This window comes from Spea bombifrons, chromosome 1 (assembly GCF_027358695.1).
Source record: "Spea bombifrons isolate aSpeBom1 chromosome 1, aSpeBom1.2.pri, whole genome shotgun sequence".
NCBI classification, from domain to species: domain Eukaryota; kingdom Metazoa; phylum Chordata; class Amphibia; order Anura; family Pelobatidae; genus Spea; species Spea bombifrons.
In genome coordinates this window covers 137,770,664-137,894,382 of record NC_071087.1, presented here as the reverse complement: position 1 = coordinate 137,894,382, position 123,719 = coordinate 137,770,664, and the positions used below count along the sequence as shown (strand labels likewise).

Here is a 123,719-nt window from a genome sequence, read left to right as displayed (position 1 = left end):
GGGGAAAGCATTTTATTTCTTGGGTCGGTAGGGTTAATTAATAACAAAAGATATACGATAGCAAGAGCCACCACATATTGCCCCTGACTCCAGGGAGGCATATGTCTTCCTAATCTCTTATTGTTTTACTATGTTGCTCAATTTACTCTAATACAGGTGTGGCTTCTCTCACCAAAAGGTGGAATCAGACCTTATAGGCTTCAATTACACTCAGTTCCATAGCTGGATTTCCAAGCATGACAGGTTATCACCTTGTACCCACTGCCCTGTTCAATTGAAATCACTGAGAATATCTATCAAACTGGCTTTTAGACATGGCGACTCAGCTGCTTTGTAACAGAGCTTCCACCCAAATTCTGGATTCACAGGACTTTGACGAAATTGTGCCTCAGATGTGATCTCTGTCAAACTGATGTGGAGGTTATCATTGAGTCTACGAGCATTAGAGATTTCTTCAATATACACAATTGCGTAGCTATGCTCAAAAGCTAGAGGTTCAAAAGGCAGCAGTATCCCCACATGACATAACTGATTTAATTATTAATCACTGTGCTGCGATTAAGCCAGTCCAGTAAAGTTTATTTCTCTCCTTACCAATTGCTTTTAGCTACACCTTTTCCTCCTATATGGGTGTAATGGAAGCCCCATAAACAGGAGCAGGAACCACCACTTGCCTGCCGGCTCTCATCCTGATGTTAAGCAGGACCATGGGCTCAATCGCCGCTTTCCTCACAGTGTCCAGAGACACTACAACTTAACCCCAAACCTGTTCAACCTGCTACCCCCAAACTTTATTGGCTGCCACCACCAATTTCTATTTAAGGTTTAAAAATCCCAAAGGAGGCTTTGGTAACCTCCCAAGCTCAAACCCTATAAAAACCCAATTTGGTTAAAAAAAAAATAAAAAAATAAACTTCCAAATTATAAAAACAGTAATGTTTTACCCGAAAGCTATGAGTTAAAAATTAGAGTACAATGACAGAACTGATTAATTTAAACTTAACCTGAGCATAAATGATCACAGAACTAATACAAAGATAACATACAAAACAAGGATAAAACACAGAAAACGTACGTAAAAGTACAAATGTGTGACAATCTCCCGATATAGGAGTCCCTTGTCCAAAATATAAAGGAATTCTAAGTTTTACTCTCTGATTCCCATTCCTATAGGAAGCTATCTCTTTGTCTCCATGAGACGCCCATTTGGTGTCCCGTGGCGGGATAGTGTGGAGCCCAGCCACTTTGTGACATTCCTAATGAGCTGAGTTGTAAACCTTGGCAGCAAACTCCTGTATGATATTTTAATATGTCATATTCTGATGTTATGGTACCTTGTACGTTAATAACTCTGGGGTCATACTGACCTTGACCGGCCTTCTGGCTCACAGGCAGGTGGGCCGCTGCCTGACATCACTCCATACACTGCCAATCAGCCACTCCAGCAGCAGCTCAGGTGCTATGTTACGCGGCGACCGGCTGGATATTCCCAGGCTTGTCGTAGCCAGCTGTTATTAGGCTGTTGCTGGCTTCAAAGTGCCAGGGCTGCTTTGTTATCCAAGTCTGGCCCTGACTTCCAGTCATTAAGGAATCAGTGTTTTACTTGCAAAGCTCTCATGTCAAATCCCATGTGTGTGTGAGTTGCTCTGAGGATAGGTTCCAAGCACGATATTAGTGTGTGTGTTAGTGTATTGTGTTAAAGTATGTGGGTTTTTAGAGCAAATCTGTGTATGTTTGGTGGGGGGAGGGGGTTGGATGGAGCCGCCTGGTTTTACTTGCCCCGCTACCCCGGTCAGAAGGTGCCAGCCCTAATTCATCTCATCTTATTGATATAGATGTGCCGGAAGGGGTAAGAGGTATGTTATTAGGATACACTCTATATTATGTCCTTACCCACTTATAATGGGGGGGGCAAAGACATCAGTAAACCTAGGCTCTCCCCTGTTTAAAATAATTTTACCTAATTTAGCACAACAATTTGGGACGAAGAACAATACTTTGGAAGTTTTTAAAAATGCTTAGTGAAAATGCAGAATAAACGCCAATGAGAGTTGGAGGCAACACATCCAGAACCTGAAACAAGCAGTTAATGCACACTTTTTACGCAGCTCTGTATATAGGAGGCAACATATCCATATAAGCAAAAATACACTTAATTTAAGTGGTTTACTTTATTTTTATTTTGACCATTTTACAGAATTTGGGGTTTTCTTCTCGTAGTTTACTATGTGCTTCCCCATTACCAAGTAATATGAAAATTTAACACCAAACTTAATGCATCTTTTCAAAAAAAGTTTTTTAAAAATTACTGAAATTTCACAGTTGCACATAAAAAGTTAGTAAGAATTTTTAACTACATCCAAACATTAAATGTTTTTAAAGATATTTTAACATGTTTAACCTTGCTGCGGGAACAAACCAAAACTTTTTAAAAGGTATATTCGCAGGGGCGTAACTAGAAACCTCAGGGCCCCGGTGCGAGAATCTGTTAAGGGCCCCCCCAACCCCCAACCCATCTATCTCTTTCTCATGATCTACCCTCTCCCTACCCCCCTTCTCACGATCTACCCTCTCCCTCCCTACCCCCCCTTCTCACGATCTACCCTGTCCCTCCCTACCCCCCCTTCTCACGATCTACCCTGTCCCTCCCTACCCCCCCTTCTCACGATCTACCCTCTCCCTCCCTACCCCCCCTTCTCACGATCTACCCTGTCCCTCCCTACCCCCCCTTCTCACGATCTACCCTCTCCCTCCCCTTCTCACGATCTACCCACTTTGTAGGTCACTTACCGTCGCCGCTGCTGCTGCCCAGAGTGCTGTGTTGGGAGCGTGAGGTGTTTGTCTCGGGTGCCGGCGCTTCACGCTGAGCGCCGGCACCCGAGACAAACACCTCACGCTCCCAACACTGCACTCTGGGCAGCGCTGAGGCAGGCGGCGGCGGCGGCGACGACGACGGCGGCGGGGAGCGGAGGCATCCTGGATTTCTGTCGGTCAGGGGGGCCCAAGAGTTGCCGAGCGGTCGTTTTCAACAACCGCTCGGCACCCCTTGGGCCCCCCTGACTGGAAGAACTCCAGGGCCCGGTCGCGACCCTTGCGACCCCGGTAGTTCCGCCACTGTATATTCGTTTTTAATAAACATGTCATAGTTGAACGGTTTTTCAACACACAAATGAATCCCAAACATCGGCAACCGCGTGGCAAGATAAACTTTAGAAATTTTAAACTTTAAATCATGGGCCTATCAATATCTACCAGGGAACTCTAGTAGACTAATTTAACTATGATGATGTAATAGAATTTCTTAAATAAATAGCTCACTTTTTGATAGGTCTTGGTTGTAACTGTTTGTGAGATAAAAGGCCTCTATTAAAGAGACAGGTCATTACTCCAGCATCAATGATGGCATCACAGGAATCACATTAAAAAAAATTCTATTGATGATGATGACATTTTCAAACAAATCTAGTTATGGTCCTCCAACCATATTTTTAAAAGTTCAAGGTTTTTATCCATCCATCTTATATTTTCTTCAATGTTCTCCTTCGCTTGCTGAACACATCTGAGCTTGGAACCTTTTTCGTTCAAAGAATCGAAAAATCCCATCACCTAAAATAAATTATTGACTTGCATCAATAAGGTAGATAGAACTGTACAACAGCTTTATAAGAAAATAAACCCACATTCAAAGAAACAAACAGAAATGACTCACATTGTGATTTTAATGTCACCGCCTTGGATTTGATCAACAAGTTACACAGCGTTTATTACTCATATTATTAGTAATAAATGCTATTATTACTACTACGACTATTATTATTAATAGCAATACTAATAATACGATCATGGCAATATAAGAAATAAAAGTGTTACAGAGAACTGACAATCAGATACCTCATTCAGCCACGCTCTTGTTGAATACATCTTTGTAACTCCAACAACCATGTCACCAACTGTACGTGAGCCCAGTTCAAACCTGAAACATAACAGCGAGTTTGGTGACAAGCCCTACATAACCGAGGTGTGGTGACCATTAAGAAAAACTACATACTTTTGGACAAATGCATCCCAGTTGTTCTTCAGGAATTCCCATGCCAGTGAGAAACCGTGTGGGTTTCTGCTCACATATATAACCATATGCGGGAGGTCTTGAGTTTTTATATGTTGCCCTTTCAAGCCTTCGACCATCAACCTGGAAAAATAAAAACAGGCGATCAGTACACGAGTAGCAAAGTAGCCTCGAAAAGCCACCTACACTATCATTCAAAAGTTTGGGGTCACTTAGAAATGTCCTTGTTTTTCATGAAGGGACCCCAAACTTTTGAACTGTAGTGTATATCAGAAGGTTTACAATTAAGATACTTCTGGAGGCCAGGTCCTGTTACAATAATGCACACAAATAAGAAAAGCAAAAGATCTTTACCATTGCAACTTCTCTTTATTTGAAGTCAAACTCAAAGCTAATTCAAACAGATGCATTTGGCTGCTGGACAAAGAGGTTTTATATTTTTCAAACAAAAAGTTCCATCCGTCCGGTGTCTGAGCTCCCACAGCATAAACGGCCAGGGCGACATCACGAGGTATGCTAAGGGGAACATGAAATTCATAGTAACTCTGACATGACAAAACAAGCACACATAATTATTTATCGTTTTATATAGCGCCATAATATTCCGCCGCAATGTACAATGAGTAAACATGACATAACCATTGTCATTGTATCGGTGAAGCAGCTCCAAATCACATCTTAGCTCTACAAGTGCAATAGTCTAAAATAATCAGTGATAAAGTGTGCTTAGTGCAATGAGAGGATGCATGCATTCAGTTACTCACTTGCCATACCCAAAGCGGGATAATGCTGGTGAGCAGTGGATTTATTGAAGTGCCATAGCAGTGAAGCAGAGGATAGCCATATGCCTATATCATGGATGAGAACACTTCTGCTGGAAGGCTGTTCCACTTACTTACCTCTCAGTAAAACACTAGTCATCTAGTATATAAATGACCTCATATAATATATAATGGGCACTTCCATAGAATTTCTGTGAGCCGGAGACACCAGTGCATAGCGGGTACATTTTACTTTATTCTTCTGACCGGTCCACACGGTATTGTGTTGTCTCGGCTGACAGGGAACTTGTAAGTGCGCAGTATAAGATTCAGGGAATCAAAGTCTATCACTTACACATCTCTTCCATTTGTGACAGCTTCATGCAACCTGAACGCAGTTCAAACTCTACATGGTTAGATACGTTTCAAATCTATCCAACTACGTGTGTTTCATTCTTGTAGACCGCTTTAACTGGTAAAATGTAACGTAGTGATAACATACAAGTAGAAAAGTATTGTATAAAAGGTTAGGATGGGAAAAAAACAATGGGGGGAAGAGAATCTTGTAAACGGGGGGCTAGAAACAAAGTAGGAAAAGAAATGACATAATGCAGAAATGGTCAGGGTGTTGTGTGGATGCTGCGGTAATAGCACAGCTCATAAGGGATGATAAGAAAAGTTGGGAAAGGAGTACAAGGACAGAATGAAATGATGGAAGGTGCAGAAAAGGGTTGGTGTTTTTACATGTAACAGCAAGCTTCAGATACATACAGCCAAAAGGACTGTGGGGTCAAGCAAGTGGTCCTTTCGAATGATTTTTGGTCAATTAAATACTATGATCACCATATTAATCCTGCAGTAATATATAAAACAGTAAATGTTACTTGTATATTGATATACAAACATTGTAACACACCTGTACGTTCCATTGGACTCCTGCCATTTCCTAAAGTACTCCATGGCTTTCTGGACACAAGGCTGATACTCGCGCACGCACGCAAAGGCAAGCAGGGAACTGCGCAGCATCCTCTCAGAGACGGTGCCATCATCCGTCCACGTTTGTGCATCAATTAGTTTATGTAAGAGGTTTAGAATGTATGCCTGACAAGGATAAACACATCATACAATGGACAACCGCAATGCTATCAATAGAACAATAGCCCAAGGTCAGTGCCGCTTACCTTCATTTTGTTTTCAATATCCTTCATATCCCTCTTTTCCATCAGTTTGTATATTGGAATGAGCTCATCCATCCCTTGGAACACTGGCATAATCTTGTCCTCGTTACTCAGGTACAGGGTTAGACTGAGCGCTTTATCAATTGGCAGTCGGCCGATACTGCCGGTCACAAATAAAAATGCGAATTATTAAAGCAATTTCCAAATTTGGTGTAAAATCAAAATGTCATCACTGTGACAAAGTTTTTGACAGTAACATTTCATGAAAAAGGTATTGTGACCTGATCAATGACACCACCAGTATCTGAATCTGCAAAAGTGTGGTAAAAAGAACAAAACATTGGAGGAGACTCTTCTAAAACATTTCTTACCTTACAAGCTGGAAGGCAGTGCTGATGAGACTGGCTCGATCATTGCTGCTTATAACGGCGTGGTCGTCTCTTAAGACTTTAATAAGCGCATCCCAACCATCTCCTTCGTAGTGAACAATGTAGTAGCCATTCATGCCAACATTGAACTTTATCCACTCCACCTCTTCATCAAGGACTATGCGATCTACAGTACACATTATGTTAGGAACACATTAGCCACTGCTAATAAATCAGAAGGCTTCATTTAAAAGCATGACGAAATGGTATCCATATACCGTATTATCGGTACATTATCTTTAAATGCTGTACATGCTGCATGATTTCTTCTATAATATAGATGAAGGAAACGTGTAGTCATCCACACTTCACTGACAATATATATATATACACCGTATATAATTTCATTTATTAAGATTAGAAGGCATCATTATTCTATACAAATAAATCCGTACAAAGTATTGGGCTGTATTGAAGCATATGATCAGGTGAGAGAAAATACAATTATTCTTGTTATATGAATTGTTTTAGTAGTGCAACGAATGAAACAATGTTCAAGAAGGGATTTATTTTAATTGTGGCCACTCTCAAGTGAAAGAGTTGTCTTCTCACATATGATGAAGTGCCATTACGTGCCTTGATGTGGCAGGAGAGCTTTGACCGAAGCACAGCACCAAAGCCTAATTATTATTATTTAAGGTTTGATATAGCGGCATCGTATTCAGTAAAGCTGTACAATAATAATGTTTTTATTGTACATATACTGAATGCAGGCTTTGGATTTCAGAGATGATCATGTGCTCAATACACAACATACACTAGACTGCGGTCAAAATGTGTCCGTGTTTTTATCTTTGTAAGCTTCCTTACCTGGCAGCCTCAACTTCTCAATACCCACAAAAGATGTTTCTTTGAGACGTTTCACTGACGCTTATGGTTCATATTCCTTATTAAGGCTTATTTGTGTGAAGCATATAAAGTTTATGCGCCTCTGTATCATATATGACTTAATGTGGTTCAGTCATATTACACAGTTTAAAATGTTATGTTCCCCTTTGATAAACAATAATTGCACCCTCTGGTATGTTCTTGAAATAAAATCAGGATGAGGCAAAATGTTACATGATTAAAGAGTTTATGGGCATTCAATAGGAATAATTTTTGGTTATAACCGATTCTTGCCCATTGTACGGCGCTATGGAATATGATGGCGATATAGCAAACAATAAATCATAATAATCTTAGCATTTCGCCCCCACCTAAAGTTTGGAATTCCATAGCAGCGCAAAAAAGATTGCTTGACACTTTTTTCAAAAAGGATTCATAGGCATACATTTGACTTTTGCCACTATAACAGATTCAACGCTGCAGTTTTTATTAATTTTTTTTTCTTCATAAAAATGTAAACATTATTTTTATGATTCCTTAAAAAGACTGATATTAGATATTTGAAAATCATACCTTTTTTACTTTTTAGGAGAAATCTTTGAATGGTGTTAGATTTGCTGGTGATGTAGGTGAGAGGAATATGCCATAATAATCTGAAATGAGATTATCCAAGCAATGTTAAAGAAAATGTATATCAGGTATACGGTAACTTTCACTCACACAGAAACACGGAACATAAATGTAAAATACATTTTCCAGCCTTTTTTCCTTTGCTGGTTCATTTACTCCTTCTCTAGGAATCGGAATATTGAGTCTATTCTTTTACATTAAATACTGTATTTGCTCGATTATAAAACAAGGTTTTTTCAGCGCAAATGCTCTGAAAAGTACCCCTTGTCTTATAATCGGGGTCGTCTTATAATCAGACCTCAAATAGGTCTGACTATGAGACTAAGATCCAGGTCCCCCGCAGCGCTGCAGGGGACCTGGATCCTCCTGCCTCTCCCCCCTACTTACCGGTGCTTAGCTGTCCCCGGTGTGTACCTGGGGCAGCGTGTAGACGTCGAAGCGATTCGCATAGACAACTTCCGCTGCAGCCGGAAGGAGGTGCGGCTAACAGCGGAAGTTGTCTACACGCTGCCCCGGCTACATGACTGGGGAGTCAGAAGCACCGGTAAGTTTGGGGGCGGGGGAGTGTTAAATGGGGGCATAAGGCATTTCTGTAGGCAGAGTGCTCTATGAAATGCCTTTTAACCCCCTTAATGCCACTCTGCCTACAGAAATGCCCTTTTAACCCTCTATTCGTCACTCTGCCTCCTGAAATGCCTTATACCTCCCTATATGCCACTCTGCCCCATAATATGGCTTTTAACCCCCTAAATGCCAGAGTGGCATATAGGGGTATAAGGCATTTCTGGAGGCAGAGTGGCACATAGGGGGCCAAATGGCATATCATGGGGCACAGTGGCATATAGAGGGTTAAAAGGCATATCATGGGGCGCAGTGGCATTTAGAGGGTTAAAAGGCATATCATGGGGCACAGTGGCATTTAGATGGTTAAAAGGCATATCATGGGGCACAGTGGCATATAGGGGGTATAAGGCATTTCTGGGGCAGATGTGCATAACTGGGGGGCAGGTTGGAAAATAGAAGGAAATAAAACCAAAATATTTTTCTCAATCATAGCTTTTATTAAAAAAAATAGTTTACATGAATTAACATTTACTGGTAAAACCTTTTTCCTATAGGGTCGTCTTATATTCAGGCTTTTTCTTTTTTTCCTAAATTAATATTCAGATTTGAATATTATCATCAGGGTCGTCTTATAATTGAGCAAATACGGTACAAAGCAAAGGCTTGTCATGTGAAAATAACTTAATTCCCCCTAAAACTATATAGACACATGTAGCAAGACTTAGTTTTCAGAGATATTTTGCATTCCTCAAAAGTCTTAAAATTTTACTTGTACAAATCATTTAAGTAATTTAGGTCTTTAAAAATTATTCAGGGATTGGTTTACTTGCAAAGATGTATTGTATTTAATATACATTAATCGCTAAACAAGCTAGTAAAAATCTGAATGACATGAATAACGTAAAAGAAAACTCTTCTTAGTATGGAAGGAAAATTGGCTGTTGTACATTTATATTTTAGTAAGGAAAATTGGTGGAAGATTCGATGTGAAACATTTTCTCTTATTAGCACAGGCGTGGTTATAAATTAAGGAAACCAAAGTTTCAATTTGGCTCTGAATCTCACCCAGCAGATTCAGCGTCTCTTGTACCCTTCAGATAATGTTCTTGGTGCAGTTCGATGTGTCTCCCTTTCCGTGTTACAGTAACCAGTGGGAAGCCCTTCTGCAGGGTCCATGTATTCATCATCGATTTCACATCAAGAATGTTTCCTTTAGACCAGTGCTGAAAAATAAAAAGGCTTTCCTGAAACATAGCAAGCCCTCTGCAGACCACCATCTGAAACCGAGCACTACGAGGGGCCTAGCAAGAAGCAAAAAGGTATTTTTAACCATATTTAGACTTATCTACAAGCAACTATCTTAATTCATATTTTGCATTTTTATGTAAAGATATAAAATAAATAGAACCAGTTAAAGTACACAGATGACCATAGATGTTACTTTCATGTAATACACAAACTGTTATCACTAGATAGATAGGATAGACATACGGACGGACGGAACCTACAGTTTTTTGCCGGTTCTTTGTGCAGAATCCGCTTATCTCCTTCTGGCCATCAGCAGTCTCCTCTGAAGGACAAATCTGAATGCAAAACAAGAAACCAAAACACATAAAATTTCTAAAATTAGGGTCTTAAAAAATAAGAACAGTGATGTCTTACTTACATCTGTCATACTGTCCCACAAGTCTTCATTTTTGGCATTACGATAGCTGTATCGCCGTAGATAATGTACAATACCAGCTTCGAAACTTTCTGCACCCATGTAATCTCTTAGCATATTCAGAATACATGCACCCTAAAAGTAAATATAAAAAATAGCAAATCCTTTCAGATCCATACATATTCAATTTTAGCCCTAGGGCCCTCTGGGTAAATCCCCAGACCCACTATCACGTACACATCCACTAAAAGGCTCACTTTCACGTCATGAAAGGCTTCCTTGCCTCGGCTCTCCTAAACACGATCTTCCTTCCAACTGCAGTGGTAACTTCACAAGTTATACTATGTCGTAACCCTTTTTTGAATGCCTATAATGTCATATTTAAGAAACATCCTGGAAATACTAATTCAGAGAAGTAAGTACGGCAGCACCGTGCTGTTCACACATTGCTCAGTCTATACCTTTATAAAATGCATGATTGTGCCATGATTTAGAAAGGCATAGTACAGCATGGGGAGGTAACACATCTTTATCCAACTACTGATTTCATCAAAATGTCTATTCCCACCTAAGATGAACAAGCACATGCAAAGTAAACGTGATAACTAAACAGATCTAGTATTCAAAATAGTGTAAGAAATGATGTTGTGTTAAAACATGTATTGTTATTCTGAGAACAAAAAGGCACCTTGTTATATGAGACTTCATCAAACATCTCTTGAATCTCTTCTGCTTTTTCCACTTGTGTTGAAACAGCATGAGATGAATTTAATGAATCCACATCCATGGCATGAAAACATTTGTCCAAGAACGTGTCCTCCTAATAGAATAAGAAAAATGTGGAAGGCAAGGATTCCGTTATTTTCATCGTATGGCTCATCTGTCTCTCTATGAAGTAAGGAGAAAATTAACTTACGACTTGCAGCTCTGGATACGTGATATTCACAGCAATATACTCCATGAATTTGGCAAATCCTTCATTTAGCCAAAGATCATTCCACCATTCCATTGTTACCAAGTTGCCAAACCACTGAAAAAAGTTACAAACACGTAAACAAAAACTTTTTTTTGTGGAAAGCTGCTGTTGGTCACTGGCACTCCCAATGATTTATTACCAGAGATCACCAAAAGAAGGCCATAATGCGACAAATGAATGTCCTTAGCGTACAACTCACTGGTATTGCTTAATAAAATATGAATGTGGATTAGAAATCATGCTTTAAATTCTTAGTTCCCTCCCCATCTTCTCTACTTTTCCTTTTACCTTTCCTCCCCTTCTGATTCCCAACAAAAAAGGTATCAGGTATAGCTTGACATTCTATAGAGTAAAATTCTATAAATATGACTGATTTAAAAGAATTTCTTATAGACAGGGAGAATATTGTAAACAAATATATCATTTAAGGAAAAAGAAAAAAAGTCGGTGCGCTAAGCTAGTCTCAGGCTCAAATACCGTATTGGCTCGGATATAGGCCGCCCCCGTATATAGGCCGCACCCTAAAAGTTTGGTGCTTTTTTAAAGAAAAAATGTTTTTAATAGACATGCTGCCACTCTGTCTCCCCCCCCGAGACATGCTGCCACTCCCCCCCCCAAGATATGCTGCCACTCTGTCCCCCCCAAAATATGCTGCCACTGTCCCCCCCCGAGATATGCTGCCACTGTCCTCCCCCCCCGAGATATGCTGCCACTGTCCTCCTCCTCCTCCCCCCCCGTGGGAATTCCCGGCAAGGGAGATTGTTAAAGCACATCGTGCAGACGTGCCGGCAGCGCAGGCTGTTTACGCGCATCACTGCTGCCGGTGAACGTCTGCACGATGCGCTTAGACAACCTCCCGTGCCGACAGCCGCCCCCCCCCCGTGGGAAGTGCTGGCAGGGGAGGCTGTCTGAGCGTATCAGAGAGTAGGATACAGGTCCCCTGCACCGCTGCGGGGGATCTGTATCCTAACCCCGCTGCCTCGGGCGTCGGGCGCTAGACCCCGAATATAGGCTGCACCCCCACTTTAAAGACTTAAAGTGTGGGAAAAAAGTGCGGCCTATATTCGAGCCAATACGGTAATACAAATGTATAATATGAGGCCTACCAAACAGTGTGAGCATGCTGCAAATACAGTGTGTTGGCTGTACAATGTATACAAAACCAAAAACTGTCTGCGCTTCTCACCCTAATAAAGTTGGCAACAAATATATAAACATAATATAAATGAGAGGTTTTGGTTATATGAATTGGCCAAAGCATAATTAAGCTCACCCGCCACGTCAAGGCACACTCTCAATAGGGTGAGAACCTACTCTCACCTCCTACATAGTGGGCACACAAAGCAAATACTGCTACCAAAACCTTATTAATGTGTTGGGGGAGGTGCAATTAAACCTCCTCCCATTTAACCCCTGGACAGCAAGCTGCAACCAGACTGATGAGGGGCCAACAACCTCAAATATGTGCAAACAAATATATCATTTAGTTCCGGTCACCTGTAGGTTTAACTTATTAAAGTATTGCCAATTGGTAGCTGGACAATCTTGGCACCGGCTAAATAATAATATAGGAAATTAATTTAATCAGCAAATGTATTTAGTAATTTAATGGAAATCAGAACAATGTAAACCCCAATGTTCTCTTTGTTACTAACCTGGTGAGCCAGCTCATGAGCGATCACCATGGTAATCCAGAGCTTTTGGGATGCTGTTGATGTCTTTGGATCAAAGAGCAAAGAGGATTCTCTATATGTGGTCAAACCCCAGTTTTCCATTGCACCAGACTGAAAGTCAGGGATCGCTGCTAAATCTTTAAAAAGACAGTCAGTAGCATCTTTGATACTTCCAAGCTTACCCACACAAGCAGTCAGATACAAATCTGAATTCCCATTACCACTTCTGCTGGGAGGTATTTTCTACGGCTCCACCATTTAATTTCCACATAATGTCTAATATCGGACCTTTTACTTTTAGACTGCTTGAAATTTCCAGTGTCTCCCGGTCTCTCTGTTTTTTCTTGGATATACATGTTGAGGTTTTTTGGTATTTCATCTGATATTTTTTCACCTATAGAATATCTATAACTTTCTAAGATGGATTACTGTATTGACACAATCTCCTTTTTCCTTTTACTAATGCCTCTGCTTGTATTTCACACACATTTGGTACCCGCCTTTAAGCATTAGAAAAAGAAATTCTCCTAATTCCTTTACAACTGTTGGCGTTATTAGTAATCAATCGTAAATTTTTCAATATCATGACCTACATTAGTGATAGTTTATTATAGCCTATATGATCATATCTTCTTTTTCCAGTATTATAAACTTTCCATGCTCAAAATATAACTGCTTTTGGAAGCATCTCGTAGCATCTGCACAAAATCATGTTTCCCGTTTAAGTCAGTAAAAAACATTAGTTTACCTTGTTTTGGCAATGGATATGGGATGCTGAAATAGTCCTCGTAGAAGTCTAAGAGCTTTACTGCAGCCTGCAAGGCATAGGTACCTTGCTCAATCTTCTCGGGAACCGCATACACGGATATCTAGAATAAAGTACATGATAACCATATAGATATTTCAAGCTTAACAAGCATAAAAAATAATGTATAGTTTTCTTTTTTAAGTAAAATTATGGAAAACTAAATTTTGGGAGTATTGTCGTTTGGGGCTTGTCACAGTTACTACGATATTGAAAATGGACTGATATCTGTTTGTTTTTTTTCATTGACTGATTTAATATTGATCACCACTTGTTCAACACAATGCCACAGAAGTGAAAACCAATGCCATCATATGCCAACTTATAAACGAAGTGAATGCTTACCTTAACCCCGTGATCCGTCACTTGACTGATTGATTGGAAGTCTGAAACAATGAAAGCCACAAGGTAGGTGCTCATCTTTACTGTAACATCAAAATGATCTTCTAGAAGTCCTCCCCCGATATTCACAGTTTTTACCTTAAATTGAAAATGCCATTCAATTTAAATTCAATATATTTAGATTTTAGAGCTGACAGCATATTAACCCTTTCTGTACAGTACTGTGCTATGGAATCTGCTGTAGTTTATAAATACTGTAAAATGTGCATTTATATACACACACATTTGTGTTTTGGGGCTTTTTTTTTTTTTTTTTTTTTTTTTTAGTTATAACGCAAAACATTGACTTTAAGAAGGCCTTGGGTATGTGAGTGGAGCCGTTTAGTAGACATAGGAAAGGGAGAGAGAGAACCAGACATACGTTCCACTTTTAAATAAACATTAACAAAGATGAATAAGCCACATGGTTTACATATAAAAAAAGACCAATCAATTTTTGTTCATTTGCATGACACGTACCAGGGGCATATTAGACAATGCGTTGTGTTTAGGTTCTCTTCGGATCTTAATTAAAAATCTTGCTTTGAATGCAGGTTCATCAAAGCAGGGGAAGGCCATTCGAGCTGCAGTTGGTTCAAACTGGGTTGATGCCAGTACTCTGCAAGAAAGCAGTCAGAAACCAAACGTAACATATAACATTGATATGTAAACATATATTGTAGGAGCTGTATTACCGGTATTTAATTAGAGAGGAATTTCCCAGCCCCCCACAATATTCTCAAATATCATTCTGTTTTATAACGGCAATACAATAAATGATGCGGATTACCTAATCCCTTGTATTGGTATATTTTCATCATACTAGCTGATTTAATGGTGTATCAGAAAACATTATACATTTTAACCCCTTAAGGACAATGGGCTGTCCCTAAACCCATTGAACACAATGCATTTTGAGCCTGTACATGTACAGGCTTTGTCATTAAGGGGTTAATTACCATTGCAATCCCAGTACGTATGAATGTAACATTACAGCACACTGTACTTCAGGGACAGGGCCGTCCCTGGTGGTGTGTAGGTCGCGGGGCATCTTGACTTTTGGACCTATGACCTTACAGGGTAACGGAATGCACAGTCATGTGACACCATATGATGTACGAGGGGTAGCCACAAGCGGTGAGTCAGTGGTGGACACTGGCTGGCCATTACATGTAAAAGCAGCTGGGGCATCAGTTAGTAGACCCAGAGGTCAGATGTTAGTCCTAGGTGCTCAGGACTGCCAAGGGAAACACTTGAGGCTTAAGCGGCTTTAGGCTCCCATGCAGGACAGTTGGGAGCGTGGGGCCAGTGAGACCTCCCCATTCTGCTCTGCGCTGTGGATGGCACTAATAGAAATACATTATAAACAATAAAGCAATTAGTTATACTTATTTTTGACTTGCCAGGGAGGCATTTTGTTGTGTTCTTATACACAGATGTTGAGTAAATTATATGTATGGGTCTCTGGGGTGGAACATTTGGAGAGTAGGGTGAGCCAGTGCTCCAGCTCCAGTATTGTAGCAGAGTGGATGCCCAAGCTGGGTTTGCAGGATCTAGTCCAGGACCTTAATGAAGCTTCCATCAGGCACAGGTGCTGCACATTAAACCCCCTGGAGCCTGACAATCAGAGAGAGACTGTTCTCCTCTGCTTCCCGGGCAAAGGGACACCCCGAAGAAAATATTCCCAGAGCCAAGTGTGGCAAACCTGCCTGGACCCGTGTCTACTGTCTGGGGAGGTTTCCAAAGCCTGGCTTTCCTAGGTCTGGCAGGGAAGGGAAGTAAGTAGTTAGGCCGGGCAGTCTTTGGCCAGTAAAGTATAGCCAGGGACAGCTCCAATGAGAGCTAGACTTTATTTTTACGATTTTGTTTTGGGGACCAGCAAATAATTCACAGTTTGCTGCAAATCGGTTTTCTTGAGCATTATAAACAGGAATGTCTAAACAGGAATGACATTTTAATAATTATTTTAATTATTACTTTCCGCATATTACGGAGTGTCAGAGTAACATGCCATATGTTGAAATATTGACCTCATTACAGTTGCAACCTGAAACACCAATTTAGTAAGACTTGAAGTATAAACAATTCACACTGAGCTGGTAGACGAAATATGGATGTAATAACAAAGATCGAGGTATCAAACGTAATTGGATCAATAAGATTATATTTCCCAAGGCTTCTTAACAATATTAGTTAGTTATTGTATCTTCCACTGAATCTTAGCCAAACCAATGTTCCTAATAATTCTTAAAATAAAAAAAATCTATAAAAATAAAACCCATAAAAATCTAGTCTTTAAAGAATTAAATATAGAGTCTCACATAACGTCAGGTTAAAGTGTTATCTCAGGCTATAAAACTTGGTGTACTGTTTTTATTTTTTATAGCTAAATATTGTCACCTAAACATTTACGCTAGTACTTTACCACTGGAGACTCCAAAAAAGTCCACCTAAGAGTTTGCAGGACTTGTATATATTTCAGCTAAGTTTTGGCGACAGATGTTTGGTAGGTGTATGAAAGGCATTGGGATGCGCATTGCAATACATTAATAATTACCTGATCTCTCCATCTTTGGTTTTGTAGGTACTTTTATAAAACCCATGAAAGCTGTGTGAGAAGTTAGCCTTGTATTCAATGTGTACTGTATAGTTTGTGCCTGGTTTTAAAGGATCAGCAGTAAGAAGTGCTATTTGTCCATGTGACGGATTTTCAAGGAGCTTTAGGTCTTCGCGTACTTGGCTTCTTTCCCCTGTACGATCTATACTGGTTCTCGTAATATCCAAGTGTTTGCTATGTAAAATGATGAAATTAGTCGGATGCTTTACAGAAATGATAATCTTGGTAAGACCAGTAAAAGTGAGGGTAGTTAAATTTGGATGGATAAGAAGGTCATAGTATTGTGGTATTATGAAATCTGGCAACCTCATCTTTTTCCATGGAAATATATCTCCAGCATTGTCCGTGTCCTCGCTGCCAACGGAGGCCGAGAATGCAGCATTAGAGGTCCATAGGAAGCACAGTAATCCCACACAAGATAGACTGACCATTGTCATTTAAAAGTGGTGCCAATCGTAAATCTGGAAATAGAACAATGAAACAAAAATAATTTTGCCGATCAGGTTCTCTAATTATTGTAAACAAATAAAAATCTAAATAAAATTGTTTTATAGTAACATAGTCCTGAAGGGTGTTTCTCATCTTAATGTGATCATATTCCAAAGGTCTTCTATTGTTACATAAAGTAATATGAAAGTAATTTAACAATGTAACAAAAAATTCCCTTAAATCTTTAAAATACACAAAGTGCACAAAACATTATGGGGGGGGGGGCTGCAGAAACTAATGCAATGCAGTTCTATGATTATAAGACCACTTTTTTTTTTATATACTTTGCACCAGAATTACTTTAAATACACAACCCCCTTTGATCTTAAAGTAGACTAACACAGTAACAGAATGTTAAGACAACACCCAGAAGAAAGTACATATATAGTTATATAATAAAATATATATAGATATTAAATTACGCAATCACAGGCTGGTAATTAACAGGGTACACGCAGGGATGGACTGGCCTACTAAAATTTCCCCTGGGGCAGGTCTGGAAGCTGGCAGTCCCCAGAGATCTACAGGCGGCTGCTGGGGTCGTGTAACATGACCAGCGACTTCATGAGTCTTGCGCAGCATTAAGGTAGGGTATATGTGACTTTATTTAACCTGTTTCATGCTGGAGTGCAAATCAGCGTGTGTTAGAATGTGAGAATATAACCTCGTCAATGGTGGGCAGAAAACATCCATCACCCATTCGTTCATCTTCGGTAGTGTCAAGATCACAAATCTTGTGTTAGCCATGAAAAAAGACACACCGATGATTCAAGAACCAAATTTGTATGTTTTATACATGATTTAAGAAAAATATATCAGATAATTATTATATTCTGTATGTACTAAATTTAGATGGGTATATTTGGATCCAGCTTGGACAGAGAAACAGTAAACATGATTGTCGTTTGTCGTTATAAAATGAGGTGGTGGCCCAGCAAAAAGACCACCTAGTTTTAGATCATGACCTCTTGTTTTAACATTTCTCCTCCGCTGAAATAAACGTCCCTCCTGTACCTTGTTAAATCCCTTTTAACTATTTAAACGTTTCTACCTCCAGCAAGGGGATTTCCAGAAAAAAAAATACATATATTTCCTGTACCGTACAAAGACAAATCTAAAAACAGCAGGCCCAAACCTTTTTACAGCTAAAATATACCCTGCTAAAGTAAAGTGAAAGTAAAATGACATTTTCTGTACTATATGAGACAATTTATTTTTACTACAAGCAAACGATTACCAAAGCAAGTATGAAATCCTAACTGAAAAGCACAATAATGCTGATCATAAATATAGAACATCACAAAGTAATAAGTGGAGGCGATCTCGACTACCATATGCAGCCACACTAAAAAATATATAGAATTTTATGCTAAATTAATGATTACAGTAAATGTGGTTACAAAGCATTCAATGATATTGTGATACATTTAAGAAATTCACACGTGTCAATTAATGTTAAAAACGTTTTGTGATCTCAGAACCGACGAGACGTATGTAATAACAGGGATTTGATTACGTTACGCTTAGATGTGTAGTAACTCACCTAACCGTGTACAGAACGAAAGGGTCTCGCCATACAATAAGGCAATGAACGATTTGTTAATATTACAGGGTGGAAATTGGCTTATGGAGGTCCCATACGGCTGAACGATCGCAGCACAGTGCTTCTTTCCAACTGCTTCTCTTTTCCTGTAAAAGCTTCACTTTCACTTTCTATTTTGAAGTTATGAAAAAAGAGTATAGAATATAAACCATGCGTTTGCAGGCATAAGAAAAGCCTCTTAACTGTTGATCACATCTTTCATGCACATGTGAAAGCCTCTGCCCTAAAACAAGAACATAAAAAATTAAATCAAAGCTGCTGTTCCACTTAACAAAAAGCTAAATTGCATTATCTGGCATGTTACGCAAAAACCATCTTTAGCAGATATCTCCTTTTATTCACAACACTGAAACCTTGAAGAAACTAAGACGCTTTCCCACTTTTCCAGTTTCTGTGCAACAGCCTGAAAATGCCTGCTTTTGTATCACAGGACAATTACGTGTTTGATTCAACGGACTGACATCCCAAATCGACAGTAGTCATTCACTGTGGCTGCAACCTAGTGTATCAGGACCTACCTAATAATACCAAGACCTACCCTAGGTGGGTGCCAGTAGTAGTAGTACCCAGCCCTATGAAGGAACTGGCTTCTTGGCACTAATGGCCCAACTATTTCGCAAAGTGTGTCTGTTGGCGCTGGAATAGCAGGGAACCATTACAGCCAGGTTAATAATACTTTAAGTAATAACCGAGACTACAGTCCCAGGGTAACAGAGACCCTGCGGGTCTCAACATTTTTTTGTTGAAATGATAATAAAAAGCGTTAAAAGAAAAACCCCCAACTAGCCCTTTATACCCATTTTAAGAAGCTGTTACAGCTCCCTAAAAGTCTGTCCGTGCTGAACATGCTTCGACTGACCATCTAGTACACCTGAAAAACACAAGGTGGGCCAGTGCCCAACAACCCTTCCCAATGCCATTTCTATACGTTTGAGGTTGCTAAAGATTTAGGTTCATGGGCTGTTGGACCAATCAAGGTCATGATGCTGAGGAAAGCAACACCTCAAGAAAAGTTAAAAAGCTAGAAAGTTAAAACTTGTTTGCAACTGGGTCTTCCAGCAAAACAATGATACTAAACATGCCTCCATAGTTGTAACAAAATAACTCTATAGACAGCACAGTGAAAGTATTGGAGTGGCCACCACAAAGCCCTGAGCTGAATCCCATAGAAAGTTTGTGGACTAAGCTGAAAAAGCATGTCTGAGTTCCACCAGTTCTTATAGGAGGAATGGGCAAAAATTCCAGTATTCCAGTAATGTGAGAAGCTTGTAGAAGGTTAAGAATGTGCAACATGACTCAAACTGTAAGCAAAATAGTGAGTGAAAGAAATATATGATGTTAAAAGCAGGCTTTTATAATAGGTTTATTGAGACAGTAAAGCATGACAAGATATTTTATGAAAAGATGTTTAACACACATGCACCTATAACAGATGTTCATTTCTAGGGTGTGTGTATAGAAACATGGAAAGTGACGGCAGATAAGAACCATTCAGCCCATCCAGTCTGCCCAACCTTTGAATACTTTCCTTAGTCCCTGGCCATTTCATATCATATTTTATTATTATTATTTTTTAAAAATATGTTACTAATCACATTGTGATTAGAAAGCTGGGCTCCATTGACTTGCATGGTTGAATGCAGTACCTGTATTCAACCTGCAAGGGGAGCCAGAGTTCTCAAGAGGGTCTGGAGAGACATTATTGGAAACTTTCACCACTTGGTTATTGCGAGTATGGGATAAAGAAGCAGAGACTCAGAACTCTAATGGTGAGGTGAGTTTATTTCACACAGGCAACGTTTCGACACACGTCTTTCTCAAGCTCTGTTTATAGACTGATCATGTCTTTCTCAGCGGGCAAACTTTCAAAGTCATCAAAATAATTTTTTCCTTCACTACACCTACACCAAACTCCCACCCCAGGATGCGCTGTCAACCCTCCTGGAGAGCGGTCACAACCGACACTGCAAATTATTTTGCCACTCGCAAGATGGCGGCATCCTTTTAAAAAAAACAAACAAACAACGGAGTTGAAAACCTGCAAGTGAAGAATCTGGCTTCACTTGCAGGTTGAATACGGGTACTGCATTAATCCATGTAAGTCAATGGAGCCCAGCTTTCTAATTACTGTGTGATTAGTAGACTAAATGAAAAATAAAAATACCGTATTTGCTCTATTATAAGACGACCCCCCAAAATCTGAATATTAATTTAGGAAAAAAAGAAAAAGCCTGAATATAAGACGACCCTATAGGAAAAAAGTTTTACCAGTAAATGTTAATTCATGTAAACTATGTGAACAATTTTTTGTTAATAAAAGCTATGATTGAGAAAAATATTTTTTGTTTTTATTTCCTTTTTTTACAACCTGCCCCCCCCAACTATGCACATCTGCCCCCAGGCTTGCCACTCTGCCCCAGAAATGCCTTATAACCCCTATATGCCACTGTGCCCCATGATATGCCTTTTAACCCTCTAAATGCCACGGTGCCCCATGATACACCTTTTAACCCTCTATATGCCACTGTGCCCCATGATATGCCTTTTGACCCCATATGTGCCACTCTGCCTCCAGAACTGCCTTATACCCCTATATGCCACTCTGGCATTAAAAGGCATATTATGGGGCAGAGTGGCATATAGGGAGGTATAAGGCATTTCAGGAGGCAGAGTGGCGTATAGAGGGGTTAAAAGGCATTTCACAGAGCACTCTGCCTCCAGAAATGCCTTATGCCCCCCATTTAACACTCCCTCCTCCAAACTTACCGGTGCTTCTGAGCCCGGTGTTTAGTCCAGGCAGCGTGTAGAGCTCTATAACACAGGAGGATCCAGGTCCCCTGCATCGCTGCAGGGGATCTGGATCTTAGTCGTCTCACATAGTCAGACCTATTTGATTATAAGACGAGGGGTATTTTTCATAGCATTTGCTCTGGAAAAAACCTAATCTTATAATCCAGCAAATACGGTATATAAAAATAGTAAAAAAAAAAAAAAAAAAAAAAAAAAAAAAGATAAAAAATAATTTTCTACTGATTTCACCACCAGGGGAACCTTCCAGTTCCAAAAATGTAACAAATGTGCCAGTGAGTCTCTCTCTCTCTGTGTGCCAGTGTGTGTCTCTCTCTCTGTGCCAGTGTGTGTCTCTCTCTCTGTGCCAGTCAGTGTCTCTCTCTCTCTCTGTGCCAGTCAGTGTGTGTGTGTCTCTCTCTCTGTGCCAGTCAGTGTCTCTCTCTCTCTGTGCCAGTGAGTGTCTCTCTCTCTCTCTTTCGCTCTGTGCCAGCGAGTGTGTGTCTCTCTCTCTCTCTGTGCCAGTGAGTGCGTCTCTCTCTCTGTGCCAGTGAGTGCGTCTCTCTCTCTGTGCCAGTGAGTGTGTCTCTCTCTCTGTGCCAGTGAGTGTGCGTGTCTCTCTCTCTGTGTGCCAGTGAGTGTGTCTCTCTCTCTCTCTCTGTGCCAGTGAGTGTGTGTCTCTCTCTCACATGGTGCAAAGAACTACAGGAAGAAGAAGCAGCAGCAGCGCGGGACGTGCAAATGACTACAAATGGGATCTCTCTCTGTGCCAGTGAGTGTCTCTCTCTCTCTCTGTGCCAGTGAGTGTGTCTCTCTCTCTCTGTGCCAGTGAATGTCTCTCTCTCTCTCTGTGCCAGTGAATGTCTCTCTCTCTCTCTCTCTGTGCCAGTGAGTGTGTGTGTGTGTGTGTGTGTGTGTGTGTGAGAGAGAGAGAGAGAGACTCACTCTAGTAAAGTCAGGGATCTCAACTCTCCTGCACATCATTAGTACGTGAATAGACTCATTTGTTATAGACTAAATGCCATGTCTGTAATTGAGACCTTCACAATGTATATGAGAATGTGATAAATTAAAGCAACAGCTGTATATGTTTCAAAATAATAGTAATAATAATGATATATGTTCACGAATAATTAAATGAACATAACGCATGTAATATATCTGGAATTGCAATTAAAAATCCTTTTTTTTTCTTTAACTAGATGTTTATACTGTTTTCTTCTTCTACAGTCTATCTCAACCACTCACAACATTAACTTTTTAGTGAAATGGGTAGATTAATAGATTACATCCTCATGGTGGCGGTTTTTTGGAATAGGAGCCAGGCATAAGCTGTTTCCCACGGAGTATTGTGGAGCGGACAAGTGCAAAGGTAGTGGGAACAGCTCAGGTGTGTGCGTCGGACCGCCATACACAAGGGAGAATATCTAAGAAAGGCTCAATTGGCTGTGTCTTTCTCCTGCTCAGATGATTAGGGACCACACAGGGTTAAGGTGTGAATCCAGGACAGATGGAAGACAATTGGAGTAATGAAAAGGACATGGCGGTACCCATTAACACAACAATTATTATTAGGAATATCTATGGGTATGTTATGAAACCGCGTTAGAGTAAATAAAATCTAGTAGACAATGTTTCTGGAATTTTTCTTGCCTTTATGACCATGGCAAGACCATGGAAACAAGATTTCTCACTATGCATTGTCTAGTTCCTATTCCTGTAAGGGACCTGTGTGAGCTGGAGGTATGAAAGTCCTTTAGCTGGATAGAAACTAGATTTCTCACTGTAAACCGTCTAGTTTCTATCCCTGTAAGGGACCTGTGTGAGCAAGAGATATGAGTTCCAGCACTTACACATCCAACCAGTAAATGCTGGAACCTAGGCATGATGGGACTGTGATTGCTGTTAGCAATCACACTCCTATCATGCCAAGTCAGCCAGTACATGCTGGTACAGGGTGGCTGTAAGTGATGTGCAGACCCCATACTGCTGGCAGCATCAATAGACAAGGGGGGCAGCTAGCTAGGTTTCAGCATGTACTGGCTGACTTGGCATGATAGGAGTGTGATTGCTAACAGCAATCACAGTCCCATCATGCCTAGGTTCCAGCACTTACACATCCATGCTATCACACACACACACTCATTCATTCATATACTCATTCATTCACAGATTAATTCCCTCAATCACGCATACTGATTCAAACATCCTCCCCACCCCCTTACCTGCACTGCAGCTCCTCGATGCCGCTCACAGACTTCAGCAGGGGGCGCGGCCTCCCTCTGCGTTCCCTGGTACTGCACAGAGGAAGCAGGATGTGATGTCACGTGAACTCTGCTGGGTTCCGCTTCCTCTGTGCAGTACAGAAGACCCTCCCACAGGTAAGCAGCAGGGCTCGAGGTGCGAACCGCGTTAGATCGGTTGCCCTGGCTGCCGATCTTACACGGGCCGCACCTCGGGGTCTCGTGGGCCGCATTTGCAGTGTTTCTATTGCGGGGGTTCCTACGGCCCTGGGGGGGATTTCTTCATTATCAGCCCCCCCCCCGCATGAGTTACTGGGGGGGATCTGTCCCCCCCGGTTCCTACGCCCATGGCAACAACTACAACTAACAGACACGAGTGAACTACAGATAATACTACGAGGTATTGAAGGCACCGCCTAAAGTGCCTGACACGCCAAGCTTGTGGTCACGAGAGGTTATGTGATCAGAGACAGCAGACGGGCTGATCCAGAGCCCTAATCCAATCGCTAACACACATGCAGACACACTTACATACTCACTCACACAGTCACATGCCCGGACACATGTACTAACATACCCAGTAAAACAAACACACACACACAACATACCCTGTCACACACACACAACAACATACCTTGTCACACACACACACAAACATCCCCTGTCACACACACACTAACATCCCCTGTCACACACACACACACACACACACACCTACATCCCCTGTCACACACACTGACATCCCCTGTCACACACACACACGCTAACATACCCTGTCACACACATGCTAACACACACTGACATACCGGTACGCTGCATCAATCACCAGCACACGGTGTTAGGGAGCGCTGAAAAAAGAAGCCTGAAGGAACAGACCTCGCACGCTCTTAATTTCGGGCCAGTTAGCGGGACGCCCGCAACCGCCAATTTCCCGGGACACTGGAAGTACCGGGACAGGCTCCCAAATCCCGGAACCGTCCATCCATAATTGAAGGGTAGCGGCTAATTCCTACCCAGTAGAAGGACTCTGGTGATGTCAGCAGACCATGTGACTGTTTGGTCACATGGTACAAAGAACTACAAGAAGAAGAAGAAGCAGCAGCAGCGCGGGACGTGCAGATGACTACAAATGGGCTGTGCTGGGCTGCTGTTTCTTTTTCAATAACGTGGGATGTGAGGATGAAGCTTTAACAGAAGTACTGAAAATACAGAATATTATGGAGGCAGAAGGAAACTTGAAATAATTCACAGTGAGTCTGTCTCTCTCTGTGCCAGTGATTGTCTCTCTCTCTCTGTGTGCCAGTGAGTGTCTTTCTCTCTGTGTGCCAGTGAGTGTCTTTCTCTCTGTGTGCCAGTGAGTGTCTCTCTCTGTGTGCCAGTGAGTCTCTCTCTCTCTCTCTCTCTCTCTCTCTCTCTGTGCCAGTGTGTGTCTCTCTGTGCCAGTCAGTGTCTCTCTCTCTGTGACAGTCAGTGTGTGTCTCCCTCTCTCTGTGCCAGTGAGTCTCTCTCTCTCTCTTTCTCTCTGTGCCAGTGAGTGTGTGTCTCTCTCTCTCTCTCTCTGTGCCAGTGAGTGCGTCTCTCTGTGCCAGCGAGTGCGTCTCTCTCTCTGTGCCAGCGAGTGCGTCTCTCTCTCTGTGCCAGCGAGTGCGTCTCTCTCTCTGTGCCAGTGAGTGCGTTTCTGTGCCAGCGAGTGCGTCTCTCTCTCTCTGTGCCAGTGAGTGCGTTTCTGTGCCAGTGAGTGCGTCTCTCTCTCTCTGTGCCAGTGAGTGCGTTTCTGTGCCAGTGAGTGCGTCTCTCTCTCTGTGCCAGTGAGTGAGTGTGTGTGTGTCTCTCTCTGTGTGCCAGTGAGTGTCTCTCTCTCTCTCTCTCTCTCTCTGTGCCAGTGAGTGTGTGTCTCTCTCTCACATGGTGCAAAGAACTACAGGAAGAAGAAGCAGCAGCAGCAGCAGCAGCAGCAGCGCGGGACGTGCAAATGACTACAAATGGGATCTCTCTCTGTGCCAGTGAGTGTCTCTCTCTCTCTCTCTCTCTCTCTGTGCCAGTGAGTGTGTGTCTCTCTCTCTGTGCCAGTGAATGTCTCTCTCTCTCTCTCTGTGCCAGTGAATGTCTCTCTCTCTCTCTCTCTCTGTGCCAGTGAATGTCTCTCTCTCTCTGTGCCAGTGAATGTCTCTCTCTCTCTCTCTCTGTGCCAGTGAATGTCTCTCTCTCTCTCTGTGCCAGTGAGTGTGTGTGTGTGTGTGTGTGTGTGTGTGAGAGAGAGAGAGAGAGAGACTCACTCTAGTAAAGCCAGGGATCTCAACTCTCCTGCACATCATTAGTACGTGAATAGACTCATTTGTTATAGACTAAATGCCATGTCTGTAATTGAGACCTTCACAATGTATATGAGAATGTGATAAATTAAAGCAACAGCTGTATATGTTTCAAAATAATAGTAATAATAATAATATATGTTCACGAATAATTAAATGAACATAACGCATGTAATATAACTGGAATTGCAATTAAAAATCCTTTTTTTTTTCATTAACTAGATGTTTATACTGTTTTCTTCTTCTACAGTCTATCTCAACCACTCACAACATTCACTTTTTAGTGAAATGGGTAGATTAATAGATTACATCCTCATGGTGGCGGTTTTTTGGAATAGGAGCCAGGCATAAGCTGTTTCCCACGGAGTATTGTGGAGCGGACAAGTGCAAAGATAGTGGGAACAGCTCAGGTGTGTGCGTCGGACCGCCATACACAAGGGAGAATATCTAAGAAAGGCTCCATTGGCTGTGTCTTTCTCCTGCTCAGATGATTAGGGACCACACAGGGTTAAGGTGTGAATCCAGGACAGATGGAAGACAATTGGAGTCATGAAAAGGACACGGCGGTACCCATTAACACAACAATTATTATTAGGAATATCTATGGGTATGTTATGAAACCGCGTTAGAGTAAATAAAATCTAGTAGACAATGTTTCTGGAATTTTTCTTGCCTTTATGACCATGGCAAGACCATGGAAACAAGATTTCTCACTATGAATTGTCTAGTTCGTATTCCTGTAAGGGACCTGTGTGAGCTGGAGGTATGAAAGTCCTTTAGCTGGATAGAAACTAGATTTCTCACTGTAAACCGTCTAGTTTCTATCCCTGTAGGGGACCTGTGTGAGCAAGAGATATGAGTCCCTTTGCAGTATAGGAACTAGGGATTGTTATCCTTGTAAAGGACCATTGTTAGCTGAAGGTATAAAAGTCCTTCAGCTGGATGGAAACTAGATTTCTCACTATAAACCGTCTAGTTCCTATCCCTGTAAGGGACCTGTGTGAGCTGGAGAGATAAGGGTCCTTAAGCTGGATGGTAACTAGATTTCTCACCATGAACCATCTAGTTCCTATCCTTTAACAGGACCTGGCCACGATGGAGCAAAAGGTCCTTTACAGGGATAGAAACTAGCTCTCTTTACATGAGTTGGATAGTTCCTATCCCTGTACAGGACCTGACCACTAGGGGCAAAAGGTAATTTTGCTGGATAGAAAATAGCTCACACACACTGAGCTTGTATTTCCTATCCCTGTAAAGGACATGGTCCTTCTACCGGATAGGAACTAGTCGCAACCCTTTTTTTTTTTTTTGGCGGTCTTTTCGCGAATCCCCGCCCTCCGTCTCCTAACACACACAGATCCGTTATCCTCAGGGAGACGGGCAGGAAAGGGCTGTGCGAGTTCAGCTTGGCCGCTCCTGCACTCCCTCCCTAAATAGAGTTATTTCTGCTGTCACTTTACTGGCTAAACTGACTAAAGTTTAAGGGGGAAATCTGTAGGCTGAAGTGCTATTCTCCAAATACCCATGAGGAGTATGAATATTCCATTGTACTGCGCTGCGGAATATGATAGCGCTATATAAATCAAAAATATTCCCTTTATATGGCGTATGGAACCTGCGGTATTTATATGCTTGGGCTCTATATGGAGCGGCGGGGTATGGTGGGTTAATCTGGATTTTGTCAGCTGCTTCAGGTCTGTTGCTTTATGTATAATTAATTTAGGCGCTTTAAGCTCGTTATGGTGTTCCTTCGATGTTGACACCGGGGTTCTACTGTTTTGCTGTAGTATAGAAGGGGGGGGCCCCTTGGCCGGTCCGAAATTCTTCAAACAGAGCCGGTCCCGTTTGGAATGACCCACTCAGGGTGTGTGTGGGGGGGGGTCACGCACTATTACAAAAAGGCTCTTAACAAGGTAAGGGAGTGAGTTTTGGGTGGTATTATACTGGCAAACAGGATCCCTTTTTTATCCTTTGGGGGTAATATTATTGTTGCCAAAGTGAAATGGTGGCAGGTTCTTCACTTGAACTAAAGCATTACCGGTATTTAAGTCTGTTGGTAGCTTCATCAGGTAGTCTTTCAAAAGTTTGTAGACTGGTCCTGGGGCTTTGCCCAATCAGAATTTCCCTAAGGCTGGCCCATAGGTTTGCGGCTGTTATTATTATTATTATTTATTGTTTTATCTAATTCCGTAGCGCTGTACAATGGGTAGACAGGACATAACAAGTAGCATGTAATATAACAATTTGACTTACAGAGACAACAGGTGAGGAGGGCCCCGCTCAAATGAGCTTACAGTCTAGAACAGGGGTGTCCAAGTTTTTTCTGCAGTGGGCCACTTCATCAGAAATGTATGTGTGCGTGGGCCGCACTTATTTTTCACTGAGAGAAAATATGGCCTTTTAGCTTTATAATGCATATTAATACAGGGTTAAACAAAAAAAAAAAAAACACCGAAAATAATCATCCGCAGGGGCCCTGCCGCTTCCCTCTGTGTTGCTTAGCAGTGTCTCTTGCTCCGTCGAGGGGACGTAGGAACCTAGCGGAGTCACGTGAATGCGCTTCGCCGCACGTGACTGCGCTCCGTTCCTGTTCCTCTGGAATGCACACACTTCTATGATGCCCAGGATCCAGCATGTACTGGCTGCCTGTGCTTGATAGGAGTGCCATTGCTATATTACATATATATGATTACTACCTAATATAGCAATGACACTCCTATCATGCAGAAGCAGCCACAATAGCAAAAGCTAGCAGAAATTACACTTCACGTCCATTGGTAATACTTACATTTTTATTTTTTCCTGCCCTCCTCCAATGTGATGACCCTCTCCCTGCCACGAGGAACACCTTCTGTGGGCCCGCCCCTTGAACGTCACGCACAACGGCTGCTTTGAACTTCACAGCCGGGCAGGCGCTTTGAACTTCACAGCCGGGCAGGCACTTTGAATGTGGTCTGCCGGCCCACGGACCGACAGACCACCGCGTGAGTGAGCAGGACCGGCCAGTCCGGTCCCGCTCACTCACGCAGCCCACACCTCGAAGTCCGGCGGGCCGCATTTGTCCCACGGGCCGCACGTTGGACGCCCCTGGTCTAGAAGGATTTAGGGTGTATTACACAATAGGTTAAAGTGCCGTTGTTAGGGATAGACCAGCCACACTAGTAAAAGTATTGCAGGAGAGGGACTAGGAAAGGTGAGCTAAAGGAATATGGGAGGGCGTTAGTGTGCTATGTTGTAAGCATCCTTAAATATAAATTGAAGGAATAAAGGCAGGTGGAGAGACGGATAGACCGGGGGAGGGCATTCCAGAGGATAGGGGCAGCCCTTGAGAAATCTTGTAGGCGTGCATGAGAGCTAGAAATCAGAGGAGAGGATAGAAGGAGATCATTGGATGAGTGGAGAGACCGGTTAGGAGTGTATTTAGAGATGAGTGAGGAGATGTAGGAAGGGGAACCACTGTGAAGGGCTTTGAAAGAAAGAGTAAGGATTTTGAAATGAATCCTGAAGCGCACAGGATGCACCTGTAGCATGCTTGAAGGAGGATGGGACAAATCCAGTAGTGAGGGAGAGGTTGGACAAGAGTAGATGAACGAGACTGGGTGTTACTACTTCATGGTAAACCGTGCTGGCCGGTTTGTTGTTCTCCTGATTTGGCTTGTTTAAAGTGTCCTGGTTCTGACCTGACTACGTTTGACCTTTTTTGACGCTTGCCTCCCCGTTTGCTTTGGCTCCAGGTCCTTGTCCCTTGTGTCCTGGCCTATTTTGCTTCACGGGATCCTCTCCTGCAGTAGTGTTAGAGTAATATTAAATACCTCCCCGGCTTAGATAAAGTGATTTTGCCATCACGGTCTGCCAAAAAAGTATTGGTGGTTCTTGGTGTTGACCATTATGTTGCACATATTCTAGCCATGCTCCTTGTAAACTTGTTTTGAAATCAGGAGATAGCTTAAGAAATTAAGGCATATGCCAGTTAATTGAGCTTTGTGTGGGGGATTTGAAATGTAATGTACAATTAGAGCATGATCTTATAGTCAGACGGGCCAAAGGTCATACACTACGCGTAGTCAGACGAATAGGTGTCGTATTCCAGAGGGGGTAGTCAGGTGGACCTGGTCATATACACATACCTGGGAACTTCTGGGCTCCGGCTACCCGGAGACTTCCCTTGCGGGACGCCAGGACTGCCCACTGACGTCACTGGGAGTTCCTGCTGATGCCGGGGGCGTTCCTGCCGACGGCAGCCGGAAACACCCCAATTTAAAGGAAAAATGAGCGGGCAGTGTTAAGCCCCTGCTCCCGCGACCCGGAGGATTCGAGTCTTGACCCAGAGATCCGGAGAAGCGGAATTTCTGGATTTTTAAATGTAAAAAATATTGCCTGAAATGAATGGGGCAAAAATTACATAAAAATGTCATTCTAACCGATTCTGCTTGTTGTGCACAAGTCTAGTTGTCATATTCATTTGTTCGCTATTCACATGAGGCAGTTTTTCTATAATCCATCGTGTCCTTATTTTTTTTTACACTGCTGCTGTGCCCTTTAACCCCTTAAGGACCAGGCTGTTTTTTGATTTGCGGTGCTCGTGTTTAGCTGTAATTTTCTCTCCCATTTACTGAACCCTCACAATATATTGGACAAGAAGGGCTTTCTTCAGATACCATATTTTTGGATCATATCATCTAATTTCCTATATAAAAGAATTCTCACATTTATTTGAAAAATCTTTTTCTCATCTAAAAAAGCTAATGAAAAACCTCCTAAATAGATTCTACTATTTGTCGTGAGTTTAAAAAATACCCAGTGTTTTTTACTTTTTTGCATGTTAAAGGGCAATAATTACAAGTAGCGTTTTGCTATTTTTTTCCAAATTTGGTCGTTCTGTCCCCATGTTTTATTTCAAACAAATAATATTTATAATATTTATAATATATATATAATGAACTTGTGTTTTCTCTTGACGATAGGCTAACATGTTATTGGTTTTGTATTTTGTAATAAAGCTGTGGCCTGTTTTCATCCATATATAACTTGTGTCTGTGGTTGTTTGAGTAAGTTGTTTTGGGGTTGTAAGGGTGGTTTTATTTAGCCCGGAGCACAATCCCCACTTCTTCATACATGACAGAAGTCCTCCTGTTAGTCACCGTTTGCACCTTTTGTAACTAGGTGGGAGACTGAGTGAGCGTGTGAGTATGCGTTTCTATGAGTATGCGGATTCTGGAGCGTTGGCCACTAGAACACAGATGTCTTTGAGAAGCACTTGTTTAGGCAAAACATGGTAGGAATTATTGCCAAATTAATGTGTATTAATATAACTGCATTGACTGCAAAACAGTAGAAGAGAGAATAAAAGGCTGAAACAGCATTACAAGCAGAAGCAGTGATTTAATCAGTCAGCACAACAACATGAAAAAGCAGTATTACAAAGAACGTCTTGTCGGTCACAAAAGTTTAAAAAACATTTGGCGTTCAGGCTGGTTAGTTATTTGTAGCGTCAGTCATGCTGCACATTTCACAGGCAGTCCTGTCACAGTAATTCCTAATCGTTTAGAATTAAATGTAAAAATAATACAACACTCCAGGTAATACCAAACAGCAAACTCCACCACGTATTGGGTGGCTGAGGATGATCAGAGTTATACAACCAGAGAGATTTTGCTTTGAGTGTCTAATTGCCTGTGAAACAATGAATATAAAAGTTAAAGGACAGCACTGTTTTTTGGTCCCTAAGCTAGATCGCTTACTTTCTCCTTAGTTGGAGCGCAAATATTTCAGAATATTCGTATTGTCACGGTAACCACCTGAGGCTGAGGACACATGGGGTGGGGGGGGTGAGTTTGGGAGGGTCCACTCATGGATACACAGAAACATAGAAAGTGACGGCAGATAAGAACCACTTGGCCCATCCAGTCTGCCCAAACTATGAATACTGTCCTTAGTCCCTGACCTTATCCTATCTCTAGCTTAGCCTTATGCCTATCCCATGCTTGCTTAAACGCCTTCATTGTATTAACATCTACCACTTCTGCTGGAAGGCTATTCCGTGCATCCACTGCCCTTTCAGTAAAGTAATATTTCTCGATGTTACTTTTAAACCTTTGCCATTCTAGCTTACGATGATGTCCCCTTGCTGAATATGCTGCATATGCTTCAGGGACATGAGAAACAAAAATCGAGCGTAAAAGGTTGTTAGTGTACACGTCCACATAACTTATTTTACTAGACTATTGCAATAGCTGAAGGAATAAAGCTTCCTTTCATTATCTCAGTAATGGTTCCCATCTGAAAAAGAGACTTCTGAGGCCCCAAAATGCATGCAGGCCCGTAAGAAACAACACAACTTAAACTAAAGGGCCAGAAATGGTTAGATATGATCGGTATGAACTCACATAAAACGTATGCAAAAGGAATACAAAATGTATGTTTTTGGGAGCAGTAAATTCCAAGAAAAAAAAACAGCCATATACATTTTCTTTAACAATGATTTATACATACATTTAAAGGGTACACAACAAAACCGATTGTCGGGGAAAACAGTTACTACCTTGTGGGATGAAGCAATAAGTCAGCATGCAAACGTTACCAGCGGCTCTGACAAACATTCCCTCGCAGCCTATACAGTGAAATATACAATGAAAAACCATAAACTTTACTCTCATAACACAATATATCTACCGTATTTGCTACCGTACCGCAAATGCTCTGAAAAATACCCCTCGTCTTCTAATCGGGGTCGTCTTCTAATCAAACCTCAAATAGAGGTCTGATTATGAGACTAAGATCCAGATCCCCCGCACCGCTGCAGGGGACCTGGATCCTCCTGTCCCCCCCCCCATTTAACACCCCCCCCCCACACACACACACTTACCGGTGCTTCCTGCTGTATTGCCGGGGCAGCGGGTTGACGTCTACGCGATCCGCGTAGACAACGTCCGCTGCAGCCGGAAGGAGGTGTGGCTAGCAGCGGGGTTGTCTGCGTCCGTCGCGTAGACCTTCCCCGACTGTCAGAGATCAGAGTTCGGTGCGGCACCGGTGCGGGGAACTCTGATCTCTGACAGCCGGGGAAGGTATGCGCGATGGACGCAGACAAACCCCCGCTGCCAACTCCACCTCCTTCCGGCTGCAGCGGAAGGAGACGTCAACCCGCTGCCCCAGCAATACAGCAGGAAATTGGAAGCACCGGTAAGTGTGTGTGTGTGTGTTAAATGGGGGCATAGGGCATTTCTGGAATGCCTTATACCCCTATATGCCACTCTGGCACTTAGGGGGTTAAAAGGCATATTATGGGGCAGAGTGGCATATAGGGAGGTATAAGGCATTTCAGGAGGCAGAGTGGCGTTAAGGGGGCATTTAATAGAGCACTCTGCCTCCTGAAATGCCTTATACCTCCCTATATGCCCCTCTGCCCCATAATATGCCTTTTAACCCCCTAAATGCCAGAGTGGCATATAGGGGTATAAGGCATTTCTGGAGGAAGAGTGCTCTATACAATGCCTTTTAACTCCCTTAATGCCACTCTGCCTCCTGGAATGCCGTATACCTCCCTATATGCCACTCTGCCCCATAATATGCATTTTAACCCCCTAAATGCCAGAATGGGATATAGGGGTATAAGGCATTTCTGGAGGCAGAGTGGCACATAGTGGGTCAAAAGGCATTCCATGGGGCACAGTGGCATATAAAGGGTTAAAAGGCATATCACGGGCCACAGTGCCATATTGGTGTGGCAAGCCTGGGGGCAGATGTGCGTAACTGGGGGACAGGTTGGAAAATACAAGGAAATAAAAACAAAAAAAATATTTTTCTCAATCATAGCTTTTATTAAAAAAAATAGTTTACATGAATTAACATTTACTGGTAAACATTTTTCCTTTAGAATCGTCTTATATTCAGTCTTTTTCTTTTTTTCCTAAGTTAATATTCAGATTTTGGGGGGTCGTCTTATAATCAGGGTCGTCTTATAATCGAGCAAATACGGTAATTTACAAAAACAAGATTCAGCATTCAGAATAAAAATATAAATGAAACGTATGGGTAGTGGCAGAACTACCTCCCAATAGAAAGTATTATCTGTCTGCAAAATGATGGCAAAAAGACAATAGGGTTACATTTAATAATTTCTGGGGCAAAGTAACTAATTAGTATTAACATGCTATGGTGGCTGCTATGGTGATTGCACCACTATTAGTACTTTTCACCACAATTGGTACATAACACCAATTTGGTATTATCCTTAAGACGAATGTATCTGTGGTACAAAGTAGTCTAAGTTGTTCCAGGAAGAGGGAGTTTACATGAGAACTGAACTTTAAAACACCCAGATAATACTTTAAAAGCCAACCTCAGCAATATAACCCACTCTATTTAAATGACATCACTAACATGACGTTTGAAATTTAAAAAACGGGTATGAAGTAACAGATCATTATTAAATCTATTATTAAATAATAATAGTAATGTGACGTGCTTAACCTAAGCCCAAGGTAATATTTTACAGAAGGTGTGTGAGACTGACATAGAGGGTAAAAGGACAGTTATGCGTTAATACAATAACTGTTCCTTTAAAACCCAACAGGATCTAATGAGGCTCACACAGATAAGGTACTAACATAAGGTTATGTACTAACCTTTGGAGAAGCCGGGTCTGCCTGTCAGTTACAGCTCATCCCTCCTGCTGTATTACAGTTCTAACCGTGTTTGAATGTGCGAGTGAAACTTCAGTTACACGCAGAAACTGACTCAGGTAATGGAGGGAAACCGCTGCTAATCAGTGACTGATAACAACTTCTGTATAATTATACAAAATCTGGTCCCTGGCTGCACACAGAAATCAACAAGAGTTACGAGGAGACTCATCATAGCTGGAGCGCATGCAAACACACATTTCTGTCAGATTTGTGGTAAAAATACCGTATGTCTGTTTCTATTATAAAGCACATGAAGCTCAGTGAATGCTCAATACATTATTTGTATAGATAAAAGTTGTGTTTATATAGGTCTATTTAAATTGGTAATTCTTTCTTACTCAAACTAATATTAACAGAGACATAGTAAAAGCATGAAACTTGCTCTAGTCCTTAAGAGGTTAAACGGTTTTACTTGGCTGTTTGAAAGAAAAACAGTTGATATATTAATCTTTTAAAGCTATAGAAATAAACAATTTATGAAGTAACAGCAGAAAATATGGGACTATCCCTTTAAAATCATCTAGGACAGTTAGCATCAGTAGTGATATGATAAAGAGACAATGCTGTTATGTCACAATGACAAGCATCGGTAACTGCTGCAACATTTCATCTACTACAGACACATCTTCACAACCTTCACCAGCATGAACGCAGTACCTGCAGACTTGGAGCTTTAATGCAGCCTCACAATCCAAACGTTAAACGTGAGTAATGCTTTCAAACTCTGTTTGCCTCTTACTGTATTTGCATAACTTCAATCAGCTGTTTCTCTGTAGCAATAGAATACAATACAGGGGATATATTAGTTTCAATTCACAATATGAACAGCTGTTCACTTTGACTTTTGCATATAAGTGAGGTTTAGAACATGATGTTATCTGTTCTGACATACAGTGTGAAAGCATTTGTTAATTTGGCTGTGAAAATCCATTGTTTTGGTCTTGGTTGAGCTTGTGTGTAAATGAAGTTCAAGCATTTTACATTTGTGTTAACTATATGCATTTTGTGTCAAAGCAACAAGAAATGTGTTAATTGTATAGCATACACAGGTGAATGTTGTGCTAACCGTGTTAAGAGTTTATGAAAATTGTTAAAAGTATTGAAAAATTGTCAAAGCAATGGTAAAAAAAAACTGTAAAGACCAAATGAAGGGCAGTCCTTCAAACAATGGTCCCCTAGAGATTTCCCCTTCAGGGGGACTCTTTGTCGTTCCAGAGGTAAACTTTATTTTGGGTATATTTATAGGATTATTACCCTATCCAAAACACCAAGATGTTGCTGTATAATAATTATCTAGTTGTGTAAAGAGGGAAATGGTGAAAGAAGAGGGAAATAGGGGGAGGGAATGCAAAAAAGGGAAATGTAGAGAGAGAAAGCAAGAAGTATATGTGGAGAGGTGCATGCAAGAAGAGAGAAATGGGTAGTGATGTCCGGATCATGAACGAATCGTTCATTTGATCCGGTTCTTTTTAGTGATCCGGATGAGTCGGTTCACTAGACTGAACGATTCGTTTGTAGCGGTTCAGTCTGTGAATCATCATGCAGCTGTAACCTGATCCTAGAGCTGTGAGTCATCTGCAGAGCACTCTGGGGTCAGATTACAGCTCATTAATTCTCACAGGAACGATGACTCATAGAGTCAGAGAGTCGTTCAAAGAGTCGAATGAACCGAAGAGTCGAATGAACCGAAGAGTCGAATGAACCGAAGAGTCGAATGAACCGAAGAGTCGAATGATTCGAATCTTACAGGGATCCGGATCTTACAAGGATCCGAATCTTACAGAGATTCGAATCATTCAGAGAATATTACTGATACCATACTTTTATAAATAAATACATTAATAAATAAATACATTAATAATGTTCACACTGCCCCCAGGATTTAGATTCCCCTGAGTTTGCCCCCATTTACCTATAACTGCACCTACAGTTAACTTTATTAAATTAATTAAATTAACCCTCAATCATCAGCATAAAATTAACCCTTATACCCCATCAACCATAACTGCCCCTGAAATTAACCGTAAAGATCCCATTAACCATAACGGCCCCTGAAATTAACCCTAAAGACCCCATTAACCACAACGGCCCCTGAAATTAACCCTAAATACTCCATTAACCATAACTGCCCCTAAATTAATTGCATGTACTCCAGATAAATTACCTAATAAATTGGTATGGTTGATGGGGTCTTTAGTGTTAATTTGGGGGCAGTTATGCTTAATGGGGTGTTTAAGGATAATTTAGGGGCAGTTATGCTTAATGGGGTCTTTAGTGTTAATTTAGGGGCAGTTATGCTTAATGAGGTGTTTAGGGTTAATTTGGGGGCAGTTATGCTTAATGGGTCTTTAGTGTTAATTTAGGGGCAGTTATGCTTAATGAGGTGTTTAGGGTTAATTTGGGGGCAGTTATGCTTAATGGGGTTTTTAGTGTTAATTTAGGGGCATTTATGCTTAATGAGGTGTTTAGGGTTAATTGGGGGGCAGTTATGCTTAATGGGGTGTTTAGGGTTAATTTGGGGGCAGTTATGCTTAATGGGGTCTTAAGTGTTAATTTGGGGGCAGTTATGCTTAAAGGGGTCTTTAGTGTTAATTTGGGGGCAGTTATGCTTAATGGGGTCTTTAGTGTTTATTTGGGGGCAGTTATGCTTAATGGGGTGTTTAGGGTTAATTTGGGGGCAGTTATGCTTAATGGGGTGTTTAGGGTTAATTTGGGGGCAGTTATGCTTAACGGGGTGTTTAGGGTTAATTTAGGGGCAGTTATGCTTAATGGGGTGTTTAGGGTTAATTTGGAGGCAGTTATGGTTAATAGGGTGTTAAGGGTTAATTTTAGGGGCAGTCATGGTTGATGGGGTGTTAAGGGTTAATTTTAGGGCAGTCATGGTTGATGGGGTGTTTAGGGTTAATTTAATGGTGAGGGTTAATTTAATTAATTTAATAAAGTTAGCTTAAGGTGCAGTTGCAGGTAAAGGGGAATGTAAATCCTGGGGGCAGTGATTATTAATGTATTATTTATAACAGTATGGTGATATTCTCTGAATGATTAGAATGCCAATGAAGGCAGAGAGTCGTTCAAAGATCCGGATCTTACAATGATCCGGATCTTACAATGATCCGGATCTTACAGTGATCCGGATCTTACAGTGATCCGGATCACTGTAAGATTCGGATCCCTGTAAGATCCGAATCTTTGAACGACTCTCTGCCTTCATTGACATCACTGGAGGCAGGGGGGAGGATTCATAATGAAAGGGGCGGGGCTAATCGTTAGTGTGCCTGCACGGAGTTACTGGAAAACAGTAACTCCGTGCAGACACACTGAGTGATCCGAAGATCCGGATCATGAATCGGATCATTTCAGTGAACGAATCGAAATGATCCGATTCACTTTAATGATCCGAACTTCCCATCACTAGAAATGGGGGAAATGCAAGAAGGGGGAAATGCAAGAAAGGGGAAATGGGAGTGAAGGGGTGGGAGTGAAGGGATGGAAGAAGAAGCAATTTTGTTCCCATCTGAAGAAGAGACTTCTGAGGCCCCAAAATGGATGCAGGCCCCATAAGAAACAACACAACTTAAACTTAAGGGCCAATAATGGTTAGATATAATCTGTATGAATTCACATAAAACTTATGCAAAAGGAATACAAAATGTAACCTTGTATGTTTTTGCGAGCAGTAACTTCCAAGAAAAAAACAGCCATATACATTTTCTTTAACAATGATTTATACAAACATTTAAAGGGTACACAACAAAACCGATGACAGCATTTAGTGTAGAAACAGTGAAAACAGTCTTCTAGTTACTACCTTGTGGGACGAAGCAATAAGTCAGAGTGCAAACGTTACCAGCGGCTTTGACAAACATTCCCTCGCAGCCTATACAGTGAAATATAAAATGAAAAACCAAGAGCTTTACTCTCATAACACAATATATCTAGTTTAAAAAAAACAAGATTCAGCATTCAGAATAAAAATATAAATGAAAGGTATTGGTAATAGAAAGTATTATCTGTCTGCAAAATGATGGTGAAAAGACAACAGGGTTACATTTAATAATTTCTGGGGCAAAGTAACTAATTAGTATTAACATGCTATGGTGGCTGCTATGGTGATTGCACCACTATTAGTACTTTTCACCACAATTGGTACATAACACCAATTTGGTATTATCCTTAAGACGAATGTATCTGTGGTACAAAGTAGTCTAAGTTGTTCCAGGAAGAGGGAGTTTACATGAGAACTGAACTTTAAAACACCCAGATAATACTTTAAAAGCCAACCTCAGGGATATAACCCACTCTATTTAAATGACATCACTAACATGTTGTTTGAAATTTAAAAAAACAGGTATGAAGTAACAGATCATTTTGGTAAATAATAATAGTAATGTGACGTGCTTAACCTAAGCCCAAGGTAATATTTTACAGAAGGTGTGTGAGGGGAAAATGACACTGACATAGAGGGTAAAAGGACAGTTATGCGTTAATACAATAACTGTTCCTTTAAAACCCAGCAAGATCTAATGAGGCTCACACAGATAAGGTACTAACATAAGGTTATGTACTAACCTTTGGAGAAGCCGGGTCTGCCTGTCAGTTACAGCTCATCCCTCCTGCTGTATTACAGTTCTAACCGTGTTTGAATGTGCGAGTGAAACTTCAGTTACACGCAGAAACCAACTCAGGTAATGGAGGGAAACCGCTGCTAATCAGTGACTGATAACAACTTCTGTATAATTATACAAAATCTGGTCCCTGGCTGCACACAGAAATCAACAAGAGTTACGAGGAGACTCATCGTAGCTGGAGCGCATGCAAACACACATTTCTGTCAGATTTGTGGTAAAAATACCGTATGTCTGTTTCTATTATAAAGCACATGAAGCTCAGTGAATGCTCAATACATTATTTGTATAGATAAAAGTTGTGTTTATATAGGTCTATTTAAATTGGTCATTCTTTCTTACACAAACTAATATTAACAGAGACATAGTAAAAGCATGAAACTTGCTCTAGTCCTTAAGAGGTTAAACGTTTTACTTGGCTGTTTGAAAGAAAAACAGTTGATATATTGATCTTTTAAAGCTATAGAAATAAACAATTTATGAAGTAACAGCAGACAATATGGGACTATCCCTTTAAAATCATCTAGTAGTGATATGATAAAGAGACAATGCTGTTATGTCACAATGACAAGCATCGGTAACTGCTGCAACATTTCATCTACTACAGACACATCTTCACAGCCTTCACCAGCATGAACGCAGTGCCTGCAGACTTGGAGCTTTAATGCAGCCTCACAATCCAAACGTTAAACGTGAGTAATGCTTTCAAACTCTGTTTGCCTCTTACTGTATTTGCATAACTTCAATCAGCTGTTTCTCTGTAGCAATAGAATACAATACAGGGGATATATTAGTTTCAATTCACAACATTAACAGCTGTTCACTTTGACTTTTGCATATAAGCGAGGTTTAGAACATGATGGCATGGCAAATGGGAGGAAGTACAATAGGGGAAATGGGGCAGGGAATGCAAAAGGGGGGGGAATGCAAGAAGAGAGAAATGAAAAAAAAGATAAAATGGAAGAGAAATGCAAGAAGAGGGAAAAGGGGAAGGGAATGCAAGAAGAGCACATTGAAGAGCGAATAGAAGATAACTGAAACAGAAGGGAAATGGGGAAGGGGAATGCAAAAGAGGGGGGAATGCAAGAAGAGAGAAATTAAAAAAGATAAAATGGAAGAGAAATGCAAGAAGAGGGAAATGGAGGGGTGAAATGCAAGAAGAGGGAAATGGGGAAGGGAATGGAAGAAGAGGAAAATGGGGGAGGGAATGCAAGAAGAGGGAAATAGGGGGAATGCAAGAAGAGGGAAATGGGGAGGGAATGCAAGAAGAGGGAAATGAAGGGAGGAAATGCAAGAAGAGGGAAATGGGGGAGGGAATGCAAGAAGAGGGAAAACGGGGAGGTTATGCAAGAAGAGGGAAATGGGGGAGGGAATACAAGAAGAGGGAAATAGGGGAGGGAATGCAAGAAGAGGGAAATGGGGGAGGAAATGCAAGAAGAGGGAAATGGGGGAGGAAATGCAAGAAGAGGGAAATGGGGCAGGGCATGCAAGAAGAGGGAAATGGAGGGAGGAAATGCAATAAGAGGGAAATGGGGAAGGAATGCAAGAAGAGGGAAATAGAGGGAGGAAATGCAAGAAGAGGGAAATGGGGAGGGAATGCAAGAAGAGGGAAATAGAGGGAGGGAATGCAAGAAGAGGGAAATGGGGGAGGGAATGCAAGAAGAGGAAAATGGGGGAGGGGATGCAAGAAGAGGGAAATGGGGAAGGGGATGCAAGAAGAGGGAAATGAAAAAAGATAAAATGGGAGGCAATGCAAGACGGAGAATATGGCAGAGGGAATTGCAAGAAGAAGAAAACAGGGAGAATGCAAGAAGACGGAAATTGGGAGAGAATGTAAAAAGACGGAAATGGGGGAGGGAATGCAAGAAGAGGGAAATTGAATTAAGAAATGCAAGAAGAGGGAAGGGTGGAGGGAATGCAATAAGAGGAAATTGAATGAGGGAATGCAAGAATTAGGAAATGGAGGAAAGGGGAATAGAGGCTGAAATGGAAGAAGAAGAAATAGGAGATAACTGAAACGGAAGGAAAATGGGGAAGGGGAATGCAAGAAGGGGGAAAGGAGAGGAGGGAATGCAGGAAGAGAGAAAGGAAAAAAAGATAAAATGGAAGAGAAATGGAAGAAGAGGGAAATGGGCAGAAGGATCTTAAGACGATGACAATTAAGGGAGGGGATCCAATTGGATGAACATTGGGGAATGCAACAAGAATGAAATGGAGGAGGGAATGCAAGAAGAATGAAATGGGGTAGGAATGCAAAAAGAGGGAAAAGGAGGAGGTTATGCAAGAAGAGGGAAATGGAGGGAGGAAATGCAAGAAGAGGGAAATGTGGAGGGGATGCACCAAGAGGGAAATGGGGAAGGGAATGCAAGAGCAGCACATTGAAGAGCGAATAGAAGATAACTGAAACGGAAGGGAAATGGGGTAGGGAAATGCAAAAAGGGGGGGAATGCAAAAAGGGGGGAATGCAAAAAGGGGGGGAATGCAAGAAGAGAGAAATGCAAGAAGAGGGAAATGGAGGGATGAAATGCAAGAAGAGGGAAATGGGGGAGGGAATGCAAGAAGAGGGAAATAGGGGAATGCAAGAAGAGGGAAAACAGGGAGGGAATGCAAGAAGAGGGAAATGGGGGAGGGGATGCAAAGAAGAGGGAAATGGGGGGAGGGGATGCAAGAAGAGGGAAATGGGGAAGGGGATGCAAGAAGAGAGAAATGGTGGGAGGAAATGCAAGAAGAGGGAAATGGAGGGAGGGAATGCAAGAAGAGGGAAATGGGGGAGGGAATGCAAGAAGAGGGAAATGGGGGAGGGAATGCAAGAAGAGGGAAATGGGGGAGGGAATGCAAGAAGAGGGAAATGGAGGGAGGAAATGCAAGAAGAGGGAAATGGGGGAGGGAATGCAAGAAGAGGGAAAACAGGGAGGGAATGCAAGAAGAGGGAAATGGGGGAGGGGATGCAAAGAAGAGGGAAATGGGGGGAGGGGATGCAAGAAGAGGGAAATGGGGAAGGGGATGCAAGAAGAGAGAAATGGTGGGAGGAAATGCAAGAAGAGGGAAATGGAGGGAGGGAATGCAAGAAGAGGGAAATGGGGAGGGAATGCAAGAAGAGGGAAATGGGGGAGGAAATGCAAGAAGAGGGAAATTGGGGAAGGAATGCAAGAAGAGGGAAATGGGGTAGGCAATGCAAGAAGAGGGAAATGGAGGGAGGAAATGCAAGAAGAGGGAAATGGGGGAGGGAATGCAAGAAGAGGGAAAACGAGGAGGTTATGCAAGAAGAGGGAAATAGGGGAGGGAATACAAGAAGAGGGAAATAGGGGAGTTTATGCAAGAAGAGGGAAATGGGGGAGGTAATGCAAGAAGAGGGAAATGGGGCAGGGAATGCAAGAAGAGGGAAATGGAGGGAGGAAATGAAATAAGAGGGAAATGGGGAGGGAATGCAAGAAGAGGGGAATAGAGGGAGGAAATGCAAGAAGAGGGAAATGGGGAAGGAATGCAAGAAGAGGGAAATGGGGAGGGAATGTAAGAAGAGGGTAATGGGGGAGGGAATGCAAGAAGAGGGAAATGGGGAAGGGGATGCAAGAAGAGGGAAATGAAAAAAGATAAAATGGGAGGCAATGCAAGACGGAGAATATGGCAGAGGGAATTGCAAGAAGAAGAAAACAGGGAGAAAAGGGGGGGAATGCAAAAAGGGGGGGAATGCAAGAAGAGAGAAATGCAAGAAGAGGGAAATGGAGGGATGAAATGCAAGAAGAGGGAAATGGGGGAGGGAATGCAAGAAGAGGGAAATAGGGGAATGCAAGAAGAGGGAAAACAGGGAGGGAATGCAAGAAGAGGGAAATGGGGGAGGGGATGCAAAGAAGAGGGAAATGGGGGGAGGGGATGCAAGAAGAGGGAAATGGGAAAGGGGATGCAAGAAGAGAGAAATGGTGGGAGGAAATGCAAGAAGAGGGAAATGGAGGGAGGGAATGCAAGAAGAGGGAAATGGGGGAGGGAATGCAAGAAGAGGGAAATGGGGGAGGGAATGCAAGAAGAGGGAAATGGGGGAGGGAATGCAAGAAGAGGGAAATGGAGGGAGGAAATGCAAGAAGAGGGAAATGGGGGAGGGAATGCAAGAAGAGGGAAAACAGGGAGGGAATGCAAGAAGAGGGAAATGGGGGAGGGGATGCAAAGAAGAGGGAAATGGGGGGAGGGGATGCAAGAAGAGGGAAATGGGGAAGGGGATGCAAGAAGAGAGAAATGGTGGGAGGAAATGCAAGAAGAGGGAAATGGAGGGAGGGAATGCAAGAAGAGGGAAATGGGGAGGGAATGCAAGAAGAGGGAAATGGGGGAGGAAATGCAAGAAGAGGGAAATTGGGGAAGGAATGCAAGAAGAGGGAAATGGGGTAGGGAATGCAAGAAGAGGGAAATGGAGGGAGGAAATGCAAGAAGAGGGAAATGGGGGAGGGAATGCAAGAAGAGGGAAAACGAGGAGGTTATGCAAGAAAAGGGAAATAGGGGAGGGAATACAAGAAGAGGGAAATAGGGGAGTTTATGCAAGAAGAGGGAAATGGGGGAGGTAATGCAAGAAGAGGGAAATGGGGCAGGGAATGCAAGAAGAGGGAAATGGAGGGAGGAAATGAAATAAGAGGGAAATGGGGAGGGAATGCAAGAAGAGGGGAATAGAGGGAGGAAATGCAAGAAGAGGGAAATGGGGAAGGAATGCAAGAAGAGGGAAATGGGGAGGGAATGTAAGAAGAGGGTAATGGGGGAGGGAATGCAAGAAGAGGGAAATGGGGAAGGGGATGCAAGAAGAGGGAAATGAAAAAAGATAAAATGGGAGGCAATGCAAGACGGAGAATATGGCAGAGGGAATTGCAAGAAGAAGAAAACAGGGAGAATGCAAGAAGACGGAAATTGGGAGGGAATGTAAAAAGACGGAAATGGGGGAGGGAATGCAAGAAGAGGGAAATTGAATTAAGAAATGCAAGAAGAGGGAAGGGTGGAGGGAATGCAAGAATTAGGAAATGGAGGAAAGGGGAATAGAGGCTGAAATGGAAGAAGAAGAAATAGGAGATAACTGAAACGGAAGGAAAATGGGGTAGTGGAATGCAAGAAGGGGGAAAGAAGAGGAGGGAATGCAGGAAGAGAGAAAGGAAAAAAAGATAAAATGGAAGAGAAATGGAAGAAGAGGGAAATGGGCAGAAGGATCTGAAGAAGATGACAATTAAGGGAGGAGATCCAATTGGATGAACATTGGGGAATGCAACAAGAATGAAATGGGGGAGGGAATGCAAGAAGAATGAAATGGGGAAGGAATGCAAAAAGAGGGAAAAGGAGGAGGTTATGCAAGAAGAGGGAAATGGAGGGAGGAAATGCAAGAAAAGGGAAATGGAGGGATGAAATGCAACAAGAGGGAAATGGGGAAGGGAATGCAAGAAGAGCACATTGAATAGCGAATAGAAGATAACTGAAACGGAAGGGAAATGGGGTAGGGAAATGCAAAAAAGGGGGAATGCAAAAAGGGGAGGAATGCAAGAAGAGAGAAAAGCAAGAAGAGGGAAATGGAGGGATGAAATGCAAGAAGAGGGAAATGGAGGGATGAAATGCAAGAAGAGGGAAATGGGGAAGGGAATGCAAGAAGAGGGAAATGGGGGAGGGAATGCAAGAAGAGGGAAATAGGGGGAATGCAAGAAGAGGGAAATAGGGGGAATGTAAGAAGGGGGAAATGGGGAGGGAATGCAAGAAGAGGGAAACAGAGGGAGGTAATGCAAGAAGAGGGAAATTGGGGAGGGAATGCAAGAAGAGGGAAATGGGGGAGGGGATGCAAAGAAGAGGGAAATGGGGGGAGGGGATGCAAGAAGAGGGAAATGGGGAAGGGGATGCAAGAAGAGGGAAATGGGGGAGGGGATGCAAGAAGAGGGAAATGGGGGAGGGGATGCAAGAAGAGGGAACTGGGGAAGGGGATGCAAGAAGAGGGAACTGGGGAAGGGGATGCAAGAAGAGAGAAATGGTGGGAGGAAATGCAAGAAGAGGGAAATGGGGAGGGGATGCAAGAAGAGAGAAATGGGGGAGGGAATGCAATTGGATGAACATTGGGGAATGCAAGAAGAATGAAATGGGGGAGGGAATGCAAGAAGAATGAAATGGGGGAGGGAATGCCAGAAGAATGAAATGGAGAAGGAATGCAAAAAGAGGGAAAAGGAGGAGTTTATGCAAGAAGAGGGAAATGGAGGGATGAAATGCAACAAGAGGGAAATGGGGAAGGGAATGCAAGAAGAGCACATTGAAGGGCGAATAGAAGATAACTGAAACGGAAGGGAAATGGGGTAGGGGAATGCAAAAAGGGGGGAATGCAAGAAGAAAGAAAAGAAAAAAGATAAAATGGAAGAGAAATGCAAGAAGAGGGAAATGGAGGGATGAAATGCAAGAAGAGGGAAATTGTCACGGGGTCAGGTAGAGAAGGAGGATCCAACTATGCAGATATGCACTGTTAGAGAAGTCCAGTAAACAGTCCGCGATCAAAAGGGCAAAGGTCAAAGGTCAGGCAGTGAGGTCAAACGTATCCGAGGTCAAGGCAGGCAGAACAGAAGCAATAACGAGTAAACAGGTCCGAGGCCGTAGGCAGGCAGCAAAGAATCGTGGTCAAAAAACAGGCAAAGGTCGGTACACAAGGCAATAAAGAAAATACAGGAAACAGCACACCCAAAAAGCATAACACTTTGAACGGGTGAAGACTGGAGAGAACAATGGGGCTTTAATAGGAGATCTACTGCAAGAAGAGAGGAAATTCAAAAAAGTTGAAATGGAAGAGAAATGCAAGAAAAGGGAAATGGAGGGATGAAATGCAACAAGAGGGAAATGGGGAAGGGAATGCAAGAAGAGGGAAATGGGGAAGGGAATGCAAGAAGAGGGAAATGGGGGAGGGAATGCAAGAAGAGAGAAATAGGGGGAATGCAAGAAGAGGGAAATAGGGAGAATGCAAGAAGAGGGAAATGGGGAGGGAATGCAAGAAGAGGGAAATGGGGAGGGAATGCAAGAAGAGGGAAAACGAGGAGGTTATGCAAGAAGAGGGAAATGGGGGAGGCAATACAAGAAGAGGGAAATGGGGGAGGGAATGCAAGAAGAGAGAAATGGGGGAGGGAATGCAAGAAGAGGGAAATGGGGGAGGGAATACAAGAAGAGGGAAATGGGGGAGGGAATGCAAGAAGAGGGAAATGGGGGAGGCAATACAAGAAGAGGGAAATGGGGGAGGCAATACAAGAAGAGGGAAATAGGGGAGGGAATACAAGAAGAGGAAAATTGAATGAGGGAATGGAAGAAGAGGGAAAAGGAGGGAGGGAATGCAAGAAGAGGGAAATGGGGGAGGGAATGCAAGAAGAGGGAAATGGGGGGTGCAAGAAGAGGGAAATGAGGAGGGAATGCAAGAAGAGGGAAAACGAGGAGGTTATGTAAGAAGAGGGAAATGGGGGAGGGAATACAAGAAGAGGGAAATGGGGGAGGGAATGCAAGAAGAGGGAAATGGGGGAGGGAATGCAAGAAGAGGGAAATGGGCGGGTGCAAGAAGAGGGAAATGGGGGAGAGAATGCAAGAAGAGGGAAATGGGGGGGGGATGCAAGAATAAGGAAATGGAAGAAAGGGGAATTGAGGCCGAAATGGAAGAAGAGGAAATAGGAGATAACTGAAACGGAAGAGAAATGGGGTAGCGGAATGCAGGGAAGAGTGAATGCAAGAAGAGAGAAATTAAAAAAGATAAAATGGAAGAGAAATGGAAGAAGAGGGAAATGGGCGGAAGGATCTGAAGAAGATGAAAATTATGGGAGGGAATGCAAGAGGAGGAACATAGGGGAATGCAAGAAGAGGGAAAAGGATGAGGTTATGCAATAAGAGGAAAATAATGAGCATACAAGAAGAGGGAAATGGAGGGGGGATGCAAGAAGAGGGAAACAGGGAAAATGCAAGTAGACAGAAATTGGAGAGGAAATGTAAAAAGACAGAAATGGGGTAGGGAATGCAAGGAGAGAGAAATGGGAGGAGGAAATGCACAAAGAGGAAAACAGGAAGAATGTAAGAAGATACAAATGAGGGAGTGAATGCAAAAAGTGAAATGGGGAAGGAATGCAAGAAGAGGGAAATGAAAGAATGTAGAATGGAAAAGAAATGGAAGAAGTGAAAAATGAGTGGAAGGCCCAAAGAAGATGAAAATTAGGGGAGGGAATGCAAGAAGAAAAAAACGGGGGGAATGCAAGAAGAGGGAAATTGAAGAAGATGGGATGTAAATGAAAGGAAAGAAGAGGGAAATGGTGGTGTACCTGAAGAAGCTGGAAAGGGGGAAAGGGCGTGCAAGAAGAGGAAAATGGGGTGAGTCGATTCAAAGAAGAGGGAAATTGGATAGGATGAAAGTAGAGGAAAATAAAAGATGAAAGGGAAGGAAAATGAAAGAAGAGGGGAAAGCAGGGGAATGAACAGAAGATGATAAAAATGGGGGATGCAAGAATAGGGAAATGGGGATGTACCTGAAGACGATGGGGAGAGGGAGTGCAAGAAGAGGAAAATGGGGTGAGGCAATACAAGAAGAGGGAAATTGGGGGATGGAATGCAAGTAGAAGGGAAAAAAAAGAAGAAGATGAAATGTAAGGAAAATGGAAGAAGGGGGAAAAGGGGGGGATAAACTGAACAAGATGACAACGGGGGATATAAGAAGAGGGAAATGGAGGGAGGAAATGCAATAAGAGGAAAGGGGGGGGTGCAAGAAGAGGGAAATAGAGGGAGGAAATGCAAGAAGAGGGAAATGGGGAAGGAATGCAAGAAGAGGGAAACGGGGGAGGGAATGCAAGAAGAGGGAAATGGAGGGAGGAAATGCATGAAGAGGGAAATGGGGAGGGAATACAAGAAGAGGGAAATAGAGGGAGGGAATGCAAGAAGAGGAAAATGGAAGAGGGAATGCAAGAAGAGGGAAAACAGGGAGGTAATGCAAGAAGAGGGAAATGGGGAGGGGATGCAAAGAAGAGGGAAATGGGGGAGGGGATGCAAGAAGAGGGCAATGGGGGAGGGAATGCAAGAAGAGGGAAATGGAGGGAGGAAATGCAAGAAGAGGGAAATGGAGGGAGGAAATGCGAGAAGAGAGAAATGGGGAGGGGATGCAAGAAGAGAGAAATGGGGGAGGGAATGCAATTGGATGAACATTGGGGAATGCAAGAAGAATGAAATGGGGGAAGGAATGCAAGAAGAATGAAATGGAGAAGGAATGCAAGAAGAGGGAAATGGGGGAGGGAATGCAAGAAGAGGGAAATGGGCGGGTGCAAGAAGAGGGAAATGGGGGGTGCAAGAAGAGGGAAATGGGGGAGAGAATGCAAGAAGAGGGAAATGGGGGGGGGATGCAAGAATAAGGAAATGGAAGGGGAATTGAGGCCGAAATGGAAGAAGAGGAAATAGGAGATAACTGAAACGGAAGAGAAATGGGGTAGCGGAATGCAGGGAAGAGTGAATGCAAGAAGAGAGAAATTAAAAAAGATAAAATGGAAGAGAAATGGAAGAAGAGGGAAATGGGCGGAAGGATCTGAAGAAGATGAAAATTATGGGAGGGAATGCAAGAGGAGGAACATAGGGGAATGCAAGAAGAGGGAAAAGGATGAGGTTATGCAATAAGAGGAAAATAATGAGCATACAAGAAGAGGGAAATGGAGGGGGGATGCAAGAAGAGGGAAACAGGGAAAATGCAAGTGGACAGAAATTGGAGAGGAAATGTAAAAAGACAGAAATGGGGTAGGGAATGCAAGGAGAGAGAAATGGGAGGAGGAAATGCACAAAGAGGAAAACAGGAAGAATGTAAGAAGATACAAATGAGGGAGTGAATGCAAAAAGTGAAATGGGGAAGGAATGCAAGAAGAGGGAAATGAAAGAATGTAGAATGGAAAAGAAATGGAAGAAGTGAAAAATGAGTGGAAGGCCCAAAGAAGATGAAAATTAGGGGAGAGAATGCAAGAAGAAAAAAACGGGGGGAATGCAAGAAGAGGGAAATTGAAGAAGATGGGATGTAAATGAAAGGAAAGAAGAGGGAAATGGTGGTGTACCTGAAGAAGCTGGAAAGGGGGAAAGGGCGTGCAAGAAGAGGAAAATGGGGTGAGTCGATTCAAAGAAGAGGGAAATTGGATAGGATGAAAGTAGAGGAAAATAAAAGATGAAAGGGAAGGAAAATGAAAGAAGAGGGGAAAGCAGGGGAATGAACAGAAGATGATAAAAATGGGGGATGCAAGAATAGGGAAATGGGGATGTACCTGAAGACGATGGGGAGAGGGAGTGCAAGAAGAGGAAAATGGGGTGAGGCAATACAAGAAGAGGGAAATTGGGGGATGGAATGCAAGTAGAAGGGAAAAAAAAGAAGAAGATGAAATGTAAGGAAAATGGAAGAAGGGGGAAAAGGGGGGGATAAACTGAACAAGATGACAACGGGGGATATAAGAAGAGGGAAATGGAGGGAGGAAATGCAATAAGAGGAAAGGGGGGGTGCAAGAAGAGGGAAATAGAGGGAGGAAATGCAAGAAGAAGGAAATGGGGAAGGAATGCAAGAAGAGGGAAACGGGGGAGGGAATGCAAGAAGAGGGAAATGGAGGGAGGAAATGCATGAAGAGGGAAATGGGGAGGGAATACAAGAAGAGGGAAATAGAGGGAGGGAATGCAAGAAGAGGAAAATGGAAGAGGGAATGCAAGAAGAGGGAAAACAGGGAGGGGATGCAAAGAAGAGGGAAATGGGGGAGGGGATGCAAGAAGAGGGCAATGGGGGAGGGAATGCAAGAAGAGGGAAATGGAGGGAGGAAATGCAAGAAGAGGGAAATGGAGGGAGGAAATGCGAGAAGAGAGAAATGGGGAGGGGATGCAAGAAGAGAGAAATGGGGGAGGGAATGCAATTGGATGAACATTGGGGAATGCAAGAAGAATGAAATGGGGGAAGGAATGCAAGAAGAATGAAATGGAGAAGGAATGCAAAAAGAAGGAAAAGGAGGAGTTTATGCAAGAAGAGGGAAATGGAGGGATGAAATGCAACAAGAGGGAAATGGGGTAGGGAATGCAAGAAGAGCACATTGAAGGGCGAATAGAAGATAACTGAAACGGAAGGGAAATGGGGTAGGGGAATGCAAAAAGGGGGGAACGCAAGAAGAGAGAAATGAAAAAAGATGAAATGGAAGAGAAATGCAAGAAAGGGAAATGGAGGGATGAAATGCAGGAAGAGGGAAATTGTCACGGGGTCAGGTAGCGAAGGAGGATCCAACTATGCAGATATGCACTGTTAGAGAAGTCCAGTAAACAGTCCGCGATCAAAAGGGCAAAGGCAGGCAGCGAGGTCAAACGTATCCGAGGTCAAGGCAGGCAGAACAGAAGCAATAACGAGTAAACAGGTCTTAGGTCGTAGGCAGGCAGCAAAGAATCTTGGTCAAAAAACAGGCAAAGGTCTGTACACAAGGCAATAGAGAAAATACAGGAAACAGCACACCCAAAAGGCATAACACTTTGAACGGGTGAAGACTGGAGAGAACAATGGGGCTTAAATAGGAGATCTACTGCAAGAAGAGAGAAAATTAAAAAAAGATAAAATGGGAAAGAGAAAGAGAAATGCAAGAAGAGGGAAATGGAGGGATGAAATGCAAGAAGAGGGAAATGGGGGAGGGAATGCAAGAAGAGAGAAATAGGGGGAATGCAAGAAGAGGGAAATAGGGAGAATGCAAGAAGAGGGAAATGGAGGGAGGGAATGCAAGAAGTGGGAAATGGGGAGGGAATGCAAAAAGAGGGAAAATGAGGAGGTTATGCAAGAAGAGGGAAATGGGGGAGGCAATACAAGAAGAGGGAAATGGGGGAGGGAATGCAAGAAGAGAGAAATGGGGGAGGGAATGCAAGAAGAGGGAAATGGGGGAGGGAATACAAGAAGAGGAAAATTGAATGAGGGAATGGAAGAAGAGGGAAAAGGAGGGAGGAACTTCAAGAAGAGGGAAATGGGGGGGTGCAAGAAGAGGGAAATAGGGAGAATGCAAGAAGAGGGAAATGGAGGGAGGGAATGCAAGAAGAGGGAAATGGAGGGAGGGAATGCAAGAAGTGGGAAAACGAGGAGGTTATGCAAGAAGAGGGAAATGGGGGAGGGAATACAAGAAGAGGGAAATGGGGGAGGGAATGCAAGAAGAGGGAAATGGGGGAGGGAATGCAAGAAGAGGGAAATGGGCGGGTGCAAGAAGAGGGAAATGGGGGGTGCAAGAAGAGGGAAATGGGGAGAGAATGCAAGAAGAGGAATTTGGGGGCGGGAATGCAAGAATAAGGAAATGGAAGAAAGGGGAACTGAGGCCGAAATGGAAGAAGAGGAAATAGGAGATAACTGAAACGGAAGAGAAATGGGGTAGCGGAATGCAGGGAAGAGTGAATGCAAGAAGAGAGAAATTAAAAAAGATAAAATGGAAGAGAAATGGAAGAAGAGGGAAATGGGCGGAAGGATCTGAAGAAGATGAAAATTATGGGAGGGAATGCAAGAGGAGGAACATGGGGGAATGCAAGAAGAGGGGAAAGGAGGAGGTTATGCAATAAGAGAAAAATAGGGAGGATACAAGAAGAGGGAAATGGAGGGGGGATGCAAGAAGAGGGAAACAGGGAAAATGCAAGTAGACAGAAATTGGAGAGGAAATGTAAAAAGACAGAAATGGGGTAGGGAATGCAAGGAGAGAGAAATGGGAGGAGGAAATGCACAAAGAGGAAAACAGGAAGAATGTAAGAAGATACAAATGAGGGAGTTAATGCAAAAAGTGAAATGGGGAAGGAATGCAAGAAGAGGGAAATGAAAGAATGTAGAATGGAAAAGAAATGGAAGAAGTGAGAAATGAGTGGAAGTCCCAAAGAAGATGGAAATGGAGGGAGGAAATGCAAGAAGAGGGAAATGGGGAGGGAATGCAAGAAGAGGGAAATAGAGGGAGGGAATGCAAGAAGAGGGAAATGGGGGAGGGAATGCAAGAAGAGGAAAATGGAAGAGGGAATGCAAGAAGAGGGAAAACAGGGAGGGAATGCAAGAAGAGGGAAATGGGGGAGGGGATGCAAGAAGAGGGAAATGCGGAAGGGGATGCAAGAAGAGGGAAATGGGGGAGGGAATGCAAGAAGAGGGAAATGGAGGGAGGAAATGCAAGAAGAGGGAAATGGGGAGGGGATGCAAGAAGAGAAAAATGGGGGAGGGAATGCAATTGGATGAACATTGGGGAATGCAAGAAGAATGAAATGGGGGAGGGAATGCAAGAAGAATGAAATGGAGAAGGAATGCAAAAAGAGGGAAAAGGAGGAGTTTATGCAAGAAGAGGGAAATGGAGGGATGAAATGCAACAAGAGGGAAATGGGGAAGGGAATGCAAGAAGAGCACATTGAAGGGTGAATAGAAGATAACTGAAACGGAAGGGAAATGGGGTAGGGGAATGCAAAAAGGGGGGATGCAAGAAGAGAGAAATGAAAAAAGATAAAATGGAAGAGAAATGCAAGAGAGGGAAATGGAGGGATGAAATGCAGGAAGAGGGAAATTGTCACGGGGTCAGGTAGCGAAGGAGGATCCAACTACGCAGATATGCACTGTTAGAGAAGTCCAGTAATCAGTCCGCGATCAAAAGGGCAAAGGCAGGCAGCGAGGTCAAACGTATCCGAGGTCAAGGCAGGCAGAACAGAAGCAATAACGAGTAAACAGGTCCGAGGTCGTAGGCAGGCAGCAAAGAATCTTGGTCAAAAAACAGGCAAAGGTCTGTACACAAGGCAATAGAGAAAATACAGGAAACAGCACACCCAAAAAGCATAACACTTTGAACGGGTGAAGACTGGAGAGAACAATGGGGCTTAAATAGGAGATCTACTGCAAGAAGAGAGAAAATTAAAAAAGATAAAATGGAAGAGAAATGCAAGAAGAGGGAAATGGAGGGATGAAATGGAGGGATGAAATGCAAGAAGAGGGAAATGGGGAATGGAATGCAAGAAGAGGGAAATTGGGGCGGGAATGCAAGAAGAGAGAAATAGGGGGAATGCAAGAAGAGGGAAATAGGGAGAATGCAAGAAGAGGGAAATGGAGGGAGGGAATGCAAGAAGAGGGGAATGAAGGGAGGGAATGCAAGAAGAGGGAAATGGGGAGGGAATGCAAGAAGAGGGAAAAAGAGGAGGTTATGCAAGAAGAGGGAAATGGGGGAGGCAATACAAGAAGAGGGAAATGGGGGAGGGAATGCAAGAAGAGGGAAATGGGGGAGGGAATGCAAGAAGAGGGAAATGGGGGAGGGAATGCAAGAAGAGGGAAATGGGGGAGGGAATGCAAAAAGAGGGAAATGGGGGAGGGAATACAAGAAGAGGAAAATTGAATGAGGGAATGGAAGAAGAGGGAAAAGGAGGGAGAGAATGCAAGAAGAGGGAAATGGGGGAGGGAATGCAAGAAGAGGGAAATGGAGGGAGGAAATGCAAGAAGAGGGAAATGGGGAGGGGATGCAAGAAGAGAAAAATGGGGGAGGGAATGCAATTCGATGAACATTGGGGAATGCAAGAAGAATGAAATGGGGGAGGGAATGCAAGAAGAATGAAATGGAGAAGGAATGCAAAAAGAGGGAAAAGGAGGAGTTTATGCAAGAAGAGGGAAATGGAGGGATGAAATGCAACAAGAGGGAAATGGGGAAGGGAATGCAAGAAGAGGGAAATGTGCGGGTGCAAGAAGAGGGAAATGGGGGGTGCAAGAAGAGGGAAATGGGGGAGAGAATGCAAGAAGAGGGAAATGGGGAGAGAATGCAAGAAGAGGGAAATGGGGGAGAGAATGCAAGAAGAGGGAAATGGGGAGAGAATGCAAGAAGAGGGAAATGGGGAGAGAATGCAAGAAGAGGGAAATGGGGAGAGAATGCAAGAAGAGGGAAATGGGGAGAGAATGCAATAATAAGGAAATGGCAGAAAGGGGAATTGAGGCCGAAATGGAAGAAGAGGAAATAGGAGATAACTGAAACGGAAGAGAAATGGGGTAGCGGAATGCAGGGAAGAGTGAATGCAAGAAGAGAGAAATTAAAAAAGATAAAATGGAAGAGAAATGGAAGAAGAGGGAAATGGAGGGATGAAATGGAGGGATGAAATGCAAGAAGAGGGAAATGGGGAAGGGAATGCAAGAAGAGGGAAATTGGGGAAGGGAATGCAAGAAGAGGGAAATTGGGGCGGGAATGCAAGAAGAGAGAAATAGGGGGAATGCAAGAAGAGGGAAATAGGGAGAATGCAAGAAGAGGGAAATGGAGGGAGGGAATGCAAGAAGAGGGAAATGAAGGGAGGGAATGCAAGAAGAGGGAAATGGGGAGGGAATGCAAGAAGAGGGAAAAAGAGGAGGTTATGCAAGAAGAGGGAAATGGGGGAGGCAATACAAGAAGAGGGAAATGGGGGAGGGAATGCAAGAAGAGGGAAATGGGGGAGGGAATGCAAGAAGAGGGAAATGGGGGAGGGAATGCAAAAAGAGGGAAATGGGGGAGGGAATACAAGAAGAGGAAAATTGAATGAGGGAATGGAAGAAGAGGGAAAAGGAGGGAGGGAATGCAAGAAGAGGGAAATGGGGGAGGGAATGCAAGAAGAGGGAAATGGAGGGAGGAAATGCAAGAAGAGGGAAATGGGGAGGGGATGCAAGAAGAATGAAATGGGGGAGGGAATGCAAGAAGAATGAAATGGAGAAGGAATGCAAAAAGAGGGAAAAGGAGGAGTTTATGCAAGAAGAGGGAAATGGAGGGATGAAATGCAACAAGAGGGAAATGGGGAAGGGAATGCAAGAAGAGGGAAATGGGCGGGTGCAAGAAGAGGGAAATGGGGGGTGCAAGAAGAGGGAAATGGGGGAGAGAATGCAAGAAGAGGGAAATGGGGAGGGAATGCATGAAGAGAAAAATGGGGAGAGAATGCAAGAAGAGGAATTTGGGGGCGGGAATGCAAGAATAAGGAAATGGCAGAAAGGGGAATTGAGGCCGAAATGGAAGAAGAGGAAATAGGAGATAACTGAAACGGAAGAGAAATGGGGTAGCGGAATGCAGGGAAGAGTGAATGCAAGAAGAGAGAAATTAAAAAAGATAAAATGGAAGAGAAATGGAAGAAGAGGGAAATGGGCGGAAGGATCTGAAGAAGATGAAAATTATGGGAGGGAATGCAAGAGGAGGAACATGGGGGGAATGCAAGAAGAGGGAAAAGGAGGAGGTTATGCAATAAGAGGAAAATAGGGAGCATACAAGAAGAGGGAAATGGAGGGGGGATGCAAGAAGAGGGAAACAGGGAAAATGCAAGTAGACGGAAATTGGAGAGGAAATGTAAAAAGACAGAAATGGGGTAGGGAATGCAAGGAGAGAGAAATGGGAGGAGGAAATGCACAAAGAGGAAAACAGGAAGAATGTAAGAAGATACAAATGAGGGAGTGAATGCAAAAAGTGAAATGGGGAAGGAATGCAAGAAGAGGGAAATGAAAGAATGTAGAATGGAAAAGAAATGGAAGAAGTGAGAAATGAGTGGAAGGCCCAAAGAAGATGAAAATTAGGGGAGGGAATGCAAGAATAAGAAAATGGGGGGAATGCAAGAAGAGGGAAATTGAAGAAGATGGGATGTAAATGAAAGGAAAGAAGAGGGAAATGGTGGTGTACCTGAAGAAGATGGAAAGGGGAAAGGGCGTGCAAGAAGAGGAAAATGGGGTGAGTCGATTTAAGAAGAGGGAAATAGGATGGGATGAAAGTAGAGGAAAATAAAAGATGAAAGGGAAGGAAAATGAAAGAAGAGGGGAAAGCAGGGGAATGAACAGAAGATGATAAAAATGGGGGATGCAAGAATAGGGAAATGGGGATGTACCTGAAGACGATGGGGAGAGGGAGTGCAAGAAGAGGAAAATGGGGTGAGGCAATACAAGAAGAGGGAAATTGGGGGATGGAATGCAAGTAGAAGGAAAAAAAAGAAGAAGATGAAATGTAAGGAAAATGGAAGAAGGGGGAAAAGGGGGGGTGAACTGAAGAAGATGACAATGGGGGATATAAGAAGAGGGAAATGGAGGGAGGAAATGCAATAAGAGGAAAAGGGGGGGATGCAAGAAGAGGGAAATAGAGGGAGGAAATGCAAGAAGAGGGAAATGGGGAAGGAATGCAAGAAGAGGGAAACGGGGGAGGGAATGTAAGAGGGAAATGGGGGAGGGAATGCAAGAAGAGGGAAATGGAGGGAGGAAATGCAAGAAGAGGGAAATGGGGAGGAAATGCAAGAAGAGGGAAATAGAGGGAGGGAATGCAAGCAGAGGGAAATGGGGGAGGGAATGCAAGCAGAGGGAAATGGGGGAGGGAATGCAAGAAGAGGAAAAAGGAAGAGGGAATGCAAGAAGAGGGAAAACAGGGAGGGAATGCAAGAAGAGGGAAATGGGGGAGGGGATGCAAAGAAGAGGGAAATGGGGGAGGGGATGCAAGAAGAGGGAAATGGGGAAGGGGATGCAAGAAGAGGGAAATGGGGGAGGGAATGCAAGAAGAGGGAAATGGAGGGAGGAAATGCAAGAAGAGGGAAATGGAAGGAGGAAATGCAAGAAGAGGGAAATGGGGAGGGGATGCAAGAAGAGAAAAATGGGGGAGGGAATGCAATTGGATGAACATTGGGGAATGCAAGAAGAATGAAATGGGGGAGGGAATGCAAGAAGAATGAAATGGAGAAGGAATGCAAAAAGAGGGAAAAGGAGGAGTTTATGCAAGAAGAGGGAAATGGGGAAGGGAATGCAAGAAGAGCACATTGAAGGGCGAATAGAAGATAACTGAAACGGAAGGGAAATGGGGTAGGGGAATGCAAAAAGGGGGGGAATGCAAGAAGAGAGAAATGAAAAAAGATAAAATGGAAGAGAAATGCAAGAAGAGGGAAATGGAGGTATGAAATGCAAGAAGAGGGAAATTGTCACGGGGTCAGGTAGCGAAGGAGGATCCAACTATGCAGATATGCACTGTTAGAGAAGTCCAGTAAACAGTCCGCGATCAAAAGGGCAAAGGCAGGCAGCGAGGTCAAACGTATCCGAGGTCAAAGCAGGCAGAACAGAAGCAATAACGAGTAAACAGGTCCGAGGTGGTAGGCAGGCAGTAAAGAATCGTGGTCAAAAAATAGTCAAAGGTCGGTACACAAGGCAATAGAGAAAATACAGGAAACAGCACACCCAAAAAGCATAACACTTTGAACGAGTGAAGACTGGAGAGAACAATGGGTCTTAAATAGTAGATCTACTGCAAGAAGAGAGAAAATTAAAAAAGATAAAATGGAAGAGAAATGCAAAAAGAGGGAAATGGAGGGATGAAATGCAAGAAGAGGGAAATGGGGAAGGGAATGCAAGAAGAGGGAAATAGGGGGAATGCAAGAAGAGGGAAATGGGGAGGGAATGCAAGACGAGGGAAAATGAGGAGGTTATGCAAGAAGAGGGAAATGGGGGAGGGAATACAAGAAGAGGGAAACGGGGGAGGGAATGCAAGAAGAGGGAAATGGGGGAGGGAATGCAAGAAGAGGGAAATGGGGGAGGGAATACAAGAAGAGGAAAATTGAATGAGGGAATGCAAGAAGAGGGAAAAGAAGGGAGGGAATGCAAGAAGAGGGAAATGGGGGAGGGAATGCAATAAGAGGGAAATGGGGGTGCAAGAAGAGGGAAATAGGGAGAATGCAAGAAGAGGGAAATGGAGGGAGGGAATGCAAGAAGAGGGAAATGAGGAGGGAATGCAAGAAGAGGGAAATGGGGGTGCAAGAAGAGGGAAATAGGGAGAATGCAAGAAGAGGGAAATGGAGGGAGGGAATGCAAGAAGAGGGAAATGAGGAGGGAATGCAAGAAGAGGGAAAACGAGGAGGTTATGCAAGAAGAGGGAAATGGGGGAGGGAATACAAGAAGAGGGAAATGGGGGAGGGAATACAAGAAGAGGGAAATGGGGGAGGGAATGCAAGAAGAGGGAAATGGGCGGGTGCAAGAAGAGGGAAATGGGGGTGCAAGAAGAGGGAAATGGGGGAGAGAATGCAAGAAGAGGGAAATGGGGGAGGGAATGCAAGAAGAGAAAAATGGGGAGAGAATGCAAGAAGAGGAATTTGGGGGCGGGAATGCAAGAATAAGGAAATGGAAGAAAGGGGAATTGAGGCTGAAATGGAAGAAGAGGAAATAGGAGATAACTGAAACGGAAGAGAAATTGGGTAGCGGAATGCAGGGAAGAGTGAATGCAAGAAGAGAGAAATTAAAAAAGATAAAATGGAAGATAAATGGAAGAAGAGGGAAATGAGTGGAAGGATCTGAAGAAGATGAAAATTATGGGAGGGAATGCAAGAGGAGGAACATGGGGGAATGCAAGAAGAGGGAAAAGGAGGAGGTTATGCAATAAGAGGAAAATAGGGAGCATACAAGAAGAGGGAAATGGAGGGAGGATGCAAGAAGAGGGAAACAGGGAAAATGCAAGTAGACGGAAATTGGAGAGGAAATGTAAACAGACGGAAATGGGGTAGGGAATACAAGGAGAGAGAAATAGGAGGAGGAAATGCACAAAGAGGAAAACAGGAAGAATGTAAGAAGATAAAAATGAGGGAGTGAATGCAAAAAGTGAAATGGGGAAGGAATGCAAGAAGAGGGAAATGAAAGAATGGAAAATGGAAAAGAAATGGAAGAAGTGAGAAATGAGTGGAAGGCCCGAAGAAGATGAAAATTAGGGGAGGGAATGCAAGAAGAAGAAAATGGGGGGAATGCAAGAAGAGGGAAATTGAAGAAGATGGGATGTAAATGAAAGGAAAGAAGAGGGAAATGGTGGTGTACCTGAAGAAGATGGAAAGGGGGAAAGGGCGTGCAAGAAGAGGAAAATGGGGTGAGTCGATTCAAGAAGAGGGACATGGGATGGGATGAAAGTAGAGCAAAAGAAAGGATGAAATGGAAGGAAAATGAAAGAAGAGGGAAAAGCAGGGGAATGAACAGAAGATGATAAAAATGGGGGATGCAAGAAGAGGGAAATGGGGATGTACCTGAACAAGATGGGGAGAGGGAGTGCAAGAAGAGGAAAATGGGGTGAGGCAATACAAGAAGAGGGAAATTGGGGGATGGAATGCAAGTAGAGGAAAAAGAAAAGAAGATGAAATGTAAGGAAAATGGAAGAAGGGGGAAAAGGGGGGGAATGAACTGAAGAAGATGACAATGGGGATATAAGAAGAGGGAAATGGAGGGAGGAAATGAAAGAAGAGGGAAAACAGGGAGGGAATGCAAGAAGAGGGAGATGGGGGAGGGGATGCAAGAAGAGGGAAATGGGGGAGGGGCTGCAAGAAGAGGGAAATAGGGAAGGGGTTGCAAGAAGAGGGAAATGGGGGAGGGAATGCAAGAAGAGGGAAAAGGAGGGATGGAATGCAAGAAGAGGGAAATGGGGGAGGGAATGCAAGAAGAGGGAAATGAAAAAAGATAAAATGGGAGGCAATGCAAGACGGAGAATATGGCAGAGGGAATTGCAAGAAGAAGAAAACAGGGAGAATGCAAGAAGACGGAAATTGGGAGGGAATGTAAAAAGACGAAAATGGGGGAGGGAATGCAAGAAGAGGGAAATTGAATTAAGAAATGCAAGAAGTGGGAAGGGTGGAGGGAATGCAATAAGAGGAAATTGAATGAGGGAATGCAAGAATTAAGAAATTGAGGAAAGGGGAATAGAGGCTGAAATGGAAGAAGAAGAAATAGGAGATAACTGAAACGGAAGGAAAATGGGGTAGGGGGATGCAAGAAGGGGAAAGGGGAGGAGGGAATGCAGGAAGAGAGAAATGAAAAAAGATAAAATGGAAGAGAAATGGAAGAAGAGGGAAATGTGCAGAAGGATCTGAAGAAGATGACAATTAGGGGAGGGAATGCAATTGGATGAACATTGGGGAATGCAAGAAGAATGAAATGGGGGAGGGAATGCAAGAAGAATAAAATGGGGAAGGAATGCAAAAAGAGGGAAAAGGAGGAGGTTATGCAAGAAGAGGGAAATGGAGGGAGGAAATGCAAGAAGAGAGAAATGGAGGGGTGAAATGCAACAAGAGGGAAATGGGGAAGGGAATGCAAGAAGAGCACATTAGAGAGAAATGAAAAAAAGATAAAATGGAAGAGAAATGGAAGAAGAGGGAAATGGCAAAGTCCAGAGGCAACCTTTAATTTGGTTGTATTTCTAGAATCATTGACCCTAGAGTTGGTGTATAAATATTTTCCTGCCAAATTAACTGAAATAATAATAAAGTATTCATATATTCATACACATTGTCTTATGGCTTTATTACCTGAAACAACATTAAAAAACTACCACCCATTCTTGTCGGATGTAATGCACAAGTAAATGGGTGAGCAGAGTGATACACTCTCATTGATTTGACTATACATTATACAGGGCCAACCAGGCTCCTCCTGCAGCAGTAGCTCCTGGGTTTAGCATTACATAATGTATAGTAATGTGCTGAGACCATACATCTCCTGCACATTCTCTATTTAGTGAATAAACCCCCTTGAGTTGCTGCCTTGGAGTGTGTGGGGGTTGTATTGAATCAATTCAAGTTAAATCTTCACAATTAGTGACAACTGGAACATTGCTGAATAAACTGGCGTCTCATATTGACCCACCTTGTGAATCTGAAAAGCGGTGTTGTGAGGGGTCTTGGTCAATACCACCTCCAATACTGAAGCCCAGGATTCAGTTACCTCCCTGGTAAAGTTTGGATTCTAGAGAGAAAACACTTTTTTGTATATTTACTTTCACAAATCGACCTTTAGAAACTGTAACACATCACAGGCATACCTGGCAACTCTCAGGGTTTGACTCAGAGTATCAGTGTTCTTGCCCGAGTCTCAGCATCTGTGGGGGAGGGGTAGATTATCAGGGTCACACAGTCTGGAACTCATTCCTATTCAACACTGCTATCATATGGAAGACTCCCAACTAGCGCTTGTAAACTGTACGTCTGCTGGAAAAAAAATAGAAATCAGAAAAAAATAACTGATTAATTAAATAAAATTAAAATAAATTATTTACATAAATGAAATATGTTTAAATAAATAAAATGTATCAAACAGATATGGTACAGCATAACTCGTTTAAACCGAGTCAGACATTGGTACAGCGTAAACCCCATAACAATACACAGAGCCATACATTAATGGTAGTGTAACATCACTATATACTAAGTCAGAAATTGACATTGCCGCTGAAACAGGTTTCAGTATTTTAACCCATTCCATGCACTAATTCTACTACCACCCTTTGTCAAACTTTGTGGTAGTAATTTATTTTTTATCACACAACTTCAGATGTGAAAATACAGCTCCTGGTATACATCGCACAGCATCCCAATATCTGTTCAGCAACATCTCCTGAGTACAGTGATACCCCCTATGCATGGGTTTGTTGGGTTGTTTGGGAGATAAAATGGCAAATTTTTTCAACTTGGAACTTTGACATATGGTCCTACTGCCCCATGTGCTTTTTGGGACATTTTACCCCATCAAATCATCTATTTTTGAAAAGTAGACACCCCAGGGTATTTCAAATGCCGGTATTTTAGCCCTTTCCATGCACTAATTTTACCTCTGGCCTTTGTCAAAATATGTGGTGTTATTTTTTGTGTGTTTTTTTCACACACATTGTACATAACCCCTTCAGTCCCAGGGGTTTCAGTATCTAGTTTCATTAACTAGATATTTATACTGTTTTCTTCTTCTACAGTCTATCTCAACCACTCACAACATTAACTTTTTAGTGAAATGGGTAGATTAATAGATTACGTCCTCATAGTGGCGTTTTTTTTGGAATAGGAGCCAGGCATAAGCTGTTGCCCACGGAGTATTGTGGAGCGGACAAGTGCAAAGGTAGTGGGAACAGCTCAGCTGTGTGCGTCGGACCGCCATACACAAGGGAGAATATCCAAGAAAGTGTCTTTCTCCTGCTCAGATGATTAGGGACCACACAGGGTTAAGGTGTGAATCCAGGACAGATGGAAAACAATTGGAGTCATGAAAAGGGCACGTCGGTACTCATTAACACAACAATTATTATTAGGAATATCTATGGGTATGTTATGAAACCGCGTTAGAGTAAATAAAATCTAATAGACAATGTTTCTGGAATTTTTCTTGCCTTTATGACCATGGCAACAAGATTTCTCACTATGAACTGTATAGTTCCTATTCCTGTAAGGGACCTGTGTGAGCTGGAGGTATGAAAGTCCTTTAGCTGGATGGAAACTAGATTTTATGACAAGACACGGAGGCTCCTATTGCTTAACTCTTTCTTTACTGGAACAAATAGCAGCAAAGAATTTGAACAGAGAAAAAATGAAATGTAACATGTGGCTCCAACAGCCAATCACCACACAGCATACACTATAATACAAGTCTCCTCCCGGAAATCATCCTCTTTCTTTGCTGCTCACTGGATCAGATAAGTATCATCCAGTGTGTTAATTCTTCTCAATGCGTTTTTCATAATTATTGTATATTTTATTGTATATTTTATTGTATACTTTATTGCATATATTTTACTGCGGTCGTTCTGAAGGTGTCTGTGTCTCCCTTTCCTATTTATTCCGGCTGTTATGGCCTGTTTTCTTTTGGTATCTCCCCCCCTTTTTAGGGTTATTTTCTATGGTTGTTCTCCCCGTTTGGGGTCCCGTTTCGGTACTTTTACTTACCTTTCTTCTGCCGAGATTGTGTCTTCTCCTCTCATCTCTCCGCGCGTAGATCTCTATTGATCTTACGCGCGTAGATCTCTGTTTGTTCGTCCGCGCATGCGCGCGGCGTACGCGTCCTCTCAGTTTCTTCGCGGTTCTTTCTCCACGCGGCTCAACTGCTTGGTGGTGCTCTCCGTCGTTCCCCGTTCTCCGGAAAACGTTCTTTTTACGCCCAGGCAGGGGTAAGCTCCCAACCTGGTGCTTCTGCTTCCATCTCATTCAATTACGTTTTTCTATATTGCGGTATTGCATATTGACAAGGCTGTTGTGCCAATTATTTAATTATTATTTAACTATTATTGTGCCTGATTTCCATCATGCCTAAGCCTGTCAAAGAGATGCCTTCTCAGGCAGATAATGTTCTCTCCCTGGGAGATTTAGATCCTGAACCGGTTTTGCCTGTGGCTAGTGGGAGTTGTAATCTACCCTCCACTTCTGGGCCTAATTTGGATTTTCAAAAATCTGTTTCTGATGCTATCATGGCTGCTATGGGTTCCATGACTTCTACTTTGTCACAGTCTATTGCCCAGGCTATCAGTACCTGTTCTCTACAAGGTGCTTCAGCACCTCTTAAAGTGACGGCACATAAAAAAGCGGTGGCCAAACAAAGGCACCTTGACCCCCCGACCTCCAGAAATATTGAACACGGCGATGCCAATACCGCCCTAGATAGCGTGGCTTCAGCACGCAAAAGAGCCTATCCGCGCCAGGCAGAACGGGCACGGCGGTGGAAGTGTGCTAAAACACTCCCCGAGGACTCAGATTCGGAGTTTGACTCCATTGAGGAGGTCGTGTTACAGGAGGATTCCTCTGATGGTGATGAGGATTTGGATGAGGAACCTTTTGATTCCTTGGAACCGGGTTCCCCCAAACAAGAGGACCCTGGGGTCTCTCGCTCTACATCCTCACCAGGGATTCTTGATCCTCAGGGAGAATGCCTTTTTGACCCTGAAAGTCTCCACCACCCGCGTTCCTCTGAATGGGTTCCATCTGCTCACATTGCGCAGTATCTTGAAAAGTGGGTTAGACGTCCTCTCTCTAAATCCGCTAGAAATAAATTGCGAGCGGAATGCCCACGCCCGATTATCCCTAATAAGGTTTGCGAAACCCCTGCGGTGGACCCTAAAATGGTCCAGTATCTCGCTAAATCTGGCTGGAACCCTAGGAAGGGTTTAGAATCTGCCCTTAAGTCCTGCCAGGATAAACATCTGGATGTGTTTGGCCCTTTAACTAAACTGTTTGAATTGGCGTCCCATGCCAAGGAAAAAGGGGAATCTGTTGACCCAGACACCCTGTTGGGGTGGATACAAAGGGCGATCTGTATTGCGGGGAATGTTAACACTTCCTTCTGCATAGAGAGACGTAAGGCCATCCTTCTAAAGGTAGAACCAAAGTTGGCCAATCTTGCCTTATCTGAGGCGGGCAAGGATGCTCAGGGTCTCCTGTTTGGAGATTCTTTCATTAAGGAACTAGGACAATTCGTTGGGGCTTTCACCGCATTGGACAAAGCTCAGTCGTCCATGAAACGTGTGTTTGAACCTCGGGTTTCCACCAGGGCCGGCAGATTCAGGGGCCGTCTGGCCGGCCGTAATGCCTTCAGTTCTTCGCGAACTTCCAGAGGCTCCTTCACGCAACTCCCTCCACGACGGGAGTTCAAGCAACCTTCACCGTTTTTCCCTTCACGAGCCAGACCATGGCGGTCCAGGGGTTCCGGAAGAGGTCATCGACGTCCCTATGGTGAGTACACCACTAACCATTCCTTTTTCCCCGCTTCAGGTAGGCGGACGTCTCCGTCATTTTTTCCATTATTGGGAAAATCTTACTGCGGACGCGTGGGTCCTAGATTGTGTCCGGGGCTACACGATCGAATTAATCTCTTACCCGTGTCAGCAGATTCTCCCCACTCCCATTATGTTTTCCCAACAGGACCAACTGCTCATAGACACAGAATTGACCACTCTGTGGACAACAGGCGCTATAGAAGCGGTCTCAAACGACACCCCGGGTTATATCAGCAACATGTTTCTGGTCCGAAAGAAAGGCGGCGGCTTCCGCCCGGTAATCAATTTAAGATCTCTGAACCTTTTGGTTCGTTACAGGCATTTCAAGATGGAAGGGATTCATTTGCTCCGCGACCTCCTGTTAAGGAACGATTGGATGGTGAAGTTGGATCTGCAGGATGCCTACCTCACGGTTCCCATGGCGGAACAGTCACGGGATCTCCTGCAATTCTATTGGAAAACGCAGAAATGGCGATTTACGTGTCTTCCGTTTGGGCTCTCATCGGCTCCATGGTGCTTCACCAAGTTGCTTCGTCCTGTGGTATCATGGCTTCGCACTCAAGGGGTGAGACTTATAATTTACTTGGACGATATCCTGCTCATGGCTCAAGATCGTCACACTCTGCTGTCTCACCTACACCTGTCGATCTCGTTCCTTTCGGATTTGGGTTTCCTCATCAACGAGGAGAAATCGTGTATGACTCCCTCCCACAGTATGGAGTTTCTCGGTTTCATGGTAGATGCGGACCAAGGGATGCTCAGTCTTCCGACTTCCAAGATTCGCTCGATTCGCAAGGAACTGATTCGTGCCCTGCAACGCCCATCCATCTCCATTCGGTTCCTGGCCAGGATTGTGGGTTTGCTCACGTCTTCGATCCAAGCGGTTTTTCCGGCTCCGCTCCACTATCGGGCGCTCCAGCGTCTGAAAATCGCTCATCTTCGCGAGGGGGCGTCCTATGCGGATCTCATTTCTCTGGACACGGATTCGAGGACTGAGTTACTATGGTGGATCCGGAATCTGGAAGCGTGGAATGGCAAGGCCATCGTGGGTCCTCGTCCGGATTTCAACATCGATTCGGATGCCAGCCTGCATGGCTGGGGTGCTCATTGCGACGGGCTCACTACAGGGGGCAGATGGTCCCCAGAAGAAGCCGATCTACACATCAACTCCCTGGAGTTACTAGCCGGGTCCTTTGCTGTCCGCAGTTTTTCCAAGGATCATGCCAACGTTTGCATCAGACTCCGAATGGACAATGTCTCGGCGGTGCGCTACGTCAATCATTTCGGCGGTACCCACTCCAGGACCCTGACGGATTTGGCCCATCAGTTCTGGGACTTCTGTCTCAGCAGGAACATTGTGGTCCAGGCGGAATATCTTCCCGGGTTGCACAACTCCGTGGCCGACTGGTATTCTCGATATCTTCGGGATTCCAGCGATTGGAGGTTGGATCCAGCGGTGTTCCACTCTATCTTGTCGCTTTGGGGTCCTTTTTGTACGGACCTGTTCGCCTCCAGACTCAACGCTCAACTTCCGTGATATTTCAGCTGGAGGCCGGATCCGGGCGCGGTAGCAGTGGATGCGTTCACTCAGGATTGGACAGGCGGCACCCAATATGCTTTTCCTCCGTTTTCCATGATTCCGCGCACCTTACTACAAGTTCGTCGCCAGGGTGTTCGACTGGTGCTCGTCACCCCACTTTGGAGGTCTCAACCGTGGTTTCCTCCGTTGTTGGAACTGTCGATAGATCCACCCAGGTTGTTGCCCCACTCTCCTCTCCTTCTGCTGAGTCCGGAGGGCCATCCCCATCCTCTGATTCTGGATGGGTCGCTACGCCTGGTGGCGTGGCTGCTTTCCGGGGACCTTGGGCAATCCACGGAGTTTCGGACACGACTTCGCGCCTCTTGGCAGCGTCGTGGGCCCCGGGAACCAGGAAGGCTTATGGATCAGCTTGGGGAATTTGGGCTGGTTGGTGCTTGGCTCGGGATTTGGATCCCTCTTCTGCACCTTTGAATGCTGTTCTCCAATTTCTCTCGTCTCTCTTTGATGAGGGCAGAGCTTACCGTACCATCAATGTCTACCGGTCGGCGATTTCGGCTTCTCATGCTGGTCTCGATGGTTGTCCGATTGGACGACATCCTCTAGTTTGTCGCTTACTGAAAGGTGCCAGACTTAGCAGACCCCCTCGTCCTAGATATTCCTCTACTTGGGACGTTTCTTGTGTTCTCTCCTTTTTAGCTTCTTGGCCTCCTAATGAGTCTCTTCCTCTCAGGGACTTGTCCGCTAAACTACTTTCCTTTACTGTCTTTAGTGTCCTGCAAGAGGGTGGCGGATGTTCGCGCCTTGGATGTTGATAATCGTTCTTTTGACCCTTCGGGGGTTACTTTTAATATTTCCAGACGTACCAAGACTTCTATTAAATCTGTGTCTTATCCGGCTTTCCCTTCTTCTCCTGCGTTGTGTCCTGTGGCCTGTTTGAAGGAGTATGAACTGCGCACGGCACAGTTGCGATCTGCGTCTCATCCCAATCTTTTTATATCCTTCAAGGCTCTTTTCGGTCCAGTTTCCTCTACGACCTTGGCACGTTGGTTGAAGAGGGTTCTGGGTCTTGCTGGTGTGGACACCTCGGTGTTCGGGGCACATTCATCTAGGAGTGCGGTTGCCACAAAAGTCATTAGTCTTGGTGGCCGTTTGGAAGATTTGATGAAGGCAGCAGACTGGTCCAGGCCATCTACTTTTAAGGAGTTCTATTTTCGGCCTTCATCACATATTTTCTCTCCTATTGTTGCTCAGCTTTGAACTTGCAATAGGAGCCTCCGTGTCTTGTCATAAAATTGCATGATTTTACTATTACCATGACGTAAAGTCATGATTTTATTAAAGACACGGAGGCGAGTATTGCTTCCCCCCCTTTCTTCCACTGCGTGGGACTCACTCCCACCCTATGGCTTATGGTTTGTATGGGGTGGTTGTTTATTTATTTCGTTATGTATTCTTTGCCTATTGTGATACGTGGGCTGTTTGCTTATGCACTTCTTTATTTTCCGAATATTTTATGCCATTTCTATATGCTTGGTTTTCTCCTCCTTCTCTGCTTTACATGCACTGGAGTTAACCTGTAGATTCTTGTTTTTCTTGTTTCCATACAGTTTGATCTGATCGTCTGGTTCGTCATTCCCATCCTGGGTTCTACGGATGTTCCAGAGTTCTCGTTTTATCTCCCGTCGGAAGTTTCGGTTGTGGGGCTGATCAAGTTCGCCTATCAAAGAAAGAGGATGATTTCCGGGAGGAGACTTGTATTATAGTGTATGCTGTGTGGTGATTGGCTGTTGGAGCCACATGTTACATTTCATTTTTTCTCTGTTCAAATTCTTTGCTGCTATTTGTTCCAGTAAAGAAAGAGTTAAGCAATACTCGCCTCCGTGTCTTTAATAAAATCATGACTTTACGTCATGGTAATAGTAAAATCATGCAATTTCTCACTGTAAACCGTCTAGTTTCTATCCCTGTAAGGGACCAGTGTGAGCAAGAGATACGAGTCCCTTTGCAGTATAAGAACTAGGGATTGTATCCTTGTAAAGGACCATTGTTAGCTGAAGGTATAAAAGTCCTTTAGCTGGATGGAAACTAGATTTCTCACTATGAACTGTCTAGTTCCTATCCCTGTAAGGGACCTGTGTGAGTTGGAGGTATGAAAGTCCTTTAGCTGGATAGAAACTAGATTTGTCACCGTAAACCATCTAGTTTCAATCCCTGTAAGGGACCTGTGTGAGCTGGAGGTATAATTGTCTCTTGGCTGTATAAGGACCTATGTGAGCTGGAGGTATGAAAGTCCTTTAGCTGGATAGAAACTAGATTTCTCACAGTAAACCGTCTAGTTTCAATCCCTGTAAGGGACCTGTGTGAGCTGGAGGTATGAAAGTCCTTTAGCTGGATAGAAACTAGATTTGTCGCCGTAAACCATCTAGTTTCAATCCCTGTAAGGGACCTGTGTGAGCTGGAGGTATAATTGTCTCTTGGCTGTATAAGGACCTATGTGAGCTGGAGGTATGAAAGTCCTTTAGCTGGATAGAAACTAGATTTCTCACAGTAAACCGTCTAGTTTCAATCCCTGTAAGGAACCTGTGTGAGCTGAAGGTATAAAAGTCCTTTAGGTGGATGGAAACTAGATTGCTCACTATGAACTGTCTAGTTCCTATCCCTGTAAAAGACCTGCGTGAGCTGGAAATATGAGTCCCTTTGCAGTATAGGAACTAGGGATTGTTATCCTTGTAAAGGACCATTGTTAGCTAAAGGTATAAAAGTCCTTCAGCTGGATGGAAACTAGATTTCTCACTATAAACCGTCTAGTTCCTATCCCTGTAAGGGACCTGTGTGAGCTGGAGAGATAAGGGTCCTTAAGCTGGATGGTAACTAGATTTCTCACCATGAACCATCTAGTTCCTATCCTTTAACAGGACCTGGCCACGATGGAGCAAAAGGTCCTTTACAGGGATAGAAACTAGCTCTCTTTACATGAGTTGGATAGTTCCTATCCCTGTACAGGACCTGACCACTAGGGGGCAAAAGGTAATTTTGCTGGATAGAAAATAGCTCACACACACTGAGCTTGTATTTCCTATCCCTGTAAAGGACATGGTCCTTCTACCGGATAGGAACTAGTCGCAACCATAATTGAAGCTCCCACCAAAACCAATACGCCTGTCCGCACACAGAGGGGTCTCATCAGACCCCCCCTGACGAAACACATCTCCTGACAGCCAAACGGGTGGGACGTTGGGAAAGGGGCAAATCTCTACGGGGGAGGGGGGGGGGACATACAGTTAAAGGGTCCACTCGCATTAAAATACACATTAAAGTGCATATGACGGCTGCGGGTCACTTTAAGGTAAGTGAGCGCTACTGTCACACATCCATAACATGTTATAACCTGACACACATGAGGAGGGCCTCTCCCGCATAGCGTGGTAGTGCCGGGGGCAGGATTTTGTGTTATGCCCCTACACTTACACTAAACACGGCGGATCCAGAGCCGGGCAGTCGGAGCCTTCGGGGATCTCCCCACATCAGAGCCGGGCAGAAGCTTAAACAGCCCCCGGCCGCTCACACGATCCACTGCGCGTGTGGGAGGGGAGACATCAGTGACTGACACAGGGTGGGGGAAGAGGAAGTGCTGCTCCGACGGGTGATCCTCCTCCTCCTCCTCTAGGACCGCAGCAGCGCCCGGAGGAGAAGCCCGTGTGAGTAAGCACATGATGGTAGAGCACTAGCCCTGCAGTAGCCTGACACTCCGATACCGCTCACCCCCCCCCCAGCTGAGGGCGAGAGGGGATTCCTGTAACCCACCCCGGCTATGGATCCACAAGCAAACGGTGAGCTGACAAGGGAGGGGGTGAGAAGGCAGTGAGGAGCCCCCATACTGCCTGCCTTTGCCGGGGGGTTTGTGTGATGTCTGGGGCATGGAGGTAGAGCTGCCGCTTCTCCTGCAATCTATCACTCGGCACTAAAGTGTTTGCTGTTTGTTGACAAGCAGTCCTTCCGCTCTAGGGTGTTGACATCATGACTTGATCCAATGTGGGGAAGAGTCTAGTATTTGTGTTATCCAGCCCCTGACGTCATTATTATTGTTTACAAAAAAAAAGCATAATAGTTTTCTGCTTGTGCTGCCATAACATGCGGAGGGAGACAGGCTGCAGTCTTGGAAATAAGGAAAACAAAGTGAGGAGCTAAGAGCTGGGATCATTTTGGATCCACATGGCTGCCTTGGCTTGTTCATCGGTGTTGCTCTGACCCCTGGGACCTTCTGCCACTGTCACACAGGGGCTGCCATCTGCAGCTGAAGGGCAGACAGAGCTCCCTGCATGGGGGATGAGCACATGCTGTCTGCCTTAATGCTTCATGGTCACAAAAGTTTCTTTAACTAATATGAAGATGTAGGAGAAAGAAGGAGACGTGGACGCGAATCTCTGTAAAATAGTGTAAATTGTTTATGTGGAAGAGTAGGACGCTTGTCTCCTTTTTCTTCCGGTTACGTGAAAGGCAGATGTAGTATAAAGTCATTTCACTAAATCTAGAAGATAGAATATACCCGTAATATCAATAGGGAACAATCGGGTATCAATCTGTTCTTCAGCCGTGTGGAGACGCCATCATATTGAGCAGAAGATGAATCTCCTAATACAGGGCACACTTGCTGTTGATAATTCTGCTGGATCTGGAGAAATTTTGGGTGTTTTTCCTTATACTTCCAGTTCCTACACCAATGTGTGCTCAAATGTTTACAACTGAATGAGTTAATACTCTGCATTTATGCTTCAATTTACTATAAATACTTCAACATTAAATCTGCCTACTGCAGGGTCCCGAATCCTGTCCCTATGTTTACTAAGCCACCTGTTGTCAAGGAAGAAAGTCTAGCCGTAGTTGAGTTTGCAAACCTTTGTTTTATATGTATTACTGTGTGTTCTTGACTCCCTGATGCCTCCTCCAACAACCTTAAAGAACTAGCCAATCAAAGAAGGCGTCTTCTGTAAAACGCACTTCCTCGGTCTAAGAGATCTCCTCATAGCTTCCCCTTTTGCAGCTAAAAGTTTCTAGAGACATACCACATATTGTTTCCACATATTTGCTTACATACCTTTTATTTTGTGTGTAATGTCCCCCGGGCATTTTCTCTAGTGTCATACTCTAGACTTTTCAGGTTTTTTTTTGCGTTGTTTACTTTGTAGAGGTGGGAAAGCCGGCATGGGCTCAAACTGGGCTTGAGCCAGAGATCTTTCTCAGCCAAGCTTATTGAGAGTTTAGGAGTGCAAGCCGGCTCAAACTTCTTATTTACTTTTGGTCATTGAGCAATCTGTACAGACTTAGGTTAGGAATTCCTTTGTGAGGTTGGTAAATGCAGCCCAGCTTGCTTGCAGCTCCACAAACCTAGTCTGGCTAGGCCCGGCTCAGCCTTTCTCCTTGTCACTGGTCGGCTCACCCACCTTTATTTTTTTGCATAGTATACTTTGCCTTTCAATTAATAGCAGTAACATATAGGGACATCTACATACATAATTCCCATTGTCTTCCTTGATATAAAGAGCTTTCTGTGCAAATTCATACAAGTGGTGGAGCCACCATACCAACCAAAGGAGTGTTCCTGCTGACTGCTTTCCGTTTTGTACTTAAATTGCATATGCAACAGTGAATATTCCATCAGTACTAGGTGTTCCTAGGAGTTGTCTATTTATATCGGGAAAAAAAATAAAAAAATAAAAAATAAAAAAAGCTTGCCAAATTACTGTTGTGGAAGCTACATTAATTCCTGGCTGGATGTGATTAATTTGTGCTGCATCGGTGCAGGGAATAGTTCATAATATGAGATTGAAGCTGGTGAGTAGTTTGAAGAGACAGCCCAATGTCTTGTGGGAATTGCAGGAAAATTGAGATTTATCTGAAAATAACAAATTCACACTTAAACAGTTCTGGTGGCCTGAAACATTTTGTAAAGATATAAAACTCAATGTTTCTTTTTTTAATATAATAATCTTGGTTGTCATTTCCGATTAAAGCGAAGCCCACCAAGGACTACTACTAACCTACTTTCCCATATAATGCTTGTGAAGTGTAATATAATCCAGCTGTTAAGGTTGTGATATTTGTAGGTCAATAAATATTTACCACCGAAACACCATGGCAAAGAGTTATGTTTGCTTACAATGTGCTAATGTACCCTGAGCAATATTCTTGGAATAAAAAAATACACTTTAATCTTAAATAAAGTTGCTTCTAAATCACAAGTCAAACAAACCCTGAAATAACTCCAGGCTGGATGCAGGGAACAGTGTGCAAGACGGGCTCCACATATCATCTGTGTTTTGTTCATGTTTGTTATAAAGTATGCGTCTTGCATCTATATTTTTTTAGTTTCTCATGCCTGTTATAATAAGCAAAATTGCAAAGGTATAGATGACAAAACAATCCTGCCTCATCTCATGAGATCTTATTCATGTATTACTCTATAGTGCGGAACTGACAGTTATGGCTGATCGGTGTATATGGAAGCTGTTGCATTGTTCATACTAAAAGTAGTCATTTACCAAGACCATCTAGTCTGTTAGTTGATGTTCGTGTTATGATATTTTTAATATTACGACATCACCCCTTTTCTCATCTGAAGTCTCATCCATATTGAGTATTTAGTGCCTCTTGGTATTTTATTAAGTTATGTCTTTGATCTTAAGAGAAAAGGGTTGCATTTGCAGATTAGAAAGTGTTACAATTTGCATTTCTCCCTTCATTTTCCGTAGTTAAAGTGCGTATGGGGCTGCTCAAAAGAGATGGAGTAACTAACAACTTTTCTTTAGTCTTGAACCGTAGATTTGCTTGTGTATAAGTGAGCTTAAAAAAAAGCTTTTTTAGGCAATCAGTGTCTTAAGGAGACTTATTAAGAATAAGTGATCATGAGGTTTTATAATTTGATAATAACAAGTAACATGGAACATGACTCACAGCTAACAAGTCTGAGCCTTAACTCTGTTAACGTACAAATAAAACATGTACAATTAAAAAACAAACGTTCTATCTGTGAAATTCTAGAATGCTTTGTTGAGGCATTTTTTGTTATATGTGTATTAATAGTGTAACCTTTATGGTATGGATTGCTTTCTGTTGAAATGCATGACAGTGTTTTCAAATGTTTTGCCAATACGGCGGTGAACTCCATCCATACCAGCTTCGGGATGTTGTCTACGTTGGCATGGATTTCATCTTGAAGGAGCATTATTCTTTGTAGATGTATATGAACTTGTATTGAGAGGACAATGGGTATTGATCTTTGTGATTGTCGTTTTGTATGGTATGGTGCGTGATTATCTGAAATAGCCTATTTCTCATTTTGTATATACAGAATTGATTGGTATACTTTTCTTTTCATCTGGATTATTTTCTGTTTTATTTTGTGATTTGTTATATTAACGCAGTATTTATGCTAATCGAAATTTTAAATGTTCTTTTACGTTAAAAAGTCAGGGATAGTAAAGGGTGGACATCTACCCTGAGGTCTTTAATTTCAAATGATTTTGCAAAAGACATAACAAAAAAAATGATTCATCGTCCCTACTGATGTCTGCAGTTTATTATTTACATACATCAGGCAGCCACTGAACATGACATTGAAAATCTAGACATAGCCTGGCTCAGTTTCAAAAGGAGATAAAAAATATATATATACGAATAGAGTATACTACAAAAGCCATACAAGGTTAGAAACGTGATGGTTTGTTTGTAAATGTGAAAACTAGTTTTGTTTTTGGAGCAGTCATGCTTATTGGTGGGATTTTGTTCTTTTTTTCAATTTATTAATGTGATGGAACTTCCTATAAAATACGGACCCCTAAAATGTTACAGATTGGAACTCAATCACCCAGGTGGACATAAGTCTGTGGAACAGACTTCATTAGGATTGTTATAAAGAATTTGCTTTGTAGAAAAATTTCACAAAAATGACAACTCTAGGACTGTATATAAAGGAAGTTTATTGCAACAAAACAAAATGTAACCAGCCCTATGCCAGTCCTGCCTACAGCATTGTATTTTATGCTGGTCTCCTCAGTATTTCGTATTTTTATTTTTTTACATATGTAAGCTTGCAAACAGGGTTGTCAGACCCTAAAGCTTTCAAAGGCGCCACCGGGCCCCAATGCTTCGAGAGGAACCACTAAGCCCCAAACCCTGCAAGAGTCCAGACATGAGAAGCAGGCCAGGAGGGCCCAGTTCCCAGAAGCCCATTTACAGCTAGTGTGCATCAAGGGCCAATGTGGTGGTCCCATGCACAGGTATTGGTTATACCCCCCATCATGGCAGCAATGCATACTCAATTCTTATTTATATGAAACTATAGTACATCCAAGTCAAGGGAGGCTTTAAGAGCTTCCTAATAGTCCTACAATCATTCTGCTATTAGCACCATTCTTCTGGTGGTTTTTTTTTTTGTTTTTTTTTTGAGAGGTCATCAGGAGCCCCAGAGTAGTTACAAGAGCCAAGAGAGTAAAATGTTTCAAACGTGATCCAGTTTTTTTATGGGTATTACATGTTCTTAAATCAGATTAATTTGTTGAACCATAATCCTATTCATTTCTTACACTTAGCACTAATTCTCAGTAGTTATTGTACTTTTCATAACTCTTTATAATCCTTTTTTTAATGAGGTTACTACCTAGTTTCTCAAGTCAACCTTGCAAACAAGGACATGGTTTATCTTCTTCACCTCTGATCAAGTAACATTTCCTATTGAGAGGAAGTCTTAGACAAAACTAGCAATAAACCATAAAAGTGTAATGCTTCATGCACCCAAGGAATTGAACAGGACCCGTCAACGTCCACGTGTGCCCGAATCCTCTGATAATGGTAAATGGGGTAGGCTATTATCACTGAAAAACACTTTAACAACATAGTCACGGATCTGTACTAAGGTTTTGGTTTTTGAATTGTGTTTCATGCCTTTTGTGAACTGTATCCCTCTAATTGTTGCAAAACATATTACATACCTTTTTCCTTCAATATCCACTTTATGTCTAATCTGGATCATAAAGGAGGAAAAAGTTACTGCATAATGAAAGGGCTTGCGAGGGGGTGATATACTAGTACCAGTTATGTGATGGAGAGAGATGATAAAAGTTTCTAGATTGGAAACTCATCTGAGCAGGGTCATCCTCACCTTTTGTTCAATTTGTTATGTGAGACACTTCTTATGTCCTCCCAGAGCTTGGAATGTGATGGGATTATATAAAGCAATAAATAATAATAAAAGATTCAGACTTATCAGGTGCAGCTAAACAATAAAAATCTAACCTTCTTTTTTAATTGGTGCCAGAATTTACGCTTCCACCTTACTGGTTGTATATTGTCGTTCGTATGCATCTCATGTACTGTACTTGATAAAGCTAAAGCAAAAGATTACACTGTTTAAGACAGGTAAACAAGCAGAATTTAATCATTACAGAATCTGACACCAAAAAACATAATTTTGTGTTATCTTTTGTTAACGCCTCCATTTTTAGTTATCTTCCAGTTCCGACGTCAACCAAAGGTAGGCGCATCATTTCATATAAACCAAAAAAAAGAGCGCTGTATAATAAACATGCTCTAAAACAGAGATCGCACCTATACCCTGTTGAAAATAAATCTTAAAAAAAAAAAAAATAGGCTAAACTAAATTAAAGCGACATCAACACCAAAATGATTATAGATACTTATGTGATAATGTTAATACAAATCTTGTCCAAAATCATGGAAATCTTCAAAATTCTTCCACAATATTTCAACAGACATATATACACATACCATGGCGCAATCTGTGAACGTAAATTGATTCAGAAAATTCAAGGAATCTCACTCCAATGGAGCAGAGCATGTAATGCTCACATATAGCACTTCTCAAGAGTTAATGGTGCAGCTTTACACTTCTGAACACTTCCAATAAAAGATGAATATTTATTCCTCCAAAGCGAAAATATAAAAAAAATACGCTCACCTTATGACAACAGCTTCAGAATAGTCAAATTCATCCGTTGCATGCGATATCCTGGCTAAAGGAGATGAGTGACGAGCTCCTGCAGAGTTAGCTGTATCCGCATCTCTTCCACCCGGTACGTAGGTGTAGCAGCCACTGACGCGTTTCGCCTTTGTATCAAGCCTCCTCAAAATGCTTTTGTTGTTGGTGTCACTTTAATTTGGTTTATCTCACCCTATATTACTTATTTATTTTTAACATGATAACACATTTGGAAATCAGAACAAACCAATTTGAGGATAAAGCAGAAGCATTCTTTTTGGTAAATATTCATGTCGCTTGTGAATACGCAAGGAAAACATCTCCATTGGATTTTATTGGAAGCCAAGCTGAATTATGCCACCGGCCAATGATTTATCAAGCTCTTTGTGAGGTTTCTGTTTTAGAGAGCGCTTGGCGGTGGTCCAGTTATAGATGTCTTGGCAGAAGGAGCCAGATGTCTGTTTTGTATTCAGAATCAAGAGGTTCGTGTTCTCTTTAGGCTGGACTGGTTTTACCAGTGGTACAAATATCCCATCAGAAAATTATCTGATTTAATCTATCCGAAGAGTCTAAGCATTAAATCATTTTACCATCTGATGAGCGGCTGTCCTATAATGAGGGAAATTAGACATGCCTGGGATAGGCATAAAGCTATTCTGAATATGAGACAAGACCGAGGACTCATTACGTTTTGAGTTTTTACATTAGGAAAAATGTTCATAAAGAATCTTCTGTCAGATTCTATGTGTAAGCTTTGCGGCAAATACCTCCATTTTTACTTTGCATACAGTTTGCAAAGTTACTGGTGTAATAAACCCAGAGCTTGGCGGTTGTTTAGATCAAGACACAAACAGATTGCTCTCTTTATAGACATGATCTGATGTTTGTTCCTTCTGTCACTTTCTATAAATAATGGTTTGTGGGAGATATTTATAAACCGTCCAAAAGAGAAAACCATAACAAACGGCATATGCTGTACATGGTAGTTGACATATAATTCCTTTTGATCTAATTTGCTGTAGACCTTTTAGAAACAAGTAATAATTAACCGCCCTGCAGGTGTATCCACACAGCCGGGATTCGGATTACAGCTCCGCTTGGGGTTCCTGTTTACTTACAGAGCTTTATCGGCCAACGTTTATTCCGAGAGGCTATAAAAGTATATGACACGGCTCTGCAAGCCTGGGCGATGTGTAAATCGACGGTAGTTATGGTAGGGAAATGGTTGCCGGTGGAGGTCGTGTTTTTAGTGCTGGGATGGCCTGCGAGCTCTTGAGCTTGTGTTCAGTCAAATGTCCAGCTCAGATTGTTAGTTGACGTCAGTGATCCAAAATATGATATGATATGATAAACCCTGCAAGTCGCAGTTGGCTCACTTTTTATCACTTAGTCTGATAAACCTGGGGTACAAATGTATTGTTCTGATGGGGCATGATAATGTTATATAGTTTTTATTAGCAATACTTTCATTTTCTCATCTTGGCTAATAATAATATATACTAAAATTATTATTTTTTTTTTATTTTTTTTATATATTATATATACTCTTTACCCATTGTACGGTGTTGTGGAATATGAATATAAATAAATTAATGTTAATATCCCATATACTGTATGTGTGTGTAATATATATAATGTACTTTATGATCTTCATTTATTTAAAATGTTGCCTTGTCTAAAGACTCCTCTAGAATTTTTGGTGTTTAGATTGAGGCATTTGATATACGTTGTAATCTTAATTTGGCTAATTTATACTGGCTCTGCTAAAATCCTTTAAACAGCAATATATTTTTTTCCTTTTTTTTTTTTTTTTTTTTAATTATCTTTTAATCTGGGGTTTTCTGCATTTACTCATGTTGCCAAGTAGCTGCATGGCAACAAATTAAAAGCAATGAGTGGGAGTATGCTGAGATTTTGGCTCTCCGCTCCCTTAGTAGTGTTCTCCGTACAATGTAACCTAATTTAATGAGGTTGTGTTTTATTGCCGCTGGTAATTATAAGGAGTCTTGTGGTAATAAAGCTTGTTTGGTGTAGTGTGATTCTGTTTTATACACTTTTTAAACTGTATTCAGGTCCACTAAATTGTGTTTGTCTTAAAGGCTATCTATCCCAAAAAAAGCTTCTTTTTGTGTTTGTTTTTTTTAACCAGTGGAATTGTTTTGGAGATATTTACTTTAAAACTGATTGATTATACTATGTCGATGGAGCTGAGATCGATGGAAAAGATATCGTGCCAGTTAATGTTGTTTCCTACTTCCCTCGTTTTTCTTTACTTTGCTTTTAAGGAATACCAGAGCCATCTAATTTAGAATAAATATGCCGATTACAAGTCAAAAAGCACAAGCTAAAGGTAGATTTAATAAATTAATAATACTGAAAGCTGAGATGATTTGGGTAAACTGACAAAGCTGTTCCAAGAAGCTTAACATGCACGTTATGAATCAAATTGTTCTTATAATTTCTTATCTTTTTTTTCCTTTCTTCTTCTCAGATCGGGCACAGTTGCCCAGAAATATGATTGAAAACAGCATGTTTGAAGAAGAACCTGATGTTGTTGATTTGGCCAAAGAGTCCAACCTAAATCCTTTAGAATCTGATGACGTTGAATATGAACCAAGGAGCTCGCGGTTATTGGTTCGGGGCTTGGGAGAACATGATCTGGATGAGGACGAAGAGGATTATGAATCCTCTGCAAAACTGTTGGGCATGTCATTCATGAACAGAAGTTCAGGTCTCCGCAACAGTGGCTCAAACTTCAGACACACTCAAGAAGGACTGTGTCCGGTACCTTCTGCAAGGACAGTTATTGTATGTGGGGTGGTGGTCGTGATTGCAATTAGGGCTGCAACTAACGATTATTTTAATAATCGATTAATCGGCCGATTATTTTTTCGATTAATCGATTAATCGGATAAAAAAAACAATATGCAAATTTTTCGTTTATTTAAAAGAATTTAATGAACTGGATGTTAAAAAACAACTTAAAATTTACATTAACATTCTTATTTTGTTATGATGTAATAAAAAACAATATTTTCAAAGTACAAGAACCCAAACACAATATTTATGAAACAAAATAACCCCAAACATTCTGAAAAGAGGTGGACTATTACTGTTCAAGAAACTTTGCCCCAGCACTTTGCACTTTGCACCCAGCACTTTGCACCCAGCACTTTGCACCCAGCACTTTGCACCCAGCACTTTGCACCCAGCACTTTGCCCCAGCCCTGGCACTTTGCATCCAGCACTTTGCACCCAGCATTCAGCACTTTGCACCAGCACTTTGCACTTTGCACCCAGCCCTGGCACTTTGCACCCAGCACTTTGCACCCAGCCCTGGCACTTTGCACCCAGCACTGGCACTTTGCACCCAGCACTTTGCACTGTGCCCCTGCACCCAGTCTCTAACTCTGCCCTGCACCCAGCCCTGCCCCCACATTCTGCCCTGCCCCCACACTCACACTCTGCCCTGCACCCACTCTGCCCTGCACCCACACTCACACCCTGCCCTGCATCCCCACCCCCACTCTGCCCTGCACCCAGTCTCCCACTCTGCTCTGCACCCACACTCACACCCTGCATCCCCACCCCCACTCTGCCCTGCACCCAGTCTCCTGCCCTGCACCCCCCACCCCCACTCTGCCCTGCACCCCCACCCCCACTCTGCCCTGCACCCCCACCCCCACTCTGCCCTGCACCCACACTCACGAACCGCTCTGTGCGAATGGAGCCACTCGCACAGAGCGAACCGCTCTGTGCGAATGGAGCCACTCGCACAGAGCGAACCGCTCTGTGCGAATGGAGCCACTCGCACAGAGCGAACCGCTCTGTGCGAATGGAGCCACTCGCACAGAGCGAACCGCTCTGTGCGAATGGAGCCACTCGCACAGAGCGAACCGCTCTGTGCGAATGGAGCCACTCGCACAGAGCGAACCGCTCTGTGCGAATGGAGCCACTCGCACAGAGCGAATCGCTCTGTGCGAATGGAGCCACTCGCACAGAGCGAATCGCTCTGTGCGAATGGAGCCACTCGCACAGAGCGAACCGCTCTGTGCGAATCGCTCTGTGCGAGTGGCTCCATTCGCACAGAGCGATTCGCTCTGTGCGATCTGTGCAGAATACTTACCTCCGGAACGCGTCACATCCGTCACGTAGCTAGAAGGCGGAGACTGCAGAGCATGTAGCAGAAGCGGGGAACGCTCGCGGAGGTAAGTAAAAGGAGCCGAGTGCTCCAACAACGAATTGATCACTCGATTAATCGATAACGGAAATCGTTATCGATGATTTCCGTTATCGATTATTATCGATTTTATCGATTCGTTGTTTCAGCTCTAATTGCAATTGCTATTGTCACAGTGGTTTATCTTCTTCCGAAGTGTACCTTCACCAAAGAAGGATGCCATGTAAAAAACCATTCGATGGAGCTAATATATCCCATAGCTTCTAACGGAAAAGTTTTCCCGTGGGCAAAAAACAGACTTCCACATAGCGTCTTACCACTGCAATACAATATCACTTTACATCCTAATATGTCAACTATGGCATTTACTGGTTTAGTCCAAATTAAGCTAAATGTCACTGAAAACACAAAGAATATAATACTCCACAGCTCAGGTCTTCATATCACCAAGGCAAGTGTCTTATTAGAAGGGAAATCACTGGAGAAGGTGGAAGTTCTAGAATATCCAGCGTTTGAGGAGATAGCCGTTATTTTGCCTGAACCGATCATCAAGGGAAAAGAGTGCATTCTTTCCCTGGGCTATAGTGCTAATTTTTCAAGCTCCTACTATGGATTTTACAAAGTCTCTTACATGGATGGAAACAGTTCAAGGTAAATGGTTTTCTTTGTTTTTGACTCCGTATAGTATTGGTGACTGAAATCTCATGTAGGGCTTCTCGTTTGTCCCTGGCTCTAAATGAGGAATAATAAAATGCTGACAAGTAGCTGTTTTTTTTTTTCTTGTTAATAATATAAACTGCTTCTTCTTACTACTACAGTTTACAGATAAAACCTCTTCTATCCTGCTGCACTGTGTATATCCCCGAAAAGGCCATACAAAGATATCGGTGTTGTGTAATTCCTTACCGAAAGTTATAGTGCTTTCTCCGAGGGTCCACAGAACCGCCATCTCCCATGATGTTAGAGTAGAAGACACAAAAGAAGTTTATTTTCTGTCAACCTAAAGCGTTGTTGGAAAATGTTCTCCTAAAGTAGCATGTCCATAAGAGGAGGAAGAATCTATGTTTTCATAACAGTCTGATCCTTGGGGTAATGTTAAACAATTAGCAACATTAACATGGGGCAATTAGCAGGGGTGTTCCGTTGTGTTGACTGGTCCACGTTTAGATATTTTTATGTAGAACTCCCTATACTGTAGTAACATTTTAGTTGTTTAGTACCACTAAGTATCGTCAGAGCTTCTTATCCTAAACATCATGGCTTTAAGGCCCACATTATATGGTATGTTGATTTTTATTGAAGGGGTTCACTCACTGAAATGTAACTGTAATGGTTCTTTTTCCACTCATCACATGCACAATACCGGACACCAGTCCAGTTTATTACCATTGTAGCCTATTTGTGAATTTCTTGTATTATGGAGAGCTGCATGAAATGTCTTTCATTTTAAACGTGTCTTTAAATATAATGTTATTGAAAAGGCATGGTATTTGGCATTACAATGGCACAAGCTGTATAATCTTTGAGTAGCCAAAATTGCAAACTTAAAAGTCATAGGTAAACACTGGTAGAAAAAAAAAGTAATAACGGTAATTAAACTTACATCTTGTCGGGTTTTCAAACTTCCTCAGGAATGATTAAGCCCATGGTCTTCACTGCTGTATTGGAATTGGCTTCTAGTGGAGCAGGAAACCAAATGCCCCAATGCCAACAGCCCTTATTAACTCCTTCCAAGTGGGATGTATTTTCAGGCAGTCAACTCTTTTTCACATGCCGCTGCTTTCTGGGTAGGCTAAAGGCAGTTTCCTGGACTACTTATTTTATCCACTTCCTACCTTTTACAGCTATAAATCTAAAACCAGCATTGCTTCATAGAAACATCCTCAGACATTTCGTTCTGAATACTGCCGATACTTGTAACATAATAAAAAGGCAGCACAGAACCTTAATTTCAGCCAGTCATAGGAACCTTTCTATCTCTTCTGTGATGGAAAGACCATATGGACATCTTTCTACTTTAGCTTCATCAAAAGTGGGTCTTGATACAGGGCGTCACTATGCGTCTCTGCCAACCAATCTGCATTACAGCAGGAGAACAGCCAACTGGGCCATGTAATGCATATTACTTATGAACCAGATTTTTATGTCTGTATTTATTACTTCTAGAATTATAGAGCACCATCATATTCCTCGAAGCTGTACAATTTGTATGTGTGCCGAGTACATTGTTTACAAATCTATCAACTTTTAAATTGCTGTTATGTTACAGTAATAACTTTTTGTGAAGCATTAACATTTCCAGAAATAACACACTGTTTTACAGCATATGCTCCATAATTCTTCTCTTGCATACTAACTATGCAAGGGTCTCTTATGCAAATATATCCTTTTATGTATCCATAGGTGGCTTGCAGCTACCCAGTTTGAACCCCTTGCGGCAAGAAAAGCGTTTCCATGTTTTGATGAACCAGCGTTTAAATCCACATTCCTTATCAGGATCAAAAGAAACGAAGAGCACATTTCTCTTTCGAATATGCCAAAGGTAATTTTGCAGTTCTGATGTCTTAGCTGTGTGAGTTTTCAGCACGTGCATTAACAGGCTTTATAAATAATATGTCAATAGCCGACTGTCAGTAGAACTGATCAGCTTGATGTTTTTTAAAGGAGCATAGCAGACAATACATTTACGTATGTATATAGGCTTTAAGGCGATATCTTTTCCCCTTACAAATATTAGGATGGATTGATAGGAATCTCCCACTATGCATTCCCCTTCTTTCCTTGCCCCCCAGCTCTTTGGCGTGCAGAATATGTATTTGGCTGAACACATCTCGTGCTTAAAAGTGCACACGATATACTCCCTGCCAGCTAGCTCCAGGCCCGGCACGTGTGAGGGGTCCACTGGGTCTAAAGAGACCTCCTGGATCCATGCGCAGAAAGTTCTCCCATTGATTCCAGAGCTGCAGCATACTGCCTCCCCGACTCTGTGCCGTTTGTGCCAGTTGTGGTTTCTTGAAGCATCTAATTGCTGGGTGATGGAAAAAGACATTAAATGTATAGAGAGGATTAATATACAAAAAAGGCTAAGCTATAAGGTAACCCTGTGTTAGAGTTTGAATGATGGTTGGACTGTAACTTTAAGCTCATCAGACCCCACAGCATTTAACGATATACAAGATGTGTCTATGTAATGTGCTCAGTAAAGTTGGTTTGCTTCTTCAGTCAAGTATCAGTCAAGGTTCAATAGTTTAGATAAAACCAATTTCGTAGATTTAAATTATCTCCCTTTACATTTATTCCACTATGTAATCCACTAGTATTTGAGGATGAGCATCACTTTGTTTTTTATTGTATGGATAGAAGGAACAGTCAAACTATGTTTTGCTTTATTACATTTCAGATAGAAACAACCACTGTAGCAGATGGTGTCCTCCAGGATGAATTTTCTACAAGCGTGGCTATGAGTACCTATCTGGTTGCTTTCATCGTAGCAGACATGAAGAACGTTTCAAAAGAAACAAACGATACGATGGTAAGTGATCTTTCTCAATGATTGAAATGAAAAGAGCTGCAGGGTATTCGCCACATAACTTAAAAACAAAACTTACAACGATGAACAGCCTCACAAAATCAGTCAGTCTGTGATAGCCGTGGGTTCTCATTCCTGCATGAGGGGATAAAAAATAATTCAATAAGCAGAGGAAGAGGACAGTACTCCTTACAAAAAACATACATGCAACGTCACATCAAGGGGAAGACTGGCAGTGCTTTAACAGCCCTATGTGATATATATATATATACGCGATATATACGTGTATAGCTGAACGTACAAAACGTGGACCTTCACACAGGAGACGTTGGGCTTCCCTTGATTTGACGTCTGTGGATGTATTGTAGGCTGGTTTGGATTCACTGTAGGGGTGCAGCCTTCTTCCTCCGAATAAGTTATTGGGAGGCAGCTCCTGGTTATTCCACCACAACTATTATACTTTCCACTCGCTCAGCTCCTCCTTAGTTCTGCTTATTAGGTCTTATTATGCCCTCTTCCTCTCACACCTTGCATCCAGTATTTTTATTTTTTTTTTATCCAAAGCCCACCTACTCACAAATACCTTGACCCCCATTCACATTGTGCAGTCACCTTTCTCATCCTTATCGCCAACCCATCTGCTTCTACCTACTGGTCTCCACCATAACGTGCCTCTCCCTGAACGTAGTGTCCCCGTCTCCCTGATATCCAAGCAGTCCTTCCTTAATGGCCACCGCTGCCCTCTTGGGAATACTTGACAGGCGACATTGACTTAAATACACATCAGAACACAAATAACACCTAAAGAACTCCTGATTTGGTCTTGCAAGACCCCTGAAAAGGGCAGAGGTAAATCTAAAAGTCCGCTCTTGTTCCAGGCAGCTAAACATGGATTCTTGAGTTTAGTTTTTTTATTGGTAATTAAAATTATACCAAGGTGTTTTGCAGGACGGTTTCAATGTAATGAATTTAGTTTTTTCCCCTCAATTATTGAAAAGTTGTAATTACGGTGGATTGTCACACATTGTTTTAATGAAGAGTTCAGTGGATCTATTTGAATCTGAGCTGTTGTACTTGGACCTGGTTAACCATACATTGGAAGTCTCGGTTATTCGGGAACAAATGTCGTTTTGGCCAAGCATAACAAAGGTTTGAAGATAACAAACCACACTGTCCTGCCTTAAACCATAAATCAATTTGTTCTGTGACAGTCTTTGGGGCAAGCCATGCTTATACCACCATGTATACTCAAGTGAGTGCACGTTTACTTAGAGAAATAAATTGAAATCCAGCTGTTTTGATTCTTTTTTTCTTGTTTTTGTGACTGTCCCAGGTGTCTGTCTATGCCATACCGCAGAAAATGGATCAAGTCCAATATGCCCTGGAGTCAGCTGTGAAGCTCTTGGACTTTTATACAAAATACTTTGAAATTAAATATCCACTCAAGAAATTAGGTTTGTAACATTATAGAGGGTACTTATAGCATTTGTTAAGATTCCACTGCTAGTTAAATACAGAAGTGCGGTTGCTTTTGTGCAGTAAATATACACCCCTGTGAAAGTAAGATATAATTGCATTATTAAACATTTATGTGCCTCTGTAAACTACAACTACCATCATCCTTTGTCAGAATGATGATGGGGGCATTGGTCGTTAGAGCCTCAAAGAGCTAGTGAACCAGGGATGCAAAAATAATGTCATACATCTGGAAATGTGTATTTTATACCCATATTTTGTTTCTTTAGAATCATTGTTGAATTGAACTCCCTTTTAGGTAAGCTGGGTGGGACATTTATAGGAGATATCCCATAAAAAGTAGCATTCTTTGACCATAAAATACTGTGCTGTATACATGAATGTAAGATAACGTTGAAGAAAACGTGGTTTCATGATTCTTTATGACAGCGCTAAAGACGTCTTGCCTGTAAAATGTAATAATTTCCTCCCAAGATTTCATTAGCCACAGTGACCATCTTTACCACAAAGTAGTGGTATAGCATAATTAATAATAATAATTAGTGTGATAAGGAGTCAGCACTTACAGGGTTAACATTTTACATTGTGATCTGGATTACAAAATACATTTTACAGTGTAAAATTATATTAAGAAATAAAACGTTTTTAATTCTGCCTGTTTTCCACTAGTTTCCCACCAACAGATGATGAATTTTCATTTTTGAAGCTCTACTCCTAGAAATGGTTATTGATTTGTTATTTGATTTGAGTTGAGAAAATAGAATATCCTGTGCCATTATTAATCAGTTTGAAACCATCTTTATTATAAATGATGCTATAGCTGTATTCATGTACTACCCCAAGAACATACAGTGGGAAGAAAAAGTAAATGAATCCTTTGGAATTACCCGATTTTCTGAATGAATTGCTCAAACAATGTTTTTTTATCTACATCCAAGTCAAGTCACAAGTATAGGCAAACACAATGCTAATTGTTCATGTCTTTATTTTTTTTTTTTTTTTTTTTTTTTTTTTTTTTAATTTTTATTTCAGATAAAAAATATATCATAGAGGATAACAGTGAGATAATGACATTAGCTATAAATTCTACATATCTCATATAGAGTCAGAATGCAGTACAAATACAACATTACAACATTAGACATCTATTACTAATCTGTATTAGTCACCATTATCCATTTATCTAAAGTGTATAGGACCAATATACCAGAGTTTACTATAATAACCCTTGGTATATTATGACCGGAGAAGAAGAAAGAAGAAAAAAGAAAAGAAAAAAATAAATAAATAAATAAATAAATAAGTTAATAAGTAAATAAGTAAATAAAGAAAAGAGGGTTTACAACATTCACACTCATACCCCATTCATACTAATCGAGTCTCCAGAGTTTCGTTATTTCCATATATTAATATAATTTAATGGCTATAGTCAGTGAAAAGATTAGGATGTTTTATTAACCAAGGTCTCCACACCTTATCAAATTTATGTAATTTCTGGTACGCGAGATAATAGCCACGCTCCATGATACATTGATGATTAATTTGGTTAATTACGTGATCAATATTAATAGGTGTTTTCTGTAACCAATGTCTAGCAATGATTATTTTCATTGCTAATAAGCATTGAATATACAATGCTTTTTGATTAGCTGAAATGTTCAGAAGATTTAAATGTAACAGCGCACTTTCAGGTGTGGGAGTTATGTACCTATTTAAGAGTTCTGATATGATCTTAAATAAATCCCTCCATGTATGTTGTATCTTGTTGCAATTCCACCATATATGTACATATGTGCCTATATCTAAATCACACCTCCAACAAATAGGAGTAGTGTTACAGTTAAATTTAGCTAATTTCGCAGGTGTCATATACCATCTTAATGTTACCTTAAAGTGTAATTCTATCATATTCAAGCAATGGGAGAATCTATTAACTTCTACTAAGCTAGTTGTCCAACTTTTTTGTTCAATTACAATTTTAAGGTCTTGTTGCCAAGACTTTTTAATAGAATTTTCAAAAGGGGTATCTAGTGCTTCTATCAGAGAATACCACTTCCTCAACCCTTTAACAATTACTTCTGAAGAAAACATATCGATGATATTTTGATTTTCCGGAGAATTCTCTGCCCCGTATATATGGGTCTTTAGATAATGACGAATTCTATATATAGTAAAAATTTCAGAATCGTTCAACTTGAAATCTTCCTTAAGACGGGAGACAGTGTTAAATTTATTTACGCTATATAAATCACTAATTTTCTTAGTGTTAAAGTTCTCCCAATTTCTAAGGCTTAATGATGGGATGTTATTAAGAAGTATTTCCAAAGGTGCAGACATAACAACCTTGTTATGAAGTCCTATTCGATATTTAAAACGAATCCAGAACTCTATAGTGCTTTTTAAAGATATAGGTAGTATGTTTAAGATTGATTTTACTTTATCCTGGTGTTTCCAAAGTAAGCATTCTAAGTTTGTCATTCCTATCAATTCTTGTTCAATCAGGAACCATTCCTCTTCTAGACTATTTTTATATTGCAGCTTCATTATATGGGTAAGTATACTGGCCTGAACATATCTATCTAAGCATGGAACATTTAAACCTCCATTATTTCTACCAGCATATAAGATCTTCTTTGAAATTCTAGGCTTTTTATCCGCCCATATAAATTTTTCAATACTTTTTTGGAAATCTTTAATCCAGAAAACAGGAAGTTTAATAGGAATCATACGCAATAAATAGAACCATTTTGGGATAACATATGCTCGTATAACGTTCATTCTTCCCATCCAGGAAATGAATAATCCTTTCCATACTGTTAATTGCTGTATTAATTGGTCACGAAGTTTCCCATAATTAATTTCAATTATTTGTGTTATATTCAACGGGATAGTAATTCCTAAATATTCAAATTTTGTAGATTCCCAAGTAAAATCATATTCTTCCATTAATCTCATTTTTATATGTTCTGGTAGATTCATGATAGCTGCCTGGGTCTTTCTTGTATTTAATTTATAATTAGAAAATTCACCAAATAGTGTGATTTCTTCTATCACACTATTTAAAGAATTAATAGGGTCGTACAATGATATCAAGATATCGTCGGCATACAGGCTAATCTTATTTTCTATATTTCCTATCGTTAACCCTCTAATATCTTTATTATGTCTAATCCTTGCCGCTAGAGGCTCAATAGTTAAAATATATAAAAGAGGAGAGAGAGGGCATCCTTGCCTAGTACCATTAAATATTTTAATCCAATTAGATGTAAAACCTTGTCCTATCACTTTGGCACATGGGTTTGAATAAAGTGATAATACTGAGTCAATAAACCCTTTCTTAAAGCCATAAATATTTAACACTTCTTCAATAAACGGCCAATTGACCCTATCAAATGCCTTCTCTGCATCGAGGGCCAGAAACAGAGAAGGCAGTTTATAGTTAGAGGCATATTCTACCAAATCAATAATTTTGCGAACATTGTCATTAGATTGCCTTCCCTTTACAAATCCAGTTTGATTTCTATTTATTAACTGGGGGCATACCTCCTTTAATCTCTCAGCTAATATTGATGAATATATCTTTGTGTCTATATTAATCAACGATATTGGTCTGTAATTTGCTATATATGTTTCATCTTTCCCAGATTTAAGAATAGGAATAATGGATGCCTCAAGCATCCCATTCGGGAAAGTCCTAGAAGTTCTAATATCATTAAATACCTTAGTCAAGAGGGGTATCAGAAGTTTCATTAGTTTTTTATAAAACAAAGCTATATAGCCGTCCGGACCTGGAGCTTTATGTACTTTTAACGAATTAATTGCTCTACGTACTTCATCCTCTGAAAAGGGGCTATCCAGTTGTTCCGCTAAGTTTTCTGATATTTTCGGCAAATTAGCTTCTCTCAAATATTTCCTCATTTGCTCCTTATCTTGATTTTGAGTTGGTATGTGGTATAAATTGGAATAGAACTCACCGAAAGCTTTCCCTATATCTTCGGGATTGAATACAAATTCATCTCCATTCTTGATTTTATATATTCTAGCTTTGAGCCTCCTTTTTTTTAATTGATTCGTAAGCAATTTCTCTGCTCTATTACCTAAGTAATAAAATTTTTGTTTCATCTTAATTAGATTCTGATTGGCTATATTTAAGAGGCGCTGTTGAATCTCTTTTCTTATCTTAATCATGTCTGAAAAGACCTGATCATTAGGGTTATCTCGACATTTCTTTTTAAGATTATTCAAAGAGATATGTAAGTCCGACAATTTTTGATTGCTTTTCTTTCTATTATAAGCTTCTCTCTTAATTAGATACCCTCTCATGACACATTTGTATGCGGCCCAAACATTTCCCAGGCTAGTATCGTTGGTAAGATTTTCTTGGAAGAATTGAGTTGATTTCTCTATAATAAATTCTAGACCATCTTTACTTCTTAAAAGAAATTCATTAAGTCTCCATGGTTGCGGGTTCCATCTATACTTTTTATTGATCGCAAGACAAACCGGGTCATGATCGGACCAAGCTATATTCCCTATCGATATCTTCTTACAATCCTGTAGTGCTTTAGGTTTAGTTAAAATTAGATCTATCCGTGTAAATACCTTATGCCGATGGGAAAAAAAGGAAAAATCTTTATCTAAAGGTCTTAGAGCTCTCCAAATATCATATAGCTCATTTTTCCCAAGAAATTCTTGGAAGGCTTTAGATAACCTGAGTTGATTACAACCTTTACGCTTTGGGGTGCTAGTACTATCCCAGTCGGGGTCTAATACGCAATTAAAGTCCCCCAAGCATAAAAATGTTCCCTGAATATATTTATGTATTTTATGAAAAATAATATTGAGAAAATGTATCTGTTTAGTATTTGGGGCGTAGATATTTAGTATAGAGAATATTTTATCGTCTAGTTTACATATAACAAACACAAATCTGGCCGATAGATCTTTTTGTCTGTATATAACTTCAACTTTGATCTTATTAGATACTAAAATGGCAACCCCCCGTTTCTTTTCCCGCGTTAAAGATGAATGTTCTATCAATATAAATTTCTTACTATTTAGCCTAAATATATCACTACCTTTCAAATGTGTTTCCTGAATACAGCAAACATCTATGTGTTCTTTTGTCAGAAAGTCATAAAGAGATCGTCTTTTATGTGGGAGATTAAGTCCTTGTACATTCAATGTAGTAAAATTAATTAAATCTTCTCTGTTTCTTGCCATTAATATTTTTAATATGTTTTAACCATTTCCCTCTTGGAGACTCCAAATTCATACATCTATCTTTCATTAATCCCTTGCAACACACATTCATACAACTCTCACACTTACACATTAATGTGGAAACCATAGTACTCAGTCCTCCCGGTAGGTATAACCCCCTTAAAAAAAAAAAAAAAAAAATATAACCGGAGTTAAAGTACGTCCACCTGTGTTGAGCCACGAGAAAGGAGACAAATTAATAAATACCCAAATGACTGGATAGAGAGCGAAAGGGAAAAAAAAAAAAAAAAAAAAAACATTACTATACCAAAATAAATACAGTACCACATATTATCTTAACCCTTAATCTTAATCTTCACCATGATGCTCTAGCATTGATTTTATAAAACCAATATCCATATAACAGGTGAATACATGTTATCTCATTCTTGTGAAGAAAAAATTATCTAACATTATCACTTCATGTGTATCTTAGGCGTGTATCTTATAATATGCTTATATTTAATTTCCGTCTAATTTTATGTATTTGTGTAATCTTGTACGTACGTTTCTATATATTTATATTCTTACTATATATAAAAAAAAAAAAAAAAAAAAAAAAAAAAAAAGAGAGACAAATATAACAATATCTCTTCATATATATCTTAAACAAATATCTTATGTGACATGTTTGTGTTTAATTTCCACCAACATATATATTTTATATTACCATGTGCTATATTTTATATTATTGTGTCCCATATACTGTTTACCTCTGTGTGTTTATGTTCTTAGTTCTATATCAATATAACCTATATCACCTCATATTATCTTAGCTATTAACCTTATTCAATACCAACGTGTTATATCGTTAGTTCCATATAACAACTCTATATAACTGGTGGATACGTGATATCTCCTTCTTATAGTGAGAGAAAAAAAAAAAAAAAAAAAAAATATAACAATATCTCTTCATATATATCTTAAACAAATATCTTATGTGACATGTTTGTGTTTAATTTCCACCAACATATATATTTTATATTACCATGTGCTATAATTTATATTATTGTGTCCCATATAATGTTTACCTCTGTGTGTTTATGTTCTTAGTTCTATATCAATATAACTTATATCACCTCATATTATCTTAGCTATTAACCTTATTCAATACCAACGTGCTATATCGTTAGTTCCATATAACAACTCCATATAACTGGTGGATACGTGTTATTTCCTTCTTATAGTGAAAAAAAAAAAAAAAAAAAAATATATATATTTTTGTGCTGTCGTGTACTATATTTTATATTGTCGTGTCCTATAAGGTCTTATGTTTGCCTCTGTATGTATATGTTCTTAATATCGTCCCTTATTAAGGGAAAAAAAAAAAAAAAAAAAAAAAAAACTCCCTATCCTAGTCATAGAATGCTAACCTACTTCACATAGGATTATCTTTTAACCACTGCTTCACCTCTTCGGCTGACGACATTTTAATTAATTGCTTCCCTATTTTAATAAATAGTTTAACAGGAAAACCCCAATTATAGTAAATTTTACGCTCTCTAAGAACTTTTGTCACTTCTTTAAACTCCATCCTCTTTTGTCTTGTGTCGGCAGATAAGTCCTGGAAAAAAAGTAGATTTTGAAATTTGTCCCTTCGAGGTATATAGTCTCTAGATGCCTTTAAAAGTTTTTGACGTGTGTAAAAGGTTGAGAAACGTATAATTATATCTCGGGGTAGAGATTCTGCAATGTTCTTCGGTTTTATCGTCCTATGTACTCTTTCCAATTCTTCCTCTCTTATGTTTCCAGGGACTTCCATATCTTTAAATAGCTCTTGAAGATAGCCTCTTAGGGATTCTTGTTTAATATCTTCTGGAACACCTCGGATCCTTAGGTTCTTCCTTCGTGATCTGTCTTCCATATCTATTAATCTTTGTTCAAGAGCTTTAATGGTGCTCTCCTTTCGGGTTAGTTCTTCCTTAGTAAGGTTTAATTCATATTCTAGGTATTCAGATTTTTGTTCGTTTACTTTTAAGCGATCTTCTATTCTTTTGTGTTCCTCTTTCCAATCATTGTGGATCCTCAAAATTTCTTCTTTAAAGAGATTAAGTTGTGTATCCAAACATTGCTGTAGATAATCCTTGGTAATCATTTGTGTTGATTGGGCACCAGGGCTTAATGAGTGTCTTCCATGTTCGTCAATAGTAATGTCTACCGAGCATAAGGAATCCTCCATTTTTTTTGACCCTTGTGGTGAAAATAGTGTTGTAATTTTTTTGTCTTTTTTTGATTCCACCTCCTTCCTATCTCTTTTTTTATATTTCATATCGTCTTTTTTAGATGCCATTTTGAGGTTTTAGATATCTCTTCCTTATTCAGGCTGGATTGGGATTATTGGTGTGAAATTATATTTCAAAGGTATAAGCAAAGTAATATAGAGTTTATATTCCTCAAAAGCATTTACCAGCAGACTTATATACTGTATCTTTTCTTTTCTCTTATTTTAGAGAAATTAAATAGTAGTGCTGCTTGTGGGATATACTGTAGGATATATTAATAAAGTAAATACTTCCCATAACCTTAGATAGCTTCTATAGATATCTCTAAATCTTGCTTGGTGTTATTTTATTTTAAAGCGGCGCGGTTGATATTCAATCTCAGCAATCTTTTGTACTGTATCTTTTCATTTCTCTTATTTTAGCGAAAATAGTAGTAATTGTAAGATATGCTGTAGGACATACTGATAGGGATAGTACTTCCCATATTATTAAATAACTTCTATGAGTCTCTCTGGATCTTGCTTAATCTTATTTTAGATTCTTATTTTTGAGCGACGAAGCTGGTATTCAGTCTCAACAAAAAGCATTTCTTGGGGACAGTATGCAATGTATAATCATATAGATGTATATTAGTATTTAAGGATTTTAGTTCCACACAAACACCATTAGTATTAATATTGGCTTCATCGGATTCGGCGTTGTCAACAAATCGTTTTTAAGTGTCTTCGCAATAGAGTAGCAGAAAAGTTCGGTAAAAAAAAAAAAAAAAAAAAAAAAAAAAAAATCGCCAATTAACTCCACAAGTCCCCAATCGCGCTTCACTTAGCTTCACTTAGCTTTCCCTGGTCTGTAAATTTGACCGCCATCCGACCATCCATAAACAAAATCTTCCAGAGCCGCCAGAAGCCGCCAAAAGCCACAAACCCGCCGAGTCACCAGGCCGACCAGCCGTCTATTACTTGCCGCTTGCCGCTTGCCGCTTGCTACTTGCCGCTCGCCGCCAGTCTTTCACTGTTCGCCAGTCTTTAGCTGGCCGCTTGGTCGTCTCTTGGCAGCCGCCCAGCAGCCGCCTCACCTCGCCGCCCGCTCCACCCGTTCCGCCACCGACCCGGAGAGGAAACTGCAGGGAAACCGCAGGGAAACCGCATTCAAAGCCGCAGCCGGAATCCGTCCATTCAGTACGGTCAGTAGGCCGCTACATCACTCGATCCTTCTCCTTCTCTCTGCTCACGCGCTCCACCTCCGTGCGCGTCTCACGTCATCACGTCCATTGTTCATGTCTTTATTGAACATACTCATTAAACATTTACAGTGCTGATGGAAAAAGTAAGTGAACCTTTGGATTTAATGACTGGTCGATCCTCCTTTGGCAGCAATAACCTGAAACAAGTGCTTCCAGTAGCTGCACAATGTTTGGGAGGAATTGTAGACCATTCATGCTTACAGAACAGCTAAAGCTCAACCGTATTGAGTTTAGGGTCATGGTCCTGCTGCATTACACAACTTCTGCTCTCTGAATCCTCCTCCGGTGAACTTCTGCGCGTAGACTACCTCCACCGCTGCCAACACTTCCGCCGGGGCTTCTATGACGAAGCGCCGGGATAGAAGCCCCGGCAGAATGGGCAGAGGTTGTCTACGCGCATTGCGCAGATGTCCACGGCTGCCCCCGCTAGACACCAGGGAGTCTGGGGATGCATTGGTAAGTCTGGGAGGGGGGAGCAGAGTGGCATACCAGGGGGGTATAAAGCATATCTAGGGGGCAGAGGGGCATATCTATAAGTAAGGTGCAGCCCTACATATGCTGACTGTTTTACTATTCCACTAATGTGTATTTTTCCTTTAAAGATACATTTTTCTTTAAAATAGCACCAAACTTTAAGGATGCGGCCTATAATCGAACCAGTACGGTAGCTTGTAGAACTACCTTTCCCTGCAATAACCTGAAGTGATCGTTTTCTCTATGACTTTATCAGCCTTTCACATCGTTGGGGAGGAATTTTTGCGCACTCTTCTGTAAAACGTTGCTTCCGTTCATTTGCGGGCACTTGTTTATGCACAGCACTTCAATCAGGTTGTGGTCTGTATTTTGACTGAGCTATTGCAACACCTTGTTTCTTTTCTTTTCCAGCGATTCTGTTGTAGATTTGCAGGTGTGCTTGGGATCATTGTCCTGTTGCATGACCTAATTATGGCCAAGCTTTAGTTGCCGGACAGACGGCCTCACGTTTGACTCTAGAATACTTTGGTATAGAGTGGAGCTTAAGGTCAAAATCATTGACTACAGGTTCCCAGGTCCTGTGGCTGTAAAACAAGCCCAAATCACAACCCCTCCACCACCATGATTGACAGTTGGTATGAGGTTTTTTGCTGAAATGCTTTTTGGTTTTCACCAAACATGGTGCTGTGCATTATGGCCAAACATTATCCACTTTGGTCATATCTGCCCAAAGGACATTGTTCGAGAAGTATTGTGGTTTGTTCAGATGCAATTTTTTGAGAGGAGAGGTTTTCTCCGGGCAACCTTTCCAAACAACCCATACTTTTTCAGTCTTTTTCAAATTTTTGTTATGAACTTCAACATTTAACATGCTAACTGAGGCCTGTAGAGTCTGAGATTTAACTCTTTGGGGTTTTTTTGCGATTTCTCTGAGGTTTGCATGGTCTGACCGTGGAGTCCACTCTTGCGAAGATTGTCAACCATCTTAAATGTTTTCCGCTTTTGAATAAACTTTCTCACTGTAGAATGCCTTATAACACTTTCCAGATTGATGGGCAGAAACCATTGCTTCTCCAAGATAATTGCTGATGTCTTTCTTCCTTGGCATTGTGTTAACTCACATATGAATGCTCAGGACCAGCAAACCACTAAAACTTCAGCTTTTATCAAATTCAGCTTGCTGATGATCAGTTAATCATGGGCATTTGGTTATTATTAGTTATTATTCTAAAGGGTTCACTTACTGTTTCTTGCCCCTGTATAGGATGCGTATTATTTTTCATTCTACTTAGAAAAATAAAAAAATAATTGAGCTCTGCTGCATATTCAGCAAATGTTTTCAGCATAATATTCTATAGCTAGACCTCAAAGTTACTTTTTAGGGGTGCTATAGCAGGAGAAGGTGCCTTAACCCATTGTATGTCTATGCTCCTACAAAGTCATTTTTACTTTGACTTGCTAAACCTGTGTGCGTTGGCTATAATTTGGTGTAATGCTGCAGGCTCTTCTGTGTTTGCTGAACCATTTCATTTGCATAATTGTAAAATTATGCTTGTCGGGTCTTTTGAAATCATTCAGGTTGATTTGTGTACTGATTAGCTATTTTGATTGCGAAAAAACTTGCATAGGTTGTTGGAATTTTTCATTAGGTGATATAGTCGTATATTGTAGCATCCCGCTTGTACGATCTGGGGTGATCATAGGTGATTTGGCCGGATAAACTAACATTTTTTATTATCTTGAACCAATTCAGCTTTAATGCTCCTTATAAAATTATCATTATATTCATAATGAAAAAAATCTATATTCAATATTTAAAGCAATTTTTTTTTTTATAAATATAGATTTGGTTGCTATTCCCGACATCCAAGCAGGAGCAATGGAAAACTGGGGGCTTATTACATTTCGCGAGACCACCCTTCTCTACGGTGAGAACATCTCTTCTGTTATGGATAAACAAGAAGTCACCATGGTGATTGCACATGAATTGGCACATCAGGTAATCATTTTTTTAAAACTTACCTCCTCTTCAAGAATGTTTTTTTTTAAATCTGTACACCAGACGTCGTTGAGCTTTAATAGGCCACTGACCTCCGTAGCGTTGCTCCTTCATGCCCCACAGTATGACTTCGTGCATGAGGAGTACATGCAGCACCACGAAGGTACAGGGGTATCAGGTCATGCTGCTCTGGACCTGGCCTTTGGCATCCCCTGTATTAAATATATTACTGGAGCAGACTGTTAAATTATGTATTGATTTTGTGCTTTTATATATTGTGTATTATAGTGGTTTGGAAATCTGGTGACCATGGAGTGGTGGAATGATGTTTGGCTGAATGAAGGCTTCGCAACCTACATGCAGTATTTTTCATTGCAATCTGCGTTCCCAGATCTAAATGCTGTAAGTATATACATGTTAATGCTGCTAGCCTTCAAGATCTCCAGGCTATATGGGTCATATCTGTGGTCAAATTCTGTGTATCATATGATATGTGTGTGGGGAGAACAGAACATCCATAAATAAACACAGCAGCAAAACTGCATAGTAAACCCTGCCATAAAAACACAGTATATTATCAAACACATTTTTTAGTCCACTAGGACTCCTTCCTCGATGTGTATGAACAGTGCCCCAGCAGAAGTGGTAGAGGTTAATAAAGTGAGGGCATAAAGGTATCCTGAACCTAAGATGAGACCAAGGGTTGATTAAGGCCTGAGTTTTTACATCTGGAAAAACTGGCCGACTAGTTGGGCCGAATGGTTCTGTGGTCACATTCTATATTTATGGTCCCCATCATCAAGTTTAGTAACCTAGTAAAATACTCGATCCACATTGCATTTTATGGATGCAAATAGTAATTTCTAAACACACACGGACGTGGCTTAGCTCCACTGTGGTTTAAAAAAAATACACATGCTATAAAATCAGTGACCCGAGTATATTAAAATGGTTTCTTTACATTACAGGATAACGTACATATCAGACTTTTATCATAAATGAAGATGTCATAGGCAGCCTGAGTGACTCTGGAAATAAAAGTTTTCATCATGTCTCCTAAACTTGGCTGGTGGTAGGGTGGGCATAGTTTATTTTACTGATTATGATTATTATTATTATTATGTATCGCTGGTTTGAGATTAAGAGTGTGTAGTTAGTGTCACCCGCTGTTTGTCACATGTGTTTTGCAGCATATTTTCATATTCTTCATCCAATTTATCAGGTACATCTGTAGATACATCATCTATTGCCTCGTGGTAAGGTTGGTGAGTGCCAGCGGCTACAGGGCAGGATTAGGTAGCATTAAAGTTAATGACTGTAGGCACCATAATTAGTGGCATTTTTCTTCTGCTGACATCTTTTTCTTCTGTTTATAGCACAGGCAGTCTTTGTCTGGGAATCTCCCTTACCTCCACCCTTGGGAATTGCTTACATCCGCTAATAAAATACTTATCTGACATTTTAATAATCAGATAAAAATAATTTAAAATTCATGGGGTGGAAAATACTTAATGTTGGTCTATGCGAGCGTGATACACTTTTTTTCCCCATCTGGTTTGTGCTGTAATTGCACCATATGATTCTTAAAATCCATTAGAAAACGTTATTGTTTTAATGTACTTATTTACTTGCATAGCCACAAACATGTAGCCCATTTCAGTGAAAGGGCAATAGTTTAAATGGATAATATTTAAAGGCCTACCTACGCTAACTCTGAAAAGCTAATGAACGTATCATTTCTCTTCCTTTTCCCCCTCTGTAAGTAAATCATGTAGGGGCGAGGGCCCCTAATCTGAGTGTCTATTATTCCATCTCACTATAGGTTCTGAAGGAATTTACTATGGTAACTTTTCACGTTTTCATTCTGTTAAATGTAAATATATTTAACATGATCATGCTGTCGCCATCTAGTGGCTAATGTGGTTAATGGCGATCTAATTGACTGTCTTCCTTCATGATCAGAAACATGAGTTTACGTCAGGAAGATCGTACAAAACTAATCTTGTTGATTTGTTTTTGATTGGGTGACTAAAGTAATTGATCGTGGTGGTGCAGTAGACAATGCGTATCTGGATTTCAGTAAGGCTTTTGACACGGTCCCACATAGAAGATTTATAAATAAACTGCAATCTCTGAGTTTAGATCCCAATATTGTTGAATTGATTAGGTATTGGCTGAGTGACAGACAACAAAGAGTTGTAGTCAATGGCGTATATTCAGAACAAGGTCTTGTTACCAGTAGGGTACCTCAGGGATCTTTCCTGCTGATGACTCAAATATTTGCAACAGGGTTGATCATCCTGGAGGGATAAGTGAAATGGCAGATGATTTATGTAAAGTGGAAAAATGGTCAGAGCTGTGGAAACTGGCGTTTAATGCGGATAAATGCAAAGTAATGCATCTGGGGCATAAAAACCCAAGGGCAGAGTATAGAATATTTGATACTGTCCTAACCTCAATGTGTGAGGAAGGCATTAAGGGGTAATTATTTCTGAGGATTTAAAGGTAGGCAGACAATGCAGTAGAGCAGCAGGTAATGCTAGCAGAATGCTTGGTTGTATAGTGAGAGGTATTAGCAGTAGAAAGAGGGAAGAGCTCATGCCGTTGTACAGATCACTGGTGAGACCTCACTTGGAGTATTGTGTACAGTACAGGAGACCGTATCTCCAGAAGGATATAGATATTTTGGAGAAAGTTCAGAGAAGGGCTACTAAAATGGTTCATGGATTACAAGATAAACCTTACCAGGACAGGTTAAAGGATCTTAACCTATATAGCCTGGAAGAAAGACGTGACAGGGGGGATATGATAGAAACATTTACTAAAGAAAGTATTCAGAGGTTGGGCAGACTGGATGGGCCGACTGTTTCTGCTGCCACTTTTTGTTTCTTATCCATACCAATTTTGTAATGTAAAACTAAGACTTTTAAAACAAGTCCTTGGCCTTAAAATCAGGATAACTTTATGCCTATCCCCCAATGTTTAAATTCCCTCACTGTGTTATTTGAGTTACTCTTTTTTTTTTCCAAAATAAATTGGGAACAAATCAGGATTTCTTCACATGGCCACTTTTGAGGGGGAAAAAATCTACCCAGGAAGTTCCCACATACTGAAAGGGACAGCCTAATGTCCCCGATACCCATAATATAGAAGAATGCATATTAAAGTACTCTGTAGATACTGGAGATGACTGGCGATAAGTATATCATGTACAGGGAGGTGCATTTAGCTGGGGAGTGGGGAAAGGGGCAATTTAATGTTGGCGGGATTCTGCAGAATACCTATGTGCATTTGCAAAGCAGACCACAAGACCATTTAAAGGGCCCACACATCTATAATATGGATTCAAATGCAAATGATGGCCCCGAAGTGTCTCTTTAAGGAGAATCGGGAGTATTTGACCCGCATATGGGCTCTCTGCGTAACACATTATTACTTGAGTGCCTGTTGTGTATGAATACTTAAACGTCCTTTCACTGAATGCAATCCTTTGAAAGTCTTCATTATTTCGTATTCTGCTTTCTCTAGGATGATGGCTTCTTGAAGCAACGTTTTAAGGCATTGGAAAAAGATGCATTAATCACATCTCATCCTATATCAACGGATGTGCAGTCCCCACAGCACATTGAGGAAATGTTTGATGATCTGTCATATATTAAGGTATTTAACTCAGTCCCAAGTACCCAAAATATATTGTGTAGGTATGAAAGAGGAGTCCTTGGAAAGCACACTTTGTGTTCTATTCTTTCGTTGTTTTGTCCCAAAATGTATTGGCCATAATTGCAGTTTTACAGTGTCCCAGCAGGTGGTAGTAGTGGATAGATATTGTATACATTTTAAAATTACACTATATGACCAAAAGTATGTGGACACCTGACCATCACACCTATATGAGCCTGTTGGACATCCCATTCCAAAACCATGGGCATAAATATGGAATATTTGCACAAGGCAGGTAAGTACAGCCTCCACTCTTCTGGGAAGGCTTTCCACACGATTTAGGAGTGTGTATGAGAGAAATGTGTGCCCATTCAGCCTGATGTTCGATGAAAAGGCCTGGCTCTCGATTGGCTCTCCTGGCATCCACCAAACCCAGATTCATCCGTCAGACTTCCAGACCGTCAGCGTGATTTCTTACTCCAGAGAACATGTTTTCATTGCTTCGGAGTCCAGTAGCGTTGTGCTTTACACTCCTCCGGCTGACGCTTGGCGCTGCACATAGGTACAGTGACCCATGGAAGCCCATTTCATGAAGCTCCTGACACACAGCGCTTGTACAGATGTTGCCTCCAGAGGCGGTTTGGAAGTCTGTAGTGAGAGATGTAGTGAGGACAGGCGATTTGAACGTACTACGTGCTTCAGAACCAAATGTTCCAAGTATCAAACAATCTTAATCACACGTTTTACTGGCTGCTAAACTATGCATAGCAAGGGCTTGGAAGACCATTCTTATTCACTGGAGCAGAATATTGTCCCGGATTAATTTTCAATGTGAAATGGGAGGAGGTTTCTTTAATAGTGAAAGCCTCCATTACAAAATCAAAAGTATAGGGTCACCCTGGTTGTGCGAAACAAAGACCATGACATAACTGTACAAAACATAACATCATATGTGTTTTCCTTTTCTACACCGAAGACAATTTGTCTTCATTACTGCATATTTGTACAAACTTTTTATAATTAAAGATAACATTTTTCAGTAAATAATGATTTGACTTGATTTGATCTGTGTGGTTAATAAAAATCACTTTGGGTTTTGAGCTATTTATTTTCATGATCAGACTATTTCTGTGAAGTTTCAAAGAGAATTAAAATCCTTTTTTCTCTTTACACCACAATAACTGGTTGTTTATTTGTACAAATATTACCAAATTTCTGTTCTGATTTACCGTATTTGCTCGATTATAAGACGAGGTTTTTTCCAGAGCAAATGCTCTGAAAAATACCCCTCGTCTTATAATCGGGGTCGTCTTATAATCAGACCCCAAAAAAATGGCTGGGGCCATGCTGCTTACCGGTCGCGAGCAGCGTCTCTTCCGTTAGAAGCAGGAGGACAGGAAGCTTGTAGCTTCCTCACAGAACTCTATCTCCCCCTCCCTCCTCTGGGGGCGGGGCCAGAGAAGTTGCTGGTGCAGCCGGTCCCCTGCAGAAGTCTTCGAGTGAGAGATCTGCAGTTCAGGTAAGGGGGTGGGGGAGGGTTTTTGGGTAAGTATGTGTGATTAATGTGTGAAGTATGTGTGATTAATGGAATGAATGAGTATTTAAATGTTTGTGAATGTGTGTTTGTGTGTGATAGCATGGATGTGTAAGGGGGGTGGGGGTTGTAGCATGGCATAGGGAGGCTGTAATCCCACTACTATCATCCCCAGGTTCCAGCATGTACTGGCTGCCTTGGCTTGATAGGAGTGTGTGTGCTGTTAGCAGCAATCACACTCCTATCAAGCCAAGGCAGCCAGTACATGCTGGGTTAAAAGGCATATCATGGGGCTGAGTGGCATATAGGGGGTTAAAATGCATTTCTGGACCTCCAGAAATGCATTTTAACCCCCTATATGCCACTCAGCCCCATGATATGCATATATACCTCCAGAAATGCATTTTAACCCCCTATATGCCACTCAGCCCCATGATATGCCTTTTAACCCCCTATATGCCAGAGTGGCATATAGGGGTATAAGGCATATCATGGGGCAGAGTGGCAAATAGGGGGGTATAAAGCATTTCTGGGGGCAGAGTGGCATAACTGGGGGGGGGCAGGTTGGCAAATAAAAGGAAATTTAAAAAATATATTTACATGAATTAATATTTACTGGTAAAACTTTTTTTCCTATAGGGTCGTCTTATATTCAGGCTTTTTGTTTTTTTCCTAAATTAATATTTTGATTTTGGGGGGTCGTCTTATAATCGGGGTCGTCTTATAATCGAGCAAATACGGTATATCTCTGATCCAAATTATGAGAGACTCTTATTAATATTGTGCAGTTACGCGTGTCTTCAGGCATGCATCCTTGTACTTGTGTTTTAATGCTTTCATATATGAATTGACTTGTGTATTTTCATTTTGTTTTCCTGAAGGGTGCTGCGATTTTATTGATGTTGAAGAATTATCTCTCTGAAGATATTTTCCATTTTTGCATAAAACAGTATTTGAATAATTATGAATACAGATCGGCGACAAGTGATGGTCTGTGGGAAAGTATGAATTTGGTAAGTGGTATGTGTTCACACCTTGGATGGAGTAATGTGCTGTGTATATGTATGTGTATATATGTGTGTATGTATGTATGTGTGTATATATATATATGTATGTATGTATATATATATATATATATATATATATATATATATATATATATATATATATATATATATATATATATATATATATATATATATATATATATATATGCTTCGTAGGCCCGATCTTCATCAGTCTGACCTACTTCCTTTTGGGGGACATGTTTTACAGCGTAACAGTTGAAGGACATTACTTTTAGATTAATTTGGAAAGATTCCAAAACAATGAAACTGAATCAGAAGCAGGCGTGTTAAAGGCTGACACGTTGGTATTTCCAATTTACTAAGTGTAACTATAAATCTATTTCATTTGAAAGTGCCACGATATCAACGAGCAATGATGCTAATCAGGAAACTGGTTTATTAAAAAAAAGGGTTGACCCGGGGGTTAAAAGAATATTTCTATAATTAAAACTGAAGCTCTGTTTCTCCAACCCCATGGACTGGAACAGAATTTCCAGGGAATTCGGTGGTGTCACAGCTCAAAAATATTTTGTGTTTATTTGGAGCATAACAGTGGAGTTCCACAGCAGCTGGGATCATGTAAGATGTCAATGCAGGAATACAGCCCACAAATTAACACAAGTTCTGTTTTTCTCTAAATGACATGCCACTGCCTGATGAAGACCACCTCATACTATTTTTTTCCCTTTTTTATGGACCCCAGCTAGAAAACCTAGTTTATATTGCCTTAAATAATTTGTTTTATGGTGTTCTCTTGCTGCCTAGCTGCATGCAAAACTCTACATAGAAAATGTCTACCTGTCGCAAAATCTTGATGCTAATCAGCAGAAATTAAAAAATACTTTCTATATGTTACCATTTCTAGCGGACTGTATGGGATTTGTTTTATATGTAAGTATTTTCATTAAGATTTCCTGCCTCTCCTTCTGATAAGACGACATATCCCATTTAACTAATCTCACTCTTCCTTCACACATCTTTGTGACCTTATTAGCCAGTACGGAAGGCCAGTAATACCATTGATTTACATCGACACCCAAGGCATTGTAGATAACGACATTAAAAAAATATATTTTCCTTTAACATCTTCTACTTTGCGACTGTGCCTATGCACGCTCGTTCTTGGTGCCCTAAAATAGGGTGATATTATTATGTGAGATTTTACAGTTATTTCAAGTTTGTTTTGGGTGACGGGTTTACTTTAACCCATGAAACAAGGATCCGTAGGTTATACGTTCTGTTACGGTTCTCGGGAGTTTTCCAATAAGCAGCATTTGTCGGCTGGCTATATTTATGCATATTAGAGTAGAATTTCTGGACTTCTGATTCATATATTGTTTATTATTTGGCTGATGATGGTGTTTTTTGTTTTGTTCGTGCAACAGCTGGATAGGTTACTCCTGATTTACAGCATTGTCATGTTGATATAGTTTTTAATATGCGGACGTATTCTCTGTGCAGCTGTGGATTGACTTGTCACTAAGATCGTGGGAGCAAACATATGTTCTAAGAGATTGGAGAAAAGATATGCAGTGTGTATAATCTAAATACTGGGATGGAGTAATGAAGTAATTGGTTGCCGTAACGTGTAATGACAAAACATTGCCTATGTAATCGTGTGGATACATAAAATTAGCTTTAAGTATCATTGCATACAAAAATATAATTATACGTCTTATTTGGCAACACAATGATCTAAAAAAATGACATGATTTTATTTTAAGTAGATTAAAATATATAAACACATCTACGGTAAATAAACCGATTTAAAGGACATTAAGCCAGTGTTGGGAATACTATATAATGAGATGACCTGGAACCAAACCTTGTGCTTGGGTCGTCCCCTTCGAATATAGAGGGTCATTGCCTGTCTGTTAAAACCTGATGAATGTTAGTGTAATATTTGATAATTATCTACTTACCCCGTGTTTAGGTTATTGTTTCGTTTCTCGATTATAATCTTGTTTAAACTTTTTTTCCTAGAAGTCTACTTACGCCCCGTTGAACAGCACTGTTATATACAGCGATACGGTTTGAAAGCTCTTTGTTTTTGCACCTTACCATATACTTTCATCATCTAGATCACCCAGTCAAATCCAGATATGAAGAACTTGATGAAGTCTTGGACCCATCAGGCTGGCTATCCTCTAGTAACAGCGATAAAGAAAGGGAAAGAGATACATCTCAGCCAGGAACGATTCCTACGAACTAATAACCCAACAGAAAACTCCAGGTGGGCATTTTAAGATTCAAAAACTTGTATTTCTTAAGTGTTGTATACATTTTAAAATTGTCTTTTTGTCTTTCTCTTGAATTTCTTACCATAATCAAAACTTTCCTACACAGAAACCTATTTATATTTCTTTTCACAAGAAAATTCTTCCCATGTGTCATGCTAAGGCTTTGGTTATTTTATGCTTTATCCCAACTCCAATATCTGGCTTCTTTTTTTCAAGTCAACTATGTGACAGATACCATATATTGTACTGATTGCTGTTTCTGTAACACAAACAGAAAAAGTAATATTTAACATATATCTGAAACTAATATACTTTTTAAAACATATATATTTTTTTTTATATATATACTAGATGAATCAGCAGAGCTTATTTTGCAAATATATGTGTATTGACTCCTCCGTTTAAGTTTGTCATGCCCCCATACTGTGTAAATGATAAGCTCTGTAGGGGTCGTCTTTAGGCGGAAAAGCTTTACTAGCCAACTTCTTGTATTTGTAATTATATATATATATATATATATATATATACACACACACACACACACACACACACACACACACACACACTTTTAGCTTCGGCAGTCAGTAGTCACTGAACAGAGCCGGACTGGGGATGGGGACCCTGGCAAACCATGCAGCTGCCTGATGACCGGCGGCTGGGTGCGCATGGCCACACGCTACATTTTTATGCTCAGGTGGCGTTCTGCCAGGCATATCCAACAGGCAGCCACGCGCTGGAGCACTGGGCCACTGGCAATTTGTTTAGCGTGCCAGATGACCAGTCCAGGCCTGCTTGTGCAGTGTTCCAAGGTTCCGCACAAAAACAGTACTGTCTGTACGTATACCGGTGTAACATCCATCATCGCGTTTTACTTTCTTAAGCATGTTCTAGAGACTGTTCCAAATCGTTCAGGCTTGCTGTTATTTAATACTTGCACTTTTTCTTCATATAATTTGCTGTGGCTTAGAGGTGAATGGTCTGAGCCTTTCATGTGTAGTCATCTATTTTGTGTTGAATTTGAAGTCTACATTCTGTTTCGGTATGTGTTTATTTTCATTTCCTCTGCTTGATTTTTGGCTACCTTTGTACATTTTGTTCATAACAGGCAAAAGAATACATGCCAGACAGTTGTTTTACAGGGAAATATCCGCTTTTGGAGAGAATGTCCCCATTGATTACCAAAATCGCCTTGTCTGTTTCCTAATGTTGTATGAATTAGATTTCCCCAACTTACTTCTATAACTTCCAGAACGGTTTAGTTTTTAGTAAAGCTTTTGGTATTGTTCCACACAATAAGTTCACAAACTGCGTATGCAGACCTAAGTTTTATAGTGGCAAAGATGTTTGGTCAATGGTAGACAGCAGAGCGTTGCCGTAAAAGAGTGCATTCAAAAGAAGGTAAAGTTACCAGGGACTACCTCAGGAGTCTTAGGGCCTGTCCTGATTATTTCTCCTGCTCTGTAATGGAAGGCATGCCTGTTTACAGATGATTTGTAAGTATGCTGACCCGAGGGTTAAGTCAAATGACAAATGGTCTAGCAAACTAGAGGAATACTGTAGGATCAATGACCTAAACTTAACGTGGCCAAGTAAAAGTATGCATTTAGGACACGCACAAAAAAAGACATAATGCAGATTACATGGTGCTCTGCCAAGAATGAGATGTCTGATTTATTACCGTATTTTAAATAATTTAAAGATGAGCAGGCGGGTTTTAAAAAAAATAAAATGTAATATTCCAAAGCCTGAGGTGGGGTGATTCTGATCATCAGTGAAAGAAAGGTGGCAAATACCAAAATTAAGGCCACAGTAGATCACCAGGTTCCCACTCCTCCTCTTCTGGAGCCATACTCCTTGGGAAGTCAGAAGGAGGTCCAGGTATTCTTGGTTCCACCAAAAAAGTCTTTAGAGACCCCAGCGAAGGCCAGGAGAGGCGACGAGGGAAAAAAGTGTAGCAGAAGGGTCCATCGTTACTTTGTGTTTTTATTAACGCATCCAATGGTAAATTGATCAGCGTGCCAGGACCATGGACTGTACCTAGGTTGATACTCAAACTACCTTTATCTTAAGGGCATAGGATCAATCTTTCCCCCTCACAGTTACTCAAAAGGCTGAACAGGGATATAGTTAAATCTCAAACGCATGTTATTGGAAATGTTATGTACTTTGTTTTGCTAATAACATTTTCTCTTTAATTCAGCACTGTGTGGCACGTTCCTCTTTCCTATATCACCAGTGACACCAGTGAAACTGCTTTTAAAAACGTCTACCTGCTAAACGACGTAAAGGGTGAGTGTTTCTCTTTGTCTTTAGAATGTTCACCTTTTAGTGAGGTAGTTACTAAAACCTACCTGTACCTGGGATCTTTCTCGCTGTGGCTATCTGGTGCCCCCTGGCGGGTTGCGAGTCCCTTTGGGATCAGTGGGTGGTCCGGACGCATGCCATTGTTGGAGGGGAAGTGGGTGAGGGTTTCTCTGTAGCGACCCAGAGAAGCTGCGATTCACGCAAAGGGTTCCCGGGTATGTGCATAACGTGTTCATATTGACATGCATATTTTACTTCTGGCTGTAAATTGGAGGGCATTTGTCACTTATTGTGAGTTTTGGTTGTTTCCTTTCAACTATTGTCCCATTCTAAGCTTGCAGTGGCAGGTGTTTGTCAAAGTAACCCAAGTTAATACATACAATTAGTTGAAATTGTCCTCCCAATTAAAAAACATTAATAAAAAAAAAAAGTGAGTAATTGTGAGTATATAAAAAATCGACATATTTGGATAATTGTGCTTCCACCTAAAAATACTTTGTATTTGTTCCTGGTAAAATTTGCTCTAATGTCAGGCAAACCTTAAATTTCAGCTAGACTGAATGCAAAATTTCCCCTTGTAGTCTGTTTGTATGTGAAGTCTTGAGTTTCTTTTTAGCTATTTTTTTAAGATCCTGTTGGAGCATGGTGAAATTGCTGCTGGCCTTTTATTTTGTGAAGAATTACCTTGCAATATTGGCAAAATAAGCATTTAATTGATTGAATGGTAATACAGTTTTGTACAAGCAAGTATTTTCATAATATAAAAATTAAAAAAAAGACTTAAGCAGCATAAGCGCTTTAACTTTTAAAGGGTCACTCCAGCCGTCATATGCCCTTTAACTCATGTGATGACTGAGGGGTCCGTCTTGCAAAATGCATGGGGGACTGCGCCAGAGATGCATTTGGTCACGTGATGTACTCGCTTCCAGTCGGCTCCAGCGCTGCCTCTGAATAAAGACTCCAGTGTCCATATGTAAAGTCTTCTGACTGATTTTAATGGGCGCACTTTCTTGCCACTGATTGGCTCCTTCAGCTGTCAGTCAGTGACAGGACTTCCATTGATTTCATTGGAGGTACTTCCTGCCACTGATTGACAGCTTAAGCAGCTGCTACAAATAGTACTTTAATATGCTTTCTTCTGTAATAGGGCTGCTGGGGACATTTTACTGTGCCTTTTAATAGCAATGATGCATTCTCATTATTTTCCATCATGAAGTCTTCACTGACATATGTTTCTTCCCGTTGCAGACAAAATTAATCTCACCAGTGAAAACTCATGGGTAAAGTTCAACGTTCGGATGACTGGATTCTATTTAGTTGACTATGGTGATGAGGGCTGGAATGGTCTCATTGGACAGCTCAACTCCGATCACACAGTTCTACATTCCGACGACCGAGCCAATCTGATCCATGATATATTTGTGCTTGGGGGGTAAATCAACGTCCTTTCCTTATTCTACCTCCACTTCGAATCACAGTTATCTTCCAACTGGTTGTCAAGTACACAGGCAACTTCTCATTTTGTGAAAATGTTCTGTTCATTTTGAATAGTAGATAAGAAATGATTTGCAGCCTGTCCGTTAATGTAATTTCTGCATGTTTTTAACTAAGCAATATGTTCCATCGCTTTCTGGAATGTGTTTGCTTCATACTGGACAGGAAATACTCATCGACCTCAAACTTACACTGGCTATTTCAACATACTTCTGATTTATTGACAGTGAAGAAATCTCTTTATCTCTCTTTCTGCCATCGTATCTAAAGCAATTTCTATTACTCATCTAACTTAATTAGCCATATAGTGCATTACTATGATGAATAATAAAATTATGGGAACTGGTATTTTATGAACTTTCCAGAATGAGTGAGTAGTTTTCCGAACTTGGTTTCCAAAAACAGAACCAATTGTGGATCTCACATGAAATAAAAATGCTGAATTTATTCTTTATCACTGCCTTGCAGTTTAATTGAACGGATTCTCTTAAGGGATAACAATTAAAATATATAAATTAGTAGGAGACAGGAATATTGTTGCTGTGGATCAGGAGTGCATCAGCTCTGTTTCTTCACATGTCAATGAATGCAACTTCTCTGATCTTCCACCAGCAGTAGGATTATGGTAGTTATAATTTCTTAATAGCCAAGAAACTAGAGGTTTGCTAGCATATATGCTGGGAGCTCATAGGTTATTTACAGATTACTTGAATGGTAATGTTGTGAATCCCCCCCCCCTTTTTATGCCAATAGGGCTAATGCTTTTTATACCTTTCTGTCCTACCAGGGTGGGCAGAGTTCCTCTGACAAAAGCCTTTGACTTACTTTCATACATTGTGAATGAAACCAATGTTGCCCCCATCAGACAAGTGATACACCAACTCAGCCACATCCATGGTATCCTAGATAAGCGCGGTGAGACACTTTTGGCTGGAAGAGTGATGGTTTGTATTTTGTTTTAATATTTTACTTCACATCTACATCTTAAAAACAGCTTCAAGCACATCAACTCCATTGGCAGCATATGAAAGATGTATATAAGGTATTTGCTCAGTTATAATTTGCTGATTATAAGACGACCCCCCAACATTTGAATATTAATTCAGGAAAAAAGAAAAAAGGTAGGGGGCGTGGCCTGCTGCTCACTAAGATGGCTGCTTAAGCCTTGTGCTCTCCAGCTTCTCTCCGCTTTATTAAGCTTAAAGTGCGACTTTTTCCACTCTTTGCTGAGATGGGGAAAACCAACCGACCACCTGGGACCCCCCGGTCACAACCGCAGCGAGAACGGGCAGCACTCACCTCTGTCCGCTCGTATTTCCAGGGGACTGTGGATCCGGACTCCGGCGACACTCTCTCCAAGATGGCGCCTTCTCCTGCCAGCTCCCACGAGGACTGTTTGGAGGAGGGAGGCTCTGGGGCCTCTCAACTGCTCGACCCGGCCATACATCAGGCTCTGCAACTATTACCTACAAAAGAGGAGATGATTCCTCTGATTGAAAAGGCCACACAAGGTATACGTGAGACGCTGTCCGAAATTAAATCGGATGTCCGACAGCTGGGAGATCGAGTCACTGCCACGGAAGAAGATACCGTCAAGATTATGGATACGGTGGACCAACTGACTCAGCAGGTCTCTACCCAGGCAGATGCAGTTAAGCAGCTTTCTCGCCGCCTGGAAGATCTGGACAATAGGGGCCGCAGGAACAACCTGAGAGTCCGCGGCATTCCTGAATCGGTTCCGCCTGAAGATATACACTCTACTTTACAACACATTTTCAATACCGTACTTCAACGAGACCCAGCCACCTGTATTAAGTTTGATAGGGCCCACCGAGCCCTGAGACCCCGAGGTGACCCGGACGGTCCGCCGAGAGACGTCATCTGCCGCTTACATGATTATCCGGTGAAAGAGCAGATCCTGCGTGGATGTCGCTCCTGCTCCTCTATTAAGTGGCAGGAGTCGGACATCTCCCTCTTCCCTGATCTGTCGCCTATAACGCTACAGACGAGACGAGCACTGAAGCCCCTGACGGCGGTTTTGCGGGAAGCTTCTATCCCATATCAGTGGGGCTTCCCCTTTGCCCTGATCGCTCGCAAGAACTCTAAGACTTACGTTCTGAGACAAGCTTCTGATGCCCCAACGTTCCTGGAAGCTCTGGGCCTCCCAAGGATGCATATACCGGATTGGGAGACATCCTTCCTTGCACCGGCTCCTCTCAGAGATTCGTCCTCGGAGTGGACCACCTCATCTCGCCGACGCAAACGTCAGAAGATGCCTCCTGCGTGAGCTCCCCTTCCCTTTGCTGCGGCCCTACATCTCGTGGTCCGGAGGGGCCCGGCTGCACCCCGTGATTTTCTTCCACCGCGACCATCAGTGCCTCCGTCCTCGATACCTCGCTTCTTTGCCTGGACATACTTCGCTGTTCCGGCTCGTCTTGCGGGACTCTAGATCACGGACTCTCCATTTAGGGGTCGCCTATACCTTCGGTTACCTTTCATCTACGGGGCACTCTTGGTGGACTCCTTCTCAACCGCTCAGCGACCCATGTCACGTAAGCAATGCCCCCATGGGCTGGCTTCTGCTCCTTTTTCACCTTCTCCACCTCAGAGATGGTCCTATTATGTTTTGTTCTTTTTGCTTATTGTTTATGCTCTTATTGCCTTTTGTTACACGTACACTCACACACACCATTTATTCCTCTCACATGCTGACACATTTCTTCGGGGAGTCTTCTTGCTTCCTGATACACACTCAGACATACTCTACTAAATACCCTCACGTTTTCGTGGCTGTGTCGCTGTCTCACACTACGAGTAATCATTGTTAGACCTACACAATTTCCTAGGACGGGTCTTACCTTATGCATGTCTATCACAATGGGTCTATTGTTCTGTAGTTACTACATGTTTCTGATACCAGTTCTGTATGGTTTATATTACACTGAGCTTGTCATGTTGCAGGCGTAGGCGTACTGTACCCCTATGAGCTCCACTGTGACTTACCGTCCTCCCATCATGCATGTTTTTTCTGTTTTTTTTTTTACTATGTCGTACTTTATTGTTTTCCGTTTTATTTTATGCTGTAGTCGGCACGTTTATGTGCCCAGCGGAGAGGCTGCGTGGCATGTTTCGATCCTCGCTCACGCTCATGTTGTCTTTTCGTGATGCGCGCCTCTTCTCTTTTTGTACACTCACCCCCATCAGAGTCTACCCACCTATCCCTACTGGGCTAGGAAATGGGTTATCAACCACTTGTTTGGTTCACTGGCTCAATACCGGATGCTATGGCATCGGGCAACTCTTTTGCCCTGTTTTGTTTTTTTATGTTATGTTTTATTGTGTTGATTTTCATTTTAGTTCTGTGATCACTGTCCAGTTGGGTATATGCTCCGCTGTTTCTTCTACTCGTCGACCTCAGCCCATACTCTTTCATGGCCCTTGGTCATATTAAAGTTACGTCCCTGAATGTTAGGGGCCTTAACAAACCCCAACAACGCTCCAAATTGTTGTTTACCTTACAATCCTTTAAGACTAACATTGCGTTTATACAGGAGACTCACTTCCTTAGTTCGAAACAATTTACAATGACCAATAAATATTATCAGACCGCTTACTTTTCTAGCTCTTCCACGTCCAAGTCTAAGGGGGTTGCGATATTAATACACAAATCCACTCCATTTCAGTGTACTGATGTTTGGAGAGACCCGGAGGGCAGGATCCTATTGTTGAAGGGGTACATTGGTCTGCACAGGATTACTCTGGCTAATATATACGCTCCTAACAAAGACCAAGCCTCCTTTTTAGCTGACACCCTCTCTAGACTGGCTAGTTTCCAGGAGGGCCTAACTATCTTCGGGGGAGACTTGAACATGGTGCTTGACCCCAAATTGGATTGCTCTGTGGGACGCTCCCATTTGCCTTATGCCAAAATTAAGCGGGTTAAACGTATGCTGTTGTTGAATCAGTTGGCGGACTCCTGGAGGTCTCAACATCCCACTACGCGGGATTATACTTTTTTTTCCGCATTACATAACCGCTATACACGCATAGATGCTCTATTTGTGTCGCATCACCACCTCTCATATCTCTCTTCCTCCTCTATTGGCTCTCAGACGCTCAGCGACCATGCTCCTGTTCACATGACTCTTCGCGTGCCCTCCTCCCCTAAAAGGCATTGGTGCTGGAGATTGAATGAGAACCTTATTAATAACCCCACGCATATTGATGACTTTTCTTCTCACTTAAGACATTATTTTGCTGAAAACGACCTGGGTAATATCCCTATACAGACGCTCTGGGAAGCTCATAAGGCTGTCATACGTGGCCACTTTATCCAGCTTGGGGCAAAGTTGAAGCGAGCGGACCAATTGACTCTGGTCTCGCTCAATCGTCAGATTGCGGAACTTGAACTCCGACATAAATTTTCTTTGGCCCCAGAGATTCTGGAGCAATTGACGGCTCTTCGGCACCGCCTCTCTACCCTCCTTGATTCCCGCGTCAAGCGGAACTTTCTACTCACTAGCAGTCTTTTCTATCAGCTGGGCGACAAACCTGGGAAGCTGCTGGCTAGGGCTTTGCGTGCTAAACGCTCCGCCACCTTTATACCTAAAATACGAGATTCTAGAGGCACCTTACATCATGAAACATCCAAGATTGCCGCCTGCTTCCATGAATTTTATAGTGACCTATACAATTTGCCCAGGGGCCCTGATACGACTCCCTCTATTGAGGAGCTTTCAGATGCCTACTTGGCTAAACACTTACACCGTAAGCTATCCCCTGCTGCACGTTTAACGTTAGACTCCCCGATCACGTTGGACGAACTTACCTGTGCTATTAAATCGCTACCTAGGGGCAAGTGCCCTGGGCCTGATGGCTTTACTCCCCTTTACTACCAAAAGTTTTTACATGTTTTGGGCCCTTACATGCTCTCTCTGTTTAACGCATTAGCTAAAGGATCCCCCCTCGATCCGCAGTCCAATGTTGCACATATCACGGTGATCCCTAAACCTGGGAAGGACGCTGAACTGTGTGGGAGCTACAGGCCGATCTCCCTCATTAACACCGATCTTAAGATTCTGGCGAAGATCCTAGCTGCGAGACTTAAACCCCTTATCCCCCGCCTGATACATAGCGATCAGGTGGGTTTTGTCCCTGGGAGGGAGGCGCGGGATAATGTAATTAAGATACTTAATCTGATCTCCATAGCTCAATGCCGCAAATCCCCGTTGCTGTTAATTTCCATGGATGCGGAAAAGGCTTTCGATAGGGTGGCCTGGCCCTTCCTATTCAAGTTGCTTCTACATCTTGGTTTGGGTCATGGCTTTGTCCAACAAGTTCGAGCCCTGTACGCGAGCTCCTCGGCGTGTGTTCGGATTAATGGTACACTTTCCGACAGAATATTCGTTTCTAATGGTACGCGGCAGGGATGCCCCCTCTCTCCACTTTTGTTTATCCTCATGTTGGAACCCCTAGCAACCGCTCTCCGCTGTAACCCGCAGATTAAAGGAATTACGTCTGGGGACAGGGAGCACAAGCTTGCCATCTACGCTGATGACATGCTCTGTTCCGTCACTGACCCAGAACTCTCACTGTCCCATATTGTTTCAGAACTATCGCTTTTCCGCAAGTTTTCGAATTATAAGATTAATATTCAGAAGTCTGAAATACTCGGCCTCAATGTGTCCCCCTCTGTGAGGTTGTGCATCTCGCGTGCGCACCCTTTTAGGTGGACGGACACGCATATTACTTACCTGGGCATTAAACTTTCTACTGACACCTCGGATTTGTATGCTTTGAATTTCCCGCCGTTGCTTAGCAAGATTGCCGCGGACCTTAAGAGGTGGTCACGCCCACACATCTCGTGGTTTGGTAGGATGGGTGTTCTTAAGATGAACGTCCTACCTAGGCTTCTTTACTTGCTGCAAACGCTCCCTATTTTTGTCCCCAAACCTTTTTTTCGGACTTGTCGCAGGATCTTCGCCAGATACGTCTGGTCTGGTCGCTCCCCTAGATTGGCCTTCTCATACTTAACTAGTCTTAAGGCCGCCGGTGGCATGGGGCTTCCGGATATTGAGGGATATTGGGTGGCGTCTCACCTTCGGAGAGTGGTGGAATGGACGCATGTTGCGCCTGCACAATGGGTCCAAATTGAAAACTCCGTTTGCCCAACTCCCCTCTCAGTGTTGCCATGGCTGGTTGTACAACGTTGTGCCACATGTGTTAAGTCTCACCCTACTATTGGTCCTACCCTCAAAGTTATGCGAAGAGCGCAACTTAAATACAAACTTACCAGCTTCCCTAGTCCCCTGCTGCCATTATCACACAATCCAGACTTTCCTATAGGGGGAGGTGGTGATGCTCTGCATCCCTTTTTACTGCCAGGTGCAAAGGTCCTGCGCGCTTCTGGACTGCGCTGTGCCGGGGCATTTCTTCCTCTTCCTACCTTGCTTCAGGGACGTCCACCCTCTTTCTCCCACCAGTTCCTCCTGCATCAGGTCAAACATTATCTCTCTACTTTCCCCACTGTGTCTGCTTTCGACAGACCCTTAACACCCTTTGAGTCTATATGTGATGATCCCACAGCCACCTCTCACTTGCTATCCAGACTATATAAAATTTATATAGATAGTGTCGCCTCCCCTAAACCTTATTACTTAAGCCTCTGGGAAAGAGACCTGGGTGTGGCTCTTGAGTCGGAGGAGTGGGAGAAAGCTATTGCCCTTATCCACTGCTGTTCTATCTCTAGTAGGCTCCAGGAGTCCGCCTTCAAGCTTCTCACACGTTGGTACAGGGTCCCGTCTGATCTGCATCGATTTCTACCTTCTGTCTCTCCTTTATGTTGGAGATGCGGTTCCTGTGCCGGCACATACATTCATCTTTGGTGGGAATGCCCTCTGATAGTTCCTTATTGGGAGACCGTCCTCCGTGTAATCCGATTTGTTGCAGACCCGGGTTTCGCTCTTGAGGCACCTAGCGTACTTCTGCATATTAATGGCTCTTCTATTGGTGCATATAAGCGGTCCCTTACCATTCACCTTCTTAACGCAGCTAAGGTGATTATACCCAGATACTGGAAGCAACCCGTTACGCCACCAATCTCGGCGTGGTTGCGCCAGGTCAACTCCGTCTGCCAACTGGAGGAGCTTGCTGCTTCCTCGAAGGGCTCTTCACATAAACACGGCCTGAGATGGCTACCGTGGCAGTCATTTCTTGTGTCCCCATCCTTTTCCGCATTACTACGGGGTTGTGTCCCTGCTTAACGCACAAACGCTCTGGGTCTCTCTGTATATATATCGGTCACGCCGGTTGACCTTGCCAGGTATACGTCGTGTCTCCTTTATTTCTTTCTTTATTTAGGTAATCAACTCACTGTTTATTTTTCTTTTATTTCTTTTTTTTTCCGTCATCTACCCTTCATTCTGTTTGCTCTCTGCAATATCCCGCTGGACAGTTCTTCTTGCCCTTCGCGGCTTATGTTTTAGTTCTAGTTGTAGTGTATTTTCTTTTCGTGATCTCTGTTTCTTCTTTCATGGTAGCGGTCGACATTTTTGTATCACTCTAGCTCCACAGTATGATGTCTACTTACCTATGGATATTGCTATATCACTCTTGCGCCTCGATTATACGGGTGGCGCTATTGGTTAAGCCTGATTGTACGCATTGTATGAAACTGCTTTGTTATCATGCTTTTTGTTTTCACATGTATGTACTCAACAGTTCATCTTACCTGTTTATGCTCTGACTCATCCTCTGTGTCAGATTGTGCTCGCATGTATGTCTTGTACTATGTCTTGTATTACCTTTTTAATAAACGGAGATTTGAATTAATTTTAAAAAGAAAAAGGCTGAATACTTATTATCTTATAATTGAGCAAATACGGCATCTTAGCTAAATGCCTATTCACTGTGTTACCTATGTAATACGCATTGCTATTTTTATGGTCTATGGTTACAATACAAGCTATGTGCTAATTAGATTAGGATTTGGGTCCTGTCCTCCTTTTTTTTTTTTTTTTCTTTTTTTTTTGTAAGGGACTTGCATTAATGACATTTGATTTATAAACCTATAAATAACCTGTAATAATATATTTATAACGATTGGGTTATACTGTTGTATTGGAATTGAAGGTACTTCTAGAGTTAAGCAGGGTTAACACCATTGTTACCCAGATATGATTTATTTCAGTTTCATTTTTAACATTTTGACAAATATTTATGTAATTTTAGCATAATACTTTGGATTTACTAAAGAACCAGATTAAAAACCAAAGTTGGACTGACGAAGGAACTCTGTCTGAACGAGAGCTACGATCCACACTTCTGGATTTTGCATGCTCTTATGATTTTACGGACTGCACATCTAAAGCCGCTGAGTGGTTTGACAAATGGAAGAACAATGGAACACAGTAAGATTTATTTTTGTGTATATTGTGTAGACACAATTATGATGGTCTACAAATCGTTCATTCTTTTGCATAGGGTGTAGAGATACAGACTTTATAAAATTACATTGTGTTCTTTTGTAATCAGCATGCAGTTATTCTCTATATTCTATGCTTATCCTCTGGGCTGTCTTTATAATTAATGAAACCTATGGCAAGCTATACCCCAGCCCCCCCCCTCTCTGAGTACCTGAGTGCGAGTTTATGATGAATGTTGAAGGGACCCTATGGACAGCTGCTGTGGGCCTCTAATGTAATTGTGGTCCCAGCACCCACAACTTTTGCCCTGTGTTAAAGATGTCCCTGCTTGTTTTGGACACACTCATCTGCAATGTGGTAGATGCAGATATATGTATATCAGATATGCAGATATACTGTATAAGACCAAGCAATATCTCCCCGTATATATTTAGTCACAGGAAATTTTCCTTTTTTGAAGGAAATTGCAGAACCCAACTGCTTGAGGTCTGCTTCTGTTACAGTGTATTTATCAAATGAAATCATCTTACTTGAACCACACTTTTAAACATGTATGAGATAGGCATATGGCCTATAAGATAAGACCAATTATTGGTTAGAGTTTAAACACCTTAGGAAAAAATAGCACCATTTTTGCCACGCTGTTCTATAGAACCTAATGATCAGCTCATAGGGAGCAGCATAATGCGTGTCACCCCCCCAAATAAATCAAGAACCTAGTCTATTTGGCCACAATCCATTGATCGTTCCACTGAAACCGCTCATAAAAGGAGTTTTGAGTCTTCTGGGTGATTGCATTTTGTTATGGTATATTAGTGCCCCAAGTGTAGCATGTGAACTTTGTGCCGTGGGGTCTGTTTTCAGAGCATAATGTGGTCCATATCAAAGTCAGAAAAGTACCTTATTACTTGATGCTTATTTTTGCTCTTTTGTTTAATAAAATCTAATCCTGCATATTGTGAGATTGATTTCAAAAACAATGTTTTCTGTAATCTCCCGCTTGTCGGTGTGAATGATGCAACTGTTCGGATTATGCATTTTGACAGTATTTTCTTATAAACATTTAATACTATGTTTATTTGAGGTAAAGCTCAGTGTATCTTTTCTTCTTTAGACTTCCCACGGATGTTATGAAGGTTGTGTATAAGGTCGGAGCTAAAACTGAAGAAGGATGGGGGTATCTCTTTGAAGTCTATGCTTCGTCCATGTTTGAAACCGAAAAGCTCAAAATATTGGAAGCACTTGCAAGTACAGATAATGCCAGAAAACTACTTTGGTGAGTATTGCTCAAACCCTTAAGTACCTGCATAAAATCTTATATAAAAAAAAAAACATTTATAAGGAGATACCTTCAGCAAATCTGATGAGAAAATCCAACAATCTCCCCTTGTATCAGCTGTTTTATTTTACAGTTATATTTAAAAAAAATGAACCATTGAGAAGTGGGTTTTTTATTATTAAAATAACACGTTTTATCCTCCCTTAGCACTAATTCTGCTTATTTGCCTGTGACAATTTGAAAAATATTTTACTCCTCTACAAAAGCTAATATAGAAACCTGCTAAATAGGTTCTACTATTTAGGTTGGATATTGCTTTTTCAAAAACATTATTTTTAAAACTGGTCATTCTGCCCCATGTGCCATTTGGGACATCTTTTAAGCCTGACAGTTCAATTTACCCCATCAAGTCATATATTTACACCCCAAGGTGTTTTGGTGTTAACTTTTTTTCATGGCAGGATTTTTGAGAAGATACAGCGTAGATTTTAGGACTTGCACAGATTTTATTTATTTTACATTTTTGGACATATTTTCTTTGAACTGGATGATTCCCCTTATGATGTCATGGTTTCATCACTGGGGTCTTCTTAATTTTTTAAACTGCATTACATTTTTATGTATAGTTTAACTATTTTTACATTTTCAATTTTGTATATTTCTTTTAATTTTATTTCACTGATCACATAGTGATTAGTGAGCTGGGCTCCATTGACCTGCATGGTTGGCTGCTGTACCTGTATTCAACCTGCAGGGCAGGCTCAAAGTTTTCGGGAGGGTCTGGAGAGACCCCCTGGGAACTCTCTTTTGAATGGGCACCGCAGTGTTGTTATAGGCAGCATGTCTCAGGTGTCTATATGAAACCCTCCAAGGAGCGAACTGGGCACATGACTTTTTTGTGCTGCTGAATGCCTCAATATCAAGGCATTGCAGCAACACCAGCTGCATATAGCCTTTCGTTATGGTGAATATGACCGCTCCTAGGACTTCATTAGCATTGACATAAAAAAGAGCCCAGTTTGGTGATTGCACAGGAGAAGTCACCCACTACAATGGCAGCATCAAGTGCTGCAAATAAAGGACGTTTATTAAAACAAAATGAGATAAGCCAGGTTTTGTCAATGCTAACCTATATAACTGGTACAGAGCACTGGATTGTATATTTCTTTTCCATGGGACTTGCCATACACATTAACACATGTAACACGCTAACACTGTACAGTAACACTCTCACACATATGCTAACAGCATGCACTCACGCATGTTAACTCTACATGCTAACACCACTAACACACTCGTTACAGAACACAGTTTTGCCACATACATTGCTATTCATTTAGTTTGAATTAGCTATTGGCAATTATGTATTCTTATGATATGAACCATTTATTTCAATAGTAACTTAAATAAATATATAAAAATAGAAGAATCTTCATTCAGTCAATGTGGATGAACTCATCATTATTGTTAAATAGTTTGTATGTCTATTGATGGCAGTTAGACCAATTCTCTTCTACAATAACTGATTTTAAGTGGAATAAGAATGCAAAAAAAACCCAGAATGTTGCAGAATCTTGTAATACCTTTTTTATTGGACTAACAATATTTAAAATAATAGACGAGCTTTTGGGAGTTCAATAAGAAAATTCTGCAACATTCTGTTTTTTTTTTTTTTTTTTTTTGCATTCTTATACACTGGACTAATACGGCTACCCCAAACTACAGTAAGTGGAAATAGAAACAGAAAAAATTGAAAAGGTAGACTACATATGCAGCTATAAGAGAGGCTTAGGTCAGTACGCCACATTTTACAGACATGCCATCCGAGAGAAACTGCTCTTTTAAAAAATAAATAATAACTTTGCCTGTTTGCCTTTAAAGCTGGAAGTTGAGGGAATGTTGAGGTAGGCATTGCAAAGCTGGACTTGTGTGTTTTACGTATCTTCGGTGCCTTGAGCATAGCTGCATGCGTTTCTGAGTGTTTTCTGGGAGCTTTCCTTCGGTAGTGAACCTTTATGTTATTTTTCTTATAGTTGTGCTGCAGATTTTAAACACCCATGCCAATGTTCTTTTTCTTTCACAGGCTGATGCAAGAGAGTCTTCGTGGAAACCTCATAAGGTCCCAGGATCTGCACAGAATTATTACTTTTATCAGTAGACATGTACCCGGTTATTTGGTGGCCTGGGACTTTGTGAAACAAAACTGGGATGAAATCAATCAAAAGTAAGTGCAAGGTTTTACGCCTTTCTAACTTGATTCCGTAGAATGCAGTCAAAGGGTCTCTTGTTCTGTCAGTAGTGTAAGAAACCAGAAGTGTGGTCAGTATTCCAAAAATGTTTCTTGTACATCGTTCTCCTGTGTACCCATACACATTCTAGATCATACATTACTACCTGTAGAAATCCAAGTACAAGAATGAGGAACCTATTTTTGCCATTACATTTAGCACTGATGTCTAACGTTTGTTAAATGCTTGAAGAAATGTGAAATATTTCAATTGTTTTTACTTAATTTTTTTTTGTTTCTAGATTCCAGCCTGGATCATACATTATACAAACTGTTGTTACCAAGACAACTTATCAGTTTTCCACAGAAACTTATCTAAATGAGGTTAGTTGTTCTGGAATGTATTGCTTATAAGTGAGTTCCCGAAACATGATATGAACATGAAGTAAAGACATGGATATTATTTTAATTCTTTTTTTTTTTTTTTTTTTTTACGTCACCCAATTGTAGCAAAGAACAAAATCTGTAAAGATGATTTTAATTGGACAACCTGTATCTCTGTTGTGAGTCCTGTAAGCGGCGCTATTAGGCATATGTGAGGTTCTCCAGCTATTGTACCAGCGGCATTATTGTCGCCTTATGCTTAAGTTAGACAGATTTTATTTGCTCTAAAATGCCTTTGTAAATCTGCTTAAAGGAACAATAATGTCTCTTTATTTATTGACATGACTCTTTCGGATCATTTTAGGTGATTTCTTTCTTCAACTCAACAAGTGGCAAGAGCAGAGACATGTGGTGCGTTAAGGAGGCTATTGAGACGATCAAGATGAACATCCAGTGGATCAAGCAGAACCTGGACAGCATTAAAAATTGGTTGTAGCGTTCACCAAGTGGCTCAGAAGGTTTTTCTTTTATTTCCACAAGTGAAGATTAACAAGGAATCTGCAACATGGTTTGCACTACTAGGAAGTTATCGATGGCTCAGGGCAAAAAGTAAAATCCCTTTCCTTTCCTCTTTTGCGTGAGTGGAGAGAATGTATTTATTGTGGCGTACTGAACCCAATGGTATGGCTGTCCGACTCGAGCTAAACCGATTACTCAGAGACCATTGCGTTTCATTTACAAGGCTAAAAAGATGGTTTCTGGGCAGGTGCCGTCGAAAGTCAATACTATCTTCAATTATTTGTATATAATGATTGCAACCCTATTGGTTACGAGTAAATATTAGTTGTTTGGCATTTTGGGGAAGGATTAAAAGGGATGGGAAAAAGGAGGGCTATTGATAGCACAGATTTTTAGTTTTTCAGGCTTGTTTGCTGGTTTCTTGGTTGTGGCTTAAGCTAATGACATACATTGATTATTACACCTTTTTATGGGAACATGTTTTCGTATCCTGCAATACCCTATGAATAGCACTGTGTTTTCTAATGGAGTAGAGATGGTAAGAGGCAGCTGCCTCGTTTAACCTAGAACAGAGACCCAGATTCCTACTGAAACACTTTTGTGTGTGTTAATTCCTACTTGCACTTGAATCGGTTTCTATAGTTCTATCTCTGCTCCAGAAAGTTTTCTGAACATTTAAAGAAAGAAAATAAAATATGAATCCGTTCAGTTTTTATAGTGTTTTTTGCTTTTGTTTTTTTGAGAAACGACAATTTTCTTGGGGGTAATAGCACTGTTAACTTTTTATGCGGACTTGATACTATGCTTGAACACTTTGTGTAAAAAAATAAATAAAAATATTAATATAATTTTTTTTCTTTGTATAAAACATTAAGTATGATTGGGTTTTTTCTGCATTTTCAGAAGCAGGAGTAAGCATTCAGACGTGAGCACAAGTATCTTTCTAATAAGTGACATTCTAGAACTGGTTACAAGCTTGTTTGTTTATCAAGAATTAATGAGAAAAAGTCAAAATAAATAGATACAATCCCCACAGTTGGCTTTTATTTGTGAGTTTGTATTACTTTTTCAAGATCCTACGTACTGGTTTCACTGAACAAGGCGCTATGAATTTTTCTTTTTTTGACGTAATTTTTTTTTCACATTTCCATCCTCAAATTTTTCTGTTATCTGTGACTCCTACTTGGAGGAACTTTCTAGGGAGGTAGCTGTGTAACTTGCTGTGTAATACCCCATCTGAGAAAAGTGTAATTGAAACCAGCACTGGAAATCACCCATCACTTCATCTTATTATTATTATTATTAAGTTATAAAGGAGCAGCCAGGTAATTTCATTCAAACTTTCCTTCATTGCTCACAAGCCCTCGGTGAAGATTACATTGAAATCTATTCTCTATTCAAGTACAAATACTTTCAATCAAGCTATTGTGTGGCACCATATCGAATTGTATCATACTGGTAAATCCTGTAGAGCACATCCACTGCATCTCCATGGTCCACATTGTGCCTTATGGTTTTATTAAAAGCAAGCATATTAGTTTGACGAGGCCTTTTACTAATAAAACCATGTTGACGCCTACTAAGGATATTGTTGCATAGAAAATGTTCATCTGTTGGCAGTCCTTCAGTCCTTTGACACTATGGATGTGTCCATAATAGCCTTACTGGTCTATAATTCCCGGTCTCTGAATGGGTCCCTTTTGTAAAAATATGGCCTCACACTTGCTTTCCTCTAGTCTAGTGGAACATTTCCAGATGGAAACGAATCTTAGAAAATAAAGGTCTGTCGGTTACAGAAGTACGTGTAATTGAATCCCATCTGGTCCAGTTGTTTTATTAACTTTCCATATATTGAATCACTCCTGGATCAGGTATGTAAATGATAATGACAAGGTTAGTCTCCTTTAATTGCGGAAT

General features: G+C 41.5%; 2 protein-coding genes across 3 annotated transcripts; one reads left to right on the top strand and one right to left on the bottom strand.

Moving 5' to 3' along the window:
• Positions 1-3,302: 3,302 nt before the first annotated feature.
• ERAP1 (endoplasmic reticulum aminopeptidase 1) lies at positions 3,303-69,883 on the bottom strand. Of its 2 annotated transcripts, none has more exons than XM_053474664.1 (19): positions 69,761-69,883; positions 16,511-17,031; positions 14,434-14,572; positions 13,918-14,052; positions 13,516-13,636; positions 12,750-12,904; positions 11,035-11,148; positions 10,807-10,938; positions 10,122-10,253; positions 9,964-10,038; positions 9,521-9,678; positions 7,835-7,914; positions 6,377-6,560; positions 6,009-6,165; positions 5,744-5,928; positions 4,421-4,582; positions 4,049-4,189; positions 3,892-3,973; positions 3,303-3,606 (listed from the first exon to the last, which is right to left on the bottom strand). In XM_053474664.1, exons 2-19 carry the CDS (start codon positions 17,005-17,007, stop codon positions 3,463-3,465), a joined length of 2,793 nt encoding a protein of 930 aa, XP_053330639.1. In that variant the 5' UTR covers positions 17,008-17,031; positions 69,761-69,883; the 3' UTR covers positions 3,303-3,462. The 2 variants fall into 2 exon arrangements, with proteins under 2 accessions (XP_053330639.1, XP_053330631.1); XM_053474656.1 differs by lacking the exon at positions 69,761-69,883 and adding an exon at positions 18,603-18,750.
• Positions 69,884-69,947: 64 nt separating this feature from the next.
• Positions 69,948-122,837, top strand: LNPEP (leucyl and cystinyl aminopeptidase). Its single transcript, XM_053474740.1, has 19 exons — positions 69,948-70,122; positions 78,778-79,126; positions 80,632-81,117; positions 82,870-83,008; positions 83,867-83,998; positions 85,329-85,449; positions 96,517-96,671; positions 96,960-97,073; positions 100,200-100,331; positions 102,747-102,878; positions 105,014-105,165; positions 107,373-107,461; positions 108,725-108,908; positions 109,758-109,914; positions 117,200-117,378; positions 118,508-118,669; positions 120,756-120,896; positions 121,202-121,283; positions 121,648-122,837. Exons 1-19 carry the CDS (start codon positions 70,104-70,106, stop codon positions 121,777-121,779), a joined length of 3,057 nt encoding a protein of 1,018 aa, XP_053330715.1. The 5' UTR covers positions 69,948-70,103; the 3' UTR covers positions 121,780-122,837.
• Positions 122,838-123,719: the final 882 nt, after the last annotated feature.

Excerpts from the sequence above, each read along its gene's own strand:
- ERAP1 (XM_053474664.1), bottom strand. The coding sequence starts at position 17,007 with ATGACAATGGTCAGTCTATCTTGTGTGGGATTACTGTGCTTCCTATGG. Across the intron at positions 5,929-6,008 it reads ATATTGAAAACAAAATGAAG|GCATACATTCTAAACCTCTT; the intron begins GTAAGCGGCACT and ends TATCCTTGTCAG. Across the intron at positions 3,974-4,048 it reads TGGGATGCATTTGTCCAAAA|GTTTGAACTGGGCTCACGTA; the intron begins GTATGTAGTTTT and ends GTTATGTTTCAG.
- LNPEP (XM_053474740.1), top strand. Across the intron at positions 81,118-82,869 it reads ATGGATGGAAACAGTTCAAG|GTGGCTTGCAGCTACCCAGT; the intron begins GTAAATGGTTTT and ends ATGTATCCATAG. Across the intron at positions 118,670-120,755 it reads AATGCCAGAAAACTACTTTG|GCTGATGCAAGAGAGTCTTC; the intron begins GTGAGTATTGCT and ends TTTCTTTCACAG.